The sequence below is a fragment of the Rhododendron vialii genome, chromosome 5a (genome assembly GCF_030253575.1).
Source record: "Rhododendron vialii isolate Sample 1 chromosome 5a, ASM3025357v1".
NCBI lineage: Eukaryota > Viridiplantae > Streptophyta > Magnoliopsida > Ericales > Ericaceae > Rhododendron > Rhododendron vialii.
This window is the reverse complement of record NC_080561.1, coordinates 26329498-26473676: the sequence shown is the minus strand read 5'-3', so window position 1 is coordinate 26473676 and position 144179 is coordinate 26329498. Positions and strand designations below refer to the sequence as shown.

Here is a 144179-nt window from a genome sequence, read left to right as displayed (position 1 = left end):
TGTTAGGATTACAATTTGCATCCTCTAAATAATTCGGTCCCAAATTTCTTAGTAGCAAATGTAGAAAGCTATTGCTAGATGGTATTGATGTGTTTATGATTTAAGAACTTGAGTTGTCCTTAGGCTTGGTCCTTTTTACGAAAGTATCTTCTTCAAAAGCAAACAACTTGAGTCGTTCAATGTACTCATGTTAAACAAAAATTTCTAAGTCTATGTTTTCTGTAATCATGTAACCAAAAGCTTCTTCCACCAAGTTTTTCCAACTCTTTTGGACCCAATATAATGGTAGTACTAGTGCAGCTGCAAATCAATGCTTGAATTCATGGATTCACCATTAATGTAGCAATTTATGGAAATTGAAGACAAGCCAACAACATAGCACCAATAGTAGGTTCCCAATTATCAAACCGAACCAATTACATGAAGGAGACTCATACACATACTTCATCTTTTGGACCCAATATACACAGAGATTTTAATCTATTCACCATCCTTGTAAAATAGAGATTAGAGTTGGGTTGAAGGAGTTTGATGTTCTTATTTCTTAATGCCTTGGTATAGCAATGAACATGAATGGAAAAACCCCTAAAAGACATCCCCTACTATCCATGGCATTTCTACAAACATGCAGTGGGTGCCTCTAAAATATTAATCCAAAAAACCCTTTTACACTTATAAATCTCACAGAGATGTCCATTACCTTCTCTAACCCATAATCTTTCCAAAGGGCATATCACAATTATTTAATGGAATTTGCAAACCAGAACACCTTTGTTCAAACATCTGCACTGAAGATGAGCAATCCAGATTTAAAACCAAATTAAAAACATCAATTAGAGTAAATAATAGGAGTAGATGATTAAGGTTTTGTTTGGTTGGGAGTTTAGTTTAGTTTAGTTTTGGTAGTGGGTGGAGAGAGAAAGAGGGTAATGATTGAAGAGAATAATAATGATTGGAAAGAGATAGAGAGAGATGAGAAAGTAATAATTAGAGAAATAGGATAATAATTGGAGAAAGAAGTAAGGTAATAATTGAGAAACAAAACAAAACTAAGAATACAAACCTTTGAAGAATACAAAGTAACAAAAATAAATAAGATATTTGCAATTAAGTGGCTCTGTACTTGTAATCGCCAAATAAACCTTGTGTTTATGAAACCCAAAACACCTGTTTACAATCTGGTATTTCATATGAAACTGTTGAAAAACATTTCTTTTATTTGTGAAGCACTATCAGCCACGAGGAAGGGGAATGAATCCAGAAGTAAAAAAGAGATGGGGACGGTGGGAGACCAACGGTGACGGCGGCAATGGTTTCCTTGGACAGGTGTCGGTGAGGTGGGGGTTCGGCATCGATTGTGATGGGGAACTGGGGGTGGGCGATGGGTGTGGTGATGGAGATGAGAAGAAACATATGTGAGAGAGAATCCGGGACGACGAGAGGACGACACTGTTATTGGGACGACAACAATGGTTGCTTTGGACTGGCGTCGGTGTGTGGGTGTCCATGGTGGTGCCGGTGGGGATGGGCGTCGGGATGGTGAAGGAGATGAGAAGCAATAGATGTGTGTGTGTGTGTGAGAGAAAGAGACGTTTCTGAGAGCAAATTGCTTTTGTGATCTCAGATTAAAAAAGAAACCCTCAAAATTTTGAATTTTAACATAGTTTCCCGCCAATTTTTTGGGCCAAGGCAAAGAGGAGAGAGAAGGGGTTTGTGAGGGGAAGGAAGAATGGGACCCAAGTTTGCTTTTCACATACTTCTTTGTTGTCTTCTTTGTATGCTTTTTGCTAATAGCATTTCTGGGGCAAAAACGAGCTCTGAACATAATTCTTATAAATGGGATGTGAAGTGGGAGGAGAACATGACCTTGCTTTTTACATTATTTTAAAGTGTTAATATCAAAAATTAATACACTCCTAATTAATCTATTGAACTCATATATATATACTAGCACACTCCTTAGTTAATAATATCTAACACACATTTGTGGGACCCATTTTTATCTTTATACACACTTTAACACACAAATATAACAAACTCCACAGCGGATGCTACAGGCCTTACCCAAAAGCCGGTTCTTGGGCTCAGATTTAAAGGGTGTTTTAGAAAAACAATATTAAATTTTTTTTTTGAACTGTAACATTATTTTTTATTTGAGTCGTTCGAAATACTTTTGAACGACTCGAAAGTACTAAATGAACCAAATTGGTCCGAAGCCAAATTGACGAAATCCAATCCCCTTCCAGCTGGCGTTGGTGCTTCACCCATGGAGTAATAATTTGGGCATCCCGCAAGATGTGAATAGTTTACACATGGAATTGAATAACTCCCTTGAACTGTCGATCCCGCAGCTGTGTATCTGTATCTCGTCCCTATAAATGTACCACTCCTGTAACTTATGATGCTCTTTTCCCAACTATGCAAGAAGCCAAGCTCCTTCACTCCCGCATCATCGTCTCCGGCCTTCACCAACATGACATATACCTCCGGCAAATCATCACAGCCCTCACTACTAATCCCAACCAGTTCTCTCTCCTCCACGCCCGCCACCTGTTCGACAAAACTCCCCAACCATCCACTTACATTTACAACACCATGTTTCGAGCTTACGCCTCAAGCCCATACCCACATCAAGCATTGGCACTATACAACCATATGCACCGACATGGCCCCCTCCCCGATAACTACACCTTCCCATTTTTGCTCAAAGCATGTTCCAGCCTTGGAGACCTTAGAACAGGCGAAATTGTTCATGGACAGGCGTTTAAACATGGGTTTGGTCACGATGTATTCGTGCAAAACTCATTGATTAATTTATACGGGTCGAGTTGTGGAGTGAAGATGGCTAGACGGGTTTTTGACGAGATGGGTTTCCGGGATGTTGCTACGTGGACTAGTTTGGTTACTTGCTATGCTAATGGCAGGTTGATCGAGTCAGCGCGTCATGTTTTCGATAGGATGCCGAAGAGAAGTGTTGTTTCTTACAGTGCTATGATCACGGCGTATGTTAGGCGGAACCGGTTTAAAGATGGGGTTTTGTTGTTTAGGGACATGTTGGGGTCGAAAATGGAACCGAATGATTCGACGATAATGAGTGTGCTCTGTGCTTGTGCTAATTTAGGGGATCTTAATTTGGGTAAGTGGGTTCATTCCTATATAAGTGAAAGGAAAAAGAACCAATTTGATGGCAGGATTATTACCGCTTTAATAGATATGTATTTCAAATGTGGAAGCATAAAGAAGGCGCTAAAGGTGTTTGAGGGAGCTAAGGAGAAGCATGTGGGCGAATGGACGGCTATGTTATCTGGATTAGCAATGCATGGTCTTGGCACTGAACTGATTGAAGCATTTGAAGAGATGATCAGCTCTGGAGTAAAACCCAATGGTGTAACATTTGTAGCCCTTCTGTCTGGGTGCACCCATTCTGGACTAGTAAATGAAGGGAAGAGATATTTTGACCGAATGACTATTGACTTTGGGATTGAACCAACTGTAGTACACTTCGGTTGTGTAGTCGATCTTCTTGGTCGAGCAGGATTCATTGAACAAGCCGTTAGTTTTATTAGGGATATGCCTGTCGAGGCTAATGCTGCAATCTGGGGTGCTCTTCTTACTTCTTGTAGAGTCTATAAGAATGTCGAAGTTGGGGAATTAGCTGCCCGGTGGCTAATAAGTGCTGAGCCGTGGAATGGAGCTCTTTATATGGTTTTGTTAGGTTTGTACAGGGATGCCGGGAGGTGGGATGATGTGGAGAAAGTAAAGGAGGAAATGAAGAAGGTTGATTGCAGAAAGAACCCTGGTTGTAGCTCAATTGAAGTGAATGGGATTTGTCGTGAGTTTGTGGTGGGAGATAAATCACATCCTCTTACATTTGAAGCATGCTTGACTCTTGCTAATGTTATTGCGGAATTTGATTATAGAAGGTTTTTTCCAAATCTCATTTAACAGATAACATTGTGTACCAAGATTGAGAAATTCATACAAAGGGTTGTTTCCCATTTCATCTCATGAATGATTAAATGTTAGATTACACAGCGCAATATGAATGGTGTTGAGAACATGATGGTTGTACACCAGTTGGGATTTCAACTGCTCCATGTTATGCAAAAAATGTGCGATGAAAACAGGCTATGGTTTGCTTAAGAATCTCAGCGCTCACATTTCGTATTTGGGCAGCACAAGGGTTTTGTGAACACTGAAGTTGAGTAGGTGGACTATGAGTTCAACACAAAAAGTTACTCCAACAAGCTTGCTTAGGTTATGTTGGAGGAGGGACTTTTTATCATCAGTCAAGATGCCTCATGCTTGCTTTGGTTATCACATGAAAACAATCTGTTTAGATTGTGGACACTTTTCTCCAACAGTAGCTACTGCCGCTTGAATTTGGTTGCACGAGTTACGGGAACTATTGACTCTCACTCCGATAATTTCAGGTAAATCTCCATCAAACACCACTTTTTCATTGGTTTAAATTGAACTCGGTTGTCATATCATGTGTTGTGGAATATAATTCTCTCTCGTGAAGGGCATTTGTCATGAGTTTGTGGGGAGATAAATCACACCCTCTTACATTTGAAGCATGCTCAACTCTTGCTAATATTATTGCAGAATTCAAAAACGGGTTGTTCTCCATTCCACCCCACAAATGATTAAATGTTATATTACACAGCTCGATATGAACAGTAATGAGAACCTGATGGTTACACACCAATCGGGATTACCAAATCTAATTGTACACTCATTCTTATATCTTATCTCACAAGTGACAATGAGTCCATATAAATACCGATGAGAGTATCATCATCATGAAAATGTAAGAATGCATATAAAACTAAATGTGTGCTTGTGATGAATTACCAGATAAGCGTGTAGTTTTCTATGCGCTCAATTTCAATTTGCACCACTTCTTTATATACCTTTGCACTTCCGTTTTGGGGAGCAATTCCTTAAGAAATGTCACATGATATCTTTGTCTCTTCGGAGATTTCCTTCACTCGAAAGGAAACACATCACTTCTATGTGCTTGAGAAGCTGATGTATGTGATTGTGTTTTACTGGTAAAATTAGTGATGAGAGATCATTGGAACCGAAATCCTGCAAACCTGATTCCACAACGATTCTCCATGAGATTTGGGAAACGCAAATGAAGCTCCAAGTAGTATTGTTGGATTCCCTCTAGTTTCAATTTTCTCAAATATTTTTTCAAAACTGATTTGAATAGAATTTTCGTAAATTTACTTAGGGCCACTCCCACCCTATACTCTCTAGCTCCGGTTCGGTGGACCGTCCTCGGCTTTGGAAATGTTTGTTGGTCAAAGTATAAGCAACAATGCGGCGGCCGCAGGCCCACTGAGTGTTTGGTCTTTCTTTTTTGACACTTCGGATTAAAAATGTCATGCTCTGCATTAATTTTTTACTTACTAATTTAATAGCTATTGTAAACTATTCTTTTGTGGCATCTTATTTTAATATCAGTACACATTAGCTAAATGGGATGTGAAATGTAAAAACTATCCAACATCCACATTTTAAAGCTCTCTAAGGTGGTTGTCCGAACTTCAAAATTGATCAAATCATGGGTTTCATGCAACCATTCGCAATTGTTATAATTAGGTTTAGAACCCACGAATGCAATTTTGATGTGCGAAAAGTTGCTACACTCTCTGTTCCTTTTTTAAAGTCTAGTATTTTATTTTTAGCTGTTCCTTAATAAGTATCACTTTTCTAAAAAGTTAGTGGATAAAAGTTGGTATATTTTCTATTTTGCTCCTAAAAGTAGATTTCATTTTGAAAAATTAGTGAGTAAAAGTGTAATGATGATGTTTCAATAGATGGTAAGTAGGGAAAGTAGAGGTAAAAGGTGTAATAAGTTTTCTTAATATGTTAGAGTTACGAAGCTGGACACTTAAAAAAGGCACGGAGGGAGTATAATGTTGGAAGATATAATATTTTCTCAATATTTTTTCCCAATCTGAGCAAAGTCCCAAAATTCTTGATGTTTTAGTTATTGTGTTGACGTTGTCACTATGCTTAATTGATTGGGCTTACATCAAACAATGAACAAATCATAAATCTTGTGGTGGTTCGGGCTAGAACATAAAAAAGATACATTGATTGTTTTTTTTTTTTTTTTTCTTATACGAATAATTTGTGAACTGCTAATTCGGGTTGGGGTCATGCTATACTCTTCACACTGATAAGATATTGGCAGACACATGATTGAAATGTATATAATTTATTTATCAAAGTTATTCTCAAAATACGTTAAATTTTTTTTTTTATATACAAGTTTGTCTTTGGGATCAACTACTTTTTTGGATTATCCATGGATTATAATTGGCAAAACACGAATCAATATCGATGTAACGAGGTTGGTCCAGTGTTTCAAACTTGCAGCTTAGGGATTTTATTGGTCAAACTGAGAATCCAACAATTTGCTCCTCATGGATTTTAAGTTCGAAATCACTTGTTATTAGTGGTAGATTGGGGGAGGTGGAACTATTTGATGGTGATCCACCTGTAGAGACTTTGTCCCGGTCCCCGGCCTTTGTTTTTGGTTAAAAATCCAGTGAATGAGACTTTGTCCCGGGCCCCGGCCTCTGTTTTTGGTTAAAAATCCAGTGAATGTTTGATTCAACTCACTTGTGGTTCTTAAATGAAAGCTATCGAGATATTATTTTCATGATCCAAATCGTTCATTTTCTATTTTGTACTCCATTTTTTTTTTCGTCATTTGTGTAGAATAACAAATTATTAGAAAACAAATAAGTACCTAATCAACTCTCATTCGTGTAAAACTAGTGTATATAGCTCCATCTATGGGGGTGATCAATTTTTGTAGGGCTAATCCATATAATAGGCTATGTCACGACTTTAAATGGGATCCCACTAATAGACGATGAATTATTTTATCAAAAATTAGTTAAGGTGCACAAAAAATAACCCGAATAGCATGAGATATCCAGAGCGCAAATGTGCACAAGCAAGAAAATTATGCTATCCAGGAACCCTTCCAAAGAAAATTCATGACTAGCAAATGGAGTCTGAATAAATATGGGAGAAAATTTCAAAATACCCCCAACCTTTACTCTAAATTTTAATTAGATTCTTAACTTTTAAAAAAAATCAATTTTACTCCCAATGTTATCTTCCGTTAATCAAAACGCCCCCTTCAGTCTAAATGACTAACGGATTTAGTTAAAGGCTCATTTAAATAGTATCCCGATCAAATTTCAATGATTCGAGCCGCTCAATGTGATCAAAACATAATTTTAAGGGTATTAATGAGAAATCAGCAAAAAATGACCGGGAAGGGCTTCATCTGAACAGTTTTTTATTGAACAGTTCAATAAAAAAACTATTCAAATAAAGCCCTTCCCAGACATTTTTTTTTTGTTGATTTCTCACGAATAGCTTTAAAATCACGTTTTAATCACATTGAGCGGCTTGGATCATTGATATTCGATTGGAAAAGGGGAGGTGCGGACCGAAGCAAAATCCGGACATCGTGACTTGAACAAAATTCGGATCTGTCCGCACCTCCCTTTTCCTTTCGAATTTTGATGATTCGAGCCACTCAATGTGTTCAAAACGTAATTTTAAGGTACCGCTAGAAATCAGCAAAAAAAATGACCGGGATGAGTTTGATTTGAGCAGTTTTTAATTGAACTGTTTAATAAAAAACTATTCAGATGAAGCCCTTCCTGGTCAATTTTTTTGCTAATTTAGGCGAGTATCCTTAAAATCACGTTCTGAACACATTGAGAGGCTCAAATCATCGAAATTCAATCGGGACGCTATTTAACGGAGCCTTTAATGAAATCCGTCAGTCATTTGGATGGAAAGGGGCATTTTGATTAACGGAAGATAACGTTAAGAGTAAATTTAATTTTTTTAAAAGATTGAGAGTCTAATTAAAATTTAAAATAAAAGTTGAGGGTATTTTGAAATTTTCCCTAAATATGCCTAAGTGCACATTTGCAACTGTTTATGACAACGTCAAGCACCGTACTGCATTAGTTGGGATTGACAACGCAACACATTCCTGTCTACTTGCATTTAAGAGAAATGTTAGGGTTCATAAAGTGTTCATAAGTAAATCTGAATCATCCGATATGTTTTCATAAATGTTTTTATGGACCCTATCAAATCTTCTTATTGCAGTAATTAATGGAGTTGGCTTCTCCACCGTTTGGGGTTTAAGTACGGGTTGTAGTTCACTCTGTTGCTTTGCGCCCTGATATTTGTTCAAATTTTATAATCCGCTCCGTTCATATTTTAGTTGTCGTCAAAATGTTTGTACTCATAAAAAATTATCATAATCTGACATCTACAAGTAAACAAGTTTAGACATGTAATTTGGATTCATGCACACCAAATCTAAACCCAATGGAACCCAATTTTTGCATTTGAACTTGTTTGGGATGTCAGATTTCAATAATTTTTGGCGACAATAAAATCTTGATTAGATCTATAGTATGAACGTATCAAATTACTCCATAAAAGCCAGACCAATATCGGGAAAAAAAGATGAATTGCGCAAAAACAAAAAAAACAACAAACTAATGTATCCGAAATATAAATAAATAAATAAAAAACACGAGACACGTGAATTTCGTATGTATCTTCTGCAACAGACCGAATATTGACAATTCAAATTTGAAATCAATGTTAACATTCTTTTTTCCCCCCCACAATGATAACAAATGTTATTACGGTTTTGCTAACCTCCGTTCACTAAGCAGAGGATAATATGCACATAATTTCAAGTAAATTCGGATATCAATATATATCTCACGAATATTAGTACACTTTTCACAAATATCAATAGAAAATGATATTAATACTCCAAAAATTAATGTTGGCACTCCAAAATCAATGTAACACCGAAGCCAATTTTCTTTATTTTTTGGAGTGCCCGCATCCATTTTTGGAGTGTCAATATTATTTTCTATATCAATACACTTTTCTCGAATATCAATACATTTTTTTACCTATTATTCTATTCCCTTTGACGAATGTTAGAATAATCCATGTTACTAATAAGTCAAAAAAATCCACCAAACGGGAGATCTATCCCTAAAAGAGAATCAAGTAACCACAACAGTAGAGATTCTGTACATAGATTATACCCTGACCCCACTCAAACCCTTGCCCACCAACACATCATGAGCAACATTATTATCATTCCTAAGTCCATAGACAATTCAAATTTGAAAACAATGTTAACATTCTGCTTTCTTATAAAAATGCACTCAAAAATCTAATTTTAATACTTGTACTGTGTGTATTTTCAGACACTGTAAGACAAACTTCAATATGCATTTATAAATAATAAAAAAAGGAATCGTGAAAATCATTTTGAAATTTCATTGTCATTTCAGCAGCTTTCTAAAAAAGCAAAAAGATGAAATTCCATAAAATAAAATATACTGTAAAAAAAAGCAGGCACAAAACCTAATTAACGAAGAAGCGTTACAGCTCATGAGCGGCTGAGCCTTCATTACAACAACCACCAAAAATATCTGGACAAAACAAAATTACATTACAACCGATTGGACAAAACTACCCCTCACGGAGTGAAGGCAAACACCATCACGTTCTCAGACTACCAAATTGTCTTCATCTACCACCAACCAGATCTGAAAAACCCGCCGGTTCTCTCCGCCGCCGCGTTACTCTCCGGCGAGAACGAACTCTACCATTCTCCGATGTGATCAGACGGTGCAGCCGCAGAAGACGTAGAAGAAGCAGAGCATGGAGACCAACGCGACCGACTCGACGGCGGTGACGAGGGACCACACCACGTCATCCACAATCGACGAGTTGATGAGGTTGTACGGGGACCATCTCGGCGAGGAGAACGCCGACAGGCCGTGGGACCAGCTCGGCGGCGTCAGGTACGAGGAGACGAGCCTCGCCGGCCAGCGGAAGATCGAGGTTGTCGGCGGCGAGAAATTGAGCTCGTCGAGCCACCGGAAAGCCGTCCACGAAGGCATATCTCTCTCTGTCTAGATTTTTCTGTGCCTCTCTCTCCCTCTCTCTAGATTCTCTTTCTATGTGTAGTTGTTTCTCAGTGGCTACGGGATGATTCTGGCATGTCAAAAAGGTTGTGGGTGGGGGGCTTATATATAATCATTTCAAATTTCTTTTTGGAGAGGTGGGATAGGGTGCTTTTGGCGGAAATGGGGAATGGTACATGTGACTACTCATGATTGGATCTCAGCCGTTTATATGGGGAACACTATCAACATCGTAGAAGTTGATTTTTTTGAAAAAGGGATTGGATTATTGGATCTACCCGATCCAGTCTATTTGTCGGCCTCTTTCGAGATTAGATAATCGGAACCGTTCATTTGTTAAGTTTTAAACTTCTCCGAAATTATATTTGATAGAAAAAAATTGATAACAAAACAATGAAAATATTATTTTCCTTCAAAAAATATTTTAACACGAGACCGAATTTATTTTTCTCAATCATAAAGTATTGCTACACAAGATCGGAAACCATTTTTTTGAATATTGAGTAAATGTGCTTCAAAATTATGTTAACTAATATTTGGTCAACCTAATTTTTAACATGAGTAATGATGAGGAGATTTTTGCACTGTCACTGCCGAAGGACAAGTGATTGACACCTGTTTCGGGAGTCACCGGTGGCTTACAAGAGGCCGACCGAGTCGGTCCTGGCGGGGCGACCGTCCCACGATCGCCAATGTGGGATATTGTTCCTCAAAAACCCCGGGAGCGAGGTTGTGGGTCGCCCATAATCTCGGATGTGCCCAGCTCTCGTATTTCACGAAGCATTACTAGAGATAACCGCTGATAACCTCCACCACAATCACCAGCGTAGCTGGCAGTCGTGCAAAGTAGTATATAAACGACAGACGGTGTGCAAGTAAGGTACGTTCTTTGTTATCCCATTGAATTACAGAGCAAATAGTCTTTCTCAACCAAATACTAACTTAACCATTGGAGGGTCCACGACTGGAAACCCCTCCAGTCATTGGACTTCTTGCAGAAGCCATCTTGAAGACGAAGCTTGGATTGACCGTCCAAATTTTGGCATCAACAGTTTGGCACCATTTGTAGGAACAACATTTCCTATTCATAAATTTATCTGTTGTAGAGACCCGTATTTAATTTAATTAGTTTTAATGTTTATAAATGAGGAAAATGAGAAAAGTAGCGTTTAAGTGATTTGGGGCTAAAGTGAAGGAATTGATTGTGGAGGGGTACAATGTGTAGTTTGCATATATGTGAGTATATATAGGAGGGTGAGAGAGTAGGGGATCATTTTCTCCTCTCCACCTCTCACGCCTCTCTCCCTCTCTCCCGGCTCTCTCCCTCTCTCCCGGCTCTCTCCCTCTCTCTTGCTCTCTCTCCATGTGAAACTTGCTCTCTCTCCATATTTCACTCAAAACCTACCAAAACAACCTTCAATCCTTCACCCTCACTTGTATTGTGGCCCGTATATCACTGGTTTGAGCTCGAAAGAGTTGTATTTCGTTCGAATCAAGATTTTTCGGAAGCTAGGGCTCGTAACTTCTTGGGTTTTGTGCTTCGACTTCGAGGTAGAGATTCTACCTCTCAATATATATATATAATAGTAGTGTTTTCCTTGCCTTGAATCGTGTGCTTGATTGGTATAGTTGTTGTTGTGGTTGAAATCCTCGAAATCTACTGTAAATTTGCTCGAAAGCCATCTGTATCGATACGGCCCTTAATCCGTATCGATACAACACTCTCTGGACTGCTTTGAAGCTTACCTATATCGATACTTATTAAGCTCGTATCGATACGGAGAGCTTAGTGACAGATTTTGTTGTTTTGCTCCAAACTCCATGTTTTGACCCCCAATCATTTGTAACTTGTTCTAAACATCACCAAATTACTCCATAACATCGTTAATCATATTCATTGAGTTCGTTGTGTATCTTTACATCCCTTGCCACCGTTCGATAAACTTTGACGTCGATTATCACATGAGCTTCGATTGAAATGAAATGACACGTTATGAGAAGATGAGGCGCTTGAACCCTTGTTGACACAACGATGAACATTCAGGACCTATCGACGGGGTAGGTGCCTAGCAGGGGATATCGGGGTCCCATAATTAGCCGTGCAGGAGCTAATGCTCATATTGAACACTCAAGGCCCGACCTTCTAGGTGAGCGCTTGGCTGGGGGTATCAGGGTCCCATAATTAGCGCGGCAGGAGCTTCGGCTCATGACACATAACGCGAAATGACATTAGACACATGGGGAGTTGAGATGAATGAAGGTTGAGGTGTTTACTAGATTTCGTATCGAGTATAATGGATTGTTGAACTTTGGTTATTGCCTATTGTTGAGTCTCCATCCCGTCCTTGCCTTGTGATCATCCTTGCATCTCTCTTGCATATAATGTTAGCGTAGAATTTCCTACTGGGCTAGTGTAGCTCAAGCCTATTATCATTTTCAGGTACTAACACTGGGCAATAGCGTGCATGGTTGGAATGCTTGGAGGTGGAATTATTTTGAAAGCTAACGATTGAAGAGTTACTTAAGCATCTTTATAAATCTCTTTTGAAGATGTATTTGTAACTTTATTTGTAAATCTTTTGACTATGGAATATTGTAATCCTTAACTCTTGAATATTCAGTACTTGTGTTAATTTGGGCCTCGGAGCCAAAGGTGTAATATTTTGGGAATTCTACATTATTTTGGTTATCGTACAGATCATGGCGAGATTTATTTATGGAAATCTTGTATATTTATGTTGAAAATCGAGGGTGTGACATCTGTGGAGTCAAGATCATGGTCAATCTAAGACAAATCCAACGCTCCGTTCAGGAGCCCAACCTGTTGCAACAATAGGTTCACCACCTCACCGAATTGATCGACCAGTTACGAGCCCAAAATTTGGAACTTTTGGCTCGGTTTCCTCCTCCCTCGTCCGAATCACTTCGGGAGGAAGAAGAGGAGATCGATCGTCCACACGGCACTACTCAGCACACCGCCAGCCACCATCAACCCACCGAACACAGCAGGGAAGATGGTAGTGTCGTGGCCTCACGTCAAAGAAATGTGGTCAACCTTGAACACGAGGTTGTCCAGTGGGCTGCGTTCTGAGATTTGCAAGAGAAGATGGACCTCGTTTTTCAACAAGTCAATGATCGAGGGGCCAAGGCAGTAGCAACCCTGGTGCAGAAAACAGACCTTCCTTTTACTACTGCGGTCATGGCTTACCCGCTTCCTTCAAAGTTCAGGCTCCCTACGTTTGAACCATTTGACAGGGCGGGTGATCCACTCGACCATCTGGAGACCTACAAAGCTTTCATGCTGCTTCATGAAATTTCAAACCAGATCATGTGTCGGGCCTTTCCCACTACCTTGAAGGGCCCTGCAAGGGTTTGGTTTGGGAATTTGACGAGTGGCTCAATCGAGACTTTCTCGAGGCTGAGCCAATTGTTTGTAGACCACTTCTATAGTGGCTGCCGCCAACATCGACCGGCAACTTATTTGTTGAACGTCAAGCAAAAGGAAGGTGAAACTTTGCGCGCCTACCTCAAACGCTTTAACAATGAGGCACTGCTTGTTGACGAGGCGGATGACAAGGTTGTTCTTACTAATTTCATCGACAGTCTCCAGCTTACTCGCTCTTGAAAAATCCACCTAGCACTATGGCAGAGCTAATGCATAAGACCCAGAAGCACATCAATGCTGAAGAAGCGATGGTTGCGCATGGAAAGGAAACTCTGGGGCTGAGGAAGAAGAGAACAAAGGCCGATCTCCCAAAGCCACCTAGGGATAACAGGAGTGAAAAGAAGCCTAGGCATAATGACCGATCGTGCTTTCAAGAGCGGTTTGAACAATTCACACCACTCAACACCACACCTGAACGCGTCTTGGTGCATCTCTTCAATGACCCCTAGCTACAGTGGCCTCGAGCAATAAAGCCAGGGGTTCCAAGGGATCAAAGCAAGTACTGTCATTTTCATCGGGATCATGGCCATGAGACCTCAGACTGTATCAAGCTCAAGAAGCAGATCGAGGCACTTATTCAGCGTGGTTGACTGCAGCATTTTGTCCAAGGACGGCCTGCTCGACAGGACGAGCAGCGTCCGAGACCAACCAATCGAGCGCGGCAACCAGATCGGCAAACTCGGCCAGAAGAGCAACCTCGGCCATCAATTGGAGAGATCCATGTCATTCAGGCGATTTTGCAGGCGGTGGCGAGTTAGGATCATCATACCAGGCATACGCCCGGAGGCTTAGGTCGTTTGAAACGATGGTGATTGATAGACCGTCTAAAGCAGGGCAAATGGGGGAGCAACCGATCAACTTTAGTGAATCAGATGCTGAGGGGGTACAACAACCTCACGATGACACTTTGGTAATCACTGTGGTGGTAGGCAACTACAAAACTAGTTGCGTTCTTATCGATAACAGAAGTTCTGCAGACATACTGTTCGCAGAAGCCTTTCGCCAGATAGGCACACCAAGAGACAAGTTACAACCGATCTGATCGCCGCTGGTTGGGTTTTCGGGAGAAAAGGTTCAACCGCTAGGAGCTATTGACCTACCAGTCACATTTGGTAGTGTCCCGAATCAAGTGATCAAGCTCGTACGATTTTTGGTGGTTGATTGTCCCTCCGCTTATAATGCCATCCTAGGCCGAACGACCTTGAATAGCATGAGGGCGATCACTTCTACATACCACTTGATGATTAAATTTCCGACTGGCAATAGGATTGGAGAGCAGAAAGGGGGATTAGGCAACGGCGATGGATTGTTATGTGGCAACTTTGAAGGAGAAGCAACCCAGGGAAACCTTTATGATTGACGCACTCGAAGTGCGAGACGACAAGGAAGAGAAACAAGCGAAACCAGCGGAGAAGCTAGAGAAGGTACAGATAAATAGTGTGCTAATCGATCGAATGGTTAGCATCGATTCGTCGCTCAAAGGCAACATGAGGGACCAGTTGATAGACTTCTTGAAGCGGAATGAGGACATCTTTGCCTGGTCACAAGCTGATCTAACCGGAATCGACCTAAGCATAATGTCCCATCACTTGAATGTTCACCTGAACTTCCGACTGATCAAGCAGAAGCCTAGGTGTTTGGAAAGTAAAGGAGTGAAGCGATGCTGGAACAGGTGTAAAAGCTGATCACGGACAACTATTAGACTTGTCCCACATCGCTCATCTAAGCCATCCAAGCTTGGTTAATAAATTCTAGAGGCTACTCAACCTATTGCCAATTGGTTTTAGGTTAGACCCTCCAAAAAATCTAACACTTCATACAGGAAATCCAATATCCCAATTGGTTGGCCAATGTCGTGCTGGTTAAAAAGTCGAATGGGAAATGGCACTTGTGCGTTGACTTTAAGGACCTGAACAAAGCGTGCCCAAAGGAGAGTTATCCACTTCCTCGAATTGATCAATTGGTGTACTCTATGTCCAGGCATGAGCTGCTAAGATTCATGGACACTTTCTTGGGGTATAACCAATTCCTAATAAATTCAGCCGATCAAAAAGGTACATCTTTCATAACTGAGTGAGGTTTATTTTGTTATAAAGTCATGCCGTTTGGACTAAAAAATGCAGGTGCAGCGTACCCAAGGTTGGTCAATCATATGTTTGCCAACCAGATCGGTTGAAACATGGAAGTTTATGTCGATGACGTGTTGGCCAAGAGCAAGGAGGCGTCTAACCACTTGGCCGACCTCGAAGAGACATTTTAGGTCATCCGGAAGTTGAACATGAAACTCAATCTAGCTAAATGTGCGTTCAGGGTCGCAGTGAGCAAATTTCTCAATTTCTTAGTCAACCATAGGGGAATTGAGGCCGACCCGAAAAAAGTTAGAGTAATCCTGGATATGCAACCACCAACAACTGTTAAGGAGGTCCAATGCCTAACAGGACGAGTGGCAGCGCTAAGTCGTTTCATCAACCGATCGACTGACAAATGTCTTCCTTTCTTCAAAACTCTGAGGAAAGCTTTCCAGCGGACCTCAGAGTGTGGGGAGGCATTCTGCCAGCTGAAGGCCTATCTCAGCTCTCCACCACTACTGTATCGGGCGACCCCAGGAGAGATCCTATACCTGTATTTGTCAGCCTTGCCTCATGCTGTTAGCTCGGTTCTATTCCATGAAGAACAAGGCATCCAGAAGCCAATTTTCTATGTCAATAGGGCTTACAGAGGTTTGAAGGGCTGGAGGCCGGTACCCACTTATTGAGCAGTTGGCATTTGCTCTGATGATCTCTGCTCGACATCTGCGCCGATCAACCGCTGCGACAAGTGCTTCAAAAACCAGAGACTTTTGATCGGCTTGTTCAGTGGTCGATCGAGTTGGGAGAGTTCGACATCCAGTACAAGCCACGTCGAGCGATGAAGGGTCAAATCATGGTCGATTTTTTGGCAGAATTCACACACAAAGTTCGGGAGGTGAAGCCAGAGGGCCAACATGAACAGCTTTCAGATGAGCTGCAGAAGGGTTGGTAGACTGTTTGTGGTGACGAATCATCAAACCAATCGACCAGCGGTGCCGGAATCGTACTGATCTCTCCATAGGGGTATTCGGTAGAATATGCACTACGATTTGTGTTTAAGGCCACAAACAATGAAGCGAAATATGAGGCGGTTGTCATCGGTCTCCAATTGTGCAGTGAAGTGGGCGCTCGAAATGTAAGGGTGTTGAGTGATTCCCAGTTGGTTATCAATCAATGCAATGGGAATATGGATACAAATAATGAACGATGAAATACGCCGCTCTGGTAGTGAAGCTTCGAACAACCTTTGCGCGCATGGAGTTCAAGCAGGTCCCACGAGAAGAAAACCAGAAGGCTAACGATCTGGGACGTTTAGCCAGTGAAACAGAAGGTCAGTTGGTTCTGACGGTCTTGATTGAGTACTTGGAAAGCCTGAGCATACAGAAGGGCGAACCGAGTAAGGTGCAGGTCATCCAAGTCATCATCGTCTAGACCAAACCAATCATTGCTTTCCTGCGAGATGGTAATCTTCCGGCAGACTAAAGAGAAGCAAAGAAGATCAGGTACCGAGCGGCTAGATACCTCCTCAAGGACGACACTCTTTACAAACGATGGTACACATATCCTTACCTTAGGTGTGTCTCGGATGTCGAGGGGCAATTTGTCCTTAAAGAAATCCACAAGAGTATCTGCGAAAACCACTCCGGTGGGAAAGCATTGGCCTTCAAAGGCCTTCGTGTAGGATACTATTGGCCCACTATGAGAGCAGATGCGACACAGTTCGCTCGACGATGTGATAAATGTCAGAGGTTTGCCAACATTCCCCATCAGCCTCCAGAGCCATTCACTCCTCTGGAAAGTCCATGGCCATTATTCGCGCAGTGGGGGATAGACATTATCAGTTCGTTCACACTAAGTGTGGGTCAGAATAAATTTGTGATTGTGGCCATTGACTATTTCACAAAGTGGGTTGAAGCCAAGCCGCTCACCAAAATTACTCAAGAGGCTGGTCGGGATTTTGTTTGGAAGCAGATCGTTTGCAGGTTTGGGATTCCACACGCCGTCATCTCCGACAATGGGAAGCAGTTTGACAATGAAAAGATAAGAGAATTCTGGGAACAGTTCAACACTTAGTGCAAGTATGACATAGCTGGTCACCCTCAAGCAAATGGGCAAGTGAAATTGACGAATTGAACCTTACTCGGGATCATTAAGGCTCGGCTCGATGACACCAAAGGGTTGTGGGCGAACATGCTGCCAAGTACTCTCTGGGCATACCAAACTATTGTCCGAACGCTGATTGGCCAAACACCATTCTAGTTAGCATTTGGCAGTGAGGCGGTCATTCCAGTTGAAGTTGGTCTGTTGAACTATAGGGTCCAGTTCTACGAGCCCGAGCGAAATGAGGAGGCTCAACGCTTGAATCTCGACTTGCTTGACGAAGTTAAGGAGGAAGCAGCCGTTCGAGTCGCGACCTATCAGTAGAGAACCAAACGCTATTTTGATAAGAAAGTCAGGGGCCGAGCATTCCGAGTCGGAGATCTCTTGCTAAAAGGAATTTTAGAGAAGAAGAAGTTGAATAAGCTAGCTCTAAAATGGGAAGGACCTTTTCAGGTCCAGAAGGTTATCAAGCCCGGGGTTTATCAATTAGTCACTATGACCGGCTAGAAGCTCTCACATTCTTGGAATGCAAAGCACCTAAGGGCCTACTATCAGTAATTTTTAATTATGTTATTGTTTACTTTCATTTTTTTTTTCAGACTTTCAAGTTAGGATTTGTCATTAATTTTTGTTGGGATGTCGGAGCAATCTGCAATGCCCCATTTCCCGTGTCATTTTTGTTTCTCCTTTAAGATGTCATTACGGCGATTGGCGTATCAGAAGTTTGTTAATGGAAATGACTGTGACTTTTCTTTTCTAAAAACTGTTCATGTCCTTTCATCGTTGTACATCTCAAACTTTACGATCGGTCGAGCTAACTCGCACTCCCGATTCGATGCTCGAGCTAACTTGAACTCCCATCTCAAACTTTACGATTGGTCGAGCTCACTCGCACTCGGATCACCAACGTTCTTGATTCCCGACCTCGTGCCATTACTTGAATGATCAACTGATAAACTGACATTACAACTTGACCAATCTAAGTAGAGTAAACAATCACCAAACGTAAGCCCAGTAGTTTGCACCATATTCAGTTTCTCCTTTTTGTGAAGCGTAGTATCTGTTATGTTTTTGCATGCTTAGGAACTTATCTTTAACAAAACGCACACAGAAGAAACTTTCTACAAATAGCGTGAAAATGGATAAAAGTTTGTTAATTTATACTTTTCTACCCCTTCGTGGGGGTATCAACTTACAAAAAAAGAAAAGGGGGAAAAGCGTCCTATTACTACTAGTCCATAGCCGAACGACACACCGCATATTCCTCCCTCGTAACCAAAATGAAGGTTACCATGCAGCAATATGGCAACCCTCACAGGCGGCAAGAGTGAGTCCATTACTTGGACCCGCTCCCTCGGCCACCTTTGGCTTTGCAGGGAGGAGAAGGAAACGCTGGAGGAGGACCCTAAAGCCTATCCCAGTTGGCAATGAGCAGCATGCAAATGGTCTTCTCCACATCCGATATGGTGTTGGTCATGGCATCCACCTTCTCCTCCAACCCCTCCACAGCGCTCTTCAGCCTCGTGGACGTCCTCCTGAAGGGTCTCCATTGCTTCACCCCGGCGGTGTTAGCAATCGCCTCCACCCGATGAATTGTCAAGTATGTGCAACTGTTGTTGGCCATCCTTTGTTTCTCTTTCTTTCTGGTATGGTGTACCAAATGAATAACTCACTGGTTGCTTTTATAGCTAAACCCAGGATGTTTGGCATGGGGTAAGTACGTTTACAGCCGCCATTAATTATCGTAGTTAACTGGGGGCAGAAGTCGAAGCCTCGCCGTCTCTGTGAATTCTTATCATTAACACTGATTTGACAGATATTTACAAAGGGTACGGATCATGCTTATCTCTTTCATTTCCCTAGGAGCAGCGTGCTAGTCGGTCCTTACATGCTTTAGGGTTGACCGATCCTCAAGACACTCCTAGTGGCCGATCATGCATTTTGGACGTTCGGTTGCACGCTTAAAGACCGAATGACTTTCTTGACCGGAAAAAAAAGACCGAATGACTTTCGGTGTATGGCCAAGAACTGAAGTTTGTTCGGACGACGAGGGTAAACGCCTGTAAACGCATTATAAAAAGATAAATTGTTAAGCTACTGATTCAAACAGAGTCATAAACGCTTGTTCATATACAATGAAGTCGAATCTAGCTCTTAATAACGACAAAACAAAAGTTAAAAGACATTGGAACAAGGATAGTGCAAACAAAAAGCATGCTTGTAGACCGATCTACACAGTCAGCTTTAGGCGTCGTCTTGGTCTTCCTCACCACCGCTTTGCTCGACCTTGGTTGTAGTTTCTCCCTCTGACGGGGGCTCGCGGTCAATACCCTGCAGATCAACTTTAGGGAACTTCTTTTGGAAAGTCTTTTTCGCTTGTTCAAAGCCACCCACAAAATAGAGGGTTTTTTCTACGAGATACGTGGCTGAAGCCTTAAAGTCTTCAGTTGCTGTGGAAAGGGTTGCCTTACTTTGACCCAAGTCCTTCTGCAGTGCAAGAATCGTCTGGGTATTCCGCTCCAACGCGTTCTCGGAGGCTTTCTTGGAGGCTTCCAACTAACCTTTCAGCACATCGATGTTCTTCTTCTCTTCCACCAACATTTTCTCGGCCACCACCAGCTTGTCTTTCGCCACCTTCTGGACCTGCTCAGCTTTTGCCCCACCGGTCTGAGCCTCCTCAACAGCTTTCGTCGCCTCCTCTGTGGCCTGCTTCAGCACATCAGTACACTAAACGTGGTTTTTTTCCAAGTTCTCTCTCTTCAGACGCGCCTTGGCACTGTCAATTGCTGAATAGACCAACTTCTCTTGACTTGACAGTCGATTTGTCAAAGTCATAGTCTCGGCAATCGACTGGAAATCAACCAGAGAAATGAAGAAATGAGTAGACCAAGGATGCAAGTAAATATCCAAAAATGAAGGAAAACAGGACTAGGAACTTACTCGGCCCATGCTCAGATAGAGATTCTTGCATAGATGGTCCGTTGTCAGCGCAGTTAGGTTGTCAAAGACTGGCATGGAGAACGCGTTGAGCGAGTCGGCGCAAGCTTTTGGGTCATACAGAATGTTTCTAGGGATGTGCACTCGTGGGAACTCGCTTCCCACAGGATATATCAACTCGGACATGTCTACCCAGTCCTGTTGGGACCACTTCGTCGGGCCTGTCTCCGAGGAGCTCGATTGACCAAGAGATTGGAAGCCCACTTTTTTCTTCTTTCTTGCATCTCCCGCCTCCTGACCTGAGGTCTTCTCGGTGGGACCTTTAGTTTTGATCCCCTCCGCTTTCACAGGATCAGTGTGACCGACAAGGGGGCTCAGCGCATGGCTCACGGATCTGCCTATCAAATCGATCGGCACCTCGCTCGCCACCGCGGTCTCCGGACTGTCTGTGTGATCAGTTTTTCTCTTCCTCTTGCCCAAGCCTTTCGCCATAGCAGAGGCGCCCGCCTGGACGGCTTGGACAAGGACGTTCTTGTCGATCTTCAGTTTCGGGGCACTCGGCTTGCCGAACCCCTGAGTCGACTTAAGGCAGCTTCATCGATTCTCCACCTCATCTGCAAAAGGACATGAACAGGGCATTTGCCGCCTAGGAGATCATATCAAGACTATCAGGGTAAACTTGGAAGTTACCTTTTGGGTTACGGCCTAAGAGAAGGGAAAAGAGCTTTTCCAGGGTCACTAGCTCGCTGTTCCCAATCGATTTCTTCTTTATCGCCTTGACTATTTCTTCAAGGTTGTCGGCCTCAGGGTAAATGTTTCCAATCTCGTTTTAAGTCCGGATTGCCCCAAACCAAATTGATTCCTGGGGTTACTGGACCCACGATCTCCGTCTCCTAATACTATCAACCCTCACTAGAGATAAAAAAAGAATTTCTCCTTCCAACGCTTGACTGTGGTGGGCAATTTAAAGACAATTTGACGATTGTCCCGGACTTGGAAGAACCAAAACCCCGGCTTGGACATTTTCAAGGAATAGCAACAAAGGAAATCATTTACCGTCATCGGTCGGCTTTGCTCTCTTAGCTCCTCAAACATCACGATAGCCCCATAAAAGATCTTCCTTGCGTTCGGCATCAACTGACCCGGTGCCAGATGAAGGCAGGCCAAGAGCTCGCGCACAATCCTAGGAAAAGGAAGCCGCAAACCGGCATGGAAGGGCTTCCTCGTACAAGCAGACCTCATTATCCAAAAATGCGCATGCCCTGTCTTCTGCGTTTGGTACTCGGAGAACGAGAGTCTCCAGGATTTGATACGCGGCTCTTAGAAGCGGTAGGTCTGCCTCGTATACGAGCCCACTTATCCCTTCCACCTTGAAGGGTTGGAGTGGATGACTTGGTCCATGTCAATGACTGGATGGTCTCCAACCTCTAGATCAGCCATCTCTTCGTCTGAGGAAGTGATCTCTAGGTCGATTGGTTGGGAGCGGGTTCCAGAGGGACTTCTCCAGAACGGTGTTAGAACCACGTACCGAAGAAGGTTGTAAAAGTTGAGGGCGCCCTTTAAAAAATGTTGTTGGCCGGTGTAGTCGTGAAGTGGGGGAAAGGGCTCTTGGCGTTTGGCAATGTTACTCAGACCAAACCACAGCCTGTACCCACAAAATATCTCTCTGAATGAGAGATCCTGGGAAATCTAAGGAAAGGCGGCCAGAGGAAGAGCGATTTCTGGTGAGAAGGGAAAAAGAGACGGTAAGGGGATATCAACTCCTAGGGCGGGGGACCTCGGATGATCCAGTGTGAGTAGAACAGAGGCAAAGGAGAAGAAAGAACTAGGAAGTTTGGAAGTGATAATGACAACAAGCGGTTTCCCCCTTTTTATACCTTAGCAGGCGCGGGCAGCGAGGAGCCATGAGTCATCAGGGCCGTTCGATGTGGGTCCGATTGGATGGACCAGATTCAATCACCACGAAGATTGATCTGGGCCGTAAAACCCACTTTGTCCAGATCGACGGCTCAGTTTGCTCAGAACTTGGTTCGAGGAAGGGAGGTGACATTTTGGCGATAGGCACACGCTTGGGCATTAAATGACCTCGTTACCCGTGCATCGGCGGTTGTCCTGAATTCTTATCGCCGAGCGGGTGCCTCTCAGCTCGGGAATGGAGGGCTACTGATGAGGGGATTTTTGCACTATCACTACCGAGGGACAAATGATTGACACCTATCTCGGGAGTCATCGGTCGGCTTACAAGGGGCTGACCGAGTCGGTCCTGGCAGGGCAACCATCCCACGATCGCCTGTGTGGGGTAATGTTCCTCGATAACCCCGGGGGCGAGGTCGTGGGTCGCCCATGATCTCGGATGCGCCCAACTCCCGTATTTCACGGAGCATTACTAGAGATAACCGCTGAACCTCCACCACAATCACCAGCATAGCTGGCAATCGTGCAAAGTAGTATATAAACGGCAGACGATGTGCAAGGGACGTTCTCTGTTTTCCCTTTGAATTACAGAGCAAATAGTCTTTCTCAACCAGATACTAACTTAACCATCGGAGGGTCCACGGCTTAAAACCCTCCAGTCATTGGACTTCTTGCAAGCCATCTCGAAGACAAAGCTCGAATTGACCGTCCAGATTTTGGCATCAACAAGTAATGTTCTTGATAATATCTAAAATGAGTCTGCATTGTGTTTGGATGAGGCGGAAACCCCACACGGCCTACTGTGGGCCTTATCGAGCATTTTTTATAATAATTCGAACCGTTCATCTCGTAGGGCCCGCAAATTAATATGTTTACGCGAAAAATCAGCTTGATCAGACATCAATAGATATGTTAAAAATTGAATTTTGGTTTATAAAACGGACGGTCTGATTCTATCACTAGTATTTTTAGTTAAACTGTTTATGACTGTCGATTTTATAAACTAAAATTTAAATTTTGATATAATTCTTGATGTCTGATCAAGTTGATTTTTTACGTGAACATGTAATTTTTTGGGCCCTACGAGATGAATGGTTTAAATTACTGCAGTGTATGCTCAATAGGACCCACAATGAGTGACGGAAACCATGAGGAACCCTCATCCAGAAAGAATTTAATCTCATCTAAAATATGAACTACTATCAAGATGGGTCGAAATAGAACACAAATGAAGAGGAGGGACAGTATAGGATGCAATTCCTTTTCAAAAGGAGACATCAAAATAAAAAATCTGTCGGTTCCCTTATATTATATCCAACTTTATTTTATTGTGTAGGCCTCGTTCCGCTTAGATTTTTATTTTTTAGATATTTATTTTTTGCTTTACAAGATAGGTCATTCTCTCACATTATATCACTTTTAAATTGGACTTTTTTACTCATTTTACCTTGTCGAAAGTTCACCTCAAAAGTCCCCTGAAAAGTAATGTAATGATTGAAAACAGACATGTTATGATTATAGTAACTTCTATTTTCGAGCTCACTATATATACCAACTTGCTTCAGTTTTGAACGGAATTGTTTTCAAAATGGGTTCTTTTTAACAAAATTTCTTAATGAAACCATTAACTAAACAAGTTAGCATTTCACAAAATTAAAGAAAAAGTGTATTTTTTTCCCTCAAATCCTCCCTTTGAGTGCCGCACGTATGGACGTAGACATTTGCCTTCTGTTAGAACCCTTTTTGTTGATATACATACCAGAGAGAAAACACGATACAACGAGTTTCATATAGTACCAACAACAGGCTGCCTGATTTCACGTTTCCTTCATTATTACGGGCAAAAACTTCCAAAGGTCCAATGCCCTACAGTTTTTAGCCCAAATTTAATAAGTACAATTCCAATTCATACCCTATAGGGCTTTGAATGGATCGAATTAGATTTGAATCTGTGTTAACTCAAATCCGATCCGATCTCAAAATTTGCAAATCAGGTTTCACTAATCTATTAGGAACATGAATTGAGTACCACATCGGATAAAATAGAAAAAAATTGGATCTTAATATACAATTGGGTGATATGGGTCATTCAATATATATGGGCCTAAGTGATGTGATGGACTCTCTACCGTTACTCTCATACAGATTGAGCCTTGAGCACGCAATGGCCGGTCGATGCATCGGACAAACTCCTAACATAATCCAAATCCCGGATATCGGATATCCGATCCGAAACTCCTAATCCGATCAGAATATTTTTACTTATACAGAATTTTAGCGGGAAAATGGGAATGAGAGAGAGATTTATGATATAGACTAAGGTGCATGCCAACGTGCACAGCATGTTAATCATGCCCGTTGTGTAGATGGGTTTGTTTTTTAGTTGAGAAGATCTCAGTCCATATCAAATGGTATTGGGTCAAAGTGGACACCTTTTATCAACTCAAAACCTTTTAGCTGCAAAGAGAGCAATAAGTTAGGGACACAAAAATTTCATATAGCTATTTGATTTCATTCCCGCAACCTTTTAATCTCAACTTTCAATACAAAGTATAATTGTTACGTGTAAAACCACATAACAACATGTTAAGAGAGCGAAAGGAACCTTCTTTTCATTTCCAGCCTTAGTAAGGTCTTCAAGAATGAATGCTTTTGCCTTGGTATTCTCACAAAGGGTACTAAAATTGGCAGTCACTCCATTCTTTTAAGCCCAACGTACCAAAAAATTGCCTTGGTACACATAGCAGTGCTCACAATAAAATCAGGTTGTTGAGGCAGTCGAAAGAGCTCAAAAAACACACCTAATGCGGCAGTTTAGCTCTAAACAACAACGCGGAAATAACTTCTGAGTATAAAATTGCGAATAGCTATTTTTCTAATGCCAATATCTAATTAAAGCTCAGAAATGCAAGCGCAATAGATCAAACACCAATGTCGATAAAAATGGCTTCACTTTGAGAAGAAAGTCTAAAGTTTAATGTAAGCTCTTTGTTGTTTGCCCTTCGCAGTTATGACAATAAATGGAAACAAAGTGAATATGGACATTTCAAACGATGATTCTAGGACATCCCATAACCGTAAGGGATATATAAAACACTAAACTCTTCATTTTCCTTTTCTCATCTGATCTTTTATAGGATTCTAGAAGCATAAAAATGGAAAATAAATAAAAAGCTTTGGGCTGAAAAGTGGACAAAAAATACCTACAAAGGGGTGAAAGGACGCTTGCCAATATAAATGCCCTCTTTTGTCTCATTCGGGTTTTCTCATACCTTCATTGGGTTGGTTGGGAAGTATGGGCTCGCCAGACATGTATTTAACCCATGCATATGGACCTGCATTCCCATGGCAAGATCAACAACATTAGATTTCAACACTACCATTGCATTCTTCATATTCCGACAACAAAATCAAACAGAGTATATAGGCATTATTAGTTTGTGTTTCTTTCAGATAAAAAAACAAAGCAAAAAAAATTTGTCTTTGCTTATATAGGATGTTTTACCCTAGACTCTCAGTCCATTTCAGTTTAAAACAGAACTATCACACATAGAAAACCTTCTGTCCACCATTGTAGTCAGTTTATACTCGACAACAAGAAAGCAAGGATTGTGATGCTTTATGTGGGTGAAAAAAGAAAAGAAAAGAAAGGATTGAGTTTTCACATGATCATGTTTGATGACTTAGAAAGGAAAGCATCAGAGATGAGAACAGGAATGACCTTTCTTTTTTGACATTTGAATTTGCTGAGCAGTCCCGTTGTTTCTTAGAGACCAACAAATTTGTTTCTCACCAATTCCCACCATTTTTGTTGTAAAACAATACCGGATGAATTAAAAAGCTCCCTTTTCCCCCTCCCTCACCCTTTCCCACCAAACATCAGTCAATAACAAACATTATGACGGGGCATGCATTGCATATGATTTGGGATTTTCTTTTTGCATTGAGTCAGCTTTTTTTAATATTTTTACGACAATGAAAATGAGAAAGGGGCAAATATACCATGAGTGCCAGAATAAGCATGAGACTCCATGAGTGCACGGAGGCATTATGTAAACAAAACATTCTTCCATGATTCCATCCATACACATCCTTCGGCTAAATCGCGTACAAAACTGAAATAAATTCCAATGTCCATTTCAATATCGTCCATTTCAAAGAAATATTCAAAATCATCTTAGAAACTCAAAATGACTCTTCCATAGAACCATCAAAGCAAAACTACATAGGCTCAAATTAGTTTATATACTGTGCATATGTTCTATCACCCATGTCCGAAATATACTCACACGTTATTCAAGTCCATTGCGCCCGGTGTAGGTACTTAAAATCTAGCATAGATGGTGTCAAAATCTGGCTAGGAAACATAGGCTCCAATAACTGCAAACTTTATTGATTACCAAAGCTCATGCTTTAGTTTTTTCCCCAAACAAACAAAGCTCTACAAAAAATAAAAAAGAAACAGTGAAAAGAAAATTGCAAGAATTCAACTGGTTTTCCCAATTACCGAGAATTATCAAAGAAAATTGCTTCCAAAAATTCTTTGCAAGTGGAGCAAAATTCAAGATGATGCTTCTAACCAGATAATCAATCATATACAATGTAGTTGTTTAGTACCTAGGCGAGAGTTAGATTTCTAATCGTGTCAACAAACTATTTTAAGACACACAGAAAATTGACCAAAAGACCTGGAAAAGAAAACGATGAACCAACATGCATCGCCGATAACAAGTTGAAAATTAACCTAACAATGAACACTAACAACAAACTAACCTAAAAACCCAATCTTGCTGAAAGAAAACATTCGCGCAAATACGAAATTCTTTTGGAAACTTACCAATAATTTCAGGACTTGCAAATCTGCTAAATTGCTGAAAAAGATAGGAAAAATAAAAGGGACAATTTCAAAAAAACCCCTGAACTTTCTGACAATTCGCAAAAAAACACCTGAACTTTCACTATTAACAAAAAAACACCTGAACTTTCTGACAACTCGCAAAAAAACACCTGAACTTTCACTATTAACAAAAAAACACCTAAACTTAGCATTCCGTTAACAATTAGACCCCTGCCGTCCAATTCCGTTAGTTTGTAACGGATGGAGCTAACGGAAGGCGTTAACTTTTTTTTTTTTACTTTTTACATTAAAAAATTACTTTTAACTCTTTTTTTTTTATTGGTATATAAATATGCAATAAAGTTCTTTTTTTCTTATTATTTATCGAAAATTACTTTAACCCTATTTTTTATTTTCAAATTTTACCTTTCCCCCCTCTCTCTCTCCCCCTTTTTTTCTTATTAGAATCGACTCCACACCACCAATTAACCCCACAACCAACCGCCTAAGCTTTAGCCACAATTTCAGAAATTCAAAAGTTCTTTTAACCTCCTCTTTGTAACCTTTTCGTTTTTTTACTACTTTTACTTCCAAAAATTACTTTTAACTCATTCATTTTTTAGTCATAAATAAATATGCAATAAAGTTCTTTTTTCCTTTCTCTTTTTCAAAAATTATTCACCCCCATTTTTTAACTATTACGAAAATTATTTTAACACCCCCTGCTTCCCCGCACCCCGCCCCGTTTTTTTTTTTTTACTTTCAAATTTAACCCCACAACCAACTGATAGAGGAATTTTGGGTTTCTCCAAACTGATCGGTGGAGACAAGAGGAGGGAGGATTTTCATCAGTGGAGAGAGAGAGTATTTGAAAGTAAAAATGGGTCTTAAAGTTATTATTATTAATAGTAAAGATTACAGTTAAAGTAATTTTTGATAAATAATAAGAAAAAAAACTTTATTTCATATTTATTTACTACTAAAAATAAAGAGTTAAAAGTAATTTTGGAAGTAAAAAATATAAAAAACAAGAATGCTGAAAAAAAGGAGGTTAAAAGCAATTTTGAATTTCTGAAATTAGAGCTAGAGTTTTGGCAGTTGATTGGTGATTGGTGGAGTGGGGTTAAAGTTCTAAAAAAAAAAGGGGGAGAGAGAGAGAGAGAGAGAAGGGGAAAGGTAAAATTTGAAAGTAACAAAAAAGATGGTGGTTAAGGTTATTTTTGTAAATAGTAAAAAATAGAGTTAAAGTAATTTTTGATAAATAGTAAGGAAAAAAAAAGAACTTTATTGCATATTTATTTACCAATAAAAAAAGAAAGAGTTAAAAGTAATTTTTTAATGTAAAAAGTAAAAAAAAAAAAGTTAACGCCTTCCGTTAGCTCCATCCATTACAAACTAACGGAATTGGACGGCGGGGGTCTAATTGTTTACGGAATGCTAAGTTTAGGTGTTTTTTTGTTAATAGTGAAAGTTCAGGTGTTTTTTTGCGAGTTGTCAGAAAGTTCAGGTGTTTTTTTGTTAATAGTGAAAGTTTAGGTGTTTTTTTGCGAATTGTCAGAAAGTTCAGGGGTTTTTTTGAAATTTTCCCAAAATAAAACAACAAATCACCTATAGTGTAGTAAAGTAGCAAAAATCAAAGATGTAAACTCTAGTAATGAACGGGGGACCAAACCATAAACTAAACTCACCACTTGTTCTGAATAACCAACTCTTTCCATAATAAGTTTGTGCGATTAACCCTAGAAACCATGATAGCTCCGTTGGCATCCTATGGTAAATTCGTCAACAAAATCGAGAGTCCATCAACGCATGTATCGCGACCTGCACATAAAAACATCCCGTCGGTCAATCCAAAATTTTCAACCAAAATTAAGTTGCTAATACTAAAAAATCTCCCAAGCAAGATTTTCAGGTAGAAAGCCCCCACATGCAACATAAGCACATTCACCAAAAATCAATGCAATTTGAAACCCACCTACATGCAATTCGAATTCCGCGTTGAAATCCAAGTCCAGGGGAAGAGTCGTGCAACCTTCTCATCGGGATCTGATGTTTCCATTCCCGAAATCTCTCAAATTAACGTCCCTTATCTTCTCCGATTCAAGGAGTATTGGCGTCATGGCGATGAGGATTGAGAGAGAGAGAGAGTGGCAGCAATGCCGTGGTGGTGTGATTCGATTTCAGAGAGAGAGAGAATGGGAAAGTAAAGTTGAAGGGCTGTACGCTTGTACCTGGCTGGACACAATGATGCCACGTACTCCATGCTTAGAAAATACAAAATGACCAAAAGGCCCAATTGATTAACATTGCATGTCCTTCAATTGAACGGTAAAATCGTCCAAATTGGCACAAAATGGCTAGCGAAAATTGCCCCAAAACTGCCTCTTATTATAGAGGAGGAGGATAATCCATGGATTTCAGCCACTGATGTTCGAAAACAGAAGAGAGAAAATATAATCTAGGTACTGTATTTATGTACAACGGATCAACAGGAAAACTACAACTAAGCCTAAGAACGGCCTCAATCAGCCCATTGACAAGCTTTTCCAACTCCAATCAAGCAAAGCTTTTTTTGCGCCTTTATTTAATGCTTCCTTCTTTTTTAACCACTTGCTTAGAATACATCTAACCCTTTCTTTATTAGGATTATTTTTTATCAATATACAGAACCATGAACCATCTCACGAGAATTAGCAGGCTTTTTTTTTTTTTTTTTTTTTTGTTGCTTAGGAAATTTAAAATTAGCAAGCTTCAGATGTACCAAAATAAAGCTAGTAACATAGAACAATGAAGAAATAAGTAGCAAGTATATTAAGGTTAGGTTACGCTAAGGGTTTTTTGGGCATTTTTTATTTTTGTCCTTATTCAAAAAAAAATTCGCGTTTGTTAGTTCTGCGACAAACTTTTGTGAATTATTGATTCGTCTTGATGAGAAGAATTAGAAAAGTAAAAAAAAACTATGAATTTTACACAAATATTTTTAGAAATATCCAAGATAATATTCAATAATTTTGGGCTTTATCTAGAATATTCTAAAAATATTTGGATCCGGAATGTTAGTCGGATTTTCAAAGGAATAGTCTCATGTTTTCGTAGGATGTTTTGGAGTAAGATTTTTGGAGAGGTGCAGTTTTGTGTTTTGTTGGATATGGATTCTATATGGCTGTGTACAGCTTCTACGATTGTAAATTCAGATTTCCATGAATTCGCATGCACCATAAGTTGCTCCTGTCTCGGGGGTTTGCAGCAGGAATGGTTAACTTTTCAGCTCCTTGGGGTCTAAAAATGGCTGTTCCAAAACTAAAAAAAGTGGTACTTTTTCGTGCCTTGTGTGCTTCCCTTTGCTTCGCCAGATCCTTTCGCATGGCACAGTAGGGCATATTTGCCTTTATATTTTCATGCAAGCGGTGGATTTGCGAATGGAGACGGAATTCAAGTTCTTCAGAAAGGTTGTGGGGATTATCTAATAGGATTTTGTTAATGTATGCCCCTAAAGCATATGTTAGTGCTCAATAAATGAGTTCAACAAACTTCACTAACATAGGAAATAGTAATACTAGTTGGCAACTTGGCATATTGGATGAAACGAAAAGTTTTTTGTTTTTTTGACTCAAATACCCTTTTGCTTCTTCTCCCTTTCATTTTCATTTTTCTTAACCTTTCACATTTCCTAGATTTTTGCTTCTTTCTCTAATATTGTATTTAGTAAATGGGTTACTAAATTCGTAAGCTTTTTTTGGTGCTTCTTGTTTATTGGGGTGGTGATATCTTCTTTTGCACCTACATGTAAAAACAAGAAAATCCATGAATTATGAGCTACCAAAAACAAATTCTGAGCAAAACTTTCACACATTATAATTGACATGTAGACGTAGAGGCTCACTGGATTTTGTGAGAACTACAATCTGCACAAATCAAAAAGAAACAAAACTTGAGGAATACCCTTAGGAACCCATCCACAAGCCTTCACCTTTAGAAGCTCTTTAACTGTGTTGTCCATATAGTATTGCGATCACAGTTGAGCCAAGACATTACTCTAGATTCATCTAGCCACATACATGCATCGAGTAGGTAGCCTAATTACCAATCTCACATAAAAGTATACATGTAAATCTAGTAGTGCTTTGATATAAGAAAAAAACTAAGAATAGAAGCAGGTATTCACAAAAAATGAGCAAAAATCCCCACTAAGGCACCATACTAGAATGATAAAAAGGATGGTTAAGAGAGTCTAACCAAGTTTTGTTCCAACAAGAACCACTGCGACCCCAGGAGCATAATGCCTCAATTCAAGAATCCACTGAACATTGGAAACAGATACGAAAAGCATTCGTCAGTATGATGTCTGATGATGAGAGTAACCTATCTAATGTCCAAAAAAGAAGGCACAAATCAGAATGGAAAAGTTAGACTTACCTTTTTTGATATATCTTCATAGATATATCTTCATAAACTGGCCTTGCAAATGACAGAGAATGCAAGTATAAAGACATCAGCCCCACCATAGCTCAGAGGTCTTAATGTATTGTAATCCGCTAACCCTCTTGAGCACAAGCTGGCCTAGACAACCCATTATCCAAAAAAAAAAAAACCGATAACAAGCAAAAGGAAACATGATTTTTTTCATTTTAGCCAAAACCAAAATCCGAAAAACAAAGAAAAACGAAAGCTAATTTCATTACCAGAATCACAGAGAAATCGGTTGGAAACACTTTTTTTGGGCAAACACTTTTTGAATGGCAACACATGTGCAAACATACATGCATACATAAAACACATCCGAGATCAATGCAAACAGATCAGAGAAACACACAACCAAAGGGGCGTTTATTTTTTTAGGGATTACCCATTCGAGCATAGTTGTAGAGTCATAGAGAAATCGGTAGGAACTAAACTTTTCTTTTCCCTTCTGTGACCGTTCCGATTAGTTGAAAAAAGAGTTGGGTGGCAAAGAGGGTTTGCTTGGAGTCAATTCGTCTTACCGTGTTACCATGACGAAAATCTGAAACCCAATTCCATGTCCCGACGGATCTGCCGTAGTCTTGCACCTCTTCCCCTCCCTCTTCACCTTGTCGAATCTGCCTCAAGTCTCGCATATCCTCCTCTCCCTCTTTCTGTCTCTCTAAACGTGTTGATCTGCCTCTTCCTCTGCGTAGGTGAGTGTGTGAGTGTGTGTGAGAGAGAGAGAGAGAGAGAAGTTTTTTCACGTGGCCGTTTGTGGTCCACATGTGCCAAAAGGGCCTGAAGTGAACAGATGAAACTGCCCCTCATGTCCAAATTATACCCGTTTTTCACAGTCACCCCTCCAAGTATACCCGTTTTTCACGGTCTCTCCCTCCACGAATTTCGCCTACGGTGAGACCCCCCCTCATTAAAGTTTGCATTTGGAGGACTAAATTCCGTTGGATGAAATAAATGAAAAGACCATTTTACCCTTGCATATATATACCTAGAGCCACACTTCTCTCTCTGTTTGTCAGCAAAAAAAAAAAAAGGGAACAAAAACACAACAAAAGTTGAAAACCCCAGCGTGGGGCCCATTCACCCCCCACCTCTACTCATCTGGCTTTGGTATCCCCGACCACCACCGCTACCGCCGCCACCAAACTCACCGTCACCTTCTCTCTCCCGATTCCCATCTCTCTCTCTCTCAACAAAACCCAAATTTATCATCTCTCTTCTCGTCTTCTCTCCCAAATGGGGTCTAAAAAATGGCCAACAAATTGAGGAGAAAATTGACATTTTCCTAACAGCATCATCAACACCACCCACCTCCACCTCTTTTGGCTTGCCTCTTCCCGACCACCGCCAACAACAAACTCCACAGTATCTCTCTCTCATAACTTCTTATTGACAACAAACAAACTATAGAGAACGTTAGATGAGAAAGATCAAGAACATCCCCAAAACGGATATCTTAGCATAGATTACAGTCTGCAAACAGGTTACAAATCCCACACACAATTTCCATCTAATTCAGCATAACCATCTCTGGTAATTTCCAAAGGGCTTTCATGAGCACTACTTACCAAGATTTTTGATTTGGGTAGGTTGAATGGGGATATTGAAAAACAATCTAGATCCCAGATTCGTTTGTGGGGTTTTACCAAGATTTTGATTTGGGTAGGTTGAATCGGGATATTGAAAAACAATCTAGATCCCAGATTCGTTTGTGGTGTTTTAAAACCACTTATCATGGCAAACGTTGAGTTCACCCCAGATGCAAGTAGTTCTGTTGTTTGAGAGCAGCAGAAGTAAAACCACAAATATCACAAAAAGGTCAGTTATGGTGAGCATTGAGGTAAGCCCAAAGTCTCAGAGATGAGGAGGAGAAATCAGGTCACTCTTTAGGGGGGGGGTGGTTATTTTAGAGAAAATTAACGGTTCTTGACGGAAGGCTGACAGAAGGGATTTAGGAAAAAAGTATACTTTAATGAGGGGCTATCGTCGTGGGCAAAATTTGTAGAGGGGGTGACCATGAAAAACAGGTATGCTTGGAGGGGTGTCTAGGAAAATAACCCATTTTTCTATACGGGTTTCATGTAGTCTTGGTGATTCGAGAGTTCCAGTTTTGTCCCCCATCCAAATGCATCGCCTCAAGTAATCTACATTATACAAAGAACGTAATCAAACAAGATGAACACTTAAAACTTTGATGGTGCCCATTTGTTATCCAAAGAAACACTAAAATACAAAAAGAGGACGAACGCTTAAAAGTTTAATGGTGGCCATAGCCTTGAACGCCGTATGTCCACACTTTAACTTGATCTCAACAGGAAAATACTCCCCAGTGTTGAAGTGGTAAAGGGAAAGATCTAGAACAAAATTCTAAACAAGTTCAAGAGTCGAGATAATAGTAGTATTAAATGATAAACTGTTCATGTTTTTAAAAGTAATAATCGGCATTTGAATAAAATTTAGGAACAACCTCATCAAAATATAAAACATACCTTAGTAGTAGGATCCTTCTAAAATGGGTGCGCTCCCAAGACAAGAGCTTGAATCGACGCTCCAAGACGGGAGCTCGCTCCTAACTAAGATGAGAGCTTATCGGGCCAGTAAGGCAGTTACTATCTTACTTTCAAGGGAGTTATGCCATTGTGAAAATAAGCATAAAAGAATCACATTAGTCAAGAAGTTTTGTAAATTGAGAATATACAACTTCCATTAATTACACTTTAAGATCAGATAAATTTTCAGTATCACTTTCCTCTAATGGTTAAGTATTTAAAGATATTTTATATACATAGTTTTATATAATTTAAATACACTCCTTAGGCGCTCCCAACCTTAGAAGCTTTTAGGTGCACAACACCCCCCCACCCCCATGCTACTAAGAAAGATGCCAATAGTAGGTGAAGAAGCAAACCCAAACCAAACAAAAAATATTAAAAACCTAATCTCTCATTTGATTTCTCTGAATACCTGATGTGACATTGGAGGACCGACTCCAATTAAACGTGACAAACCAATCTTGAGGAAGTAAGGGAGATAACATTAAGCCCTATCTTTTGTTAATTATGAAGTAAAAATCTCTGCATGGTCATTCAAAATTGGTCGGACATATCAAGCGTTCTTTCACTCTCCAACTTCAATCTTGTTTCCCTGAATAAAGTTCCTTTCAATTCTTCTCTCAATGGTTCCAATAAAATAGGTCACATAAAGAATTAGTGTGAAAAATTTTTAGTCCATAGCCAAAGAAATCAAGTATGATCACAACAAACCTTATAAAGTACAAAAATAACACATGCAGCTCTTCTAATCCATGACATCACAATGTAGTTTTAATGTCAAATATGCAGCTAAGAGGTTTCACCTTGAGCAAAAAATCATTATGCAATAGGACACCGAGTTCAACACACGCAAGCTTGATGCCCTCTTCTGGAAACTTGTACATTCAAATGTTGCTAACTTGTCCAGAAGCCAATAGAATTCCTACATTTGAGCCAAGTGCATCGTTAAGATCATTTAACATTGCAAGGTGAGAAGACGAACATAATAGGCATATCCATAAAATGCATTCATTAAGAGGCCATTCATAGTCTAACATCTATTCTTATCGTCTTGGTTTTATCTTTTTCTTTTTTGGGGTTAAGCAAAACATTGCACTTTTCTAGTTCGAAAATCCAAAAATCTCACGTCCCTGAACCCAGTATCTCAAAGAACATCATTATATGCAACACAAATTAGGATTCTAATTAAATTACGCCTCTTGTGAACCTCTGGGTAAGATTAATTTGAATCACATCGACTTACTACACCACCTAATGCAACAAGGGAGACCAAGATAGATGGTCAATGCGTTGGACAAATCAAATGCAAATATATACGGGGAGGGAAAAAATTAAAAAGAGCAAAATATTTCACTTCTAATTACTCTCAACAGAGAAACTTACATACAAAAGAAGATCCACCAATCTGTGAAAGATGCCATTTTCCTTACATTCAACTATAAATTATATGGAATAAAGCATTTGATAGCAAACAAATACAAACTAATTTTCCCAAGAGGTCACAAGTTCGAATCGACGACGGCCAAACATTCAAACTTTGGGGTCACTAACCCAGTCGTTAACTTCACGGTCAAAAATTAGTTGAAGGGAGCGCAAGCTAACCTGGACATCTGGTTATAAAAAAAAGAGAGGCAAATACCAAGCAAAAGGAAACATGGTTATTTTCAACAGACCCGAAACCAAAAACCCAAACACAAAGAAGAAAAGAAAGCGAATTTTATTACCAGAATCACAGAGAAATCGGTAGGAAACACTTTTTTTGAACGGCAACAAATGTGCAAACATACATGCAAACACAAACAGATTAGAGATCAGAGACACACACAACCAAAGGGTTGTTGATTTTTTTAGGGATTACCCATTCGAGCCAGAGTTGTAGACTTGCAGAGAAATCAGTAGGAACTAATCTTTTCTTTTCCCTACTGCGACAGATCCGATAAGTTGAAAAAAGAGTTGGGTGGTAATGACAGTTTGCTTGGAGTCGATTCGACTTACCGTATTCCCAGTTAGGGTTCTACCAAAAATCTAAAAGCCAGTTCCATGCCCTGTCAGATCTGCCACAAATCCCGCATATCTTCCTCTCCCTCTTCACCTCATCAAATCTGCCTCAGGTCTCGCATCTCTTCCTCTCCCTCTTTCCATCTCTCTAAACGTGTTGATCTGCCTCTACCTCTATGTAGGTGCATGTGTGTTGTGTGTGTGTGTGAGATAGAGAGAGAAAAGTGAAGAGACATAAGTGAATTTTTTTCGCTACGTTGCCGTTTGTGGTTAAAAAGGCAGTGAAGTGAAACAGATGAAACTGCCCCTCATGGCAAAATTACGATTATGCCCAATCGGACAGCACTGCATGTCCCCAAACAGGGAGTAAAATTGGCCAAATTGGAAAAGTGACAAGTCACTGAGTGGTTCTTTTTATACGGTAGGATATCCAATCTTCGACCATGCCATACAATTTCTAATGGCAAGGGAATTAATTCATTAAGAAGCAAGAACAGAGACTTTGCGAGAGAGAATCAGACTTGTCCACCATACAATACTAATGGAGTAGTAGATTTTTTATTTAGTATAATACTTAGCTCAAGAATAGTTTCACAAGGATTGTTAGAGCTTGTCCCACAGTGATTAATTACATAACCTCCAATACTACTATATGATCATGGGCAGCCTCACCACTAGTTACCAATTGGTATTGAGTTGGATACTTTGACAGCGTATCAAAGCTAGGCTTTTGGAAGCGCCTTTTTGGACAAGACTGCAGCGAGACTAGAAGAGAGAAATTCTATCATTCAGAATATGTGTTACAAGAGGCCATTACATCATTATATAGGAAAAACATAGAAACCCTAAGTAAACCCTATTACAAGAAAGGACAATACTACCCTTGCAACTAAACATTAATAACATCATAACACCACTATTCCAACACTCCCCCTCAAACACATGATGCGAGCACGGAGAGCATCGTGAGTTTGCCAAGATGAAAATGAGATACTTTGACTGAAGCAATTCAAAAGGCAAAGCCAAAAAATCCAAACAGTAATGCAACTTCGATCCAATCCAAAATGAAGAATCACTATTACTTTGGTACCCGAACAAATGCAGTGGAACAACGAACGGTGAAATATGGGAAATGTTCACTCCCCATCACGTGTGAACCCCAAATCGCACGGGGAGAGATAAACAAAGGATCCAACAAGGATCTCAACAACGGATCCAACAAGGATCACAACAAGACAGGTGCCAATGGCACAACAAATGGGGATTTAAATACCAAACAACAAGACAAACACTTGCCCATAAATTCACCAAAAACCGAGAAATATCCACAAGGGACCAAACTGTCACACTGCTACAAAAGCTGGGACCAAAACAAATACTGCAAAGTTCAGGGATCAAATAGCAAATCTCAAAACTTTTGGAATCAAATTACAATTACTCCAAACCTCAGGGACTGTAAGCGCAATAAAAGGAATCTGATGGGATCGAAAAGAACTGGGAGGTTTTTTAATCAAAAAGGACTGGGACTGGGAGAGTTTTTATTGTTTTTTTTTGGTCAAACGGAAATTCAAGGGTTTTTACTACTGACTTTGAAGGAACAGTTGTACCGAACACACTTGACGGAAACTTTGTAGAACTCAGATTGCGATTAAAATCAACGGACGACATCTTGGAATAAAGAGGAGAAGGACGGAAGAGAGAGGCTGATGGAGAGAAGTCGGGAGCAATAGATCTGACGAGAGAAGAGAAAGAGTGACCAATCAGGAACCACCAACCAAACCAGATTTTCTTACTTTACCAAGGATTCTCAATGAATTCTCAGCAGGAGAACATTTTCCTATCACAATCAGGAAAGAAGAAAGACACAAAAAAGCATCCTGGTGACCAAATTATGGAAAGCTCCTGGCATTCCTGACGACTTTTATACACAGAAAAGAATTCAATTTCAGTGATGTGATTTTGTGGTTTCAAATCACTGCTTTAACTGGGAGGAGTGGGAACTGGCCAACATAAATCAAATGCCACACCGAACTCGGAACATCACTGCTTCCAACAAAAAAATTGACAAACGCTGATTTAACTGTCTAAAAGTGAAAATTTCACGGCTTGAAATGATAGGGTTGTCTAAAAATACATGTGCATACTTTCCATTATGTGAAGACTGAAGTTTGGTGGGATTGTAACCCTGTCACGTTAGCATTTACCAAAAAACCAACTGCTAACAAAAAACTGTACTTCCAGAATCGCTGATGCATAAAACTTTCAGGAAGAGGCCGTTTATAAGGATTTTGAAATTGTGGGGTAATTGTCGGGAAGCTATGCCCACCCTATGTAAAGCCAGGCACGAGTCCTATCTATGCTCTATAACTACCTAGCCCATATTTGAAAGCCCTTCAACCATTATTCCTTCGAATTAAAGCTTCTTTCCGGACACCTCTCTTAATTCCGGACACATCTTTCCCATACCCTGAGGTTGTGTCTCGATCGCATATGTGTGAAATATAAGGGACTACCTCCTGTGGAGATTCCCCTTGGTCTAATTTCACGCCTTATGACAAAAGGGGACTGACGTGGAGTAAAGTGAAGATTCAGTGACATCAACAAGTAGACTGATCTTTCTATGGTGTGTTGGTCCTGGCAGGAAGAATGGGGGCTGAAGAAGTGATTGAAACCATGGAAAAAGCCCAATTTCTAGTGAGGGATTATCGCCCCTTATGCAAAAGGATTGATTTCAGGATCAATAATAGTAATAATATCTAATCAATTGATCAACTAGAGCTCATGAGAATCATTCAATGACTTTCTTATTGCTTTGAAAATGACTTCAAGGATGTCCTTCTATGATAGAGAAAGAAGATGGTCAGTAGTTAATGTTGACGGCCAAAAATCGAATTTGCTTCTGCTTATCCCTCCTCTCTAAGGTTCTTTTCCTCTTTTTATGTGAAACACTTAAATCTGAGTCTTTTTCAAATTTTCTTTGCTAAGTCTGTTATCTCACCCCACTCTCCACCCTTTCTTTCAAATCTATGACATGTCTTCAACATGCTGGTTCAAGGTTCTTTATTAATTTTGGTTTGCTATCTTGATAGAAGTAATATTGGTTTTGTCCTTGTGCGCTAAACTTTTAAGGTTGGATTTAGTATTGCCTATCAAAAAAAAAAGGTTGGATTTAGTATTTGGAGATTCTTAAATGCTTGAGCATTGTTAAATTGGCTAGACTCTGCAGCTCAGCTAAGAAAGCATGCAACCTCATGTTGTTTGAGCACTCAAAACATATACTAAATGATTTACTTGCTAATCCACCATTATGGCTAATAGGATTGTTGAAACAATGGACATAATTTGGGAACATATGACAATTAAAGAGACAATCCTATGAATAACAGATCGTATGGCTACATTGCTATATATCACATGAAGCTGTTTTTTTGCTTGTTGTCTTCAGGACAACTGTGGCCAGAACAAGTTCAAGTTGGTAACCTATTCGAAATATCAGATCTATTGTTTCAGTAATAAAGATAAAAATTCAAAATAAAAGATCTTCCAAACCTTACCTAGAAAGTACAATGACAGGATGTTTTTGTATTTCCATGGAGTCCACAAAATGAGTTTGGATGGCGTTTGGAACCTGAATATCACACAATTTCATCAACAATCAGAGTTGTTTCCTTAAAGCAACAATTGGAATACGCACACAATGGCTTTACATTACCAATTCACCTATGTAGCACTAATACTTCAAAAGGGCGCCGTGTCCACGTATTGGATACGGGGACATGGCGAATACGTGGACACAGCGGGGACACATAATAATTTTTATTATTTTTTGATAGGGGACACGGTTGGGGACACGCCGGGGTCAAATGTAATATTTTTAAAAAAATTTTGGGGTTAATATGAAATTATTCAAAACATTTGGGTTAAACTGTAATTATACCTTTGAAAAAAATTAATACAATTTGTGAAATTATTCATATACAATGGTTCATAATTTTTTTTTATATGTATGTAGATATATATATATATATATATTTATTTATTTATTTATTTATTTATACATGTGGTGTGTCTCCGGCGGTGTCCGTATCTCCATTTTTTTAGAATTGTCATGTCCCGTGTCAGTGTCCGTATCCGAGTCCGTGCTACATAGCAATTCACAACCAAAATATACTTCAGCATCTCCAATATGATGGCCAAATTTGGCTCCTTTACTGTGTTATGTGACAGAAAGTGATGATATTGGTACCTATTTTTTTAAAAAGGATTTGTAATCATTTGGTAATGGAGTAGCAAAAGTGTGTTAGAAGCGTACATAATACATATAGAATGTAAAAAGTGAAGGTACCCCTACCCTATCTTTCTTAAACTCTCCCTCTCTCTTTCTTTCCAGTCCTAAATATATGACTAGTGTAACCCAATCTTTGGCAGCCAAAATTTGGAAGCCATTCTTCAGAGCTTGCTGGGAGAGCCCATGCAGACGAAATTGAAAAATAAATGCGGACTATTCATGTCATATGGAATCCTCACTTAGGAGTCATTTGTGAGGGATACTTCTGAAAAAAAATAAAGATTTGAGCTGACTTCTAAGGTATTAGATTGATAACAACAGTATAAGATTTGAGTTTTCAGAAGAGAAAAAAACTAAAAACCAGAATTAGATGCAGCATTGATGTTTGACACTCATAGATAAGTAGGGAGATACAAAGACATGACAATCGATAAACAAAATAACTAAATCAACAAGAATAATTGCATACAAGAGCCTATTGATTCATCTTAGGTGGTTGAGCATCTGCGACTGCAGGGTGCAGCACATAAACCCTTGCAAATTTTACAACATTCATATCCATTGGTGAGGGATACTTCTGAAAAAAATAAAGATTTTCAGTTGTGAATTTTAAGAGGACTAACAATTTGGGACATCCCAAAATGGGAAGATGGATCAAGAATTTGGGACGGACTAAGTAAATGTTGACTTGGAAGCTAGCAAATAATAAGCCCCACGCAGCTGTGAAATAACACCAGTTAGATGCATGTGGTATTGGTACGTTAGTAGCTACCAATGAACTTGTAATATACATATGATTTGACTTTTTGAAGCATTCCAAATACCACATAGTATAAATCTGCAATTGCCAGACCAGAATGTCATGGACATTAAATGTGAAAAACCTCAGATAAGCACTATCTTGTTAGAGCTTGTCTAACATAGATTATTTATTAGCTGCATAACTAGTATATGAGCTTGGGTAGCCTCTCCACTCATTTTCAATATATTTGAGTTGGTTGCTTTATCATAGTATTGGAGCTAGGCCTTTGGACGCTTTAAAACTTTGTTGATTGATTGTCCCCTTGTTTGTGCATTAAGTGCACCTTGTTCCTTTGTGACCCCATGTTATGGATCTTTTGTTTTACCTCTCCATATTTGAGAAGGGTCGAACGTGAGGACTGATAGATCTTGTCTCTCAGGGATTATTTAATACCCCAAAAACTAGACTATGAGCCTAGGCGACGTCTCTATTCATTCCCAATTGGATTCGAGTTGAATGTTTTAAGATATTTAAATTTCAGAACAGATAGATAAGTAGAATTACCCAACACGGTTTCTAAGAGGAAAATCGAGATGGCAATAGTAGCAGGATGGAAAAAATAAATCAATGCCAAAGGCATTTCTCCCTCCCCTTCATCTGCAAGAATGTGGCCCATTAGTAGTAACGGTGAGTAAAGCTCTTCCAGAGTTTCTGTGGGATCTTTTGTGCCTCTTTCCTGCAAAAACAGTAGAAATAAAGATCAGACCCTCCTTAAAGGCCACCTAATATTAAACAAGAAATGTGCAAAACATGGGACATGGATATCATTACGAAGTGGTCTGAAAGCTACTTACTAAGAAAGCCTTCAGTCACCCATTCATTTATGATTTCCATTTGCATAAGCAACAATTTTCTATATTATGAACAACGAGAAAAAGCACATTCGGTGCACAAAGGAGTACACAAAATCCTCCCCAAAAGAAAGAAAATATGGGGGGAAAAAAACAAAACAAAACTATATCTCACACACTGCCTTCCAATCCTTATTAATAAAGGACAAGGGATACCCTTGCAAGAAGGTGGAAAACAAGTATTACATCTTTTCCTTGAACCTTCTAAATCTTGGACCTCGTATTCTCAAAAACTCTTGCATTCTCTCAAGAGTTGCACAATCCCAAAAAAATCCACCCTTACGCAATAGAGCCATTGAGGACGTACAAAATAACTCATCATATCCACCAACAAGCACTAGATTTAACTAAGATTTCTTATCTTTGGTAGAGGAAACAAAAAAGTACCTCATGAAGCCTCGCAAAACGCTCAGAGAATAATCTAGTGAGTAAAGGAATGGTGGCATCAATCGCTGCTCAGGCAATAAGACCATAAGAACTTAACCTTGCATCCATGCCTGCAAAGAAAACAGATCAATTATTGAAACAAAGATGGTAAATGCAAAAACATGACTGATGACTATGTAAGCAAGAAAGGTGATAGAAAAGAAATTCAGTACACCATAAAAATGGCGTAGTGGCATACCAGAAGCCTGTATGTATTCAGATTCACTCTCATCAATGAAGGCCGATGCTGAAGCCGCTATAACATCAGATCATGTTATAAGCCGATTAATTAACTGAAAACTTGCCAACCGAGCAACAGAAAAGCAACATGATGTGAAGATATCAGAATTACCCTTTAATTCAGACTCTACAATCAAGGAGAATAGATTGGCTGCAGCATTGACCCCTTCTGGTGGAAGCTTCAGACCTGTGTTATCCGCTGGCTGTTAATGTATGGAACAAGTTCTCTAGTTCAGTAGCTGGAACATCACATAACAATCCTCGAAGAAAGCCATATTTCAGAAGCATCTCAATGCGCTCAAACCTCAGCATGTGCATAAAAAAGTCTTAATGATTACGATAATTTACAGACCCCAGAAATGGTGGTGACAAAGAATGAGGGCCAAACCATTAAAACAATATGCTAAGATCTAGGACTGTCACAAGTACACAAAAAAAAAAAACAGACAAGTGACCTCCTGCACGTGTGAAATCATATCCAATCCACATTAGAAGTCGACAGAAACACATACCATGAGAACTGCAGTCCAAGTATCTAATAAGATATCCCGTGCCACCCAACTCCACGTCTCCTCTACGGTAAAATTAGCCATAAGGACTTTAACAACTTCACATGTCAAGGCAGACAACAGGCTAAGAGTACCAAATGGGCTGAACATCAAGCAAAAAAAAGTCAGCTTTCGAGAGCCACATGCAAAAAAGCAATTACTAAATATAATTTTGACCTTCATTTAACATAACATACTCTCAATAATTATGAAGAACACAATGAAATATCATATAACTGACTTTATGGACTTCAACAATTGGTCAAACACAAGAGGCGTTGTTACAGTTGTTATGGCTAAGAGTGCACGGCAACCATCAAGCATCTCACTGAACACAGCCAAATAACAGATGAGGCATCAAACAATGCATAAAAAGTCCAGGAGAGAGAGAGAGAGAGAGAGAGAGAGTGAGAGGGTGCAGAAGCAACTGCAGGAATAGAACCTTTCGCTTTTTCCACATTCAATAGCATTTGCAATGGCATCAGGTGGACAGTCACAGGGATGGTACCTAAAATACAAACCGGTTCCCCAGTTACATTAAAATGATTTCAGTATATAGAGTCCTCTGACAGCGAAAATTATACATCGGATGCAAGTAGTCATTTTCAACTAAATAACATATGTGAGAAAGCAAAAGCAAAACTAACTATTGAGGGGAAAGTGGAAGAAAAGGTTTATACCAGATGGAAATATAGTTCCCATCAAGGAACAGAACTGTACAATAAGTTTCCGTGCAGAGACTGCAATAGGACAATCAAGCCAATAACCTTCACACAAGAACTTCTTTCTAAGTGCACCATACAAACTCAAAAGCCACCCAATGTGAAAACTTGTTATCAAAACATCACGCCAAGAAGAGCCAGGCTACAAGACGTTCCAGCAAGGGGTCAGAGAGAGGTAAATTTTTCAAGGTCAATCAATCAGATGTGATTAAATTCTATCAGTGGCATCTTCCACGTAATCAGAATTTGTTGAAAGCAGAATTTCAATAGTACAATTTCGTTGCAGCACTAGAGAAGGTTGGTTTCTCACTGGAATATAATATGTCAAAATTGTCTTTAACAAATTGTCAAGAAAGTAAAATGATGGAGAATGGTGCAACATGTATCCTGACAGCCACAACTTTCACACATTATGTCCATTTGTTACCTGCACTAGGACGCAATCAGACCTCTTTGCACCTTCATATCTAACTTCGGCTGAATATACATCTATGGCACTTTTTCAACCCGTAACTGCATTTGTGCCATACCAGAAGTCCCAATTCAGAATTTTAAGCATAAGTTGCATTGCTGCTGCACATACGTTGACCTCAGGTACAGCCAAATCAGATTCCATTATTTTGTTGGTGACACTAAGAGCAGCATCTTGCGCCCAACAGTAGAAAGTCTGGCAATTAAAAAGGTTAAACTAATTTTACAAGCAGTCATGCTAGAGGGTGGTGAATAGTATAATCACAATGCCGAAAAGATTAGAATTTCAACATTTCCCAGATTTATTTACACATTCAAGGATTTCTCCACTCTTTCCAACATACGTTTTACTCATTAACCACCGCCGCAAGGATGGTGGTTAACATCGGTCGAGCAAGCAAGCATGAAAAAATGGTTGGTGCAGTAGAGCAGCCACTCTGCTTAGGTAATAGAAAGCTAAGGACTTTCCCTTTCCCAAGAGGAAAAATCCTTTTGAAATGAAAAGCTCAAACTAATCTAAAAATTGATCCAGAGAGGGATAACATTCCCCTTTGTCCCACTATACAAACTACTAACCAAATTACTTTTGATTCTAAACAGAGGCTTTTCGATCCCGTCAAAGCATGTCGAATTCCTCTCATGCCATATTGTTATTCACTAAATTTTCTTAAGCTAGAATACCTTCTTACACCTTCCCTTCATTTGTTTCCTTCCAATCTCCGTGCACAGAATGGGCAGAGAGGAAAATGACCAGAGAGGACCACTAGAGCAATTACATAGAAATGTTATGCTTGATTTGAAGGCTCAATCTAACTCAGTGCAATTACATAGAAATGTTATGCTTGATTCGAAGGCTCAATCTAACTCAGTGCAATGACATAGAAATGTTATGAATCGATGAGAGCAAACTCAAATCAGGCAATATAAATCTCAAAGATTCAGTCTACCTGACCAATAATCTTTGATCTGAAAACTGAATAACTCATAGCCCACTCTCGTAGACACTAACGAGGCAAAACATTGGCATTTGAAGGAATCTTTTGTAGTATATGCAAATAGAAGTAAACTTGTGTATATGACTACGCACCCTTTCAAACTCCTCTGCATATTGGTTTTGGGTTTTAAAGCATACGTTGATAGCTGACAATTACATCACTTTCCTGTCTCATGTGTGTAACATCACAAAGATTAAACATGTATCCAGATATAAGACAAAGAAATTAGCCCCCACGTATTAGATTCACATTTGCTATTGCTATTGGAATTGTAAAGGATGACAAAGACTATCTATAATAAGTAGCCAACTTATCAAAATTCAATAATATGAGAACATTTTGAAATATTATGAGTTCCAATAATCTGAAGATGACTAATTTTGCATCTCCCTCGGCATTTTAAATCTTTAGAGAGTCTCCGACGACAACTCAAATGGAAGGTTCTTCACAGTTTAATATATTCAATTTTTTCTTTCGATTCAAGAAACGAGTAACCTTGTTACATGCTCAAATTAACCGACTACGCACTACCATGATAACATACCATTAAACTCTTCTGCATTTAAAATTAAGAGATTACAAAGAAAGATTACTACCCTAATTTGTATTACTATTAAGTCAAAATCTTCAAGATACAGAAAAGAAAACAAAAGTACTTGCTGCAACATGAATCTAGTAGCAAAAGGTATGCACATAAAGTTCCAAAAAACTCAAAATTCTACTATCTCAGATTCCACCAATCTCCTTGAAGGATGGGCTGGATAGATAATTCAATATAAACATTGCACACAAAGTCTTTTATTGGCTAGGTATTGGATGGAGCCCTTTAAGGTCACTTACATCTCACTCATGTCAACGCAATTTGCTGCATGGTGAACATTTGAGCACAAAGATAGAACTTTTCAATACTTTAGTTTATGATAACCCTTCCAACAATTAAGTACAATTATTATAAGCCTTTCAACAATCAAATTATTCCCGACTAAATTTTTCTTAGCGCACTACCAACGTGATCAGTATCAAACTACACTCTATAATGGACCTATTTTCATTCTCATCCCACGGATTCAGCATCATCCAGTACAACTCATTTTCCTGAAACACCATAACTGGAATTGATCTCAAAAACTCCATAACCAACCAATGTTAGCACTATTTGACAATGTCCCTTGGGATTAACTTTTCCTTATGATCTGTCCAAGCAAGAGAAAAATTGAAGTTACTCATTCTTGCACACAAACAGTTTAATCCTACGCAGCTTAAACAATGGAAGTTCAACGGTAATATAATGCCACTTAAAGCTTCAATGTCTTAGTAAATGAGACAGAAATATGTAACCTTGCCAACATGCTAAATTGCTAATTCACACACACACAACATGGACATGTAGGAAATTGAAGAATGAAGCCTACGAATTACTGACTACATAATAGGAAAGCACGGACATATTCATGGAAAACGTAACCAAGGGGATCAAAAATCTATTTCTTTGCTTATGCCAACCTGCAGGAAGAGGATATTGACTCCAAACAATTAGTCTTTATACCTTTTTTCTCTTCATTCACCTCCAATTTCAATCCGGAAACAACTTCTCTATTTCTAATCCAATTTCACATTTTAAGTTGAAAGAAAAATTAGAGCAACAGAGAGTAGATAGATAGATCTGAGACAGATAAAAAAGCAGTCCATACCATAAACATGGAATCAAAGAGCTATATGCAAAAACTTTACTTTCGCACACGATGCACAAAGAGAAGACAGATTGATTACTTGGATAAAATTGGATTCCAAGACTGATCGGAACTGAATTAGGTTTGTATTTAGAGTTAAAAACCTGGAAAAATTCCTACACATCTTTCACCGATGAACTGGTTTGGTGGATGGATGCCCAAAAGAAAATTTTAGTATTTCTGAACTATAAATCTGTTTCTTTCATGTTTGTAGAAATGGGTAAGAGCAGAGACCTTGTGAGAGAAGAAATGATGGAGAAGACTGATGTGATTGTCATCGGCTAGTATTTGGCGCCACAGAACGATTGAGTCTACCATTGTACGAGAGAGAGAGAGAGAAGCAGCGAATGGAAGATGCAAATCTGTAACAATCAAAATGATGCAAGTTATGTACTAATATACAAAAGCCCAATAGAAAGGAAAGAACAATTGTGTGTTGGATTGTAAACAAGCAATCAAGCTTTAAGCTGTTCAAGCTTGGCTCGCATAAGATTAGGTCAGCTCGGGCTTGAGTCAAGCTCCAAATGTTAGGCTCGAGCTCGGGTCGCCTAAGCTCGGAAAGTTATAGCCAGGTTCAGCACATGCAATAGCATGGTGGAGCCCTCATCTTGCAGGTATCCTGCTTTGCTTAGTTTTGTGGAGGACCGATGAGGAACTAAAAAGGCGAACAAAGGGAGTTCATTTAAGCATGAACTTGTCCCACATCGGAAGAAGTAGAAAGCTTAAGACTTAAGAGCACTCCTTTCCCTTCAAAGCTTCCTAGTGGACTACTCCAATGACCACGCCCACGTACCCTCAAAGGTAGCATTCATGACAGTCAAAGTAAAGTTAGAGCATTCATAAAATATATTTACACACACACAAACACACACACACAGACACACACACACACACACACACATATATATATATATATATATAGTGTAATGCCTCATGCTTCTCGCGTTTATGCTTGCTCACTGCTCATCGGTGTAATTGATAGTTGGGAAGCTAATATATGCATGTTGTTAGTATTTATAGTGATGTTAAGTAGAAAAAGAACATCATGAAAATGGAGTATGGTACATAATTATATTGATGATGGGAGAAAGTCCAGATTTGTAGTTGTTTGCAAATTCATACAAAATACACTGAATTCCCACAAAAAATTATCCATGGATCTTCTACCTTTCTGTGTTCCGTTGCCTCCAAAAAGATGCAGCTCAAAGACAACAAATATTGAAGGCCTACGTGGGATATTATCATACTACTCATGACAACATATTGGATAGTGTAATCTAGACTACAAGAATAGTAGAGGTAATGTTTACAACACAGTTCAAGCAGCATGCTGCTGATTTGAGGTCAGGAAAGAATATTATGTTCTCCAATCAGCAATTAGATTCTAATTACTACTTATTGAAGCATGACAGTTTAATATAGGTAATGCAAGTCATCACTCATACAAGCTTTGCAGAGAATGAACACAAGTATTAAGAACCATTTAAGCATGCAGAGACATAGTAACACTGAAATTGCAAAATTCGTTCATGTAAGACGGGACAAAAGACAATCTACACAGCAAATAAACTAGAAAACTAATCATCTATTAGTGATATATACTATGTGCCCTCTAGAAGTTCAATTAGTCATTGGCAACATCTGATGTGGTACTTTCGGTTTCAACATTTCAGATAGCATGTGGTTGCTCAAGTCCAGATGTTGAAGCATCTTCAAGCTACCAATCTTAGAAGGAATTGGCCCTACGCCATTCATGAAGCTCCAAATATAGACTGTTAACATACAGCATTAAAAAACAATAAAAAAAATTAAAATTTTGGTTATGCCAGTGAAATATGAAATCTGCTTTACAAAAACTAAATAGAGTAAATAATTGCACAAGTTGTCATTTCCTTTGGAAATCTTTAACAAGAATGAAGAGAAATCATAGGAAGTACAAAATTTACCATATTAAGAAGTGGAAGAGCAGCAAGTTTATTGAACTTCCTAGCAAAAAGGGAGCAGGGAGAGGGTTTCCCCTTGCTAGTGCACCATTCTCTTCTGTATTCTGTCTCGTAATGGATATTATCTACACCCGACAAAGCACCAAAACATGTGGATACACCAGTTTTCAAAGGATTTTCGGTTGTGAGCCACACCAATTTTCAAGCCAGTGTTCATTAGAAAGCTGATTAAGCATATTAGACGTTGTATTACCAAGTTTGAAACCTGCAACTTTGGTGTTAAAACAAGTCGTGGAGGAAAGAAACTTACACATTAGTTTACCAGAAGAGGCTTATCCAAAAATTAGAAATAAAAGCCAATTCCCTCGGTTATGTACACGTATAGAATTTTCTATTAACTAACACATAGAGAATTTTCTATTAACTAAGTAATGATCTTCTCACAAGCTTGAGCTTTTTGCAAAACAACTCTATTGAAGCACAGATGTAGCCTCAAACACAAACATGAGAAAGTGAAGAACTGTGAAGGCATGATTCCTCAAAGGTATTAGTTATGGGAAGAAAACGCTATTGTCACTAAAAAGTAAAGAAAGAAAGATAAATGAAACAACACACCTTAATAGATTGGATCAAAGTAGGAGCCGTCCCTGCCGTATAGGGTCTTTGGCAGATGAAAGATCCCATGACTTATGAGTCAACATCCTCCGTGTGATCTCACCTTCAAGTCCTTGCTGAATTCCAAAGGAAAGACTTATAAAACCAGCATCAAAACTAAACCGGATAATACATTCTACCCCAACCCGTTGGAACACAGACATATAACCCGCCATAGCATAAAAAGGAACACATAATCCCTTGTGATGTGAGTAAAACAAAAATTATGGGAAAACGGCAAGAATAATGGCAGCTATTAAAATGGAGCTTGGAAGGATAATTTTGCTCTAAGCCTACCATAAAACTATGGGTGGCAAATTGAACCCAGACCCATTAACAAACCCAGACCCATCAACTAGAAAATAGACCCAACCCAACCCATTTATTAGTTGGGTAAGAATGGGTTCAAACCAAACTAACCCATTATTAATTGGGTCATAATTGGGCATTAATTGGGTCAACTTAAATGACCCAATGGGCAATGAAAGTAACCCACCAAATTCCATCTCTTAATTGGTCCCAAATTCCATCTGTCTCTCTCCCTCCCCCTGCCCCTCTCTCCCCCCCCGCTCTCTCTCTCTCCCCCCTGCCCCCCCCCCCCCCCCCCCCTCTCTCTCTCTCTCTCTCTCTCTCTTTCCCCCCGCCCCTCTCTCTCTCTCTCTCCCCCCCTGCCCACCCCCCCGTCTCTCTCTCTTTCCCCCCACATGAGCATGGCATTCTCCCTCTTTTATTCAATTGTTTTGTGCTACATCACACGGGTCCAAAAATATTTTGAATGGTCCGAATTCAAAATCAATTGTGACCGGTAACAATTATTTTGATCAGTCAAAATTGAAAACACATCTCATCCATTAATTGCGCGAATGGACCCGTGAAATTGTGCTCCGCCGTGAATAAATTTCTCTCATGGTAGTCCCGCAAAGGGTTTGGATTAAAAAATTGACTTATTTTTTTGTCCTTATTCAATTTTTTTTTGCATTTTTTTTTGTTTTGTGTCATATTTTTGCGACTTATTAATTTGTTTTGATGAGAGGAATCAGAAAAGTAAAAAAATTTGATCGAAACTTATAACTTTTTGAATAAAGACAAAAAAAAATCAATAAGACAAAAAAAATCAATAAGACAAAAAAAATTACTTATTCTCGTCTTTTTGAAAAAATTTATGAGTTTCGATCATAATTTTTTTTTACTTTTCTAATTTTTCGATCATAATTTTTAGTTTATATATAATTGGGTTAATGGGCGGGTCGGGTTTGCTTTAAAATAAATGGGTCGGGTTGGGTATGGGTAATTAGACTCATAGTTAACGGGTCTAAATGGGTCAATGACCCATTAAAGACCCAACCCACTAACAACTTACCCAATTTGACCCAAACCCGCCCGTTTGCCACCCCGACATAAAACACACCGTGAAATATGAAGATAAATTTCTCGGTTTTAAACATGTGTTACAGTTCGTCCAATTCGCAATTTAGGTCAAACAAAAAGGGCTTTATTTAGTTTCTGGTCAAACAACAGGAGCGTAAAAAATCAGGTCACCTTTTAGTGCTTGGGACTGCACCATTTCGTGGGCACAACTGATTATTGTATCCAATATGGCCCCAGATCCAAACAAGATGCATATTCATTCATTTATTATGCCCACATCAATAAACTTGACTTGCATGATAAAAATAAAATAAAAAATACTTGACTTGCACATTCTTTTATCATTCTAAGATCTGTCGAAACAAAGACTAACACAGCAAAACAACAAAAACAATTCATTTTCAATTGCTTTCGAGATAAACTTTTCCTTTAAAAATTGCACGAGGGAAATGGATACCCAAATAGATAATGGAAAATCGAGAACAGATTAGGGTTTCTTCCAATGTTGTGGTTGTTTTGGTAGTTTCACAAAGCATAACACATCCTTTAATTCTAGTATGAAGACTCCAATCATTCTTTGCTGGAAACAGTTCTGTAGATGAAGTCCAACATATTCTACATCCATCCTTCATCAGAGCGCAAAAATATCACGAGGAAGACGTTAAGGACCATCATTTACTAAAAAATTTCCACTTCGAACAAAAAAAAAAAAAGAGAGGTATAGGACAACAAAACCAAAACCCTGGAACAGATTGTCACCAAAAACCCATCATTATTAGTAACAAAAAACAATCATAACTCCTAGCCAAATTTGGTGTACAGCAAACAAAACAAAAATGAACAAACATTCAACAAGAAGAATCATATAACTGAATAGAATCAGTCATGGAGAGAAAGACCCAGTGTTTGACACGAAACCAAAATCCAACCAGTTACCAATTGAAATCAAAATACGGGATAGAATTTCAAGGGAAGAGATAGCCCTAGCCCTTTGAGATGAAATAAATCAAACATGGACAATCCCAATTCGTGGTGTTGCTCCATACCTCTACATTCATAACATTGCCGTTTGATTGAATTTTTTTTTGTAGGCTTAGATATTAGGGAAATTCATACATAAAAACTAACCACCCTATGAAGCACGGGTACGCCGGAAAAAGTCGCAGTATGCGTATGCCCAGTACGCAGTCGCCGTATGCCCAGTATGCATGCGTATGGCCATTACAGCAAACACGTACCGCCATTACAGCAAACACGTACCGGGTACGAGGCAGGTATTTGGGGACAGCATTGGGAAACCATCTGGACGACATCGGGTAAGGCGAATAAATTGTTCTGTTCATGTGTTTACCTGAATCGATCGGTCTGCGAAAGATGTGATTAGATAGTCGATGATAAATGGAGACGCTGAATCGAGGCTTGAAAGTTCGATTGAGAGAAGAATACCGGTATTCTTCGCGAAACTTAGTTTCTCTCTTGGTTCGCTACGAATCACCGCTCCTATTCGTGCGTACGTGTATCGACGATTCAGAACTGGAGCTAGGGTTTTACTTCGTTGTGTTGGTTCAACGAGTGGAAACAAACAGGGATTTCCATATTTAGTTCTAAGGAGAAACGTAAATCTTATACCCTAGTTTGAACTATACATGTAGGGAGAGAGAGAGAGAGAGAGAGAGAGAGAGAGAGAGAGAGAGAGAGAGAGAGAGGACGGTGGCGCGGCACATCGCGGAGAGAGAGAGAGAGAGAGAGAGAGAGAGAGAGTTTGAACTTGTGGGCGCTCCTGTTCAACTTGAACTTCGTTGTACCGTTGCTACGGCAATGTAGGGTTTCGTTCAAAATCTCCCAAATCTCATGGGCTACGACGAAATAAAGAAAAGATTTTACAAGATACTCCAACTGGCTAGTAACGAATTTAATGTCATTCATGAACGCTTTTAACTTTAAGTCCTCGTTTGATTAGCCGAGTAATTGCAGGGATTCGGACTAAATTGTACTTAATTTCAAGTAATTAGATGTTTAATTTCTGAAATAATTGTTGGGATTATTAACCTAGTATTAATTTTATCCCTATGTAAGGTACTGAATAATGCCAGAGGAGTTGGGATGTTTAGTTTCTGAAATGGACCGTCGAGATTATTAATCCAATATTAATTTTATCTTTATATAAGGTACTAAATGAGGTGGGATTGGGTAGGATTAACAAAGAAATGATTGTTATAAAAAATATTCGGATGATATTGGAATTATTCTCAAAAAGTACTTTCAAAGTTATCGTATGTAAAATATATATATCAAAAAAATGTCTTCCCAAAATATTTTTAATAAGAAACTATTTTCATAAATTTTTTGGAAAATGTTTTTCAAAACTTCCTTTTCCAAAAAAATAATTCCAAAATAGTTTTCACAAAAAAAAAATTGTAAAAAATTCAACAACTAGTTTTTTTTGAAAAAAAATCTGTTTTCAAAACTCTTTTTGAAAAAAACTAAATTCAAACACTATTTTTCAAAAAAAAATTTTAAAAAAGTAGTTTTTGCAAAAATAAAAATAAAAAATCCCTTTCCAAAAAATAATTAGTAATAAAAAAAATTTGTTAATTATTCTTGGAAAACTATTTTTTTTTTGAAAAAAATTCAAAAGTTTCTTTTTTCATAAAAAAAACTTTTTTCAGAAACTTTTTTTAAAATTTGTTTAAAAAAAAAAAAACCGTTCCTTATCCTATATGAATCAAACATGGGATCCCATAGAATTATACTAGATGAAATTAATCCCGGACAAATAGTTCAAGGACTAACAATCTCAGGACTATTAATCTCATAGATTTTAATTTGCAAAAATCTGCAAATCAAACAAGACCTTTCAATATTATCAACACCCCTACTTTTTTAGGCCTTAAGGTTTAGTAAGGTGAGTCTCTAGCCTATCATTTATATAAAGCCAATGATATCTATCAAATCAAGACATCAAAGTCATGCTTAGGTTAAAAGACACTTAAAAAAATTACTATGAGATTGGTGTTCAACTTAGTATTGAACAACAATGGCTAGAGATGAGTACGATCTAATTTCCATTGCATATTATTGTACGAGACATTCAATCCACAAAAAGAAACCATTCTTAGAGAATAACGAGAGATGGATTTGGAAAAGAGCAGAAAGATGGTTCACATTTTTACCAGCTATCGTGCACATCTACAGCAAACCCAACTCCTGGTGACACTACCTATTCCACTATAATTGATCTGGAGTTTTCATAAACTCGCCAAGATTATTCCCAGACCACAAGAAAAAGGTGTCTTGCCATGTCTCCCCAACATTTAAAACCACAAGACTGGTTTGATAAAGACTCAAGAAATGAAAATTTTGCTCATTCTAACTTTCTTGAATGAACATTATGCTTACCTTAACTTTCTTGAATATGTCTCTAACAGTCTGACCCTAGTTCTCTCAGAACTTGCTCGCGAAGCCTGCAGAGAAGCTAGACCCAAAGATGAAAATGAATCCAGCTTCCTCATAGTTATATATTAGGGAAAATTTCAAAAAAGCCCCTGAACTTTCTGACAACTTGCAAAAAAACACCTGAACTTTCACTATTAACAAAAAAACACCTAAACTTTGCATTCCGTTAGCAATTAAACCCCTGCCGTCCAATTCCGTCAATTTTTAACGGATGGAGCTAACGGAAGGCGTTAACTTTTTATTTTTTTTTACTTTTTACATTCAAAAATTACTTTTAACTCTTTCTTTTTTTTATTGGTAAATAAATGTGCCATAAAGTTCTTTTTTTTTTCTTACTATTTATCAAAAATTACTTTAACTCTATTTTTTACTATTTACAAAAATAACTTTAACCACCATCTTTTTTGTTACTTTCAAATTGTACCTTTCCCCTTCTCTCTCTCTCTCTCTCTCTCTCTCTCTCTCTCACCATCTTTTTTGTTACTTTCAAATTGTACCTTTCCCCTTCTCTCTCTCTCTCTCTCTCTCTCTCTCTCTCTCTCTCTCTCTCTCTCTCCCTCTTTTTTTTTTTAGAACTTTAACCCCACTCCACCAATCAACTACCAAAGCTCTAGCTCTAATTTTAGAAATTCGAAATTACTCTTTTTTTTAGCATTCTTGCTTTTTATATTTTTTACTTCCAAAATTACTTTTAACTCTTTATTTTTAGTAGTAAATAAATATGAAATAAAGTTTTTTTCTTACTATTTATCAAAAATTACTTTAACTCTAATCTTTACTATTTATAATAATAACTTTAGCCCATTTTTACTATTTATTGCATATTTATTTATGACTAAAAAAAAGAATGAGTTAAAAATAATTTTTGGAAGTAAAAGTACTAAAAAAAAAAAAAGGTTACAAAGAGGAGGTTAAAAGAACTTTTGAATTTCTGAAATTGTGGCTAAGGCTTTGGCGGTTGGTTGTGGGGTTAATTGGTGGTGTGGAGTTGATTCTAATAAGCAAAAAAGGGGGGGGGGGGGGGGGGGGGGGGGGGGGGGGGGGGGGGTAAAATTTGAAAATAAAAAATATGGTTAAAGTAATTTTTGATAAATAGTAAGAAAAAAAAAGAACTTTATTGTATATTTATTTACCAATAAAAAAAAGAAAGAGTTAAAAGTAATTTTTGAATTAAAAAGTAAAAATAAATAAAAAGTTAACGCCTTCCGTTAGCTCCATCCGTTAAAAATTGACGGAATTGGACGGCAGGGGTTTAATTGCTAACGGAATGCAAAGTTTAGGTGTTTTTTTGTTAATAGTGAAAGTTCAGATGTTTTTTTGCAAGTTGTCAGAAAGTTCAGGGGCTTTTTTGAAATTTTCCCTATATATTATTTACCATGTAAGTCAAAATAGAGATCCCATCATTGAGCTACCAATATCGTGTCACGAAAGAGCCTCTCACGCAAATTACTTTTAATAGATAGAAAAATTCTTGATCTAAACATCATACAGATTGTGCAATGTGATACTCCAATTTCACAAAGCAGATTTTTGACAACGCACTTTGAACCGATGCTTCAATGTATCATTGCCCATTTCCTCAACATGTTCAAACACCACTTAAACTCATATTCAAACCATCTAAAACAAAACTATTTCCCGAAAGACCACACAAACTAATACTACTTAAACCATCTAAAACACAAGTAATTCCCAAAGAGCAAAAGATTAGCCTTAGACCTTAGCCTTACTTTTGCGAACAAGTACACGTTACATTTCAAAGGCAGAGAGAGAGAGATTAATTACAATTTTTTAGCGGGCGGGGGGTGGGGGGTGTTTGGGAAATGATTGTGTGGGATGTTTCAAAGGCACACAGAGAGAGATTAATTACAATTTTTCAGCAAGAGGAGGGGGGAGAAATGATTGTGTGGGATGTGCCAAAACATAGTTGAACCTAAATGTCTGCAGCATTTATAGTTTTCTCAATACTATCAATGCAAAAGCCCACAGATCTTCCCTCAGACATGCCCTCGGCTAGTTTCGCCCGTGCTCCTTCGTGGTGACGCAACGTGAGGACAGTGTTAAGAACAGCCCATCTGACCTGTGAATATGCTTTCTTTTGAGTGAAACTCAAACCTTTTAGCAGCATATCCAACTGTTGTAACAACAAAAACTACCTCAGCTATGCAACCACATGAACTTGTGTAAGTGTAATAACCATTATAAAAGAAAGCAACTGATAATGCCAAAACCAAAAGTGTTGCTGCCAAAACTGACCCATTTGAATTGACTTCTTTGCCCTCCTCCCAATCTCACCCTACTATACTCTCTCTCCCTCTTTCTGAACAAAACCCAGTTCCACCGCCGCTCCCTCCCTCCCCAACTCCACCGCCTGGCACTGCCGCTCCCTCTCATTCTTTCACTTGATGCACAAAACACCCACTAACCCAATAAAAGTCCATGAATGCAAAACCTGGCATGCCATTTGATTTCCGCAAAATCTCTAATTTCTCATTTAAGATCCAGCACCAGATAACAAGAAGTCAACACCCTTATTTGGTTTTCAGAGAAAACATGGGAAAGACAGAAAAACCGAATCAAGCCTTGGCAGAATATGTTGACTTCCCTAAAAAAAAACCAGTGAACAAAACATGCAAATCAATAGACAACTTAAAGAATTGAATCATAGGAGTAAAAGGTTACCAAAGATATTTGCTTTTCGTCACCTGAACTTTTCTAGGACAAAAGAATGATAATTTATAGAACCCAGAAAAATTAGAGAGAAAAAAACACAATAAGTACAAAAAATAACTAGATTTCTTCAATCTCTGTCTTCATACCACTGAATTTTTCTTCAATTTCTTCTACAAATTTTTCCTACGATGGGTAACGGACTGGGGAAAATCGGAGGCTGCTTCACCGGCGGCCACTCGTTCTGCTACGTCCGGCCCTACTCGACCCACCTCTGAGGAGGAAACGACAACGTTCCGCTCGATCTTGGGTGCGTCCGTCAGCACCAACACCTCCACCCCTCTCTCCACAGCCTTCGTCGACCTCTACAGCTGGGCACATGCATCTGCACACAGTTGCACGTAATGAAATCAACAGAAAAGATGATCAAGAGAAATCCAGAGAAACTGAGTTTGTTAATGATTACAAAATAGATTATCTTCTTCTTCTTTTCTTTTCTTTTTTCTGTTTTAGAAAATCAGGAAGCATGAGAGGGAGCGGCGCTGGAACTGGGTTTTGTTTAGGGGAGAGAGAGAGTAAAGTAGAGTGAGATTGGGAGAAGGGCAAAGAAGTCTATTCACATGGGTGAGTTTTGGCAACAACACTTTTAGTTTTGGCATTATCAATTGCCTAAAAGAAATCAAGGAAGACTTTTTTTTCATACCAATCAAAGAAGACTATTTGTCGTATGGTCAACGAGGAGAACTGAACACCACCCTAGGATTGTGCCTAATTGAAGTTTACCCACCTTGTAAGCGACTAAGAAGCCATCAATTTTTGCCTTGTGACTTCAACAAAGTTGTGGTGGATCACTTCCACTAACAAGTATGGTGTGTTTACGTATTTGTCTATTTGAGAATGTGCCTCTAGTGGAATGATTGAGTTCCTTTTGACATGGAAAGGGTTGAAAATTAGTTGACCAAGAGGAGTAGAGACAACAGGGACTAAGAAGATTTGTTTCTATCCTTTGATTTCCTTTTGCACAAATGTATATACTGTAGAATATTACTTTTGGAACTTCACCTAATGATTTAGCAAACAATTAATTTGGAACATTTCTGTTGCTAACCAAAATACCTATATACTTCTTTTCTGTCATGTTGTCAAACAGTAATTTTCATAAAATCTCAAGTAGCAAACGGAATAAATGAAAATCATCAAAAGCACTATGTAGTATGGACATGGATACAAACATAGATATGGGACACGAAAATTTTAAAAAAATGGGGATACGAACACGGCAGGGGACACTCTATGTATGTGTGTGTGTATAAATTTATATAATATGACAGGGAAGTTTTTGAATCCCTAAAATTCCTCCTATATTTTGGACCTTACGATCGGTACACATTTTTTCTACGGCTGAGATTTACGGATAGAAGAGCTAACGATATATTTAGAAAGGATGGTATAGATATTTATGGTCCTTTTAATTACCCGAAATCACAGGAGGATTGAAATAATATATTTGGAAAGTATGTTGACATTTATAGTGCAAATAAGATCAAACGTTTTTTTTTTCTTTTTAATCAGTAAGATCAATTAGTGCAATCATACCATCTTTTACCTTCTATAATACCTTCTCAGCAAGCCGAAAATTTTGAAATAAGATTAATCTTTGCTACTTCAAAGATTTAAATTTAAATTATACCTTATATTTAGAAGGTCCCCGTTTTTTCAGTTTGTTTGTCACAGGCATACGTTTGTTTTCCAACTTCTGAACGACTATTTTCGATAGTGAGGTACGTTCGATTTCTTGAACAATTTTTTTTAGTTCTCATGCAAGGGATTCAAACAACGAAGGATTTTTTCAGTTCTCATGCAAGTCTAATTGTTTTCTTGAACGATTTTTACTCATATTAGGTTTCTTTTGCCGAAGATTGAGAGTTTCTTGAATGATTTTTTTCAGTTCTCATGCAAGGGATTCAAACATCGAAGGATTTTTTTCAGTTCTCATGCAAGTTCGATTTTTTCCTTGAATGATTTTTACTCATATTGGGTTTCTTTTGCCGAAATTAAATTGGGAGAAAAATATGAGTGTGAGATAATAGTTTTTTTTTTTTTTAAACAACCTTGGGTCTTTGTTGTTTTCTTCTGCCTTCTTTTTACTTTCTAAAATTTGCAGGGAAAATCAGCAAAAATATATTTAGAGAAATTCTGCGTCGATCTTTAATTCGAGGTACTACTAATGTTTTTTTTTTTTTTTGATTGGAGGGTTTATTTTTTAATCTTCGTTTTGGTGTGTCAGTTTTCTTCGCAATCGTGGCACAGTATATATTCACTTTATACTCCATCTGAGCCATCCCCATATCATATAGAAGTTCTGTGTTTTTTCTGATTTTCTCTACCTTATATTTCTACCAAAAAATTTCATTATGGGTTCTACTTATTTTGTTTGATTCCGGGTAGTTGTTGTTTGAGCTACTGTTATTCATGGCTATTTTGAGCATGCATTCCCCAACCCTACCCCCCAATTCTGCTTTGAAAAGGAAGTTTTTTCCTTAGTCTGTTACGAATCCGACTGGTTTTTTGAAATACGATTGAGCTGATCGAACCAAACCGTTCCAAGCACACACCGAACTGAACATTCACTTTCACAGAACGGTCGGTGTAGATGCATGAGTTTCAAAAACCGACTTGAACGGTTTGGTGCGAAAAGTGGGAAAAAAACCCGACCGGTTCCGAACTGATTTTATCACAAGTCGTAAGACATGGGTTTTGTTGGGCTTGCAAATACTTAGTTTTGGACATAGATCGTCTACCCAAATAATTTCCACACAGATATGTATCAAGATTGGAAATCTTTCATTTTTCATTGTCTATTGCCTCTATGGGAGAAATTTTGGAGCCTAGGATTGGTATACATTTTTTCAATGGCTGAGATCTACGGATAGTATAGCTAGCGACCTATTTGGAAATAATTGTACAAATATTTATCACACTTCTAATTTTCCGAAATCATGGAGAACATTCAAAAGATATATTTGGAAACGAATTTATAACTTCTATATGCAGATTTATACCTTCTATAATGCCACAAACGTGGTCTAGGATAATCCAAAACATGGTCTACTTTCCCTTTTGCATTTGAAGAGTTACGAGTTACGAGTTGACAGATTTAAAGATTTCGGCCTTCTATTCATACTTTTCTTTTTGCATTTGTTTATACCTTCCATAAGGAATTATTGTCGAGATTTTGGGATAAGAATTAAAGGAAACCTCTTATTGTCTGCCGAAAGTTTGTTTGCCTTCTGCTTGATTTCAATCTCAGATTCTGAACCATAAGGACCATTGCAGACATCACCGAGACACTAATGGTGAAGGTTCCATGGTCAGTGAATCCAAAACATTCATATGGATGCTATGTGTTGCATCATGCATGCATGTATTTTGGGTTTGGAAGATTTTTTTCATTACCACCGTTTGTACATCGAATATGTATCCACCTTTTGTACTTTGGTACCTCTTATTTGCTATTATAAGTGTGTTTGTCATGGAACGTCAATTGTTCCAATTCTTATTTGTTGCTTTGTGTCTGTTGCACTTGAGACTTCTTAGGAGACAGGTTGGATTGGTCACGTGCGGGGCAAAGCGGCAGGGTTAAATTGTGCATGCTTGGAATTGGTATGTAGAAATTGATACAAAGACTTTTCGGACAGTTATGATGACGATGTTTGGACATGTTCAATATTAGTTGTGTTTGTTGACAGACTTTCCTACGGAGACTTTTAGTGTACTCTTTTTATATTCTGGCTCTTTTTGTGAATATAAAATGTTTTCCTGTGCCTTCAGGCATGGACATGCACTATGTTTTTAATAGGTTAGAGGACGGAAATGGGTCGCTCGCTGGTACTGAGTCTGGTTTTGTAATTGCTATTGCATATGATTTGTTGGACATGCAATCACATTATGTTTGGACGTTTGTAATTTATTTTGCTTCAAGTGTGGATGACTTTCGATGGAGCTATTGAATTCTAGATTACTCAATGTGGTCCCCACTAATTAGAAATCGGTTTGTGTTGGGATCAAGTTGTGTGGGTGTGTATCTTCTTTTCTTTTTTTTTGATAGACAACATGATTTTATTGAACTTGACAAATGATATATTAAGGTGGCCATACTCTACATACAAAAGAGCATCTTAAAACATAGAGCAAGCCAGAAAAAAGAGAAAAGGAAGAAGGAAACATCCAACACCTCAAACAAAGGAGAAAACATCCAACTGCTAGGATAAAACAAACAACTCAACTAGCCCAAGAATTGGCTCTAGAAAATAACTGTTCCTTAAAGAAAAGGTCATCGATCCAGGAGGGTGGAGAGAACGTTGAAACATTGAGAGACACCAGCACGGCCGTTGCCCACACCTTGCTATTTCACTTGGAAGCTTGCAACTATATTCTTAGTTGTTACTTTAACGTGTTTGAAAAAAAGGACCAAAAGCATCTTAGAATTTGTGGAATTGCTGAACTTGAGGTTTAGGGACAGTTAGGACGCTAATTGGCTATGTGAAGTTGAAACATTTTACCATGGCTGCTGAATTGTCGCCAGCTCAATCAATTACTTGGTTGTCTTTTGTTAGTAAGTTTAATGAAAGTGGGTGATTTGCTATTTGCGTTCTATTCTTGCAAGTGTAGTATTAGTTCTTGACTGATTCTGAGGGAATAATACCACCCCGTCATGCCTTTAAGTTTAATAAGGCTTCCGTCCAATTGAAATTAATATTGAAATGTTGGAATGAGATTTTTGGGTATCATTTTTCATGTTCTCTTTTTAGATGTCTCCTCGAGGCACGCATTTTTATTAATGTATAACATTTTTTTATTTTCATTAGTGTTTTGGATGGTGTTTTTTGATTTGATCAAGATTTATGCGTTTGAGTTTGTTCTATCCATCTTAGTTGGTTAAATTTGTTGTTCAGTTTTAATTTGCGTGTGCTGAATGTTCGAGTCATGCCTTCAGGCACGGGCATTTGCTAGTCTATATAATAAGATAGGACTGTATTTGAATCCAAAAGACAACCAACGCTCAGATTTGTCCCCTCTATAAATCTAGACCGTTGGTTGTTCAAGGGTTATCATCATCGCATTTTGGTAATCGGCTAATTAAAAAAAAAAATCCCTGAGATTGATTCCTATGATTCAGGGATTTAATTTTTTACCACGTTTACCAAATATTGACATTTAAACTTCTATTGATTATCACATTAATTGGGAAATATATAGCAAGTATGTTTGGAAAGAATGAACCCCCAATCACGTAATGAATTGCAAGGAGGAAAAAATCACAGTTGTTAAGCAGCAATCACAATCACAATCACGGCTGCCAGTTACTAAAATTTTTTAATTTCCTTTTCAGTTTAGGAATCACAATCACGGCTGTGATTTTGTGGGGTTTATTATAAAATTTTACAATCACAATTACGGCTGTGAATTTCCTCTCTCTCTCTCTCTCTCTCTCTCTCTCTCTCTCTCTCTCTCTCTCTCTCTCTCATACACAGAGACACATAGATATCTACACCCTTTTCCACCGCTGTTAAGCGATAAGCAAAAAAGGTTACCGTAAAGGTAAAGGAAAGACGATTTAATGTGTTCTTTTTTAATCAGCACGATACAATGTGTTAATATTCGTTTTTAATTCCAACTTCTAATTTAATGATGATTTTTTATTTCAACTTTTGATGCTGAATCATAAGGACCATTGCAGACATCACCGAGACACCGATAGTGAGGTAATCTTTTGTTCTTCTGCTTTAACAGTTTTTCCAGCTCTAATGCACGGAGCTAAATCCCCTTCTCTACAGTTTAAAAAAACAAAGACGTTACGAGAACGGAATTATAGCCCTTCGCTATTCTATGAAGATTAAGGCTATGTACTTGAACGGAATACCATTCTTGATGTTTTGATGCCATGTATGCCTGAGTTTACGTCAAACGTATTGAAAAAAGAGGGAAAGTGATGAGTGGTCCCATTAATATTTTTGTGGTTTGGAGTTTTGTTGGTGATTATTATAGATTTTCATGTTTAATCAAATTTTTTAACAATACGTTTGCTAACAATACAGATTTTTTGATGTTCATAGTTATAGATCGATACGAATTTTTTTATATTCATAGATATAGAACGACTTAAGAATATTGGTAGACTGTGCTTCTCATTTTGCTAACACCACAGTGTTTTTTAATGTTTATAGACATAGATGCAAAAATAAAGATTTAACCTATCCATTCCTTATTTTCAGAATCCTAAATTCTGAAGATTTGTATTACTGTACAAGAGAACAAGAAGATCGGCCATATTTACACCCTAAAATTAAGGAGATAGGACTAGTTTTGAACCCGGCTCTAAATGTCTAGAAAATCTAAAATCAAAATGACAGAGAAGAGAACGATGAGAGACATGTTTACAAAAAATTGTAAGCAATTGGGGTGCTTACTTGAGGCTGGGGGCATTTTTTTTGTTAATGTCTTTTAATATCTACCGACATAGGAAAAGAAAGAGTGCAAAACTAATTAACGCCCTATTCTTTCTTTCTTTCTTTTTGAACGGCAACACCCTATTCCTTTTTTCCTTGATAGTTGTCAAAACAACAATTTTTTTGCAAGATTAGTACATGGAGTAACTGTAAACCTTTTTTTCTCATTTTTATGAACTTTGTTTCATTCGAACATGTGTTGTTATTGACACTCTTTTAAACGTTACCATATATGCATCGATGAAAATATTATGATGTTAACCAAACACACCGCAAACTGGAGTTTTGTGTTCTTTTTTTTTTTGTTTTTTGTCACTCATTTAATATTATGGGAGTCTATATATATCTTTAAAACGTTTTCTATTGTTATTCCCATGATAACTTTTGACTATTACTCTCTTTCAAATTTCAGATAACTTTTTGGGACTTTAACTAATCATGGACAATCTAAGCGTCTATGGCCATGTGAGTTGAACCGTTTCATTTTATACCTTGGTAATAATAATCAAATTAATTGTTTTCTATGCATTCGGTGAATTCTTCATTTTCTTATGCAGCTCGACGGTAACTTGCAGAAAATGTAAGAACTATTTACTCAATTACATTGCTTAATCTGACTTTATATATTTGATTCATATTTGCTTTGTTTTATTTTTTCAGTACAAAGGTTACGTGTCTTCGAGAAAAAAATGTAATTGTGGTGATTCATGATGAGCAAGAAGTTAATCGTATTTTTATGCATGGGGTATGCCTACCAATGCCATTATTACTTTACTCCCTCTGTACTGTAAGGGATCAACGAATTGATAAAAGGGATGTGCCATACAATACATACCTTTCGAGAAAATATAATTCTCATATCAATGTGGAAGTTTGGCCTGGAATAAAATCTGTTAAGTATATCCACAAGTACATCTACAAAGGTCATGATCGTACCATGATGGTGTTGAGAGACAAATAAACAAGATCTAGAATTAAGGTAACTATTATTAGTCATCATTTTACTTTTACAAGAAGGGATTCTTGCTCATTAATTATTTTTTTAAGCTGTTATTCATGTTCCTAATTGTGCTTTTTGGATGAGGTAGATATGCGTTGGTACAAAAACTCTTGGGAGGCAGATGGAGAGACAAATTTCAAGACAATAAGACCTATATATGTTGAACATCTTTTTTTCCCCCTACGTAGTGTATCAGATTTGACTCTATATAGATTTTTAGATTTTTTATGCATGTTAAAATTGGATTCTATGAATGCAACATGGTATTGGTTTTGAGTTTTGTGGTTTGGATTTATATAGTTCAGTGTGTCTCCTATCAATGCAATTAACTCGGTATATGTGATTGGGATTATCATTAGTAGTGATGTACACACGGGTAGGGGCTTAACAAATAAAATTTTTTGTTGAAGGAGTGCTACAGGCATAGGTAATTAGCATATCAAAATTTTGCAACAACAAAAATATACCATATTTTACTTTGTTCCTATCCATTTTTTTCAACATGCTCCCTTTGCTCATTGCTCGACCCGTAGCTTTAGTTGTCTTCAAAATGTGTTGTGCCATGCCTTCAGGCACGGGCATTCGCTAGTGTGTGTGTGTGTGTGTGTGTGTGTGTGTGTGTGTGTGTATATATATATATATAATATGGGAGAGTGGTTTTCAAATCCCCTATATTTTCTCCTATATTTTGGACCCTAGGATCGGTACACATTTTTTCAACGGCTGAGATCTACGGATAGATGAGCTACCGATATATATATGGAAAGGATTGTACAACTATTTATCATAATTCTATTCTCCTGAAATCACAGGAAAATTTAGACGTGAATTATCCTAGCAAATTGGAAAGGATTGTTTATCTAGATAAACAAATCAATTTAAATGATATAATTGGAATTAGACATGAATTAAGGCAACCTAGAAGGCTACTGCTATTCCTACCTTCTATTTAGACGTGAATAACACTCACATAAGATTTAAATTTTGATTGTACCTTCTATTTAGGTAGCGATATATTTGAAAATAATGGGAGAAGAATTAAAGAAAACCTATAAGGCATACGTTTTTTATTTTATTTTGGTCAACTTTGTCTTTGTTTCCTATGTACCGATTCCAACTTCAGACCATTGCAGACATCACCGAGACACCAATAGTGAAGTAAGTTCTATTCTTAGTGCTACTTCTTCATCTTTGCTCCCATTCTGATGTGCTACTTCAACGATTTTTTTCAGTTCTCATGCAAGGGACTAATCCCCTTTTCTACGGTTTAAAAAAAAAAAAGACCGTAGGCAGGGAACACAAAAAATATCTTAATCTGCTGCCTTAACATGAGTATTTTTGGGGATCAAATTTTGGTGCATGATTATCGTATGTACTGACAACAAACTAAAATTTGGTGCATGATTTCCTCATATTCTGCTGAGATTCGGTCTATTCTTTCCTTCTCACCTTTAACAATCCAACGGCCATGATTTCTTTTAAGATTTGAAATGACAGCCAAACACTAAAAATGGTTAGTTTGCTGCCATTAAGCCATCAATTATGGACATAGCCAAAAAAGAAAAAAGAAGAAAAAGCGGTAGATCAGTTTTGGTTTCCAAAAGATAGCTGTTTCTCTCATTTCAAATTTCAAACACACTTCTCTCTCTCTCTCTCTCTCTCTCTCTCTCTCTCTCTCTCTCTCTCTCTCTCTCTATATATATATATATATATATATATATATTCAAAGAATATGCAGTGCAAAAGCTCCTTTCTTCAATCCCCAACCACTCTTTGGTGAGTTATTTCCTCCTCTCTTTTTTTCACGTATCGCTGTTATTGTGTTTGATTCTTGAGTTGAACTGTAATTTGATTTATAGGGGGTTTGAAGATCTACTCTGTGTTTTGTTTATTGCTTTCAACATTTTTCTTTTCTCTTTCCCGTTTTGGTTTTGTAATGGTAATAGGATGATATCATGAGTCCAATTATTGAATCGTGCCATGACCACAATATGGGATCTCTTCCAGTAATTGGCGATATCACGACAACGAGCATCAATAATGTTTCTCCAATTTTTTCATTAATCTCTCTCTCTCTCTCTCTTTCTCTCTCTCTCTCTCTCTCTCTCTCTCTCTCTAATTTTGTTTGTTTGTTTCATTTGCCTTTTTTTGCTTCATCGAGTGGTGGCCTTGTGGGAAAACTAATGTCGAATGATGGGATGATGAGCACCTAATTGTGCGGTCATGTGGGATTTGGTAAGAGCTTGATATAGCAAAATATGAGATTTGATAAAAAATTCAAATGTTCGAAGCTGCATGGCAGAATAATGAACTCTCTGTGGGTTACTGATTAAAGCCATTAGGTTCTTTGATTAATCATGCATAAATTTGCTACTCTGCATTTTTTGTATTTTCAGAGCATGAGTTCTAAGAGTTTCATACTTCCATATCTTCAAGTTTCTGCTACTCTTTCTTAACTTGAAACTTTCATACTCTCTCTCCAAAATCCGTTAACAAAATCAGAGTTAGAAGAGAAATCTTCCATACACACTCTCTCTCTCTCTCTCTCTCTCTCTCTCTCTCTCTCTCTCTCTCACACACACACACACACACGCACGCACATATGAAACTTGTTAAGCTCTTTGAAACTTTTGCATATCATTTGTAACCATTGAAGCACTTGACTATCTCATCTAATTATTTTTTTGAGCCTGTAATTCATATGTAGGTGACTATGTGTTATTTTTGTTCAAGATCTATCTCTCGGAGAATACTCGATCAAATACGAGGTTGAGCGTCGGTATTGCCAGTTCTGAGGTATCTATTTTGATCTTCTTCTCAGGCAGCCGGACCATTTTTTTCTAGCTGTTCATATCTTAGGCGGTGGGACCTTTTTTTAACTTCGTAGACTATTGTATGATTTTGGGATCATGTTCGAAGCATTTTAGAAAAAACAGCTTCTTAGAGAATTTGGGTTAATTGATAGAGGCCGAGCATTGGTACTACCGGTTTTGAGGTATCTATTTCGATCTTCTTCTTAGGCGGTAGAACCGTTTTTTTTCTTTATAAATTGTTGTATGATTTTGGGATCATGTTTGAAGCATTTTAGAAAAAAAGGGCTTCTTAGAGAAGTTGGGTTCATTGATAGAGTTGGTCAGTAGCGAGGAAGGGTAATTTATTTTTGTTGTGTTCAAAACGTGTTGCATCATGCCTTTAGGGACAGACAATTGACTAGATAGAAGGTAGAGAATGATAATTCATTGGCGGGGGAGGTCAGCAGTAGAGAAGGATAATTCATTTTAGTAGTGTTTGAAATGTGTTGTGTCGTGCCTTCAGGCACGAATAATTGTGTTCGAAACGTGTTGTGTCGTGCGTTCAGGCACGGGCATGAGCTGATCGTTCGATGTCCAATATTTATTTGCGTTTATTTAAGTGAGCTAATCGTTCGATGTCCAATATTTATTTGCGTTTATTTAAGTGAGCTAATCGTTCGAGTCGTGCCTTTAGGCACAGACATGCACTAGTATATATATACAGTTAGCTTCTTGTAAGGGATCCTTTGCTTAGCTTAAGTGCGGACCTCATAGATCCCGATTAAATTTTGATGATCCGAACTGCTCAATGTGATCAGAACGTGATTTTAAGGGTCCCCGCTAGAAATCAGCAAAATAATGACCTGTAAGAGCTTCATCCGAGCAGTTTTTATTGAACAGTTCAATGAAAAATTGCTCAAAACAAGCACTTCCTGGTCATATTTTTTGCTGATTTCTAATGAAGACCCTTAAAAATCACATTCTGCACACATTGAACGGTTGGATTATCAAAATTCGATCGGGATCTATGAGGTCCACACTTAAGCTAAGTAAGGGGACTGATATACCATTGTATATGAACAAATGAGCTTTTAGTGTATCCAAACCATTTTTTGTTTTTTCTTGTACACACACACACACACACACACACATATATATATATATATATATAGAGAGAGAGAGAGAGAGAGAGAGAGAGAGAGAGAGAGAGAGAGAGAGAGATAAGCAAAGAGAAAGACAGGAGATGAGAAAAGGGGGAGATGAGAGAGCTCCTTGTCGACCTAGGGCTTTGAACGATGAGTAAGCTAGATCGATCGATGAAGAAATTTAAGTTACAAAGGCATAATTACTGTTTAACTCAAATATTTTGAATAATTTCATATTAACCCCAAAAATTAAAAATATTTCATTTTGACCCAACCGTGTCCCCTGCCATGTCCCCGGTGTGTCCCCTCTTGCCCCCTATCAAAAAATAATAAAAGTTATTAGACACGCCACGTGGATACGACGACCTTTTGAAGTGTCGGTGCTTTAAAGCAAAAGCATTGAGGGGAAGGCGTTGCTTCTACCCATTAGCGGGACAAACCCATGAGGCTAACTGTTGGGTTGGGCTAAAACACACGACACTTCCAGGTGAGCTGGAGTATAGATCTTCCATGGTGTCGGAGTCAAGATCATGCATGCGCTAAGGTAGGCATGTTGGCATCCTACATCAAATGTGAACATTTTTTAGGATGGACTTGTAAGACGGTGCATGAAACTTCCAACTTGAAGGCACCTCTTGGCTTAAAGCATGGAGTGACACTCCTATAAGGCCAGAGCCAAAGTAGCCCATACTTAGAGGAGGTTAGGCCACGAGTCTTGAAGAAAGTTTCCTTATCAATGATCATATCAATAGCATCGTCCTAAAAGATATGGCAGTGGTTCCAAATGAAAGGCAGAGAACAAAACTATGTCAAGAGGGAGGGGGTAAGGGGTCCATGATGAATAGCTTTTGATTTTTTTCATGGCTCCATAAGAACCTTAGGGAATGTTTGTAATGCATAGGAAATTGTATAACCATCGAATACTGTTGAAGTGACTCATTCCTAGAAATTCGGAGGCATTAAAAACAAATAAACTGTTGGAGTTTTCATTTCTATTTAGCACCAACACGTTTGTTGTTAAGAAAAGATCTCTAGAGAGAAGGTTGCTAGAGATCTCTTGTTGGAACACTATCATGAAAGAGAAATGCCATAAGGTTAAGATTTGCTAAAGCATCCACCTCAAAATTAGTTGACCACGAGCGGACAAGCCGCCTAGAGTCACAACCTATAACGATTTCCTACATGTGTGATTCCTAGCACGCTCGTGGATAGGCAATCAATCATATAATCTCATTCAAAAGCATAGTTGTGATACCATGTTAAAGCATGATCCAACTCAAACTCAAATTCTAGTTTTGGAGATGATAATTATCCAATTTGGGCAAGCTTTAATGTGATCGATCCCCAATAGATGAGAAGCCAATGATTAATGCCGTTTTGACTTAAGATATCCTCCATTAACCTCAACCGCCGCAATACAGAAATATTATTCGGTTTCACCCACCAGCTGAGTCATCAGAAACATGAGCATAGTTTTCTAGAGACAACTTCATCAATAGAAACATTAGCATAGTAGTTGTGCTTATTAACCTCAACATAGCAGAAATAAGGGATTAACAAGGAAAATCAAAATGTCACTAAACAAAATAGTACTGACATTGTTGTAAGCAATAGACCCCTAATTTGTTGTAAACTTGTTGGTCTTACAATTTCCAAGATGAGTTACCCACTCTTTGCATCTTAAGTTCATTAATCCTCGGGCTTAATTTTTCGCTCTTCTCATCTGCATATTTTTCTTAACAGGAAAAGGAAGAAGAGAATGGTATTAACCTTGTTAATATCTGCAAGGCCTCCCTCAGCCTGTCCATAGAGAAGATATTCAGTTGCAACACCAGCAATTGGTATGCACAAAAACCTATTCAGCATCTACAAGTACACGATAATTAGAATGATTTCTAATTCTGAACTCAACAATGTATGGGACAATTTTGAAATGTCTATGTGCAACATTTGTAAGATGAGAAAGAAGGAATCCTACTGTGACTGTTAGCTTTCCAGCATTTACCTGCATGACGATAACAACAACAGGTTTCAGAGGATATAGACGAGAAACCAACATAGATAAAAAAAAAAAAAATTCAATCGACAAGAATGATATTTATTTCGAGCTACCTAGGCCTGATCTAATGAGATCTTAATGGAAAGAGATATATTTACTTGTTGCCTAAAGAATCCAGATGGTATAATCTCTTGAGGAAAACCATTTCGGATATCTTGCAAAAAGATCCCAAGTCGAGACCACAGTTTTCCACTTCCCATCACCACAAGAGAACAAAAACGACAAAGGAAAATGACAAACAATGGAGGTATGAAGAATAGCGCACTTACAAAACTATATTCAGATGAAATACAAAAGTACAAATTAAAAACACCACAACTTGTACATGAATCTAGTTACTTCAATTTTTTTTGATTGATTTCACATGAAAGCAAAAGATAGCTTCTTTCTTTTTCCACATCCAACGATGAGACCATGTTACCATATAGAATAACTTGAAACCCAAAACGCCAAAATTGACTATCAATTGAGAAGAGAAAAAGTACAAATTAAAAAAACCACACAAGTAGGACTGAAAAGAATTCTTATACAGAACATATATAAGGGATGGCTTTGAGAGAGGCCAAAAAAAGAAAAACAAAAGATGAGCACTAGTTGTTAAAACTCAACTTACTCCCCGTTTCAGATTGGGTCCTTAAAAAATAAGTATTTATTTATAATTTTCAAGCTTAAAAATATTAGGCTTGCTGAAATAAAAAAAATATGCAATATGGATTTTGTTTGATAGATTTCAATGAGATCTATCAAACCCTGCAAAAGAAAATTAAAAAATTATTTTTGTAAGTCCATTATTTTTAAGTTCGAAAATAAGTCCTTATTTGAGAAAGCGAAACGGGGCCTTATAAAGGTTCTTGGATTAGTTATCTATAATACAATTCGCAACAGTGTGGTGGCCCACACATTTTTCCTACATAAATCTTGACCGTTGGCTTTACACACATTTCCCTGCACAAATCTCCACCCTCCATTTAACCCTTGGCATTGAATGGTTCAGATTGATTTCATCCGACGGTTGAGAGTGATTTTTTTTCAGTTTTTGGAAATGAGTTTTCCAGTTTGAATGTTCAAGTTTTGGAAATGTTCAATCAATATTCAGCCACGGGAATCTTAATTGTTGGCATGGCAAATTTTTGGAAAGATATAATGGCATATTTTTGGGTGACATTTTTTTACGGGAAGCTTGATTGGAAGCACCTAGTTTACAGGAATTTTAATTGGCATGACAAATTTTTTGAAAGATTTGATTGGGAGAAATAATATAATGGCAGATTTTTGGGTGAAATATTTTTACGAGCAACTTGATTGGAAGCTTGATTTTTGGTAATGATTTTTTATTGCTGTTTTTTGGGTAATGAAAGCTTGATTGAGCAATTTAGTCTTTGGTGTTTATTCTCATCATTTTCGACTCTCTCTCTCTCTCTCTCTCTCTCTCTCTCTCCCCCCTAAATGTGTGGGCCACCGGCCCACACTGTTGCGAATTGTATTATAGATTTTTCATCAATGTGAACATAGTTGTACATGCTCTTGAATTTTCTTGGTTGATTTTCATCATCACTGGGCTCGTGCATTGAAAGGCAAAACTGGAGTCTTGCCTTCTTAGCTTGTTTCGATAAATATGGTTTCAATGCGTTGGAATGAGGCCAAATTTTAGTTTCTTTAATTCGCCTGTGAATGGTTGTTTTTGGGACTTTCATTGCCGCTGCCAATGACCGGATGTTTGTTCGCCGGGCACGATCAATATCCCTTATTTTGGTGAAGTCAATTGGTACTCATTTGCGACCACATGAAGGCATTTTGCTGGAAACATTGACCATCACTCCATTAGCAATATAAGCCATCCCTCGATTCTAAATTCAGCGCACTATGTTGATACTAGTCGAGAACAATTCAGCAACCTCTCTTACAGAACTTCTCTTTATTTTCCATCCACACTTTGTAGCAACACAGCTTCAAAAATTGCTTCTCTTTGTTGATTGGTTAGATTTCTTTTTGTTCTTGGATGAAGAGAGACAATTTCAAGTGCATGATTCATGATTGATTTTGGAGGAGAAAAGTGGAATATTTACAATAGGAAATTACCCCAATAGAAAAAATTGGAAAAACAGAGCGGGGGGGGGGGGGGGGGGGGGGTTGCTAAATTTTAGGAATAGATTATGCTTGGAGAAGGGGATTACTTGTGATTGGAGCAGAAAATTAAGGAAAAGATAGAAGAAGGAGAGAAACGTGGGAAGTAGGAACGGGGAAGTGGGGAGAGAGAGACACTTTGAGAAGGAAATTGAATTTATAGTGGGTAGTTGTCAGCCGTATCAAGCAGCAAAGATTGACTCAATTCAATTTTCAATTTCAATTTAGGAGCCACAATTAGCGCCAAAACTTTTTGGTATCCGGCCCCAAAAAATTCAAATAGTGTTGAAATTACATAAGGGTAAAATTGAAAAGTTAGCTCATCAATTGTACATCAAATTTTTTCTCTTAAAAGTGGGAATTTCCAATAGTACCAAACATTGCGGGACGGAGGGAGTATTTTTTTATCGAAACACATACTTATTATATTAGTATAAAGTTTTTTTACTTTCCAATTCATTATTCTTGTACACCCTTAGAAAACGAATCCCTTGATTATGCCGTAGAAAAAAAGTCAACCAGTCAACACGCGTACACGTGTATGGCTACAAATTCCCCACGGGAGTATTTCCTTTTTCAAATTCTCTCGCCACAACCGTTTTTCAAACTTTCACTAAACCCAGCTTCAAAGGTTCTCTCTCTTTCTCTCTGAATTCTCACTCCAAGCGCGCGCGCTCTTTCTGTCTCTCTCTCTCTGAATTCTCACTCCAAGCGCGCTCTCTCTCTCTGAATTCTCACTCCAAGCTCTCTCTCTGTCACAACCCGCCTTTTATTAGAAATAAACTCCTAAATACAGTATAGCTAATACACTTTCAGACCCTATTCTTCTAATATCCAAATTTACATTACCAAATTAATATATCTCGCAATTCAAGTTCTTACAACTCAAAATAAAAGTTTGCAAGTCTTACGGGCCAAAAATATACAAGTATTCCATTACGCTCTTAAATAAAAGACCCATGATTCTTAAGCCTCGAATCCACCTCCAAACCTGAAAAATTTGAGTTAACAACATGAGCCACAGCTCATACAGGAAATACGCTAAATGAAAATATATGAACATGCAAAGCTTGATACACAAAATATACTCTTTTTATATATAAGTATTGAAAAGTTTTTCATGCTTTCTTCCCTTCAATATTTACAATGAAGCTATAAATTCCCAATTCAAGGTCAAGCTAACACAGCAAAATAATCTATGCATTATATTAAGTGTTTTCAATTTTTCCTTCCCTTCAAATGCTCAAAAGAATACTATTAAACTACAAACTCAAATCAAGTCCCGAATAAAGGAAATTACACATAAAAGTCGATATACGAAAAATAACAAAGCTCATAATAAAATAGCCAACCAAATCGAATATCAAATTTACTCAACACCGAGACTTAAAATTATATGAGTTGCTCACCGATACAATCACCAACCAACCGTGCTAGATGTCTCAAGCACATATGCATTTTACGGGCTACTAACCCAAAGGACAAAGCAACTTACCCCGCGCGAGTTCACGGACTTTCACCGACGGCGTCATAATTGACCCAAATAGGTTTACGGACTTTCACCGACGGCATCACAATTTAGGTTTACGGACTTTCACCGACGGCATCACAATTGACCCAAGTTTTTTGGTGATCCAACTCAAAATCACAAAACTATCATATTCCAAAATATCTCAACACTTGACCTTAAAGACCAAATCAACTAAAACCAACCAAAAACTCCGTAAATGACTCACCCCAAGTAGGCCGATATACAACAAAATCAGTGTAACCTATTTCACAAGTACCCGAAATCATATGGAGTATTATGAATTCTTTCCATTAGTTTACTAATCGCACCAAGAGAATTGTATGTTGCACAGAAAGGTGTCTATTTAAGTAACTTACCTTTAATCACACTCATGGAGTGCATAATCATAACTAGTTCATGTTTTTCATGTATCAACTAAGTCTCTTGCATTTTACTAGGAAGTGCAAACACTCATATTAAGACTGAAAGTAAAAATAGCATAAACTAAATCATAACCAAGAATAGTCATACAAATTCACAGCAAAACCTCATGCATAGCAAATATACTCATACACATGAACTAGGGCCTTAGTTATAACTTGATTACCCTACTAAAACTCAAATTAGGTGCACACCAAGACATATACACATCCATATTTTATCATTTAGCATAAATCCTACCTCAAACGAGAGAGAAACCTCCAAAATGTTGAAATCCCAAAATGCTAGGAACACCAAAGTTGGCTGATTGAGATTTCGTTCGGATAGATGCGTAGCCCTTTGTCCATAGATCACGTTTTCTTCTTGCCTTGTTGCGAGATTCTCGAATCTTGACTTCCGATTTTGGGATTGAAGTCTAGGGTTTGAGAGAGAGAAAGAATTCAGGGAGAGGAGACGCAGGAAAAGAAAAAAAGAAGAAGAAGAAATGAGGAATCGGCTCTCTGATCCCATTTTAGAGATTTATGTGTAATTATTACACTACACCCCCTCAACTACCATAGGCACTTCCTTAAGTCCTAGAATATAATATGTAGTTATACTAATACCCCATGAGTTATAAAAATAAGTCTTAACTAATTTTAAAAGCTATTTGACATGGGTTCCCAACACTCTCACCTTATGGCCCACGGGCTCAAGCCCGCACGACCAAACATACATCTACATATATAAAATAAAATTCATTGCACACAAAATTGTGCCATGAGGACCCGTTGTTCACTCTTTCCCATGGGAGTCAGGGTTGCTCTTGCAAAGAGTGTTAAGGCACAAATTGGAGTAAATATTATCTCCAAAAATAGCATATGTATCTGGGTGGTATGATGGGGTACTTTAGCAAACAGGATTATAAGTCGCCAATCACCCATCACCAACCGGTTAACATGATCATCCGATGTGCATGGTTCATATTGAAAATGGTGGAAAATGAATACAATAAGCACTTGAAAACTTTGACCAAAGCCTATTTGGTGATACGGAAATTTTTTTGTATTCTCTTTTTCCTCCGTTTTATAGCACAAAGTAAGAGCCAATGGTCAGTATCTACTCCTTCGCATACACGTAGTGGATTTTTTTTCCAGTGAATTTTTAAGGCATCGTTACTAGGAGGCCATTAATGTTGCAAGCTTGCAGCTGCATAAGACGGAAGGGGGAACTGAACACGTCGAGTTTCTATGCGCACCAAAGAACAGATTTATTATTGATTTTGATAAGTTTGATTTAAGAAAGATTTATTTTGTTTTGGGTTTCTGTCATGTTAAGTTTTAGTGCTTGTGGGGCTGCAAATGAGCCGAGCCAAGTCGAGCTCTATCAGGCTCGGCTCATCAAAATTATGGTTAGCTCGAGCTCAGCTCACTCTAGCTCGGGAAACGGTATCCAGCTCCACGCGCATGTGGCACAGGTAAGGGGCACAAGTGAGGAATCTCTTCTCTGAGGGAAATCTGCCTTGGTGGTGAGTCTTGTGCATCAGATGTGGGACTAAAAGAGGAGACTGAAAATGGAAAAACCTTTTGTCCCACATCGCTAATGCAAGAATTGAAGAGGCATCCAAAGCTCTATAACTGATCCTCTTGGCTTTTACGTTTCATTACTGTTGGGAGTTTATATATATAATAATTTATGTATGTATATATAAATGTTGGGTTCGCGAGCTAACTCGAGCCGAGCCTTCTCCAACTCGGGCTCGGCTCGTTTTGAGAAGCTAGGTTCGAGCTTGTTCATTTAAGTGTCAAGTCGAGCTTGAATGAGCTCATAACGAGCCGAGTTTTGAGCTGCTCGCGATAGGCCTGTCAATGGGCCGGATCTAATTCGGATCTGATAAAGTCGATCCGATAATCCGAATCCGGTAATTCAATACGGACCCGGATCGGATCGGATTAAATCCGTTATCAATCCGAATCCGAACTTTATTTTTTTAAATTTTTAAATTTTTTTAAAAAAAATAGTAATTTTAAAAATAAAAAAAAAATGTTTAAGAAGTTGTATTTTTATTTTTTATTTTTATTTTTTAATTTTTTTCTGAAAATATTTTTTTTTTTGAAAAAAAAAATTGTATTTTTTTGAAAAATATATATATATTTTTGCTAAAATTTTTGAAGTAAAAAAAGTTTCCGGATCGGATTCGGATTTTCGGATCCGAATTACCACTATCGGATTTGAGTCTTATCGGATTCGGATTGGATTGGGTCTTATCGGATCCGGATTCGGATCTGTCGGATTCGGATCGGATCCGGTCCATTGACAGGCCTAGCTCGCTAGCAGCTTTGTTTGTTTGTAGCCCTAGTGCTTTGAGTGTGCCCGGCAAAGTTCTTTGCAACGATGAGGTGTTAAGGTGATTCTCATACTTTAAGGGCTTTGAGTCTTGAGCCGCTCGCGAGCGGCTTTGTTTGTTTGCAGCCCTAGTGCTTTGAGTGTGCCCGGCAAAGTTCTTTGCAACGCTTTGAGTCTTGAGCCGCTCGCAAGTGGCTTTGTTTGTTTGCAGCCATAGTGCTTTGAGTGTGTAGTTTTCGATCATTTGTGTATTCTTTTTGGGTTCACAATAATGATCCAAACCATTTAATTATTAAAGCTCGTTGAGAATATTATCACGCCAAAATTATATTGATTGGATATTGTTTGATATGATTTCAAAATGCATTAAGTTTAAGAAGCCGTTCCAAAAAAAAGTTTGGGAAAAAAAAAGTATACACCACTAGATTGTAATTCATTTGACACAATTATCCGAAGGTAAATGCACTTCAATGTCGTATTAAACGATATTCGATCAACATAATTTTTGGCGTGGTCAATGTTGTTGACGAGCTCTAAAATGTAAACGGTTCTGATTATTGTTGTGGTGAAGTTCCAAGGGAAAAAATGATTCAAAATTTTCTATGTCTAGCCCTTTAAAAGTAAGAAAGGAAAATGAGAAACATAGATTTTTAAACCTATATTTGTCTAGTGAAATGAGTCGATCATATTTCAAAATTATGAGTAACAATAATTTTTTTTGAATGATATTGTTATGGAATTTGACACAAAAATCAAGACACATAATCGAACGAAGAATAATCAAGCTAAACACACAAAGAAACACACATCACCATTATTTACGTGATTTATCAATTGAGTTCATTAAAACTTTAATATGTATCAAAAGAAGGAGAGCATACAAAATATATGCATATGGCAAAAATATAGAGGAAGTGGTTGGGAGCTACTTGTTTCTGTTGAATTATAATTGTGGATTATAATCACGATAGATTGTACATCTTTAAAAATGTTTTGATGATACATATAGAATAGAATACGAACTCAAGAGATAGTTTGAAGTATAATTTGAACAATAGATTATGATATGCTTTCTGACCATATTGACCTCTCCTAGAATGCACGCGCAATGGGTAGTCCTTGGATGAAAGGTCAGGTGTACATTAATTTTTGGTCAGAATATAGTTAGAGAATGCAAAATAAGAATTCAGAAGTTCCTCCAAAATTGATTTTCAAATTGTGGTTGTATCATATTGATGATTAATTATTAATTTTGACATAATAAAGTCTACTATGTGACTTCTAAACAACTACAATGAAAAAACATGTAAAATGCAATACAAAAGTTGAAATAGGAATTCCTAATTCTTACACGGATGAGACTGATCTCACCTGATCAGTGAAAAATTCTGACACCAAGGTTGCAGCTCGCTCTTCGTCTAGAAGCACTATTCAAAGCTACATGATGCAGGGATCCAGAAAGTCGAGTGGTTACATCTAGCTATCTGAAGCTGTTGGTTGGAATATAGTTAGAGAATGCAAAATAAGAATTCAAAAGTTCCTCCAAAATTGATTTTCAAATTGTGGCTGTATCATATTGATGATTAATTATTAATTATGACATAATAAAGTCTACTATGTGACTTCTAAACAACTACAATGAAAAAAAATGTAAGAACGCAATACAAAAGTAGACATAGAACTCCCAAATTACAATGGTTTTACATTGCCCACAATACCTTATTACTGATGGGTCTTGAATCCCAACGTAAGCAAAGTAGCAAGTTTGACTCGGAGTCCAAGGGCTAACTTTTCGCCGGCTTTTTGTTGGTTTTTTTTTAAAATTTTTACTAGATTACTTTTTCCCTATATTGTTTGTCTTGGCAAAGGAGATCAAAAAATTATAAAAATATAACTCAAAAATGTTAAGATCTCTAAAAACAACGCTAAAGACAATGAAAACGTCTTTTTTAAAAGAGTTTTTTTTTAAGTGTCCTTTTAGCCATCTTTTGTAAAATAAAATTCAATTTTGGGCTTGATTATTTATGTCCTATTTTTTTGATTCTATTCGTCAAGCCGAACGCTGTAACGTAATTTTTTTTACTTATATCTGCTAAAAATTTGGAGTAAACAATACTAAAAAAGAGGATGCTAGAAATTTTGCCAAAAAGTTGGCCAAGGCCCACGGCCCACGGGACCCAGCCACCGGAGACTAGAGAGTAGAGACAGACAGCCCACCCCGCCTTTTATAAGTATTCTCCACGATCTACAACTTCTATTCTTCGATTCCCACTACAGTTTTCTCTCTCCTAGACATTTCGTCGAACTTCTCCAGGGCGAGCGACCCCCCCACAACACAGCAATCGCCAATGTCTCTGCGACCCAATTCTCGCGCGGAGGGCCGGAAGAAGTCGTACAAACTCGGCGTCGACGGCGACGAAGCGCGGCGGCGGAGGGAGGACAATCTGGTGGAGATCAGAAAGAACAAGCGAGAGGACAATCTCTTGAAGAAGCGCAGAGAGGGTCTGAGTAATCATCATCCTCAGTCTCTCCAACTCTCTGATGCTTCTCAGTCCACCCCTGCCGCCATCGAGAAGAGGGTAATAATTCCCGTTTTGCCCTCGCTGAGAATTTCATATTTCAGTTGCCCTGATCGAGGGGTTTGTTTTATTGAATTTGAATTGTGTATGGTTCTTATATATATATATAGAGTCACGTAATCCTTGAGTAGGACCCTTGCGCTTTCAATCCTCGTGCTCCGCTCAAGCTGTCGTGATTTTGAGTAGGTTTGGAATGTTTTTGAAAGACGTTTTCGTGCTGGCGCTTGTGCTCGGGTTCCTGCTCGCGCTCACTCATCCACATTATGTGGTGTAGGTTTGGTTGATAAGAGAATTGGGGCCAAACTAGACGAGCCTACCCTAGCGGACTTTTTTGCAGTGTTCTAAAAGACTAGGCGGCCAATTAATCGGCGCCTATGCGGTTGTCTAGGCGCCGGGCCGATTAATCGGTCGCTAGGCGCGATTAATCGGTTAGGTGGGCTAGGCGCTAGGCAGATTAGGCTGGGCTAGATGGCTAGGCACCGATTAATCGCTTAGGCGCTAGGCGGTGCTCGGCCGCCCGACTATTGTCTAGCGACTTTTAGAACACTGCTTCTTTGGTTGATGTTTCTGGACTGAGTTTTGGAAAATGTGTTCAATTTATCTGTCTACTTAATTTGCAAAAGAATCCCCTTTCGAGAAAACTTTAAACATGTGCTGTACTTGTCAGAAGTCATAAAAACTAGAAGATGAATAAGCTATGAAGATGAGTATTTTTGTTCTTAAAAAAGGTTTCTGAAATGTTTTTTCGCAGAAATGACACTGAAAACAAATATCGCACATTAACTTTGTTTTCCTCTATTCAATGCCAACCAATCATTATGGTTATTTTTTCAGTAGCTGCCGATCTGCTGCTACATCCTGCTTCTTCATTTTGCTGTTTCATGTATACTTAATGTTCTGAATATAGCCTGTTAACTTCAGTCAATAGGTTGAAGTTTTATCTTTGTAAATTAATGATCACCCATCACAGTTTGGAAGTTAACTGGAAGCCTGAAGTGCTATTTAGTTTTTGTTTCGTTTTGAACTTGATGTGTGTAAAATCTTGCAATTCCTTATACTGTTTGTAAAGCCTTTCAGACCCGGTTTCTTTTTCTCTTAATTTTGTGGCTAGCAATGGAGCATCTAGATGTAGTTCTAATATAAATTCATTTTGGTGAACTAATTATTGGGAGTGTGTGGTTGTTTACAACCAATGCTCAATTTTGCTTTAAATTCACTTTTAGTTGTTTACTATATCGTAACAGTTGGAAAGTATTCCTTTGATGGTGCAAGGAGTATGGTCTGAGGATCCTGGAGCGCAAGTTGAAGCAACCGCTCAGTTCAGAAAGCTATTATCAATTGGTAGGTGCGGAGTACTGGAAATGTTTATGATACTCAATAGACCTGTTTTAAGTATTGTTTTGCTGTGTTCCCCAGAGCGCTGTCCTCCTATAGATGAAGTGATAAAAGCAGGTGTTGTGCCTCGATTTGTGGAGTTTCTTGGAAGGCATGATCTGCCTCAACTGCAAGTAGGGAGTTTTTGCACTTCTAATTGTTTTCATCTGAACTGATAGTTCCACTTCCAATAGATTAAATTAATCTAGCACCATCTTGATAGCCTTTTTTTTTTTACTCAGTTTGAGGCAGCATGGGCTTTGACCAATGTTGCTTCCGGGACATCAGAGCATACTCGAGTTGTTATGGAAAATGGCGCTGTCCCCAAATTTGTGCAACTTTTGAGCTCTGGCAGTGATGATGTCCGCGAGCAGGTAACTACTGCATATTTCTCTGACAACCCTGGGTGTCTCGGTTCATGTGACCTAGTTTGCTTAAATTTTTGGAGATCTTGTTGAAATTGTTCTCAAGTATATGACTGGCCTTTATTAACCATGCTGCAGAAGCACTTTTCTGATTGAATTTGCCTGGATTCTCTATTTCACAAATTTAGATGTTTGGAATTTCCATTTTTCTTGGTAGCTTTCCTCTAAATGGAAATGTTGCCATTGGGGAGCTTGGATGTCTTCACGCCATTCTGCTTCTTTCTTTTATTTTTCTTTTCCACTAGCCTTTTCTGAATTTTATTACTAGATCCCTAGGCTCCGTTCAGTTGTCAGGAATGTTGTGTGGGAAATTGGTTCCCAGGAAAAGTGAAGTGAGGTGAAGTAAAATAAAATGAAATTTATTTTCCTGTGTGTTCTGTCGACAAGAAATCTTGCAGGAAAACAAGAATTCATTCCTTTTGGCAAAACCTATTTTGTAGGAAAGTGTTTCCCAGTGGGAAAGTTGAAGTTGTTGATCCTACAACTTTCCTGGTAACTGAACATAGGAAAGTTGATTTTCCCGTCCTTTCCCATCCTTTCCATGCAACTGAACAGGGCCCTAGTTTCCAGAATCTTTTGCCACCTTTCTGTTTTTTAAATTCCAAGTACGCCAAGCACCTAATGGTTTCCCAATACAGGTCCATTAGTATTATTTTTGTTGTGAGGCTTTTGACTACTTATGAATTTGCATATCTCAACTTTTGTGTCTTACAAACAGGCAGTATGGGCTTTGGGTAATGTTGCTGGTGACTCTCCAAGTTGTAGAGACCTTGTTCTTAGTCACAGTGCGCTTATGCCTTTGCTAGCTCAGTTGAATGAACACTCAAAATTGTCTATGCTGAGAAATGCTACATGGACTTTGTCCAACTTCTGTCGGGGCAAGCCTCCAACACCATTTGAGCAGGTTGTAGATATCCCAAAGTCTTTTTAAAAATAATCTTGCAGATTTTGTGGGTTATATAATCTAATAACGCTGCTACTGGAATGAGTTGTGTATTTAGAGCTTGAGCTAGCTCTTTAATCAACTTGTTCATACTTGTTTATTCATTAATAACCCTATTCGAGCATGGTTTTGAAGTTCATTTCACAAATGAGCCTAGATCAGTCTTGTTTATGTCAGAGATATATGCCTCCTTTGACTACTGTCTAATTCTTTCAACATAATGTGCCTGTTTTTCTTTCTAGATTGATATTTGACCTTGGAAGGTGAATATTGTATGCCACAACGTGAAAAGAGGGCACACATCATTAGATTTGTGTCCTTTTTTCAAGATCATGTGGCTTTTTATCCTTGACCTGTGATAGATATGTGTGTAATGTAGTAGAGATATTCCTATTTGTTCATGCCCTTGTCCAGCTTTTTCAAAGCCTTCGCAAACGTAGCATGTCACTGAATTTCAACCTGTCAACCAGGGCTGATCTTGGCTCATGATTCAGGATTGAACATTTTGGCCTTGTTCGTTTGGGGGACTCAAAAACCCTGGGCACAGTCTCCAATAAATTTTCTCTATCTATCTCTCTTCACTCATTACCCTCAAAAACCTCCCTCAAAACCCCCAAATGAACAAGGTTGTTCCTCACTGTGGTTATTCCAACAAACCAAAAGACTATGTAGGTGTCTGGACTTGTCTTGTGACAATATCATGGAGCTTCTCCCAATGGAGTGGGCTTTCCCCTAAGTTGTAGAATGGTAACTCCACTTGTAATGCACATGCCAGTATGTTATTCTTGCGGATCAGACGGTAACAATACGTATTTAGAGGGATTAGTATACCATCGCAGCCTCATTCCAGTTAGCCAACCGCTGCCCTAAAGGTTTGTTTTTGTCTCATTTTGGGGTGTCATGTTGGGGCTGATGATAATTGGCCCTTTGACTAGCTGCATTCAGGTGGAAAGTTAGCTTATGATAATTGCTTCTTTTTGTTAATTGCCAGGTGAAACCTGCATTGCCAGTTCTTCGGCAACTTATCCACTTAAATGATGAAGAAGTTCTAACAGATGCTTGCTGGGCACTCTCTTATCTTTCAGACGGCCCAAATGAAAAAATTCAAGCTGTGATAGAGGCAGGTGTCTGTCCACGACTGGTGGAGCTTCTTCTGTAAGTTCTTTTTTTTTTTCTTCTCTAAATAACATAAACTATGTCGTTGATTTTTTTAGTTCAGATTCCCCTTTCGTTTTATTGAATTAGTTGTCCAAAACAAAAAAATTCCTTCTTTTTGCAAATTACCAATAAAATTTCCCTTCTTCTAGGGATGTACTTCTTCCATGCTATTTTCTTGGTGATTGCTGGATCTTAAAGTTGTACTAACTAAAACTTGTTTTCCGCAAGTCATCCATCGTCAACGGTACTTATACCTGCTCTAAGGACAGTGGGAAACATCGTTACGGGTGATGATGGACAGACTCAGGTATTGATGATTTCTACATGTACCCAGTTATCCCATGATTCTGTCATTTTGATGCAATATTGTTTCTCTTGTTATTCATTGATTTCTGTATCAACACTACTAGCAGGTTACAAATACAGAAATATAATATTCACATGACCAATTATTAGATCTACTTGTTTATTACGTTCCTAAATTATTCACGATAGTGAATTTGTTGTTGGCAATCTAGTCAGTTACATTCAGCAGAGGCAAAACACTTCCAACTTTCTAGCAAAGGATTGTGATTCCATTTGTCTAACAAAGAGAAAATGTGGGTTTGTGATGTACACAAGTGATTGATACTTGGGGGAAAAGACGTTTCTTTCATTTCGCCAAAAAGTTGTTCCTGGGCTATTATAACATCCGAGACCTCAACATCCTACCTCCGTGCAGCTGGACCACAACATCACCATGCATCCACAATGCTGCCTCTTCATGTGCCACCTTCATCTCCCTCTCTGGAATGCCTGAACTCGCTGGTTATAATGTAAAGATGAAAACTATCCTTCATATCCACCTGTTGAACCACTCGACACCACCTTCGCTTCCTGTACTGGACCATCCTCTAAATCGACCCAAGAAAACAACATCCCAAGAACGCCAAAATTTTTATGAGTTTATCATCTGCTCTGCTGTGCCATGCTGCGGCCCCAATGAGGAACCATCTTTCAGTCTGGAACATTCAATTGCACTTCGTCAAGGTTTAGCCTCCAAATATAAGATGGGGAAAATTTTCGGTTTGACCCCATGTGTTTTGGGCTCAAATTTGATTATCAGCACATAACCACCCTGTGGTTGTTGGACCAATGTGCACAGTTAGAGTTTCCATCTAATTTAATTGGAGGTGAGGTTCACACACCTCTGTCAAGAGTGAATATGAGTACAACAACAATTATGATACAAAATACCCTAATCTATCTCCAAAATTCCACATGTGCCATCCGTCTTCTTCCTCACTTCTCCCTCTTTTCCTACATCAGAAAACCTACTATGTTCCTCCATGGTCTCTCTCTCTCTCTCTCTCTCTCTCTCTCTCTCTCTCTCTCTCTCTCTCTCATGTTCTTGAATCATGCCCATGGACAAATAAATAAATATTCATCTACAACAAAATGGGTCCTAATTCATACTAACTTGCAAAATGGGTCCTAATTACATGAGAAGAATTTTAAACGGACAAATATGAATTTGTATATGTATAGTTGCATATATACTTATAGGCTTTTGTGTGTATATTGTTGTAAAGCTATATATGTATTGGGTTCCTAACACAACAGAACTTCTTTCTTTAACCAAATGTAGATCAAACCCAAACCACTAAACTCCAATCCAAAATTCCAATGAAAAATCCAACCTCATCCTTATCGCCGATGTCGGCCACGACAACAATTGCCGATCGTTGTCTCTGCCTTCTCTTTGCAGCTTATTCTCTCTCTCTCTCTCTCTCTCTCTCTCTCTCTCGCGCGCGCGCGCACTAATGGAACCGAAATTGCATATCCCAGTTGAAAATCTTACCCACATCGAAAACCCCAGTCTTTAATTTTTTTTTTTGGGTCAAACGGAAATTTGAAAACCCGTCTTTAATTGTGCCTTGGTAAAAATCGAGTTCTTCCCTATTTATTTACATATGTGTATGTTATGACAAGTGGGTTGGTCAGAATATATGTAGGATCGAGATAAGGTGATTCTGAACTGAGCACGTGGATTTTGATGTTCTTGAATAGTGATTCAAGTTTTGGCAACTAGACAATTAAATTGTCGCAGTTGCTGAATAGAGGAATACAAATTTGAATCGAAGCCAATGATTTGATTCAACCAAATTGATTTATCCATTCTGTTTTTCATTTGGGTATGTTTTTGGCAGAACTGAAGTAAGTGTTTTTTTTATCAGAAATTCAGCCATCAAAGTTCTCCCCCCACCCACACACCCCCTCCCCACCAACGCATCAAAGTTCTCCCCCCCTCCCCACCAACGCGCGCGCACACACTCTCTCTCTCTCTCTCTCATATATATATACACACACACACACATGTGTGTGTGTGTGTGGTCATATTTTAAAACAATGTTCTAAAAAGCGCTAGGCGGGCGGCCAACCATCTTCAAGCTTCGAGACCTATTAATCGGCCAGTTGATTTTTTTTATTTTAAATATTCTACAACCTCCCTACCATCAATAATCACAGTTTTTCTAGTTGATGTGATATATCTTCTCTACCATCAATACTTACCAGTTACTACACGTCTACCGGTCTACACGGCTACGGCCTACACCAAACGGTCCAAACCATAAATTTACAATACTACACTACTCTGCTACTCAGACTCAAGTGTTAAATTTTGTAAAAAAAAATACTACACACTATAGAGGGGGGATCAAGAAATTACAGAGAGAGAGAGAGAGACAGAGATTACAAAGAGAGGGGGATCAAGAGAGAGGGATCGAGAGTTACAACAGTCAACAATGAGGCGCAGTGGCGGTGAATGGTGATGAAAGGCGTCGGCGATGACTAGCGTCGGCGATGACCGGTGTCGGTGATGAGAGGCGATCGTCGATGTACTGGTGTCGGCAGTAGGCGATGACTGGGTTTCTTCCCAGACCCAGATCGATGAGAGGCTGATCGAATGAGAGCCCTAACACAGTAATTCGAAGCCCTAAATAATCTGGTATGAGTATAACAGTTACCCCCTTCGTTTTCTAAAAATTCAGATTTACCTTGCCTAATCGTCCATGAATCGATTAATCGCCTATCGCCGCCTACACGCCGACCAATTAAGCGGCGATTAATCGCCGCCAAAGTCCGATTAATCATCTAGCCGCCTAATTCAACCTTTTAGCCATTAATCTCATCGGTCAGCTCAAATTTCCGATTAATCGCCCATTAATCGGCAATTAATCCCGCCTTTTAGAACACTGTTTTAAAAAGATCAAACCAATAAATTTGCTAAGAGAAGAGAGGGCTTGAGAGATTGAGATGGAGAAGACAAGGGCATTAGAGTCCTTTTACACATTCTCTTTAACAGAGTTCTGTTACTTGAATCAGCACTAGTATTCAAGTAATTTTATGTCCTCTCAAACTCCCGAAAAGCAGCAACCATGAAAATCTTTGGCCAATTCCTGCAACATCTTGCTGATTCAACCAATTTAAAACCATATGAAAACTTTGAAGCGCAAAAGCCATTCCTACCGTCCCATTTACTAAAATCGTTAGAATGCTACCCATTTTTGCTATCTCTGACAAACGCGAACTCTTCTACCCAAATTGAACAACCTTCCTCATGTTTGATCTAGCATGGAAATGCTTTTCTGCTATCCCTGCACTATTCATATGTGTCTATTATGAGGTAATCAACATCATGCAAGTGAGCATATAACTGAGAAGGATAATTCAATGTTCACCATAGAAACAAGTTACAAGTGTTTCACATGTAAAATCTCCAGCTTACCTTCTACCTTTTACATTTTATAATCAATCGTTATAAGTAAAGAGAAAGTAAACAAAGCCAAACTCTCAATTTCCAAGCAACGAGAAGTATACCTCATTTTATTTTGTCAGCAATCTCACGCTTTGCTTTAGAATTGTAAGTTATACAAAACTGCCTCGAAGGGGTGATGCTTTGAATGAAGGGTATGATGCTTTTTGTAACCGCAAACAAAAGGAATCTAAAATATGTAGATACTTGCATGTGCGCCCGTGTGTGTCTCTCTCTCTCAAACTGATTTTCTTTTTTCTCTGAGTGAGATACTAGCTCCTTTATCTTTTGCAGTTTATAATAGATAACCATGTTCTCCCTGGTCTCTTCCAACTTCTCACAACAAACCACAAAAAGAGCATCAAGAAAGAAGCTTGCTGGACAATTTCAAACATCACTGCTGGCAATCGAAGTCAAATTCAGGTATTGGATTTCTTGACATATCTATTAATCCAACGGATGTTTATGTCTGCAAACTATACTTGACCCACTATGCAGAAATATTTATGTCGGTCAACCATGACTCACAGGGATTCATTGGTCGTAATGAGGGGTTGATATCAGCACCTTTGCTTTATCTATGACCTATGGGTTCTTTTCCCCTTCTTATTTTGTCTTTATTTGAGATTGTTGTCCTAGATCGATATGCTACTGGAAAGAGCAGCTTGTCAGTTGCTTAAATTTTAATTTATTTTGCAGTCAAGGAGTGCAAGATAAGGAGAAGGTGAGTGAATGAGTCTTCAGTGACCTGAGTGATTTATGCTCGTTCTTTCTACCATTATTTTTAGATTTTCTTTTCACAATCAGTTGGAATGAATTTTTTTTTTCTTCAGAATTTGCTCGTTTCAATTTTGAATACAATGTTTAAAAATACTTTTCAACTATCGTTTAGTTCTATTTCTATGGGAAATTTTTTTGTTGTTGGAAAATATTTACAGTGTATAATTGTAAACCACCTAGACAAGCAGTTATTTTAGTTTTATGTTAAGAAAAGGAGTACTCACAGATAGCCTAGAGAGCCTGTCAGAAGAGCACTGGAGATGAACCGAACAGAGCCTTTATCTTTGTAGTGATCTCAGAATGGTGATTTCAGAATTGAGTGGAACTACTCACAGATAGTTTAGAGAGCGTGTCAGAAGAGGGGCACAAAACAACTCTTGTTATGTTTGCCCAGAGAAGTTATATATTTTGTTTTGCTTGACAATATCAAGTTAATTTCCAGTTCCCTTATTAAGTGACATGGTGGATTAGCAACACATATTAGTAGCCATATTTATTTTTGTGCTTTCACTATAACAAGAAATGGTGGAAGCAGTTTCTGTTAAGCAGTACCATGAAATAGGCAACGGGTGATACATTGGGAACTGGGAAAAAGAAACTTGGACTAAGCCCAGCGCACAATGCACATATACTTCTGCATAAGCTAGCAGGAGAGTTGATTTTGGATTTGCCTTTTTATATTTCAAATCACATACTCTGTTTCATTCTTTTCTGTTTCTGGAACAGGCTGTTATTGAAGCCCATATCATCCTACCTTTGATTCAACTTCTAGAGCAAGCAGAATTTGACATCAAGAAGGAGGCTGCCTGGGCTATCTCAAATGCTACCTCGGGAGGATCTCCTGAGCAGATTCGGTGTGCCTTCTATGTCTATTTCTGTATAAGCAAAGTATAGCTCCATTGGCTGTTAAGCTATGTTCATCATATATGAGCAGGCCTCGGGTTTGGCCCCTTTTTTACTCATCAGTAGAAGAGGAATCGGCAAACAAAGGCATTGGGTGAGGAAAGAAAACCAACAATCAACTTCCCACTCTTGATGTCCTAGGATTCTGCTAGTTTAGATAGACACTTTCCTCTTTTCTTTTTCCATTTCCCTACAAATTTAGGTCAAAATATTCAGTTGGTGCGAACTATAGTAGTGTTTTGCCATCTTCGCTAGAAAAATACCTCAGGTAAGTAATCGAGAATGCCTTCCTGGTCAGTAGTCATCATAGCTACTTAGTAGGCCCTTTCTTGTTTACAGCTCATCAGGTACACAGTTTCGGAAAGAAAGAAATACTACTGCTGCATTAGTTGACCCAATTAATTCCGAAGACTAAAATATCCCTACAAAAGATGTGAGATAGCAAAAATCCCCTAAAATACATTTCACAAATGATAGATGTTACTACATAACAAGAAGTTAATCTTGTATGTTGAATTTCTTGTGATAATTGATGATTGCACTAGCCTTATTTTGCTTATAAAGGTTGCTGAATTAACACAATTCAGTTGGTCATTCCACTTATACGTAATGTAGCGCCAGAAGTGAAGATTGAGAAGAAGAATTTGAAGTATAAGAAGAAGAATGATGAGGAGAGAAGCAAATGAAAGAAGAAAAGAGGATACAGATTCCAAATCAATATCTCAGTATCAGAATCATCATATCTATCTCTACCATTACATATGTGCCTATTGTAGTCAAACCAAGTAAATGATAAATCAAATTTGGAGACAAGTAGGAAAAAGAAAAATAATTAATATCCTTAACTTTATCGACTTCCTAAATACTTGAGAGGTCCTCAAGCAGGATAGATTTTTAGTCTTCAATCGATCTTCATCAATCCCTTTCTTGTCCTCATTGTATGTCCACATGTATGTGGCAAATAACTTATTGAGCCAAGGCATGCACTCATGTGCGCAATTGCACTCCTTGCAGATTTTTGGCGAGCCAAGGTTGCATCAAGCCACTGTGTGACCTTCTAATCTGTCCTGACCCACGGATCGTGACTGTGTGCCTTGAGGGGCTTGAGAACATCTTGAAAGTGGGTGAGGCTGACAAGGAAACTGGACTAAACAGCGGCATAAATTTATACGCACAAATGATTGATGAATGTGAAGGATTGGATAAGATCGAGAATCTCCAGACCCACGACAACCATGAGATCTATGAGAAGGCTGTGAAGATGTTAGAGAGATACTGGGCTGAGGAAGATGAGGAAGAACATCATGTCCAGGACGGAATAGATAGAAATCAACAAGGTTTTAATTTTGGAAATGCCCATCCCAACCTTCCAGCTGGCGGATTCAAATTTGGGTAGGGGGAAGCTTTAGAGTCAATTTGTGGTTTTATTTTACAGGTCATCTTATTCCTTACGTTATTTGAATGAGTTTTTGAGAGTTTGTTGTCCGGTTTCCTTGTCGCCTAAAGTCAGGTATTTTTTTGGGTCTGACAGAGGCTGAATGTGTTTATGGAATGCGTTCAAGTGTAAGGGGTTTAACTTGTGATTTCATCTTGATTTGTATATTCTATGGTATTGTGAAGGTTATATCTGACGATTTACTCCGACGTGAACTGAAGATTTTACCTGGTACTTGTTGGAGCCAATTTCTTCTATTCTGATATGTACTGATTAAGTAGGAATCATGCAGTTTCAGCTGAAACACAATCGTGGTGACACTCAAGAAGGTCAAATTTCTGACAATAACCAGTCTTTGGACATCAAATGGTGCAAGCGAAACTACCAAAACTGGATCTCTTTGGTGGTGTTACTTTTCAGTTGCTAAATTTACTATTAATCCTGTATTCAGCAATGGTACTATTATTAGATGCCGAAGGCAAAATCATAAGTTAAAATGCTTATGTAGCTTTACAGTCGAATTAAAATATGGCATTATCAAATCATATTTCATTCAGATTGAAGAAATTGAGCCTAAAATGGTAACTTCATCATTCTGAGTTGATTTTAGTATTATACCTAAGTGAATGTGCTATCTTTTGGCAAAAATTTGGTGATCCAAGGCTACCGTCATCTTACAGTTGCGACTTCAGGGATTTTGACTAGTAGTGTTATTTTAATTTTCTGTAAAGTCACAATTAACATATCTACTAAATAAACAAATGAATCTACACTTCTCAAATCTTAAGCAAAAGAGTACTTTTAATAATAACCGTTCAAACAAAAACTAATTACATGAACTTTTACAATTGCCCTCAATGAGATTTCGTATTTTGAAATCTTTGCATAATAAGCTCATTGTCAATGCTCCTAAATATATCTCGGATTCAATTTAATAACCAAGCCATCATTCATCAATTGATCTCTCTCATTCAATTCCTTAGCCGAGTCTTTATGATTTTTATAATCAAAATGCTCTTTCCATGGTTGTTGTAGCCGTTGGGTAAAATCGTCGTCAATTTAACGAGCAAGTCGACCAATGGACATGTGAGATTTTTTTTCTTTCTCCTCCAACTCTTTAGCAAGGTCACCAACTCCTTCCTTTGAGCTCACCTTACTGCCTGCTTGAGCGCATATCAACAATGTAATTCTCAAGTTGACTATTAAGTGCCACGAGGTCTATTGCTAAAAAATCCCCATGGATAGAGTTTAGCAAGGTGAATTAGCATTTGCTTATCAAAAGCAGAAAATGAATCAGTAGTAGGGTTCAAGCACACCCCACCACCCGCTGTTAAAACCTCTGTAAAGGAAGCGATTGTTAAGCTGCTGAAGCTGTAAATCTACCATGAAACTAAGTAGTTAAGTAGTTTCGCCTCCACAAATTCAGAAAAAATCCTTACCGATATCAGGTTGAACTGATTTTTTATAGGGCTCCATAAAAAATTGTTTAAAAATAAATGGACGGTTCGAATTATCTTTGTGGGACCTGAGGTGAGCCCCACAAAACTCATATGTACATAGTATGTACATTTTATATGTACCCATAGCTTTATTGTTTACTAAATCGATCACCCCGTAGAATAGATCATTATATACTCCTCCCATACTCTACCTTGTAGATTAGAAGTGATCCCTCCGTTTTCTAGTAAGTACTTTGTCAAGTATGACAAGGGGAATAGGTAACATCCCACTTTTCGTGTGCAAGGCTTTTGTAAAAGCAAATACTCCATAAATTAGTAAGAAAGTCAGAGCTTTTTCCCAGTATAATTTACAAAAAGTTAGCTTCAAAATTGTACTTTGCTACATTTCTACATGATTTGAAAGATGAGTTAGTAGAGTGCACTCCAGCAAACTCTACAAATTCTAGTGTTTAATAATTTTATGTTTTTTACTGATTTAATATCACATTGACCTCATTTTCTTTTTTAACATACTACAATTTGTTGTTGTCACCTCTTGTTTTTCTAGCCTTATCTCTTGCCAAAGAATTTACTAGATATCAATGATTTTTTTTTTAATTTATGAAAAGTGCTAGAATTTTTTGGGTGGAAAAAATATTTTGTTAGTTTTTGTTTGCGTACCGGACAAATATTTTGGCATGGAAAGGAGTAGTATTTACTGGCAATAGGGAATGACAAAAGGATAAAAATATATAATAAATAGACATGGAAATTACATTAACATTCTAAAGTAAAGGGAAAAGGGAACAAAAATGTATTCTTTAATATGTGAAGGTTGTTAATCTTCAAATCTGTAGATAAATGATAGAAATTTAGACAGAGTGTTAACTTTTGAAGGTTCAGTGGGAGCTTCTAATATATGACTAAACCTTCAAATCTCTTACAGCTTTTTGGTACGAGAGAGTTCGCAAGAGAAGAAAAGAAACGGGGAGAGAACTCAGAGCCCATTTCAGAACCAAAAAAAGATCTTTATTTTTTAAGAAGGCAACTTCAAACTCAAAAATTATAGGTTTATTGAAATATAAAAATATGTAATATGGATCTTATTTGAAAGAACTTGATGAGATCTTTTATACGATACAAAAAAAAATTGAAAAATTATTTTTAATTTACATTATTTTTAAGTTTGAAAATATGAAATAAGCTGCTTATTTTTAAGAAGGTTTCTGAAATGGGGCCTCAATCTCTCCCTCGTTTGGAAGGGGAAGAAGGCCAGAGAGGGTGAGAGATGGAGGGAGACCAGAATCCCTCCCAAGCCCAGTTCCGTTTCTCGCCAAAAGTGGCGAGATTTTGTGAGAAAGGGGAGCATATGGTCCACCCATAGTCGGATCGTCGTCGGACGAGCGACTGTGCGTTGCCGAAGAAGAGAGAGAGAGAGAGAGAGTACTAGGTTTGCCGGAGATGAGAGGGAGAGAATTTCAGCTCGTCGGAGAGTCGCCGGAACTTTACCAGTCGCATGTGAGAATTTGATTTTCTCACTGTTATTGTTAAGGAAATGAATCACACATTACTTGGGAGTGGAATGAGTGATTACTTAATAACATCTGAGACCTCTCCACTCATTGCCAATTGGTTTTGAGATGGATATAAAGTTTCTACAAGGTATCAGAGCGGGGCCTGTTCCACCCCACTTTTTAAAAATTCACAATCCACACTCACGATGACAGACCAGCAAAAAGGCTGCATGGTGATAGGACCCAAAAGTGGTCACACGTGACAGATATCAAACGCGGCTGCACATGAGGGGGGATGTTGAGAAAATGAATCTCACATTACTTGAGAGTGAAATAGGTGATCACTTAATAACATTTGAGACTTCTCCATTCATTGTCAATTGATTTTGAGATGGATATAAAGTTTCTACATGGTATCAGAGCGGGGCCCGTTCCACTCCATATTTTATAAAATTCACAATCCACACCCTGCTATGACAGACTAGAGAAAAGGCTGCACGATGATAGGACCCAAAAAATAGTCATACGTGACAGATCTCAAAACGCGGCTGCACGTGAGGAGGAATGTTAAGGAAATGAATCACACATTGTTTGGGAGTGGAATGGGTGATCACTTAATAACATCTGGGATCTCTCCACTCAATGCCAATTGATTTTGAGATGGATATAAAGTTTCTACATGGTATCAGAGCGGAGCCCGTTCCAATCCATATTTTATAAAATTCACAATCCACACCCCGCGATGACAGACCAGCGAAAAGGCTGCACGATGATAGGACCCAAAAAGTGACTACACATGACAGACCTCAAAACGCGGTTGCACGTGAGTGGGGATGTTAAATAAATGAATCACACATTGCTTGTGAGTGGAATATGTGATCACTTAGGCCCCGTTCCAGAACATCTTCTTAAAAAATAAGTACTTATTTCACATTTTCAAACTCAAAAATAATGTAAATGAAAAATTATTTTTCAATTTTTTTGCACTGTATTAAATATCTCAATGAAATCTATCAAATAAGATCCATAGTGATAGGAAAATTATTTGCGTAAGCACATGATTTTTGAACTTAAAATTATTTTCTTAAAAAATAAGTATTTATTTATCGTTCCGGAACGGGGCCTTAAGAACATGTGGGACCTCTCTACTCATTGTCAATTAATTTTGAGATAGACATAAAGTTTCTAAAAAAATGAATCACACATTGCTTGGGAGTGAAATGAGTGATCACTTAATAACATCTGAGACATCTCCACTCATTGCCAATTAATTTTGATATGGACATAAAGTTTTTACAGTTATTTGGATGGGAGGGTGAGAAATCACACCCCTTTTCTTTCTTTTCCTTTCTCGCTAATAAAAAAGAACACATCCATTTCTTTTCTTTTCTCACCCCTTCATTCAGAGGAGCTGTTAGTTTTTTTGGCATTTGCTACCTGATAATAAGCCTTTTCGGCTACTTGTACTTTTAGGTCAGGGATTATCACGTGCAAGATACATTTTGTATGTATATATAGGTGTGGGTTCAATAGTTTTCGTAGTGGTGTCAAGTAGTGATAGGTTTAAAACATAATACATGTATATACTCCGGTAACTTCTGGAAAATTTTGGTTTATTGGGTTCACTTGACACCGTAGGTTGTGTATTGGATTCCAACGTGGAGTCGCCCTTGCCCCTGCCGTCTTGGCTTCTCCAATCCAATATCTTTTAAATCTCTTTTAGAGGACAATATTATTCTTATAATAAAAAAAATAGATTTAGAGGGTTTTACTATTCATAACAACTCCAACTCAATATTCTATTTCTTTCTCTATATTTTAGAAAAATCAATCCAAATCTAAAACATCACGTTGCCTCCAAAATTCAAATTCTGATATTTCTAACTTTAAAAAGACAATACTCAATATTAGTCTTATTTTAAAAATATTTTAATTATCTTTTTATTGGTACCAATTTTACAAAAAGGTAAATGTATAAAAACCAATTTGATGAATAAAAAGAGAATTGAAAAGGGTGAATAGTGAAATGGAGGAGATTCTCAATTTTTTGGTACTTCATATTTGGAGGATGAAAGCCAATCTTCCCAAATGGAGGAAAATATGGAAGGTGGGTAGGAGTGGATGTTTCGTCCAAAATGGAGGGATGAAGGAAATTTTGAAGAAATGAAGAGTGGGTAAGAGATGCCCTTAAGAATACAATAGATAGTTTAAGGAGTTTTAGGGTGCTTGTTGAAAGACATTAGCGAAAAAAATTTATTACGATTATTTAGGATTAAATGATTAAAAAAATTAAGATCTTCGTACCGGTTCAACTGAATTGAAACTTGGAGCAATATATAAACGATGTATTTATTCCGTTTGAACCGGAAATGTTTCAATTTTCATAAATAAACGGTGTATATTTTTTAATTTATTATTCATTGTTAAGACAAATTAAAATAATATAAAGTTCTTAGGCTCATTCTCTTTAACTTAACTTAAATCTGAAAATTGTTCTTATTTAATTTTTTTTGCATTTGTTAGTTTTGCGCCAAACTTTTGTGGGTCATTGATTCATCTTGACGAAAAGAATTGGAAAAGTAATATTTTTTTTTTACTTTTACCTAAGTATTTTGCTAAAAAGTGATTATTTCTCTCAATACTTGGGTAAAAGTAAAAAAAATAAATTATTTCTTCAATTCTTCTCGTCGAGACGAATCAATAACGCAAAACTAACAAATGCGAAAAAAAATTCAAATGAGGACAAAGTTTCGAAATTTAAGTTAAGTTTAAGAGAACGAAGTTAAGTTTAAGAGAACGGAGCCTTAAATATAAAGTTAAAATTTAAATGTAAAAAAACATATTTTAGTTGAAAATATTATTTGAGTCCAAATTAAAATTAAATAAGTAAATAAATTAATCAATTAATTAAATAAGATAATAGAATTAAAGAATTAAACAAAAAAGAATTTAGTTAAAAATATGGGAGTTGGGGACATTTTGATCTTCTTGGCAGTTGGGAAAACAGCTCTCAAGTTGGAACTTATGAAATGTCAAGTTGATGCGCATGTAAGACACCCATGAGCGCCCACAGAGCTAACTCTAGCATTTGCTCCTTTTATTAATAGAATCATACTATACATTTGTTGACAAAAAAAGTGAGTCGGTATGTGTAAAAAATGTTGGGAGTTTGATCCGCATGAGGTCTACTCATGTGCGCGCCCAATTTGTTAGAGAGTATTCACGGAGTCTACACCTTATCACATAGATCCAATATATATTAAATGATCCAATATACATTGAATGACTCATACCTTCACAGGTTCAATCCTTTTTCTATTTATCCAATGTGGAATTCAACTTTTTACACATATTCCTAAAAAAAAGATACTTCCTTTTATTATTATTATTATTATTATTATTATTATTATTATTACTATAGAAACAAATCCAAAAACATCATTGACTAAACTATTGAAGGTTTTCTAGCTTGCAAATGTTTGACTACCCAAAAATCGATCATCAATTAATGGATCAGTTGATTCTAATTTAAGGGTTGCTAGCTACCTTATGTATTTTATTTTTTGTTGAGAATTAAAAGGATTGTTAATTTACCAAATAAAACACAAGGGTGTGGGAATCACAAAAATACAAGTTGAAAGAAGGACTGAAATTCATTTGATCCAAGAGCTGATGTGTGCTCTCCAACTCTCTTAAGAAAACATCTACACTCTTACAAATATATTACAAAAATGTCATCAAAAGATGGATAGTGCCGTAAACATGAACAAACACCAATACTCCAGTTAATACAATAAATACGAGTAGCAGTACTATAAATAAATAGGTCCACCTTCCCCCCACCAATTCTCACACTTGGGTAGTAGTTAATGTTTACTCCTTCCAACAACCACTTCTGCCCTTGCTTTAATATCAGCCTTAAATACCCCAACCGTGTATATTTATTAGGGAATGACTTCGGTGTCCCCGGTCATTTTGGAGACACCGTAACTTTTGGCATAACAAAATCATTATGAGTATAACCAAAACCCATTACAAGCATAACAGAACCATAGCAAAGCATAACCAAAACCATAGCAAGGCATAACTTATTTGTTATGCCTTGGTTGGGTTTAGTTACGCCTTGGTTGGTTTTTTGAATATTCCTTGGTTATGCCTTGTTTGGGTTCTGTTATGTTTGTAATTAATTTCAGTTATGCTCCTAATGGTAAAGTTATGCCAAAAATTACGGTGTCCCCAAAATGACCGGAGACACCATAACATCATCTTACGGTGTCCCACATTTCTTCATTCAAATTACAATATTGCTTTCAATTTTCAGTAACTAGTTCTTGTTCCCCTTTCCCCGGCCCCCTGAAATCAATAAAAGAATTAATCCTAATTATATATAGTGGAGTATATATCTCGATAGTCTATATATTGAGGCGTGTGAATCCACATTTTATTCCTGTTGTTCATAGCCCGATATTTGTGGAGACGAATTCGACAAGATTTTAAAATATAAAATAAGCAAAACCAAACACACCCGTATGCCATATGGGGATTAATTACTACTCCCTTCGTCCATTGTATCCTCTCCAAAGTATCTATTTTCGCATACACTGGTTAAAATGTGTCGATATTCAAGGCTATTTTAAGCAAATACGATATCAAAACCAAACGGCTGACCCTTTTAGTATTCTGGATGGGGATAAACAAGTAGTGGCCAAAAAAAAATCTCCATTTTAAAATTACTCCTCCCTTCATATCTGATGATCTCTTTTATCGATTGAAAAAAACAAAAAACAAAAAAACATTAGCTTAGCTAGTGGCTAGTGCCCCTCTCCAAACCTTTTCTCCCTCCTCATCACCCTGCAGGTTAACAATAATCTCCAATTTTTATTTCAATACTCCAATTTTTATCCACTTTAACGAAACAAGTTATGATCAGTAATTTAATGCAACCCATTAATTATCCCGTACATTCAACATATTTACAATTTTCAAACTTAAAAATAATTGGCAACCAACACATGAGTATACACAGCCCTGTTCCGCTACAGGTTCTTAATGAATACTCCCTCCGTCCCGATTTGTTTGTCCATTTTTACTATTTACGACATCTTACAAAATTGTCTATATATTTTAATTTATAATATTTTTTATATGCAATATAGATATTGTTTGATAGATCTCAATTAGATCTAAAATATGATGTTTTCGAAATTATGTATAACATTATAGATTATGAGATATAGACAATTTTTTAAAAGACACGTATGTCGAAATTGGACAAACAAACTGGGACGGAGGGAGTAAGTACTTATTTACAATTTTTAAACTTAAAAAGAATGTATTTATGAAAATAATTTTTTGATTTTTTTACACCGTTAAGATCTATTAAACAAGATCTATATTGCACAAAAAAATATTTCAATAAGACTATTATTTTTAAGCTTAAAAATTACAAATAAGTGCTCATTTTTTAGAACTCTTACTAGAACACAACTCTTGTGATTTTAAAATAATTCCAAACATTATCTACACTGCAACCCAAGGAGTTTTGGTCAAATGGGCTTAAGAAAGTAATATGCACTTGTCTTTCATGAGGCCGCATGTTCGAATCTCACAAAAGCTCAACATTCCAAACCTTAAGGTCGACATTAAAGAGTTTGTTTGGTTGTTAACTTCAGGATCCTAATATTTATTGATATGTCGCAAGTTGACCCGAATATCCGTTATTAAAAAAAAAATGTACCTCCACTGCAGTCTGCACCTTCTATTATCTCTACAAGTATATAAAAGCAATATTGATTTTTTTTTTTGATCCAAAGCAATATTGATTACATCTACAGGAAATATAGGTAGATACGTAAACGAGGCAAATTTCACTGACCTCCCTTGAGGTTTCTGACACGAACAGAAACCTCCCCTGAGGTTTTTGAAATGACACTGCCCTCCCCTCCTTTACTTGACAATACCGAGGGATTCCCCCGCTGTTACCTGCCCGTTAGAAAGTGGATGGAGAAGGTGATGTCATTGTACTATACTTTTTACAATACTTACACTATCCTCACCAGACTCTTTACTCCTCTCATTTATAAAATATAAAATACAAACATCTCTACACTTTGTGCTCGTTTCACTTTGAAATTTTGTCCTTATTTAAAATGATTCATATTTGTTAATTTTCTGTCAAACTCTTGTAAATTATTGGTTCGTCTCGATAAGAGAAATTGAAAAAAGTAAAAAATTAAGACTTTTACCAAATATTTTGAGAAATTCAATATTTTGGGTAAAAGTAATAATTTTATACTCTTTTGATTCCTCTCGTTGAGACAAACTAATAATCCATAAAAATTTAACGCAAAACTAGCAAATACGAAAAAAATTCAAATATGAACAAAAATCAAAAAGCCTAAAAATCCCACAAACAAGCCTACATGAAAAAAATTGAATATGAACAAAAACTAAAAAGCCTAAAAATCCCACAAAAAAACCCACAAATTTTTTTTTCGTGCGGGCTTGTTTGTGGGATTTTTTAGGCTTTTTGGTTTTTGTTCATATTTGAATTTTTTTCGTATTTGCTAGTTTTGCGTTAAATTTTTGTGGATTATTGGTTTGTCTCAACGAAATGAATCAAAAGAGTATAAATTTATTACTTTTACCCAAAATATTTGGTAAAAGTCTTAATTTTTTATCTTTTTCAATTCCTCTTATCAAGACGAACCAATAATTCACAAAAGCTTGACAGAAAATTAACAAATATGAATCCTTTTAAATAAGGACAAAATCTCAAAGTGAAACGAGCACAAAGTGTAGAGATGTTTGTATTTTATATTTTATAAATCAGAGAGGTAAAGAGTCTGGTGAGGGTAGTATAAGTATTGTAAGAAGTATAGTATAATGACATCACCTTCTCCATCCATTTTCTAACGGGCAGGTAAGGGGGGGGGGGGTTGCTTTGGTATTGTCAGGTAAAGGAGGGGAGGACAGTATCATTTCAGAAACCTTAGGGGAGGTTTCTGTTCGTGTCAAAAACCTCAGGGAAGGTTAGTGAAATTTGCCCTAAACGAAATGCAAAATAGAGAACATTATTTTGAAATCCAATCTTCATGAAAAGTAGTGCATAAGGTGAAATTATACAATAATTTGGGAGTACCGCCACGTGGTACTCCGGACCACTTTACAATCACACATTCTTGTGGGGTTTACCACTAAGTGTATGGACCCCACAAGAATGTGTGGTTGTAAAGTGATCTGAAATACTACATGACAGTACTCTTAGACTATTGTATAATTACTCGTGCATGAGAATGTCTATGTTGACCGCAACGGTTAAGATAACAAAAAGCTCTAGAAAGTTATCATCATCATTATGAAGTTATTCAAAATTCAATAAGAAAAACCATACAACTAATAAAAAATATGTATTTGAAAGTAAACTATAAACAAGCTTCAAATGTATATATAGAGTAATATAAATCGCATCAATAAGGTTTAAATTGTCCATGCATGTCACATCAATAAGGTTTAAATTTTCCACATAAGTCCAATTATGAATAGCACTTTAATTTTGGAAAACAAAAGAAAAAACCGTGAATGTGCATTCGGCAAACGTGGTCACATGCCTTAATTGTGGTGGCCTCGTTTTACTAAAGTTTTTATTTTTTAAGTACTTATTTTCATTTCACAAGATATGTCATTATTTTACAATACATCACATTTAATTAAAAAAATAAGTACTTTTATTTTAGTTAGTGAAATACATCATATTAGAGATGTACTAATAGATTACAGTATTACAATACACCAATTTAATGCACTCATCTCAATAGATAAACATAAAATAGGAATATTATCATGAAAGAAAATTATTCATGTAAAACATATCACGCCCATTGTTCCCTCTCTTTCTTTACAAAATAGTCTTGCAAAAACTCTACACTTTAATTTGGTATTGTTTATCTTCTCCAATGTTATTAACGAAATAAGCAACAACATAGACATTGCTTTGGATCACGAAATTCATCATTTTGCAATGGAAGTGTACGAGGAGATTTGAACCGTTGGATTGCTGAACGAACGACATCCAAGCTGTGGAACACGGTACTGTGCAGCAGTTGCACAGTACCAACTCCGAAGTGTACCATTTTGGGAACGTGCTACCAAAACTTAACTCACAAAAGTATCACTCTTTCTTACGCAAGATGAGGACCTGGAAAATTTACAGTCGTCAAAAAATCTAACTCACAAAAGTATCACTCTTTTTTACGCAAGATGAGGACCTGGAAAATTTACAATCGTCAAAAAATCTAAACAATTTTCCACAAGTTAGATATTAATGAGTTCTTTCAATTTGTAAAAAAAAAAACTTACAACAATTTATTTAAATTTTTTATGGTGTATTGAACGGATCAAGATCCTCTATGTGGATTTGCTCTATGAGAATCGTGCAAGGGATTTTATCCGGACCACCCATCTTTCTTGAAAAAGTTTGTTTTCAGTCTGAACCATTAATTATCGAAATGAAAAGTCTGGATGAAAAAGCTTACACGATCCTCGGCGAGAGAATCCTCACAGAGGATCCGGATCCGGGTAGCCAGCCTAATGGCAATTTTGCAGATACCTCCGAACTGAAGGGGCATACACATAGATTCTAATCTATATATTTTCACCACCTCTTCCCATCTTTCATCCCCATCTCATTAACGACAACCCCATTGGAAGAATCCTGAGACCAAGTTCAAAGCAAAAAAACAAATGTCTCTGGTGACAGAAGAGATCAAAGCCAAAGCAGAGATCTACCATGGAGATGAAATCTGTCAGGAGAAAACAAAGTTCCTACTGAAAGAGGTGGGCCTGCCCAATGGGCTCCTTCCATTGGAAGACATTTTGGAGTGTGGGCATGTCAAGGAGACTGGGTTTGTTTGGCTGAAGCAGAAGAAGAAGAAGGATCACAAGTTTGACAAGATTGGGAAGCTGGTGTCCTATGCAACCGAGGTCACTGCTGTTGTGGAGCCTAACAAGATCAAGAAGCTCACAGGTGTCCAGTTTTTCAAGAATTCCTTTTCTATCCCTCAATTTTGTTGCTGATAAAAAAAAAAATTCCCTCAATTTTATGAGTGGTTTTATTTTCTTAAACTTATGTCTAGTTGTGTCTTTTGGAGATGAGTTTATGAAATAAAAAAAATTGTAAATGGTCGTGTATTTTTTCGTCTTTAACTAATTTATTTACTAGCATTTTAACAAACTTTTTTACCATTGGTACATTTAGATTAGACACGATTGGAAAGTAAAAAAATTTACTAAAAACGAAAAAAATAACTAGCTTTGACTTTTGACCATTTTGACCATTTTCAAAAACTTTTTTGTTTCTAGTGAAATTTTTGTATGATAAATATACTCTCCCAATTTTTGTCACCAAATTAATTATTCGAGTGATCCTTCTCTTCCGTGTATTTTGACATTTTACATGACATTAGTCTAGTATATTTGATACTAATTCACATGTTCCTTAATGGCTTTTCCTTTGTTTCTGGCTTGGTTGTTTTTAGGATTGTAAAAATGCAGAGGTAGTCTTTTTGTTTGCAGAGATTATTTTCCACTTTTAAAAGTCTGCAATTATTGGACGAAATATTGAGTATTTTTGTAAATTTCTTTGCACCAATTAAAGATTTCATCAATTTTTTGAATCGTTGCTGAAAAAATTACTCCCTCCGTCCCTTTATTTAGAGTCCAGTATTCCATTTTGGGTTGTCCCTTTAAGTGTTCATTTTGTAAAGTTAGTGGGTAAAAGTTGGTGCATTATCTATTTTGTCCCTAAAAGTAAATTCTATTTTGAAAAGTAAGTGATTAAAAGTATAATGATGATACTCCCTCCATCCGAAATTTTTAGTCCTATACTGTTTTACGTGCAATTTTTAATTGCTTATATTTCTCAATGTATATTGTTTTTACGTCTTTGAAAATATTGTTTTATAAAAATAATTGAAATCTATCAAAGAAGATCAATATTGCATATTTTAAATAATATACATTGAGAGATATGGGTCATTTAAAATTACACGTAAAACCGTAGATGATCAAAAATTTGGGACGGAGGGAGTAGGTAAGTAGGGAGAGTGGAGGAAAAAATTGATGTGAAAGGTATAATTACTGATAGGAAAATATGTCTTTTTAATAAGTTGGAGTTACGAAGCAGGACACTTAAAAATAGAGTTACAAAGCAGGACACTTAAAAAGGGAGTTACGAAGCAGGACACTCAAAAAGAGACAGAGGGGTAGGTTTTTTCAAATTTCATAGTGAATGTCTAAATTTTGGGACGGGGATTACCCTAACATAGGTTGGCAATGGTATGAAGCATTTAAGATGAAGTACTAATAAATTAGGTAAGGGATTTTGGTTAAGGGGTCCGGACGTCTGGCGTCTAGTGGACGATGGGAATAGTTCTAAAAAATAAACAAGGCGCAACCAAGGTGGTCCAACACTCTTGAGTTATTTGTATATATTTCATCTCATTTTGCTATTAAGGTGCGATTAAGCTAGCTTTGTTCCCGACAGGTGTTAAGGCCAAGGAGTTGTTGCTTTGGCTCACCCTCAGTGACATCTATGTCAACGACCCGCCCACCGAGAAAATCACATTCAAGACTCCGGTGGGGCTTTCGAGGGATTTTCCGGTGGCGGCTTTCGAGGTGGAGGAGCCACCATCTAAGGAGGCGAAGGAGGTGGTGAAGGAGGCTAATGGTCTATTCAAGGTTGCTGAGCCCCAGGAAGTGAAGGAGGTCTAAATATTGACGTTAAACAAACAGAGGTCTCTATTAGTATTATTCTGGATCAAGAAACAGAGAGAGGTCCTCTTCTAATTAGAAACTTTGGTTTTGAGTGTTGGAAACTTGTTTAACCAAAAAAAGGAGGATTGGAAAGTTGTTTAAGTGGTTACATGGGCCCATTTGGCTGTGGTCCAATGGTCATGTCCTCTGTTTTTAAGTGCTGATTATAATAAGAGTTTAAAATAGAGCTTATGCTTTGGGAAATCATCAAATATTGCTTTATGAAGTATTTTGGGACAGTATTTTTACAGAACAATTTGTTTTTTATTTTTTTTCCCAACATGGTAGGAAACTTCCATTGATACAAAAAAACATAGCACATCAAAAAGGGTATCAAAGAGGATGATTATCGTTTTATGAAGAATCTAATAATCAATCAGGAGGTCTGACTTCTCAAGCACGAATACAAGAACCTTGCATACCCAAAATTGCCGAAGTGCATGAACCACATTTGCTGATCTATGAAGAAAAAGAAAATCACAAATCCTAAACCAATCAACTGATCGACAAATATCTTCGATGGCAACTTTTACTTTCATAGCGCAAGACCTTTTGCTACCCAAAATCCGAACCAATTCTTGGGAGTCCCCTTCTATCGTAAATTAATCCAAGCCTAACAACTTAGCAAGTTGTAAGGCATTCTTGCACGTCATGGCCTCAGCATACGATACTGACGACACCCTCCCCGCCAATCGAACCGATCTGGTTTGTCATCGGACCACCATCACCGCCGAAGGACCATCACCACCACCCTTGTCGAAACTCAAAATGGCACCTCGATGATGAAGGAGAAGCCGGGAAAAATGAAAGAGAAAGAAACACACAAAACTCTCAAATTTGAGATCGAGAAAAAAAAACCCACATTGGACAGGAGGAGTTATTAAACCCTCCCCTCCCCTCCCTGCCGCATTAGGTGCTGAAACCTTCTGCGAAGGGAGTGAAAGAAAGAGAGAAGACGGCTAGGTTTGTTTCCTATATGACTGGCACTTGTTTGTGTGTAAATTTCCTTCACTTTCTCCATAGTCCTTATAGAACAGATTGGCCGTTGATGATCCATAGCAATTTTGGCTCAAAATTTGATTTGATTTTATTTTGGAATACTTAAATATTCATCCTCAACTCATACCTGACTTATGTTTTCATTCTGGCCATGAATACTTATGTTTTCATCATCACTTTAAAATAAACCCAATATTGCCCTTCTACATACTATTATATATATAGTATTGAATTTTAGGATGGAAAGATAAGTCCCGAAATCCCAAACCCAAAAATTTTGCTAAAATCATTTATCACAAACTGAAAATCTCGCCACCAAAAGCATTTAACACACCCCCCCCCCCCATTTCTAACACCCCACACACACACACACTCTAATTTGAGGCTCGCCCCCATAGCGGGATTTCGAGAAGCGAGCGACGAAACCAGTTCCATTTCCGAAATGATCTTCAAGCAAGCAGTGGCGAGATCCGGAACAGGATTTTGAAAGGGTTTGGCGACTGGGTAAGGTTTTTGGATGGGCTTTGGGAGTCGAAACAGCCAATAGGTACCAGATCTGAGGATTTCGAGGTTTGTCGAGAGTCGCCGGTGTACAAAAAACGTTCGTTGGTGGTCAGTGAGGGCTGGGCTTCAGTTGTCGGTGGTTGGTGATGCAGAAGGTGGATGACAATGGTGACGACGTGTATTCATGTGTTAAATAATCATCCTCTTTATCCAATAATCATCCTCTTTATCGTGTTCACGTTGTAATCGTCATGGTAATTTAACCATGTAATTAAGGTCATGGTAATTTAACCATTTGATAAATTATTTGAACCGTTTACCACGAAATATTTGTTCGAATCATGGGATATTTATCGTGTTCACGTTGTAATCGGCATGGTTTTAACCATGTAACGGTTTGAGTATGTCATGTTATTTCTTTTTTTATGGTAATTTAGCAATGTTTCGTGTAATAAGATCAATGGAAAATGTGACTTTTTGTTGTCTGGTTGGCCAACTTGAAGAATGAAGAAAAAAAATGCAAAGATGTGGTCACCTCAACTTATCATGTTATATTCCTAAAAATATTGATTTCTCAAATACATTCTATGATATAAAAAAAAAAAAATCAACCATATTGAAATTACCAAATCCCACTGAATTAGGAAAATAATCTAATCCAATCCCACTAAATTGGGAAAACAATCCAATCCAATCCCACAAAATTAGGAAAGCAATATAATATAATATAATATAATATAATATATCATAGGAAAAAAAATGCAAGAAAGGTAATTCACACATTAAGAGGATGAAAACTTAAGCATGAAAAAATGGCAGAATGAATTCTTATATGGCATGGATAAAGATGATGGATATTTAAATATTCCTTTTATTTTTGAACTGTAGAAAATTAAATTAGACTTTAATTGGATCCAGCCGAATGATATAGCAATAGCACAAATAAATCACCATGAAGAATAAAAGTTTATTAAATTTAATCCAATGTTAGCATTTTACGTGTTAGGATAGGTAAAGAAAGTAAGTATGGAAAAGTCTGTCCCACGTTTCTAACTTTTCCACTATAATGAGTTTTCCCTAAAAATTTGTCCCGCAAAAACTACAACATTTTGCAATAATTTTGTCTTACGTTAGTTTTCTAAAAAAATTAAATTACTGTTTTTGAACCTTCTTTTTTTTTTTTTTTTTTTAAAATTATTCTTTCGTAGTTCACAGTAAATATAAACGTGTTAATGGCTCACGAGGTCTGCTCTGAGAAAAATAGATTACCCTTGGGGGGGCAAGAAGGATCAGGTTGAAAACTGATGTGTCCCTCGACACTTCTCTATCCCGTAATTACACATTTTAAAGGGTAGGGCCACTATAAGGGCCCACTCAACTGCATTTGATGGGTAATTAATTAACCACACATCCATACCTGAGAAATTAAATTTTCAACTACTAGTATTTATGATTTTTCTGGTAAATTAAATTTACTAAACAAATGCCAAAACAACAGAACAGGGGCATACCCAGGAACAAACACAACCAGCTCAAAGAGCAACATCTAAAAAACAGACTACTACCCTCACTCAACCATTTACGTTACCAGAGGTGCTACCGGTAAAGATATATACTTTGTACCAGTGTGTACAAACTTTTTTTGGGTCTCAAAAAATGATCAGAGCTATTCATTCTGATTAAAATACTTTGTTTACGGTACCTACAAAAAAAAAGCTCAATCCAGGATCGGGTAGGGCATCTACGAAATATTCAACTTTTTGCTAAATTCTAAAGCAAAGTTGGATATTTTGTAAACACCTTTATCATTACCGGATTGAGCTTATTTTGGAAGGATCGTAAACAAAGTATTTTAAACAAAATGAACGATTCTAATCATTTTTTTGAGACCCAAAACGAGCTCACAAAGGGTTTGTACGCGTTGGTACATATATAATACTCCCTCCATCCCCTTTTTTTGTGTCCAGTATTCCATTTTGGGCTGTCCCTTTATAAGTGTCCATTTTATAAAGTTAGGGGGGTAAAAATTGATGCATTGTCTATTTTGTCCCTAAAAGTAGATTTCATTTTGAAAAGTTAGTGAGTAAAAGTGTAATGATGATGGGTAAGTAGGGAAAGTGGAGGAAAAAGTTGATGTGAAAGGTGTAATGATGATGTCTTTTTAATAAGTTGGAGTTACGAAGCATGACACTTAAAAAGGGACGGAGGAAGTATCATTTTTGTTACGCTACTAAGGTAGTCTTGTAAATACCAAAGCCCCATACATGGCGACCCATTAATGCATGGATTGACATAAAAAAGAAGAAGTTTAATTTCACTAATTTTTTCGGTATTCATATATTCAACAGGCACAACGCTGATGGATAATAACCAAGAAGTAAATAAGCAATTGGCAGCCAAATGATTCTGCATATTCTTGATTTTGCTAATCCCTTGTCTATGAAAGACAAAATTGTCCCCATTTTCTTTTTCAACTACTTTCCAAGTAATAGTTGTGGTCAACTTCAGAACTTCTCCATGGGAATTTATCACCTAATTATCACAAAACATTAAACAATAAAGATACGGCATGAAACACTAAAACCATGAACACATTCAATCAAAGATACTTAGATAATAAGTGTTAGGAAAATAGCAGGTGAGATCCATAGAAGGTACAATAAGTCGCTGTTTTAAAATTGTATTTGCCTAATTGACCTCCCTTCGTGTAGGTTGTGACAGTCGAATACCACTCCAAGATATAACCCATATAAATCTAACAATATGTCTCCATGTTGCATGATCGGTGAAAAAACTGAGGTGCCAAGTCTTTCTTTAATTGCCAACATGATATAAGAAAATATAAGGAGGAGAAGGGAGAGTAATTCTAGACTCTCAAGATTTTTAAAACCTTTGTGGGATGTTTTTTTTCTTTTTTAATAGAATTCCAAGTGACTCTTCACAGGAGTCATGTCTCTCGAAATACAAAGCATATGGATGAAAACTTGAAAAGACATTTCTTGAAAACTCATATTCCTGTACAAGAGAATGAAAAGACATGACGATTTATCTTTATTTGAAATAATATAAACTTTTAAAGCTTGTTTCCAAAACTCCTTCAGGTTGGAAGGACAGAGTTTTATGCAACCAACATCTAGGCTCTTTTTCGATCATGAAGCTCAAGAATTTTTTCCATTGATTTACCCAATTTTTTAATTTATCTTATTCACTTTCTTCTTCACCTACTAATCTTGTATAAATCCTCAACCAACATAATATCCAAACACAACCAAATAGATTCACTCCGATCTTCTCTCTTTACTTCTAGTGAATGGTCCAACTACTGTTGCACCATTTTCTATTGAATGGTGGCGGTGGTGTTCCAGTGGAGGTGTTAGGTTGGCTAGGCTTTATGGCTTTTTCCTTTTGCAGGTGAGGTTTTTGTTTGGGTTGCTGTTGTTAGGTTTGGGTGTCTGGGCCTAATTCACTTGTTTGGGTTGGGCACTTTTTGGGTATTTGTTGGTGGCTTACAAACTTTTGGGTGGTTTTTTTTTTTTTTTTCCGTTTTTTAAAAATGTGAGGTGAGTTGTAGTGATAGGTGAGGTACTACTATCTGTGCATGATGCTTCTTGATGTATCACTATAAGGTTTTTGATGTTTTGTATCATTTTTATTAATGATAGAGAAACCTTTTTTTCTGATTAAGAAAAAAAAGTTACACATTTTCTCCGATGGATTATAAATTTTGATCTAATTCACCTTCAAAAGTTATTTGCAAATTACCCACTTTAACACTACTCTGCTGAATGAATCAATTTTCCAAATATCTCCCAAACATCTTTTGTATTCTGATTGTCTATACCTGTAATCCGGAATCCGCACTTTAGAATCACTTACAAAAATCTACTACCTGTAGTTGGGAGAAATGCAACGGATATCCTAAACAGAGAGAACAAAAATCTAAATCCCAATCAGGGAATCAACTTGAGAATAGGTGGGAAGCCGAGGATACAGTATTACTCCTATGTCTATCAATCACCAATGAAACCTCCGAATAAACAGAAAAAAGCAAATTCAAGGATAAAGCATGCATGCATTCATCCGTAATTGAAGAACATTTTGTTGCAGATTTCAAGAAAATATAACGTACATCTACAGTACTATACTGATTTTCTACTTACAGATGACCAAGGAGACAAGGTACTATGTTTTTGGCTCTCAGATAACCGTTATACAAACATCCAACACCGATCAACTTGTGTAATTCATCTGACAGCAGTACAATGAATATTGTACAGAGAAACATGGGGGAAAAAATCAAAATTTAATGTCACATTTTCTACCAGTAAATTTAGTATTGGAAATCTACATTTCACTATGGTCAAGTACCACCTATATAGGTACAGAAGGCTTTTAAAAAAGAATATGAGACTTTGCAGCGCCTCGTGAGCATTTGTTCCGGCCAGATTTGCGAAGACCACAGACACAAACCTCAAGAAGTTCATAGTCTTCATCCCAGAATAAGAGGGAAGCCATCTCTGGATTTTCCAAGAGCATTTTAGAAGTCAAAAACCCAGCAACTGACCATGTTTGGTAAAGTCGAGCTTGCTTTCCAATGAATTTTCCATTTCTTGTGTCGTAATATTCAGGCCAGTGGTCCTTCGAAAGCCTCTTTTCAGCCAAATCAAGTGCCTTCCTAGCTAGTTCAGGTCTGCCCATCTTCATGCATGCTAATGTGAACTGTAAATGATCAAAAGGAAATGAAAAGTTAATCAAGTAATTCTGAGCTAAAAGGGCTGAAGAACCTAGGGTAAAGCATGCTTGTCTTGGGCTAAGCAGGTTATCAAACATAGCAAATTAGATTTAATTAATATTCTGGTTTAGGTAACTTTATCTTGCCAAATTGGCTGGCCTGTTAACTTTGTCAAACTAGAGATATAAAACAGAGAAATGTGTTTTAACATTACTCTTTTCAACAATTTTGACAGCGGGGACGGATTAAAATAAAGATTCTGTACATTCCTGTATTTCTAACTCAAACAACAGTAAGAATTATGGTAAAAGTTCAAAATTAAAACCAAAAAAAAAAAAAAAAAAACTTTTAGATAGCACAAATGCTGTTTCTAGCAGATGGAAAAGTGCCAAGGATATACAGTATTCCACTTGATTCAAAACCAAATTAGATTGGACAAGCCAGTTGAAAGTGGATGTTATTCTTGTTTGAACTATATTTTTTTCTTTCTAAACCATGTGGAATATGGTTCAACAATACAACTACAATGATTCATGGAAAAATATTCATAGATAGTATATAGAAATAGAACTACGGTTTATTTGAGCATATAAGCGTTCTTCACTTCCATTCTTCCCCAACTTTTTATACCAAGACAAAAAGAAGAAAATACATGACATCATCTTTTTTACTTGGAAAGCCAGAAAGTTGGAATCCAGATTGGTCCTCTCTCATTTATAGCAAAATCAAGAAAACACTCTAACAACAATGGCAGCAGAAGTTCGCACATGAATTGTTTCTATCATGAGGTTGGTGTCATAGTGCCTTCCCCTAAAGGGCCAAAACAGATTGATTCTGGCTACTGTACCCAATGAGTAAAAATTGCCCATGCGTTATCAACTTATCAGGGCCCTATAAAGTCCCTATGAACACTCAATATAGAACAGATTAAATAAATGATTATCCCTAGGTACAAATAGACTTGCATCAAATCTGAAATTACCTGCCATAAAAGGGTTGGCCAAGATCCTCCATTGTGATAAGACCAAGGCCTGCAAGAGTCAATGAAATGATGCTCAATACAAAAAGAATTGAAACAAGTCCCTTTGCTATGGACACACACGCCTGCACACATATAGTGCTCAAAAAAGTTGAACAAAGAGAACTCACGTATTCTTTGGGTCACTGCCTGTGATTATATGCCACTCTTCATAGTCCAAAGCAGGGTAACATATCTTAAGAGGCATATGGCCCATAAGATCATCCCATTTGGCTTCAATCAAATTCAGAGTAGCCTCATTTTGTTTAGGAGTACCCAGAGATGAAACAATGGACCAGAGATTTCCAAGCGTGAAGAACCTAAAATCCATGTGAGCTGGCTGTAGATTGCCAATCAGATAACCGCCCTTCTCTGGAATCCAATCCACCAGCCAATGAGGGATTTGGTCAGGGTAAATATTGAACTTGTTAGTGGCATCTGTGGAATATTCCTCAGTTTTATATCTGTATATCTCATTGATCTTTTTCATGTCAACCCAATAATATTCTCTGATGTGAAATGACAATGCACTCAGTCTATTGTTTATAGCCCTCACCAAATTCTTGGATATGTCATCTACAGAGAGCATCTCTCGCGAACACCGTAAAGCTGAGTAGAATAAAGCCTGTGAAATCAAAATAGAACACAAAAAGATAAACTCAGAGAAGGTAAAACAACTATAGTTTAAAAAAGGACCGAGTACACTGGTCATATAATCCTTAGTGAATAGGGCTAATAGGAAACCATTTCAAGACTATAAATGACAAAACATACCACTACAGGTTGCTATCAATCACAGCCTATCCAATTAAATATCTACCAAACCAGACACCATGAAAAGGTTGAAAGAACTCTCAAAAAACCTTGAGAAAACCCAATATTTTGTACCACACTAACCACAATAAGATACGCAGGACAAGCTAGAACTCAAGGTGATAATGATCTATCAGATGCCTAAAGTGAAACTGACCTTTTTCAAAAGAAATTGTCACATAGAAGAGGAAAAAGCCCTATGTGCTAAGTTATATGGCGAAGTGTGAGGGCTTCGTAAACAATTTAGGCTGTTGGGATATGTCAAAAAATTGGGCATGGGTACAGGGAAACTCCTGAACAAGTACTTGTACTACAAAACTATAGTTTTATATAAGTTATTGAAACCCTACTTAAATCAAATGATATTAAGAAGAAAGGAATTTTTTATCTCTAGGCCATGTAAAAGGCTATAAAAAGGTTTCCTTTTCAACTAATGGGATATTGGGATCTTATTTTGAGGATCAAAGTGTCTACATTGGGGTACTTGGGTACCAGTTTTGAAAACATAGCCATCGTACATGGTAATGAGGAGAAAATAGAAGAGCCCATTTTAGATGTGTTGTGGAGTCAAGTCAAACAACAGCTAACCATTTCTAGTGCAAAAGGTCTGAATTGATTACAGCAGTTAATTGTAGATGTGCTCGATTTTTACATCTGATCTGCACAAGAATGTAACAGCAATACAGAGCCATGAATCTGATTACAAGGCATAAAGGGCATTCATACAATACAAAGGAAACAGCAACTCACTTGAATCTCAAGGGGGTGACCATGAATGCCCATTCGTCGGTCTATCATGCAGGAGCCATCAGTGACCAACAGCGAAGGAAACATATCAAACCCATCAGACAGACACAAGTTCAAAATCAGTTTTATGCCTGTCTGGACATCCACCCTTTCTTGTAGAGTGTAATCACCAGTGACCTTCCCATAAGCACGCAATAATATAATCCACCACAACCCTATTATAGGAGTCAAGATATCACAAAATGTTAAAATTCATTTGGCGCCTTACTCAACTGAAAAAACCTTGACTTCACAACATTTCCAAGTTAATTGGTAGCTCACTAGCTTGCGGAAAGAGAAAGATTACCAGAGTCCACCGGTGCAACACGTCCAATGGCTGACTCGCCGAAATCTGGGTCTAAGACTTCTTCATACTTATTTTCATCAAGAGGCACAGTTCTAACTTTAAAACTTGCTGGCATCAATCCTTGCCCTGGGCTGTAGCAGTCCACTGTTTTCTCCCAACTCTAATGGATAAACCGGAAAACAGTTGGAAGGGTTCACAAATATGAAACATGATGAGATGGCCATATGCCAAAAGTAGTATAAGGAATAGCATCAGATGCAACTTTCTCACTAGAAACCTTCCTATATGATGGAACATATATTGTTATACTTCATAATCTTGGAGTACCACATTTCCTCAAGGAAATGGTAAAGAATTCATGAAAACGATAGTTATCAATCAAACATCTCCCACCACCTATAATCCCGAGTATGACTATCCCCACATTTCAGTGACCTATGACAGTAAAATGTACTCAATTTAGAGTGCATGAGATTCATCGGTAACTGCATGAATATAGATCATTATTTCATCCATGAATGTACTCAATGCATGAATGCATTGACACATAACATCAAGGCAGACTTTTTAAACCAAAAGACACCATCACAATCCAATGTCCAATGAGAACCAGCACACGTAAGACAAAACTAAAAAGGCCACATGTTAAGCATACTAAAACCATCGCATAATGATGCTGCAGCATGGCACTTGAATGAGAAAGTGGAAGTAAAAATGGATTTAAAGGAAAACAATGACATTTGTTACAAAACAAATTTCTTAAGTTGGAAACAAACATTTTGAATTTTCTAATTGCTTGGGGGAGAAGAAAAGAAGATAGAGAAAATCTACGTCAGATAGTAATTTTTTGTAGAAAACAAACTAATTTCTAAGAGCACAAGTAGAGGTTACAAGAGTGTTATTATATAAGGAAATATCACAGTCGGATTGGCAGTCGAACAAGAACTGCGAAATATCCACAAGGATAGCAAATATTGAATTCACTCAGCAAAAGGTTACCTGCAATTGTAAGGTATGGAGGAGAAAGTTCCTCACAATCTCTGCTTCCCCCTTGAGCAAGAAAGCAAGGGCAGACGGAACAAAATCACGAATGAAAACCTGATCATAGTTGAGTGGTAGCTTGTCAGCCGGGTCATTCGCCGCCACTGTCCCAACTGGGTTCCCACAATATGTCACAACCGCCTTCCGCAATATCCTCCATCCCTCCCTCTCAATATCCGACTCTTCCTTACCGGCTTTTACCACCTCAACCTCTTTCAAACCCTTCAAATTCTCATTACTTACATCCTCAACACCTTCTTCAACCCTAGATTCTTCATTTCTCCCTATGTTTTCATCTCTATCAATTCTCTCGACTACTAAAGGCTTCACATTCATGCCACCCTGAGCGTATATCCTCTCGAAATTGTTTTCATTCAATCGGGGCTCAACAGAGGTTGAATAACTCCTACAATTCAATGCAACCCTAGCAATTACATTTACACCTCTACAGGCACCATCACCATTACATGTTCTAGAGAAAACCCTGGGTTGTGCCCAACTAGAAGTTGGGGCACAAAATGGTTTCTGGGTTCTATCAACAACACGAGGAAAGCCCAAGAACAGAGGGGTGTAGCTATGAATTCTACGATTATGGTCCAAAAACTCCAAACCCAAGTTAAATTTTGATGCACCAGTGGTAATTGAATTATGGGTATTCAGAGATGGGAAGCCGAAAATAGCCGAATTGCGGTACCGGTTGATGAGGGTTCTACAGAAGGGCTTCATGTTCATCAAAGTGATTGTGTGCATAACGAAGAACTAGAATCAATCACATAGACAAATTGAATGAACGGAGAGGAATTCTGTGTAGTATGTACATACAGAAATAAATCCCAAAACAAATCGTCTTGTGAAGACTGGGCAGCGAGAAAACTGGTGTATTGGCAAGAGGTAGGAAACCGCTTGAGACGCGTCCACCTGGATATTTTCTGGAGAACGAGAAAAGTTGAATTTCATGGGGGGCGCGTATTTATTTATTTATAGAAGCCATGAAGGTGTCTTGGAAGAGAAGATTTTCAAAGGGAAAATGATTTAGGTTGTGTTTGGTTGGGAGTTTAGTTTAGTTTAGTTTAGTTTTGGTAATAGGTGGAGAGAGAAATCGAATAATGATTGAAGATAAGGGTAATGATTGGAGAGAGATAGAGAGAGATGAGAAAGTAATAATTGGAGAAATAGGGTAATGATCGAAGAAAGAAATAGGGTAATGATTGAAAAGTAAATTAAAACTAAAACTAAGTTGTTAACAGAACAAAGCCTTAGATTTTCATTCTCTCTCTCTCTCTCTCTCTCTCTCTCTCTCTCTCTCTCTCTCTCTCTCTCTCTCTATTTATGAGAAGATTTTCAAAGGGAAAATGATTTTCATCCTCTATTTCTATTTATTGACTCTCCCTCTCTCTCTCTCTCTCTCTCTCTCTCTCTCTTTCTATTTATTGACTCTCCCTCTCTCTCTCTCTCTCTCTCTCTTTATTTTTTCCATGTGAATAGCAATTTAGTAATTTTACATGAATAAAGACAAAAATAAAATGTTAATAGATGAAAGAGAAGTGTTAAAATCATTTCAAATTATCTTATTTTGTTATTTTAAAAACCTCCAAATAAGTCGGCTTGGTGGTATTGATTTGGGGACTTAGAGGTTCGCTGTTTCATAAGATATTTGGTTCCCCTTGCTTGCAACTCTTGAGGCCATCTCATTGCTCACGCCCATGCACAAGTGTGCGAAAAGGAAAAAGTTGTAAAGATTAGTTCGAGGTGCACACAAACTGCCCTGAGACCACCTGCCTTACCAAATAAAAAACTCTATAGCTGGAAAAGGCATGCGAATTTTTTTATTTTCTATTGGGAGCGTAAACAATACCTGAACATAACAAAAATATACGCCCATAGCACATATGGCCACCGCACGGCCACCACACATACATATATCAGATTGAGCTGATTTTTCACGAGCCAACTCGATTTTTTTTTGAAAATTATTGAACAACTCGAATCATCCATGCGGGATCAGAAGTGAACCTGTCATGCACCGCACAAATGGTGCAGTGGACGTATCATTTCTGCTGAACTTATATACTCCGACTTCAGTACTCCTATTAATTAAAGTTTTTTGTACCCAAAAAAGTAATAATTAAAGTTTCAATCTCTTTCCTACTCTAGGAAACCCGATACAAAAAAATTGGGGAGAAAAAGTTTGTGGCATCTTATTTGAACTGCCAACGACTATCTCATGAGGAGTTGAAATTACAATGCCACTGGCCTCTAGGGTTAGTTAGGTTGGGTGATGGATTTACTTCCCATACTTGATCTTCGATTTTTTGGGTTAAGCCGCAAAGAGTATTTTCTAGTGAATTTCCTAGTTTGGCGTGGATGACCTGCTTTTGACCGGAGTGACAATTAGTTAAGGTGCAAGTAAAATAGTCCGGACACCCTAACTGTCGGGAAAAAAAAAATTACAATGCCATCAAAGTTTTGTTGCTGTAGATTCAAGTAGACATTTTTTCTGTTCCAATGTGCAATTTGTAAATCAAAATATTCACTTTCATAGAAAAAAAACAGCAAATAATACACTTTATTGCGGAAACAACCTAATAAAACAACCCAAAAAGGAAAACCTTGATGTTTATATCCAGCGGGAAAAAAAAAACATGTTTACTGATAATTTTTTATTTTTATTTTTTTGATCCGCTGTTTACTGATAATTTGATATACTATCAAATAGTATGATCTCAAACACAACTTTAAATTTTCATAGTTACTGTTGATGGGTTTCTCTATTTCTACACAAGGTTTTGAAGCAAATAAATTGCATTTGTAAAATTGAGATCACCAAGATTGTGCAAGTACATTTACCAAGAGGGAAATTCTAACCACAACCAAATAAGAACAAATAATCTCGGTATATACTTAAAAAAAAAAAAATTGCACCACGAATGTAACCATATGTACAAAATTCAGTAGGGAGTGTATGAGAATGTATGCTGAACTCAATTTTTTTGCCACCCTTCAACCACCATCCCACAATGTGTTGGTAAATTCTAACCACAACCCAATAAGAGCAAATAATCTCGGTATATATGTCAAAAGATGTATTGAAGTGTAACGAAATGCATAAATTTCAGAAGTGTATGAGAATATATGGAATGACACGTTATCCGGATCCATGTACTTGCTTGTGGTCATTTACATCAAAGATCTAATTGCATGCTAAATCTCCGATGCGTGACAACTACTATTATCCGAATAACCACATTGATGATATTACAGGGCAAGAAATTCACAAGGGCCAAATAAATTGGCACAATATTTGGCAATCACCTTGTCTCTCTCACGTGATATTTCTATTCATACTACACTGAAAGCCGACTGTATTGTGGATGAGAATCGAGAAGCGATGGTCTGAGACGCAAATGCTTGGAACTGCTTTTTAGCATCTGCGGAGGAAAATCAAATTCTTGATTGATAAAAACAATGCAAAATGAAACATAAATACAGGCATGCAAATCAACGAAAAAACCATAGCATACACAAATAGAAGAACAACAAAGGTGTCATGTTCCCATGGAAACTCAGCAAAAAGCACATGCTTTTTGGGAAAAACAAAAGGAGCAACACTCAAATCTTCAATAGAAGTAGTACTCGTATCACTCATGGAAGATCAAAAGATGAACTCTTTCATAATACATTTGAATTCCCGCTATTCATTGCTAAGATATGAAACTGGCATAAAGGATCCCGAAGACATAGTGTGTTTGAAAGCAATGAGGAAATTTTCATCTTTGACCGGTGACTGGTAGTAGGGGGTAGTTCCTAACATTGCAGGGTGTTTGGGTCAATTTAATAACTTTGGTGGGGTCGCGTAATCAAAACCTATATGAACAACAGACCTTTCAACACAGTTATTGGGTCAATTGACCCCACCTCCCTTGTGAACTTGCAACTTGTTCAAGTGAGGTACACATAATGCAACTATAGGGATGAGTCGTCCCTTTTAATTTGATGGATTCTTCATATCTTCCTAGTAGGAGTTCCCAGGTTCCTGTACCAAGACTATTAACCCATAGCATAAGCTATTTGGGGAGCGCAAAATGAGACGAGGCCTCTCCAAATAATCTTAAATGGTTAAACCACCTTGACTCTGTTGTATGTAAACCGCCTTTCATTCCACCCCCTGAACAGCTAAAGCAGGGCTATTTTTCTTTCTCTCTGTCAGGAAAAAGATATGCGTCTCAGCTCATGGACCAACCCGAAAATGTAAGGGCTTTCTTTTCCGATTGCCATATGAACCTCGATTTTGATGCAGCCGGTCAACGGTTCTTTAATTCCATTTGATAGAATCATTGCAACCATAGAAGTCTAACTAGCAGAAAAGAATTGTTGGTTAGACTGGCAAACTACATGAGAAAATGAACCTTCTTTGTTTGATTTTTCAGCAAGCCTTTCTGGAAAGTAGCAAATTCCATTCAGTTCATTCAGAAAATTTGCCGGTAGCAGCTTAGTTCATCTTGGCAGCATAAAATCAGGTTTCTGGGGTAAAGTGTAGCATGGTGGGGAGCTATCACGTGGAAGTAGAACCTGGATTCATTGCAGCTAAGAAGTTGAGATTTATGAAAATGAGATGAAAGGTAGAATAAGGATTATGGATACTTGAGTTTTTTACCAATCAGAAGAATATGGTCCTTGGGCCTAGCAAGTAACGAGATAGGAAAGAAGAGGTTGGTTTGACTTTGACAGAAGAAGAATCAATAGAAGCCAAGAACAAAAAGTAGAGTTGGGCCACACTATGCCTATGGAAAAGGTTAAATGGAGACAGAAGGAGGGGTTTATGGCTAAACTTGATAGAAGTACATAGTTTTTTTTTTTGGGTAAATCAAGAAGTAGTAGGAGTAGAAGTACATAGTTATCATAAATTCGTAACTCAGATGAACCAGACAATTTCATCAAGAATCTGGTGACAGATTGGGAAGAGGCGAGAACAAAGGATTCTGCGGGTGGTTGTACAATGTGCACACCAATAGTTGTTCCGATAGCCGTGAAGCAGGGCATGACTTTCCTGAAAGATTGTAATGGGGCCAACTACGGGCCAAGGCTCAGATGTCAGGTCCAAATGAGTTCACAACGTCCTTTCTTTCAGCACGACGGCATTTTTCCTCAAGGTGGACATCCGTGTACCCTTTCATTTTTCTTACAAGTCAAGTTTCTTCAAGAAGTACTGCCTTAATCCCTGAACAATGTGGTGATGCGGAGTTGGACTTTAGACGTATTAGCATTGTGGGCTGGTGGTATAATTTTTCAAGCTCATAAATACTGATATTACCAACTCAAAAAAATAATAATAAAAAAAAATAATTATAGTGATCTGTAAGATGGACATTGGAAAAACATATGCGCAATGTAGCCAATGTTCTAAGAGTCGCTAGGTGCTAGCTGGGTGGTAGGCCACCTTCGAGCTTCGAGGCCAAGTAATTGGCAATTAATCGGCACATAGCAATTAATCGGATCTAGTCAGATAGGCCTGCCAACGATTAATTGCCGATTAATTCCAATTTTTAGAACACAGAATGTAGCTAGTAGCCTAGAACTTTTTTATCTACATTACGTAAAGAAGGAAATTTGTAATGAGGAGGAGAAAGTTAACTAGATGGGAACTATAGGGACCAGATGGGTCACCTCCAGTGCTATATTTTGGGTCTACCTCAATGTTAGCTTTTTAATGCCAAAATGGTTGGGAACAGCATTGTTAAAATTACATTCCCCAGCATAATTATGTTCGATGACTATTGCTGATTAATCTACTTAAACCGACTAAGGCCAAGTACTGGATTTCCACAATTTATCATCATAAAGTTAAATCTCTATAAAAATGTGACAATTGTACTTTGCAGTAGCATAGGAAAAACATTAGGAATTTGACTTCTTAAAGAGGTGAACTTGCACATAAGGGAGCACACAACATGCTAAACAAAAAACCAATGCAGAAAGTGTCAGAAGGTCATTAAAGTGGAAAAGTCAGAATAGAAAGTATACATACCTTTGCGACATCTAGTAAAGCCAACAATATTGGCAATGCTTAGGGTCAAGCAAACTCCTACAACGAGGAGATAATCAGCTTCAAATCTTATGAGAGAGAATACTCCAAGCACAATCCATGCACCTGCCTGCAACATGGAAGAACAACCCAAGACACTATGAACATGACTACATGAGAAAATACGTTTTCATTGCTTACAACTTCGGAACAAGGACACTGTGAAGAGAAACTCAGAACAACATTTCACCATGGTATTTAACTTACTTGTCAAAACCACCTGTACGTTATTCTGTCCATGTAAGTCTTTAAATTAATGAATGCATATTATACAAGGGATAAGGTGGGACCAAGACTGGTTAACATCTGTTGTAATATGCTAGGATCAGTACTATTTACTTACTGTCAGGTAAAGGGTCCACCAAAATAGCCAGGAATCCTTCTTGTTCATCCGAGCTAATGACTATTATAAACAAGGATAAACAATCTATTAGACACAGTTGATTGGATATTCATGGGTAAAGGCTCATGATATCTACCAAAAAACTTCTCACGGAAGATGTAATGGTATGATAACCGGAATTGATGAATACTAGGAACTGCAATAAATATGATCCACTAACCTCTTGGTCAAGGCATTCAAATTTCCACACGCTCTCACCCTCATCGTTTATTTCATTCCACCACCTCAAACCAACCAAGATTCGCCCACTTACATTCTTGACTACCCAGAAATCAAGAGCAGCAAGAAGAACAGTGGTCACAAAAATGATGACAAAGCTATTGAAAAAGAGAGCTGAAAGAATGTAGAAAGCCAACGCTGCTGCCTGCCAAATCACATGAGTGCAACATTATAATAGCAAGATGGGAGCTATGAAGGAAAACTAATAAAGGAATTAAACCATACCTTGAACACCACATGAAAGAAACATAGCTTTGGGTGGGCATAGCTTTCCCCCGTAGGCTGTGCACAAAAATAATTAAGAATGAGAATCGTGTTCAAATTATAAAGCAGTTACACCGACTTCAACATTCCATTTTAGTATTCATTTGAGGCAATGTTATTACTTCCTAAAAAATGAAAAAAAATCAGCATTGGCATTTGGCACCTACAACATTTCTAACATCATCCTTCCGTTTCCTATCTTTTCCCCTTTTTGTGTTTTAAGGGCGGGCAATTAAAGTAGTCCAATCATCAATCATCATATCAAAAGGTAACCAGCAACATCCAACTATTTGTGAAGCCATTTCTCTGTCTTTTTTTATTGTAGTAGTATGATTAGATCATTTTCATCCCTTAACCAATAAAAGATATCATAGTATGCACTATACTGTAACATTTGTTGTGCTAGTGACCTTCAATTGATATATGTAATGCTACTACTGGAATTTGAAACACTCGCAGACTGTTTAAATCAGCCCAATATTATGGAAGAAGTCCAGAACTGATAACCAGAACAAGGAAGGATCTTAGATGACTGGTACTATAAACTATGAAGAGGACATTACTCAGATGTACGTCGACAATCATACTTTACAAACACATCATATAGAACAGAAAAAGTCCATACTCAACTAGTAAAGCAATTTTGACCATTTGCATTTTTATCATGCAAATAACAGTAAAAAGGAAGAAAGAAACAACATTCGCCCATCACACACCACTAGGAATCCAAAACTGATCTTCTCCACGGCAGCGAAGACAAAGAGTACAACAAATCCGAGGCACTGCACTACACTATTAGACATCCATCTACACTCTTTGTGTTGCCATTCAAATATTCAATCCACCTCAACATGATGCAGCTCAATAATATTTCATTGAATTCCCCAAATCCAATAACATTTCATGCAAAAGGGACGCCGTTAGAGTCAGTGGCACAAGAGACAAAGAGATAGGAATTGGATCGATGACAAAGTATCTACGATATACAACCTACCTAGGTCAAGAGAAGGGCCTAGGGACCTCTTCATCGGTGCTTCTTGGGATCACCCGTCACTTGTGGATTAGGGGCCAAGTGCAGTGTACTGTCAGAGCTGGTTGGCTCCAGTGGCAGCTCCAGATGTTTTTTTGAGGGTATTCATTAAGTAACTGACATTCTACTTATGTTTAAAACTCCTATATATGATCAAAAACAATACATGCAAATAAACATCTGAAGATGAAATTTATGTACATATTGGAGATTATTTTTCCATGTACATTAGTAACAACTAACAATAAGGCTCAATAAACATGTAGTTTATCAACTAGTGTCTAAATGTGTGTGTGCCATTAGTTCAGTAAACACCATGCATTGACCTAGTGCACGTGTACATTTAGTCCAATAGTTTAAATTGCTTCATGTTTGTAGTATTATTCATAACTAAAGAACACGAATACTTGTGTAGCATATAACTACCATACTCTGTGTTGGCAGCTAGTTGTCTATCGTATTCAAGATTAATAAGGTTAAATGTTCAAAATAACTGTGCAGGGTTGTTAAGATTTATTGCAAAGGGTGTTCAAAGAATGGGCTAACGTTAATTATAAAAATATCTATCCGTATCTTATGACAATGGGGTTGTTCATTTGGATACCATTGCTTAGCGTAGAGCTGCCAATGGTTGGTAGAAATGACGGACATGTGGGATTGTCAAGGGAGGCATCACACCTCCCCTCAAAATTTTATGCAAATTGTCCAGTCTCTGCTTACAAAATCTGTCCAAGCTAAGAGCACGGACAGTATCGAATTTGCTAGCCTCAGCTTTGATGGAATATTTTCCTATTTTCTTTGCATCAAACCCTCGTATATTCTTACAGAAGATGGCATAGCCGAATTTGCTAACTCCAAAACCTTTTCAATTTCTTTAAAGTAAAGGGCATGTTTTTCTCTAACTAATCAAATAGTAAGGTAGGGCACCCTTCGGAAGGAAAAGACTTCAGAAAGTGATTCAAGTGGCTCAGCTGGCTACAGTAATGCACACAGAAAATTACTAGATGCCATACCAATCCTATCTGAAGTAAGAACTCCATATTTGACGCCATTTAAATAGGAACAAATTGTATAGTTTGGTGCTATATTTCTGGTCAACATGTGTTTATCATTCAGCGACGAAGAAGCAATTTGAGCTCCAGATCTATGACATACAAGTCATACCCTTTAGAATCAAAGACTGAAAGTACTTAGAGCATCTCCAATTCTTACCCTTTTTCCGACCCAAGCTCAAAATTCGAGTAAAAAACACCATCTCAATGGCATACCCTTTCGCCTACCCTTTTGGAGTTTTACCATTTTTTCACCCAAACGAGGGGAGACCCAATCCACAACTTTTTTTCTCAACACCTCTTTTTCACTTTGTAATTACTTACAAATGTGCCGTTTTGACCCAAATTTTGGGGGAGAAACATAAATAAAAAAAACACTAGATTGGGGTTAAAGTAAGGGTATAGCATTGGAGAAGACATACCCAAATGGAATTTTTTACCCAAATTTGGGTAAAAATAAGTGGGTCAGGGCTGGAGATTCTCAATCCCTTTCAAAACGAGACTTACCATTAAAATCAGCGACATATTAGAATATACGGACTCTAACAATCAAATTGCAACATCGCACAGCTTTGTCAAACCCTAGCCACATTCACTGGATAAAATCAAGGTAAAATCTAATGAATTTGCAGGAAATGAAGCCACACAAATGCGTGCATGATTCGTATACGTGAAGATGCATGTACACATAGTTGAGGGAGTATGGGTGGTGATTAAGCTCACCGGAATCAAATCCATTACTAGAAGGGAAGAAAATGTACTGCAGAAATCAAATTGAAAATCTCTCTTCTTTTTCTGTTATTTCAATTTGTTGGCGTTGTGGATCAGAGAACGGAAAGGGTCGAGTGACTCGGGTTAAGAGTACCCATCGTCCAAATAATAGAAGACCCCTGTTTAGAGAAGGTAATTCAGTCCGCCCGCTCCTAAACCCACCCCGATCATGACGGGGTTTTGTTGTATTTTTTGGTGTCAGATCGGGATTGGGGGAGAATCGATGAAATTCGGTTGGGTTTGGGTTGACGTTATTCTGTTCGGAAACCTCTCCGTCCAGCCCCGAAATCATTTTATGCATAAAAGAACTATTTTTATTATTGTATTTTTACCCTTAAAACTAAAATACCACATAAAATATTAACTCTCTCTTCCATTTTTCTTTTAGATAATAGATTTTGGTTAAGTTGTAGGAGTAATAGTTATTTTATAAATTTTTATTGTTTGTGTTCACTTATTTTAGAATCTAGAACATATTTTCTCAATAAATAAAAATGAGCGGGAGTGGGGCCGGGGCGGATAAACCCGATATCTAATAGGAGGGGCTGCTGGGTACACTGGTCATGATGTGAGAGGAGAGTAGATGTGAGAGAAAAATAGAGATGTGGGGGCTTCTTCAATCGTTAGAGAATGGATCTTTTCCACACCTCCGACCCCGCCCCGTTGTCATTTCTACCTTTGTTTGGCCTTGATAATTCTTTTCCGTTAATTTTTTTATTAAAATTTTGTTTGTTTACTAGTAATATTTTATGAAATTGGTCTAGACGAAAGAAATTTAAAAGATGAGAGCTTATGATTGAAACTTAAAATAAGATCGATAAAGACAAAAATAATTCAAAACATACAGACATTTGGATTATTTTGTCTAATTCAAATTTAATAATTTTTGTTATAATTTTAATCTTAAAGATTCCTCTTGTTGATGGAATCAATTATTTTTAACAAATCTAAGCATATAAAAACCAAAAAATTTGAATAAAGATAAAAAAAAAGTTATTCAAAAAGATTATTAAGCCAAAACACCCTCTAATAACTGATTAGGTGTAGGAGAACAAATTCTCTACATCCTAAGAAATAGATTGAACTAGGGCTAGCTCCGAGTTTTTGGGACTCGATGCAACCGTTTTTAGATGGGGCCTTTTAAATATAATTCATAAAGGAATAAAAAAAATTAAAAATTACTTCAAAGAGAAATCTAAAAGCATTTAATACAGCAATTACAAAAAGCTAGATGATTATTTCACTAATTTGAAAGGTATCACTCTTCTCACATTTTTAGCCACAAAAAAAGAAGTAGTAGTATTTAAGCTCTAATAATCAAGTTTTAGTGACCACATCATTTTTTAATGGATAACATGCTAATTCATTCAACCTATCTTACGACTTATAGTTGACCAAATGTAAGATTTGATAAACTTTAACTTCAAGAACATATTTCCTCAGACAATTGTAATTGATATAGTCAAGTTTATTTTATTACCAATTTGGGAAAATTTCAAAATACTCCAAACTTTGACTTCAATGTCTAATAGGCACCCAAATTTTGTTAAACTTCAATTAAACACCTAAACTACTTAAGCATTGTTCAATTAATGCCCTGTCGTCTAAATCTATTAAATTGGTAACGAAATGTGCTGAGTTGGACTAATGGCTTCGTTAATCAAATACGTGGCACCTTATTTTTGCTATGTGGCGCCACATGTACATAAGGCTATGTTTGGAACCTAAGGAAAAGAAAAGAAGAAAAAGAAAATGGGCAAAAAATGAGAGGAAAACAGGAGGGAAAAACTAGCATTCACTAAACTTGAAAATTTTCTTTTCTTTTCTCTTTCTCTTCTAATCAAACAATAGAAGAAAACTTTTTTTAACTTTCCTTTCTTTTCGTTAAATTCCAAACAGAGCCTAAAAGATTTGGAATGATCTGTACCAGGAAAAAAAAGAAAACCTCACCAGAAAAGCGCCACCACCACCCACCGCATATTTCGCATCCATCTTTCACCACCATCAAAAATAAAAAATATACAAGATTCACCCACTTGATTTGTTCGTTGATAGCAGCCTCACACTCATCGGAGTATTCGTCCTGAGCAATAGAAGCTTGAAGGAAACTAAGGGGTGTTTGGAAGCTTACTTTTTGACTTTTTAGATTATGGTCAGAATGTATTTTTGAATTGATAGGGTGTTTGGATGATATGTGCAGAATGCATTTTGTAACAGGAGTAGTGTTTGGGAGAATATGATGAAAATGAATTATGAGTTGGTTTTTTACCATGTTGCCCTTTATTATTTATGGGATATAATGTGTATAAATATTGGTATAATCAATTTTGTAAAATTTATATTTTGAATTTGTATTTTTTTTAGTTAATTGAACGTCTCCTACTATTTTTTTTTATAATTAAGAACAAATAGCGAAAACATAAATCCAAGAAATTTTCTAACGAATTGAAGTCTTCCAATACTGGACCCACATGAAGAAATTAAAGTCTTACACAAATTGAAGTCTTACCGAAGAAATTAAAGTTTTAATTTTCTTAACCCAGGTTGTTTGTTTAATTTGGGTATTACCAGAAATTGTGGAAGATGAGTACGTCTTTTGACCTGGACCAAAAAGAAAATGCAAAACCGAGAATTGGAAAAGCTCCAATTGGGCTCATTCTTCATTTCTTCCTCTATCATGCAAATTTCAGAACTCATTTTAGGGGAATGAGTTCTGGTTGTGGCAAGCCAAACACTGAAAATGGAAAAACGAAGAATGAAAAATACAAAAAGACACCATCCAAACACCCCCTTAATGTAAAGGTATTTTTTTCTAAGTGAACCTAGTGGGTTTCAAAATAGAAATAATGGACTAGAGAGTAAATTTCCTGTTTTCACTTTTACGACTAAAGAGTAGATCAAACAGTAAGCCGCTGATCGACGTCATCTTTGAAGAGCTGGAGAAGGAATTCATGCTTGCCTTATTTGTAAACTAAAAATAGTAAATTTTTATGAAAGTATAAGAAAATAAAATATAATAAATTTTACAACAACTAGAATGTTATTCTAGTAAATCAAAGATTTAAGAAATAAAAATCTAAACTTAAGAATATAAAATTTAACTTAATACTACGGTTTTTGATTTCCAATAAAAAATTTAGTATTTTACGCATAGTACAAATTAATGCTAATGAAAGAATTAGTCGGATTACTTAATGGAGAATGAAAAAGCAAAGTATATAAAACACTTAGATTAAAATAATCCATTCGCATGATTAAAATAATTGATCAGTGATCCCCACGCCAGTATTGCACATACAGCCATGACTAGCGTACGGCTCAAACCTACTGGCGTGCGCCATTGATAGCCTTGCACGATCCTTTAAACCCTGCTAGCTTTAGGGCCAGGACTGGTATTGATTACCAGCCTTGACCCTGCCAGCCCCCTCAAGGGTCAGAACAGATTACAGAATAAAAGGTGGTATACCTTTAGATTGAGTTTGATGGAGTGTTGGAGCCTTGAACTTAAGGTATGAGGGATGGATGATGAATGTAAGGATGCTATGGTATGTGGAGAAGAGCTTCCTTGCTTACTCTTTCAAGGGATGAAGAAGAGGAAGCAAAAAACTTAGGAAAATAAGGGAGAGAAAGGCCTTAGCTCTTAATGGTGAGTAACCCCTTGCATATAAATGCAAGGGGGGTATTTATAGGCTGAGTAATGAAGGAGTGGGGGGTGGTAACTAGGCTTGTTTGGCTGGTTGGGTTAGAGAGGGAGCCTCCCCATGCATTAAATGCATGAGACTAGTTGATGGAAGGTGTAAGAGAGAGAGGTGAACGGCCCTGCACGATTGTAATCATCAGGAGACTATTCATTGTACTAGGGGTGGCTCAAAAATCTCATGCACGTGGTTGAATAGTGGTGATTTGACTAGCTTTGATCGGCGTACGCCAGACCTATACCTGTGTGCCCCAGTGGTAAATGAGTTAACGGTCGATGACTGACACTTGGTAGTTTACCAGCGCATGACAACACAGTACCAGCATATGCAAGTCGGGTTTTGCTGAGGCCATTTGGTTCTGGCTTGAAGGATTTGAAAAGCGGTTCGAAAGGGTTTGAATGAGGTTTGGAACGCTCAAAGCTCAAACACACCAATAATCTCAGGATGATCTTGACCTTAATCATCATTGGGGAATCAGAGACCGTAAGTAACTAATCTAGACAGTCTAGAATAGGGTGTCTACAGTGATCAACACTCTGTGGGAGAACTTGAAGGAACATAATGGACTTAAAATGGGTCCATTACATGTAACATGTCAACTTCTTTTTAATAATTTTTGTAATATTATTTCAAATTCATTTCCCTATTATCCGAATATAGTTAATTAAATCAATTTAATTAATTAAGATGCATTTAAATTTACTTATGTGTGTTAATAAGTCATGAAAATATATTTTTTGACCATCGAGATTACTCCTTCATAAATTGAGACCGCGGTTAGTCTTGGAATAATTTTATTACGTTATAGATAAATTCATAAATTTTTCCGAAACAGGAAATTGGACTAACGAACAATGGGAGAAACGATTTAGCGTATACAAGTACTTAACTCCTACACTTGCACCACTTGAATGCGCGCGCTCTCTCTCTCTTTCTCCAACCCGCAACCCTTTTCTCTTTTTTTCTTTTGTTTTCTCCCAAAATGCAGTTGTTTCCCAGCTGGGTACAGCTTCAACTAGCTGCCACTTGCCCATTTCTAGCCACCTCTAGTCGGTTTCCACTCCCTCCACCTCCATGCTCACCTCTAAACTCCTCTCTAAATACCACCATCCCTCACTCTCCAAAATCACAGCCAATGCACACACCTCTCACCCTGAATTAAAGCCTCAAACCTTCTATATCATCACCAACCATCCCAAAATACTCCAAACCAAAGCCCAAACAAGTCTCAAACACCCTCCATCATCATCATCTTCAACCTCGATCCATAATCGAAATTTTCTGAAAAAAATCACTCCAACTCCGAAACCAAAGGTATACCACTTTTCTCACTCCCCCTAAGTATAATAGAGTAGTTTTGACTAGTTATTAGGGCTTGAAATGAGTCCGAACAAAAAGAATAGCACACTTGCATTCTCTAGCAGAATAGCCATTCTGATATTATTTTTGAGCCCGACACTGTATTGGATATTGTTTACGAAGAAGATGTCCCTTATGATTTTTGATTTCCTATCCGTATGATATTATTATTCTGACAAAATGAGTGACGTGATATTATTTTGCTTACTATGTAATATCATTGTTAGAGAAAACTCAACAGTTATATCAGTTTGATTTTCCAGTTAAATCAAGTGAGAAAATTATGATTTTTTGTAAAAAATTTAGATTATATAAACGCACTAATAACTTGTATTACGTTCTAATTATATTTAACATATTGATGATTGAAGAATAAGAAAAAAATTCTGAGAAAAGAACTTTAAAAAAACAATTATGAAAGTAGATTTATTTGTAAACTAAAAATAGTAATTTTTATGAAATTGTAAGAAAATAAAATATAATAAATTTAACAACAACTAGAACATTATTTTAGTAAATCAAAGATTTAAGAAAAAAAATCTATTATAATTTAAGAATATAAAATTTAACTTAATACTAAGGTTGTTGATTTCCCTATAAAACATTTTGTATTTTGTGCATAGTATAAACTAATGCTAAAGAAAACATTAGTCGTATCACTTAATGGAGAATGAAAAAGCAAAGTATATAAAACACTAAGATTAAAATAATCATGTAGAATAATTAAAATAATTCATTGGCATGATTAAAATAATCAATTGGCATATTTCGTTTAGTGAATAATCAATTAAGTATGACTTATATTAAATGTTTTCAAGTACTGAAACACACACACACACACATATATATATATATATATATATATATATATATATATATATATATCATATTCATATAAAGATATTGAGTAGAAATTTCTATTTGTTTTGTATAAATGCGTGGTAACAAATTTCATTAACAATACGAACTAAAATACAATAAACTAACAATAGTTATTTTTTATAAAATTATAAGAAAATAAAATAAAATAAATTTAATAACAACCAGTATGTTATTTAAGTAAATCAAAGGTTTAAATAATAAAAATCTAAGTTTAAGAATATAAAATTTGAATTAATACTAAGATTTTTTATTTTTCAATTAAAAATTTAGTATTTTGTGCATAAATGCATATGTAGAAGAGCATGGAAATAAAGTATAAACTAATGTCAATGGGAGAATCGGTTGGATTACTGAAAGTAGAATGAAAAAAAAAAGCATCTAAAACACTTAGATTAAAATAATCCATTGGGAGCCTATTAAAAAAAATGGTATGATTAAAATAATCAATTGGCATGATTTGTTTAATTAATAAACAATAAAGAATAAATTATCCTAATAGTTTGCTAGTAGTGGATATACACACACACACATACATATATACATACCCAAACACACAAATGATCTATGAAATAAAATTTAAAAAGAAATTTATTTTAGAAACATAAATTATTTGGCAATAATTGGATTATATTTTTAAATAGTAAAATAACTAATTTATTTGTTATATCACTATTTAGGAATAAATAATTAATGGATTAAAACGAGAAGACGACTAATCGAATTAAAGCAATGGAATTGCGAATACGTATCTACTAAATCTGTTTCTCAAATTCTCAGAAAGTAATTCGGTGTGCATCAAAATGCCCACTAATAACTCTTAAAGTACTTCATACTTTTCCTGTCACGCCCTCGATTTTAAACATAATTAAATAATCTATTTCAATAAAAGATCTTTGCTTAACATAAATATTACCCAAAAGAGTTCCCAACAGTTTGACTTTACAAACGAGTTCCCAAGTTTAAGTAATTACAAATTTGGCACTACGGCCCAAATCAACTTAAATACAAGTACAAACCTGTTTAAGATATTACATACTTTATAATCAAGAGGAATTTAAGTACAATTAGTTACAACCCATCTTTGTCAAAAGAAAGCCAATAGAAGATGTTTAAGTAACTAAAACGGAATTAGCATCCAAAAGTCTTCATGCCCAAGCACACGAATGCATACAGTCTATTGTCCAGCATTTTGTCTTGAAAGAAAGATTAGGTTGAGCTACACTAGCCCAGTAGGAAAATCTTTACCAATTATATATGTAAATATAATGAAATGTGCAAGTAAGATGAAGATGAGAGGTACCGCTCAGTCGATGGATAACGGTAAATTCAAAGATATTCCAACGTTCAATATGATAATCCTAATACATGCCAATAGCACAATATACTCCAAGTACACACGATGCCAAACAACTCAAGTTACCTCGACACGACTCATTATCGCCAATTTTCCTTTCTCGGTATTTCCACCCCTTGCGTTACCGTATAACACCACGAGAATTACCGTGTTACTACCCCTTGCGTCATGGTGATCCCTAACGACTCGGGTCACCCGTATTGTCACCCCTTGGGTTACAAGACTGCCTAAGTCTTCGTATTACCACTCCTTGCGTCACGAGACTTCCTAAATCAACTTCCGACACAAACAACTATTTCCTTACTCGATATACAAGCTATGACCTTCCCGAGACCACAATCATACATGAAATATGTTATGACATGCCAACTATATCACAAATATGCCACAAACGTTCATAAATAATTAATCAATCATAAATTGCATCTTATTGACATTTTAACCAAGTAAACTATTGTTCAATCCTTACTAACGGAAGGTCAATGGGTCAAGAATAATATCCACTAATTATAGGAAGTCATAACGATAGAACGAGAGTCTTAGGAGTAGCCGACGGATGTTGGTAGACAGACACAGCCCCACTCTAACACCCATAACTTTCTGCGTACTCAGATTTTTAAAGTGTTTTTGGTGGCATTGAAAAGCTAACTTCAAGACCTTCAAATCGATATAAAGTTTGCATGAATCGGACATCAGACAAAAAAGTTATGGCCGTTTGCCAGAAGACAAGCAGAATTTTCAGAGAGGGAAGGGGTATCGATACCCCTTGTTTGGGTATCGATACCACGCAGTTCTAATCCGATTTTCTGCAGGTTTGAAAAACTTTCAAAGCACCAAAGGGGGACGATCAAAGCACGATCCATACACCAAATCAAAATATATACACATAAAATAAGTAAAGAAGTTCCTACCTCGAGCCGAAGAGCGAAACCCAAGAGATTCGAACAAGCCCTAACCCCAAGCTTCTTGAAATCAACGGAGATCTTCTCTCTAAGCTTCACCCAACACGATACGAGCCCGGGGTTGCGTACTAGATGTGAAAATGTGGATCTTTAAGGTTTTTGAGATGTTTGAGTGAGGTTTTGTGAGAGAGCAAGAGAGAGGGAGAATCCAAGAGAGAGAGAGAGAGAGAGAGAGAGAGAGAGAGAGAGAGAGAGAGAGAGAGAGAGTTATAAGGAGATAATTTAGGAGATAATTTATCTCCTACATACACACACTCACTATATATATACCCACACAAAAGTAAATAGCACATTCACTCCCTCTAATTCCTATTCCATCACTTTAAACCCCAATCCAAACAATCACCACATTACTCATATTTTTTTCCCAATTTGCCATTTATAAATCATTCTCGATAATTAGAAATATACGAGTCTCTGCATTCTATCATCCTTAAAGAAATTTCGTCCCGAAATTTGAGCAAAGCAACGAAAACGCCTGATCAAGAATCCCAATCTCAAAGGCCGCGCCTACTACACAACGCTTCGTATCCACCAACTTCCGTGTCCACAACGCTAGAAAACTTTGTAATACTGTAGTTAACTAGCAGAGCTTCTTATCGAAACAATCACCAAGTTCCAACATTAACACATATCAGACCACGAAGTCGTAGAATTCGCACGAATTGTAATCATATTATTAACCAATCTCGATCTCACAACTCGTATCCACTCATTTTACTTTCTACTGATCAATTCCAATTTCCCAGACTGTGTCCAAACACATGGTAGAATTTCATACGTTGTAACTCAACAACCTCGCCAAGTAAGACATAATCAACAAGTTCTAATGATTTTCAATACTAACTCGCGACAAGCTCCCTCGAAATGGTGAATGCTTACTCGATGTTAATGTGTTTGACATGATAAAGTCTAAACTGAACGATGATCAAAAGTTTCCAACTTACATTTTCTAAAGCACGAACGTATTGTCATAGGTCATAGGTCATTAAGTAATTTTGACGAATATCTAGCTTTGTTGAAGATTCAAGCCTAAGTAGTTTAAAAGTTCTCGTAACATTCCCATTGGTGACAAAAATTTTCAAAAAAATTGAAAGGAAAAGTTTGTTTCTTTGAAAGACATAGCAACAATCACGCAAAGTTCTTCACCTGGTTATGTCAAAACACCAACAATCTAAACAACATAGTAAAGATTAACGATGGGGCTGACTCCACTATAATGCAACTGACTCCACGGCGGTACCATTTTCAATTCCAAAAATGGACCATTTTAAGGAACCAATTTGACAAAGCATTACCCCTTTCAAAAAAATCTTGAATTTCAAACATGTACATTCGTAACAAATCTTGAAACAAAAGTTCACTATCCTACATGTTTCACCATGCTCGCTCGACACCCTAGGTAAGGATCTCAGTTCAAGTTTGACATACGCCCACAACATCCAAACTAGTCTAGCTTGTTCAATATCTTACAAATAATTTAGCTAAGTTGTCACTAGTCCCACTAAGACCATAGTTAAGAAATCGAAAGATAGACAAAGTTATCATTAAACCATAAGCTAAAATAGAACAAAAAGTTGGGATAAGAGGTTCCACTTAATACATAGCGTTACATCTGACTAAGAGGTTAGAGTCACCCACACAAACTCCTTCAAACACATGTATGCCTTCCATCCTGGCATCAAATCTATCCTCTAACCAAATTTCCCCTTTTTATCGGGTTTCCCTTATAAGTTTTATACACAAGTACCGCCATAAATTCTTCATAACACATATATCATATCACAATTTTCAAGCATGCATTCATACCAAATAAAAGTCCATACTGATATCATAACAAACAAGCCATCGTAATTGAGTAGTCTATAAGGAGACAACAAAGCTAGTATCGACATTTCAAGCGATCTTAGGTGCCAAATCCAGTTCAATGTTCACAATTTCTCATCTGAACACTTTTTTTTTCTTTTCATGAACCACAAACATTCACATTCGATGTTAATAACATGCAATCAAGGTGTAAAATAACGATCTCATTTCACAATTTGAATCAACGACACATACTCACTGACTACTACATTTCCACCCCTTGCGTTGTAGTAAATATTATCCATTAATTGGGTCTTTGCATTACCACCCCTTGCGTTGCAGAAATCCTCGCATTCCAATTCTTAACTTCAACCCCTCAAATCACACTAGTCTAGCAGCTTCACCGTTAGATATTTTCTCAAATCAATATATAACAAAGCACGCAAACAAAACTAATTCATGGAGCAAATACACATAAATAATCTCATTTTTACAACTTCAATAAGGACACAAAACTCCACATCCTTCACATAGGAAATCAACCTTTATTTCACATCTTTTTTTACCACCTAACGGATCTCCTTCGTGATGTCCCCGCGCATTAATGGTCTAACTTACAAGTACCTATAAAGTTTAACTATATAGCACCCATCAATACTTATCGACCCTAAGTTCTTGCCATGTAATTTTACAAAATTCTATTCATCATACTACATGTATCAAATAAGCGCTCTAATACTCAACGTCATGTCACGACATCAATTAACTTATACATCATGTCAGCAATTCACTTGTTGAGTTATCGTCAAAAGTATAATCCATTTAATCCTTTGTTATCCATTTTCTATTCCAATTACTTCATTAGATATCCAAATCTTCATTTCATAAAATAATCCCCATTTATGCTACACCTGACTTTTATATAATACGGTTATCCCCATTTCTAGTTTTAATCTAACCATCGACCATCTCACATTACCTATCTCCTATAACATTTTTTCAATCATAATGGTATACCACAGCCTCTCCAAGTATCAAGAATACATATACCAATTCGCGTGGGCAATAATAACTCTAACGCTTCTAAGTGTCCTCTTCTACATCTCTTACGATAATAATTCGACACATTTAGACATTCCGAAAATGACTCATATATTTTGGTTAACCCAAATCCTCCACTCTTAGTCAAGGTTACCTACTCTAATAGTCACTATAACTCAACCCCTTAGAGAACTCTATCTCCTATTACAATAGCAACCTCCTGTATACTTCAAATTGCAAACTTCCACTATAAATGATAATCCTCCACCAATTAGACCCTCTTGTATTTCCACAAAACATAAAGAAAAGCAATCTTTCATCTTTCAAACATATATTAGACAAGAGTGACATAGGACCATTTCACATTCCTTTACCTGAATCATAAATTTTCATAGTCATTACACATTGCTTTCACATAAATAAATGAGTTATCGAACACTACAACTTGACCTCACTTAGACTAATAACTTAAGGAGAAGAGATACATTTGGAGGTCTTAAGACTACACAAAGCGTTCAACCATCAACGACACTACAGCCCTAATTGCATATATATATATATATATATATATATATATAACTAACAAGTAAGACTTAAGGTGCACCTAGCCACTTGTAACAACCAGCTAGACTTAACTCCAAGTTTCCTTGCATTTCGTCTTACAAACTCTAGTACACTCATTGACCTTACAAGATTCACAACTTGGGCCCAGATCACTTGTCATATCACTATAATGACTCACCTCATGCCTAGGTCTATATTCAATAACGTGCAGCACCTAAGGGTGCCAATTCACTTCTCAAGTAAGTAAGATCATATAAACATATACTCCATATAGCAAGAAGCACGTAAGCATGTAAGGATTAGGCAAACGAGCACACAAGCACATCACTTACAAAAGACAAGTGTCAGTCAAACATTCAATAGGACATACGATAGAGACCGAGTCCTCTCCCTTCAAGGTTCAAGACTAGAGATGTTCAAGGGTTCTTCGCTATCACAAAGTAATTTACTCCACTATTTTCCCAATTTCGTGAAGATAAACAGACAAGGTGATCTTAACAGCATCTCCTGTTTTTCCATAATCTACCAATCTATCCACTAACTTCAGTTTAGATCCTAGTAAGCACTAGGCCCCTCCAACCAACACTAACTCTCCCTTCAAAATCAAACACCTACTTAAGCAAAACCTTCAGATTAATTGATCTAAAAGAAAAAAAAAAGTTGAATTCCTTTAACTCAGTGATGTAAAACTTTACAGGCTGTCATGATATTGTGTCAAACTTCAGAAAGTCACTATCAACAACTCATCTTCCCAACTTATTTGTAAACCAAACAATTTACTAAGATAGGATAACACACATCTTTAAAATATAGAGACACATTCAAAATAAGCTTATTAGACAGCACGAGGTCATTAAGCATGCATACTCGTTATTATGTTACTCTTTGTTCTTTCACAACTTGAATTTACCTATCAAAGTATTCCCATATACGAAAGCATGAAATCAATGAGCAAGTAAAAATTTTTTTTGACAACGGCATTGCATGATCTATCTGGATTCAGTTTCTATAGAAAAATATGAACCTTTCTATTGTTTATTGTGTTTAAAGAGCATCTCTTCTAGATGTTCAATCATGAAGTCACGATTGAAACGCCCCGATTTTTGGGAACGTTAATTTAAATACAGTAAAACCAAGTCTAGTATTTATTTAAATAAAATCATAATTTAGTCTTACAAAACAATAGATCTTGAATCGAATTACATTTATACTTAAAAAAAGGGAGGGGTATAATGGTAATTCTACTCTTCAGGGCATCCGTCTTCTTCTGCAACAACCTGCTCCGCATAAAATTCTCCCTGTTCGTCACCTAGGCCTGGCATAATATGTCAGGGTCACAAAAGTGACACCATGAGCTTTTAAGCTCAGTAGCTAGCTCCTACCCTTATGTCCCTTGCACTAGCAAAAATATCATATAATTTTGTAAAGTAAATTACAGAAAACAGTTCATCACATAAAATCAAATCAAAAAATGAAGTGACAGTGTCTTATCAGAGTTTATCATCATCACAGAGTATCGTAATTCGTGTCCTCATTTTTCAAGTATCGATACCACTTTCCATTCTTTCTTCTTTTCTCAAGCATTGGTTCCACTGACCATCTTTTAGGACCTACTGGGTTCCCAGGCTAAATTCATATTTTGCCACCCAAAAGCACTGATTCCGTTGACCGTCTCTTTCAGGACCTATCGGGCTCTCAATCTTTGACCATTTCACATTTCACAACGCACACACGGCACTAGTTTCGCTGACCATTCTTTCAGGACCTACCAGGCTCCTAGGCCACACATGCACACCCGAGTCATGGTTCCGCCGCCCATTATTTTAGGACCTACCGTGCTCCCATGCTCACACACGCACACCCGAGCCATGATTCCGCTGACCATCTTCAATGGACCTACCGGGTTCTCATGCTCACACAATCAACAATCCTTTTCATATTTCATTTTCTCATTTCTTTTTGTATTTCATTTCTCGTAAACATGCATCATTTTCTCACGTTCACATTATTCTTTCAAAACTTGCTACCACATGCGATAATAAGTTGATACTAATTTCCATGCTTTTCTATGTTATATCATTCGAAAGTATGACAGGATAGAAAGAAATAATAATAAATAACAATACTGACACTTCATCGATAATCATGTCTTGCTTTAATCATTTGTAACTTTCATATGCGAAATTAATTGAATTCTAATTCCAGTAGTTACATCCAAAATCATGCTTTCCCAAGTCTCAAAGAAAAACAATAGATCATCAATAACGTGGCAATAGTTCCCCCATCAATCATGATTTCATGCCCAGTTTCCAGTTAACTTCATTAACCCCTTTCTTCTTCATGCAATTAACATAAAAGCCAATTTTTAATATTTTAAGAAAATTATAAAAGTGATATATTTTAGGTAAGTAGATAGGAGGTTTCTACCTTACTTTTAGGTGGTAGGGGCTGACTCTAACGGCGTCGGGTCAGTGGTGGGCGGCAAAAACTCCAATTTGCCTGGTGCTCTCTTTTTAGAATTTTTTTTCTCCCAAATGAGAAAAGTAGAGTGTGTGTAGAAAAAATGGGGTGTGGGGTGAGTATTTATAGGCAACAATCCCCTTATCTCTCTCGGCAGTTTTCTTTCTCTCTTAATATACATGTCTTGCTCTCCACACTTCTATCCAATTGGCTAGGTTCCTAGCATGCATTAATTGCACCTGTGAAATCTTATCCTTCCTCCTCTCTCATTCTCTCGGCTAGTTCTCCTCTCTCTCTCTCTCTCTCTCTCTCTCTCTCTCTCATGCATGTATGTGTGTGCTTGGGCCCAAAGTAATGGAAACATGACACATGCTATCATAACTAATCCAAGTTCTCTTTATTTATTTTTCTTGCCCACCAAGCTACAATGGGATAAGTATGATAATAGGATAAGTATATAATAGGTGTGCAAGCAATTAATGCATATACATGTACATATATACATATCAGGTTTACACTTAGATAATATTAATTACCAAAACAATTTAATGAATCAAAACAATTTAATCAATATTTTGATAAAATATTCAATTTTATTAATAAAAAAATAGGTCGAAAATCCGGGTTGTTTCAACCTATCCCCCTTAAAAAAAATTTATCCTCGAAATGGTATATACTATGACGAAAATAGGTGAGGATAATTTTCTCACTCGTCTTCTCGTTCTCAGGTGGATTCCTTGATCCCTTGATGTCTCCATAATGTCTGTACCAACTTGATTGTTCTACCTCTGATGTTCTTTTCATTGTAATGTTGAATCTCCTCGGTTGCTCCTCGAATGTCATGTCTTCGTTCAGGGTGACGTCCTCCCAGTTGATGACGTGAGTGGGATGGGCCATGTACTTACGAAGCATGGAGACGTGAAACACGTTATGGACTCGATTTAGCTACAGCGGTAATGCTAGATGGTAAGATACTTTCTCAATCTTCTCCAAAACATCGAACGGTCCAATATATCGTGGTGACAATTTCCCTTTTTTTTTTTCAAACTGAATCACTCCTTAACGCAGTCTAATTTTTAGAAACACATGGTCTCCAACTTGAAAAGACAAGGTTCTTTTCCCAATTCCCCAAAAAGTCAGGTGCACAGGCTCTCAACATATCCTCTAATGTCTGAATCGTCCTCTTCGTCTGTCCATCTGTTTGAGGATGAAAAGCGGTGCTGAGCCGAATGTGTGTTCCTGAGGCTTTTTGCAGTCCCTTCCAAAAATTTGACACGAACGTTGAGTCTCGATTAGATACTATGGACAGGGGTACTCCCTGCAACTGGACAATCTCTTGAATGTAAAGCCAACTCAAGGTTTCCATGTTCTTCGTCATTTTTATCGGGAAAAAAAATGTGCAGACTTGGTGAGGCGATCAACTATTATCCGGATTGTTGTGTTTGACTTTGACGACCTAGGTAGACCAGTTATGAAATCCATGGAGATATACTCTCACTTCTAGGTTAGAATCGGTAAGGGTTGCAGGTCTCCTCCAGGCTTTTGGTGCTTGGCCTTAACTTGCTGACAAACCAAACAGGTTGACACGAAATTTGCCACATCTCTCTTCATTTCTTCCCACCAGTACGTCCTCCAAAGATCATGGTACATTTTAGTACCCCCAAGATGAACAACGAAGTTTGAGTGATGAAATTCCCGAAGTATGACTTCTCGGAGGGTGCCAATACTTGTTACAAAGATTGAACCTTTGAATCTGAGGCTATTGTCAATTGGTGTGAATAGTCCATCCTGTAAGTGCTTTACCAGTGGTTATCTGAGATTGTATAAACTCACAGTCTTGTTCGAAGCTTTGAGAGCCTGTAAGATTTCTCGATGTAGTGCAGGTACAGTAATGATAGCACTCGGGCGTGCTTGACTATTACTTGATGACGACTGTAGTTTGAACTTGTTAAGCGTCTTATCATCCCCCATTCTTTCATAGCTACTTTAGCTTTCTGCTCTTAATTTTTTCGACTCAAACATTAGCCACAATGTTAACTTTGCCTGGGTGATAAGACATGGTAAATTTGTAGTCCTCGAGGTACTTCATCCACCTTCTTTGTCTCATGTTTAACTCCTTCTGAATAAACAAGTACTTGAGACTCTTGTGATCGGAGAAAACCTAGAATTGCTCTCCGTATAGATAATAGCGCCAAGACTTGAGCGCGAAACCCATTACTGCTAATTCCAGATCGTGCATAGGGTAATTTCTCTCGTGCGGTCGAAGTTGGCGAGATCCATAAGAATCAACTTTTCCTCCTTGCATCAAAATGCAACCTAAGCCATCTTTAGAAACATCACAATAGACTCTGTAGTCTATATTCCACTCCGAAATGATAAGTATGGGTGCATTGGTTAGCCTTTTCTTCAACTCTTGGAACGTCTTTTCACAAGCCTCGCTCCACTCAAACTTAACTCCCTTTTGTATCAGTCTTGTCATCGGTTTGGCAAGAATCGAAAAATCTTGAATGAACCGTCGGTAGTAGCCGGCCAATCCTAGGAAGCTTCGAATTTCAAATACTATCTTAGGTTGCTTCCAATCCAGTACAGCTTCCACCTTGCTATTGTCCACAACAATTTCATCTTTAGACACCACGTGTCCTAGTAATTTGACAACTTCGAGCCAAAACTCGCACTTACTAGCCTTGGCGTAAAGTTGGTTATCTCTAAGTACTTGTAGTACAATCTTGAGATGCTCCTCATGTTCCTACTTCGACGCAGAGTATATCAAGATATTGTCAATGAATACTACCACAAATTTGTCTTGGTAGGGTTGAAAAATCTTGTTCATGAGACACATAAATACCGCTGGGGCATTAGTGAGTCCAAACTGCATTACTACAAACTCGTAGTGCCCGTATCTTGTTTTGGAAGTCTTGGAGATTTCATCGTCTCGGATCCTCAGCTGGTAGTATCCTGATCGCAGGTCAATTTTTGAGAAACAAGTCGCTCCTCTCAATTGATCGAATAGGTCATCTATTCTAGGCAGCGGGTAACGATTTTTGGATCATGACTTAGTTTAGTTGCCGATAGTCAATGCAGAAACGGTGTGTTCCTTCTTTCTTCTTCACAAACAAAGCGGGGCTCCCCAAGGTGATGTGCTTATTCGATTAAAACCCTTGTCATACAGGTCTTGCAATTAGGTCTTGAGCTCCTTCAGTTCTGCAGAAGCCATTCGGTATGGGGCTATGGAGATTGGGGCAGTTGTAGGTTGAAGTTCTATAGTAAAATCTAATTCTCGGCACAATGGTTGTCCAGGGTGTTCTTCGGGAAAAACGTTAGCGTACTCGCAGATGATGTGGGGTAGCCCTAATTCCATACAGTCGGTTTCGTCCAACTTGAGGTTAGCCAGCCATCCAAAAAGTTGGTCTTGCCATCTGGTTCATCGTGTTGTTGATGTTGAAGTCTATCTATCCCCCGTAAACTTGGAACACATCCCATTCAAAGTATATATAATCCGTCATCTCCTTCCAATATCAATCACGGTCCATGTAGCGGATGGGCAGTTGGTTACTAAAATGGTATCAAGGCCTATGACTCAAAAGTAACTAGCTAACCAATGTCAAGAACTAAGTAAAAGAGAATAGGTTTTTTTTTGTTTTTTTATTAAATATTTTGCAAACGTGTTATTCAACTTATAGTACAAGTAATCAATTACCTAGGATCCTACAAATATTTAATTATACAAGTAATACCACATAAGCAGATAACGTGCTACATACAAATCAAACATGTAAGACATATGTTTTCTCACCGTACATTTTCGAAGCATGGGTTGGATGACGACTAAATAATACTTTAGGAAATTTTTTTTTTTTAGGGTAACATAAGTAATAATTATAATAATTCAGGTTTACACTCTCGAAAAGTGATCTACCCCATCTACCCAAGGCCGAGGTTTTGAACCTAAAGCTCTGATACCAAGTTGTAATTCCCTAATTTTTGGGAATGTTAATTTAAATACAGTAAAACCAAGTCCAGTATTTATTTAAATAAAATCATAATTTAGTCTTACAAAACAATCGATCTTGAATCGAATTACATTTATACTAAAAAAAAAAAGGGGAGGGGTACTATGGTAATTCTACTCTTCAGGGCATCCATCTTCTTCTGCAACAACCTGCTCCGCATAAAATTCTCCTTGTTCGTCACCTAGGCCTAGCATAATATGCCAGGGTCACAAAAGTAACACCGTGAGCTTTTAAGCTCAGTAGCTAACTCCTACCCCATGTCCCTTGCACTAGCAAAAATATCATATAATTTTGTAAAGTAAATTGCAGAAAACAGCTCATCACATAAAATCAAATCATTAAATGAAGTGTCATTGTTTTATCAGAGTTTATCATCATCGCAGCGTATCTAATTCGTGTCCTCATTTTTCAAGTATCGATTCCACTTTCCATTCTTTTTTTTTCTTGAGCACTGGTTCCGCTGACCATCTTTCAGGACCTACCGAGCTCCCAGGCTAAATTCAGATTTTTCCACCCAAAAGCACTGATTCCGCTGACCGTCTCTTTCAGGACCTACTGGGCTCTCAGTCTTTGATCATTTCAAAACGCACACACGGCACTGGATCCACTGACTATTCTTTCAGGACCTACCGGGCTCCTAAGCCACACACGCACACCCGAGTCATGGTTCCGTCGTCCATTATTTCAGGACCTACCGGGCTCCCATGCTCACACACGCACACCCGAGCCATGATTCCGCTGACCATCTTCAATGGACCTACCGGGTTCTCATGCTCACACAATCATCAATCCTTTTCATATTTCATTTTCTCATTTCTTTTCATATTTCATTTCTTGTTTCTTGTGTCTCGTAAACATGCATCATTTTCTCATGTTCACGTTATTCTTTCAAAACTTGCTACCACATGCGATAATAAGTTGATACTAATTTCCATGCTTTTCTATGTTATATCATTCGAAAGTATGAAAGAATATAAGGGAATAATAATAAATAACAATATTGACACTTCATCGATAATCATGTTTTGCTTTAATCATTTGTAACTTTCATATGCGAAATTAATTGAATTCTAATTCCAGTAGTTACATCCAAAATCATGCTTTCCCAAGTCTCAAAGAAAAACAACAGATGATCAATAACGTGGCAATAGTTCCCCCATCAATCATGATTGCATGCCCAGTTTCCAGTTAACTTCATTAACCCCTTTCTTCTACATGCAATTAACGTAAAAGCCAATTTTTAATATTTTAAGAAAATTATAAAAGTGATATATTTAGGTAAGTAGATAGGAGGTTTCTACCTAACTTTTAGGTGGTAGGGGCTGATTCTAACGGTGTCGGGTTAGCGGCAAAAACTCCAATTGGCCTGGTGCTCTCTTTCTAGAATTTTTTTTCCCCAAATGAGAAAAGAAGAGTGTGTGTGTAGAAAAAATGGGGTGTGGGGTGAGTATTTATAGGCA

At 37.4% G+C, this 144179-nt stretch overlaps 9 protein-coding genes and 3 long non-coding RNA genes across 21 annotated transcripts; 4 read left to right on the top strand and 8 right to left on the bottom strand.

The window, feature by feature from the left end:
- Positions 1–2841: 2841 nt before the first annotated feature.
- On the top strand, positions 2842–6561 carry LOC131327748 (pentatricopeptide repeat-containing protein At3g62890-like). The gene is made up of 4 exons (XM_058360883.1): positions 2842–3923; positions 4341–4433; positions 5068–5155; positions 6397–6561. The coding sequence occupies exons 1-4, from the start codon at positions 2842–2844 to the stop codon at positions 6559–6561; spliced, it is 1428 nt and encodes a 475-aa protein (XP_058216866.1).
- Positions 6562–30777: 24216 nt separating this feature from the next.
- Positions 30778–38101, bottom strand: LOC131325606 (uncharacterized). Of its 2 annotated transcripts, XR_009199755.1 has the most exons (4): positions 36333–38101; positions 35141–35259; positions 31741–31884; positions 31051–31624 (listed from the first exon to the last, which is right to left on the bottom strand). It is a non-coding gene; the product is annotated as an uncharacterized LOC131325606 (long non-coding RNA). The 2 variants fall into 2 exon arrangements; XR_009199754.1 differs by having other exon boundaries at positions 30778–31624; positions 31741–35259; positions 36333–36955.
- Positions 38102–40466: 2365 nt separating this feature from the next.
- On the bottom strand, positions 40467–43982 carry LOC131325605 (uncharacterized). Its single transcript, XM_058357934.1, has 7 exons — positions 43933–43982; positions 43732–43818; positions 43455–43593; positions 43055–43145; positions 42902–42958; positions 42664–42773; positions 40467–42101 (listed from the first exon to the last, which is right to left on the bottom strand). The coding sequence occupies exons 2-6, from the start codon at positions 43812–43814 to the stop codon at positions 42733–42735; spliced, it is 411 nt and encodes a 136-aa protein (XP_058213917.1). The 5' UTR covers positions 43815–43818; positions 43933–43982; the 3' UTR covers positions 40467–42101; positions 42664–42732.
- Positions 43983–44173: 191 nt separating this feature from the next.
- On the bottom strand, positions 44174–53039 carry LOC131325604 (uncharacterized). 5 transcript variants are annotated; one of them, XR_009199753.1, is made up of 6 exons: positions 52725–53039; positions 49355–50082; positions 47643–47770; positions 47225–47277; positions 44640–44879; positions 44174–44354 (listed from the first exon to the last, which is right to left on the bottom strand). It is a non-coding gene; the product is annotated as an uncharacterized LOC131325604 (long non-coding RNA). The 5 variants fall into 5 exon arrangements; XR_009199751.1 differs by lacking the exon at positions 47225–47277 and having other exon boundaries at positions 49355–49622; positions 49967–50082; positions 52725–53036; XR_009199752.1 differs by lacking the exon at positions 47225–47277 and having other exon boundaries at positions 49355–49616; positions 49967–50082; positions 52725–53036.
- A 3635-nt stretch (positions 53040–56674) lies between these two features.
- LOC131325603 (uncharacterized) lies at positions 56675–70871 on the bottom strand. The gene is made up of 2 exons (XM_058357933.1): positions 70716–70871; positions 56675–56963 (listed from the first exon to the last, which is right to left on the bottom strand). Exons 1-2 carry the CDS (start codon positions 70809–70811, stop codon positions 56763–56765), a joined length of 297 nt encoding a protein of 98 aa, XP_058213916.1. The 5' UTR covers positions 70812–70871; the 3' UTR covers positions 56675–56762.
- On the top strand, positions 63142–65457 carry LOC131325602 (uncharacterized). Of its 3 annotated transcripts, none has more exons than XM_058357932.1 (5): positions 63142–63264; positions 63337–63405; positions 64421–64473; positions 64566–64588; positions 64669–65457. In XM_058357932.1, exons 3-5 carry the CDS (start codon positions 64447–64449, stop codon positions 64967–64969), a joined length of 351 nt encoding a protein of 116 aa, XP_058213915.1. In that variant the 5' UTR covers positions 63142–63264; positions 63337–63405; positions 64421–64446; the 3' UTR covers positions 64970–65457. The 3 variants fall into 3 exon arrangements, 2 of the variants coding, with proteins under 2 accessions (XP_058213915.1, XP_058213913.1); XR_009199748.1 differs by having other exon boundaries at positions 63224–63405; positions 64669–64987; positions 65097–65457; XM_058357930.1 differs by lacking the exons at positions 63142–63264; positions 63337–63405 and having other exon boundaries at positions 64179–64473; positions 64669–64987; positions 65097–65457.
- A 3078-nt stretch (positions 70872–73949) lies between the features above and the next one.
- On the bottom strand, positions 73950–75766 carry LOC131325601 (uncharacterized). The gene is made up of 2 exons (XR_009199747.1): positions 75320–75766; positions 73950–74119 (listed from the first exon to the last, which is right to left on the bottom strand). It is a non-coding gene; the product is annotated as an uncharacterized LOC131325601 (long non-coding RNA).
- Positions 75767–79629: 3863 nt separating this feature from the next.
- LOC131325600 (importin subunit alpha-4-like) lies at positions 79630–91054 on the top strand. Of its 2 annotated transcripts, XM_058357928.1 has the most exons (10): positions 79630–79983; positions 81228–81324; positions 81400–81491; positions 81600–81731; positions 82501–82686; positions 83717–83880; positions 84112–84190; positions 87974–88102; positions 89186–89313; positions 90377–91054. In XM_058357928.1, the coding sequence occupies exons 1-10, from the start codon at positions 79753–79755 to the stop codon at positions 90756–90758; spliced, it is 1620 nt and encodes a 539-aa protein (XP_058213911.1). In that variant the 5' UTR covers positions 79630–79752; the 3' UTR covers positions 90759–91054. The 2 variants fall into 2 exon arrangements, with proteins under 2 accessions (XP_058213911.1, XP_058213912.1); XM_058357929.1 differs by lacking the exon at positions 82501–82686 and having other exon boundaries at positions 79651–79983.
- An 11332-nt stretch (positions 91055–102386) lies between these two features.
- LOC131325599 (uncharacterized) lies at positions 102387–104774 on the top strand. Its single transcript, XM_058357927.1, has 2 exons — positions 102387–102775; positions 104294–104774. The coding sequence occupies exons 1-2, from the start codon at positions 102493–102495 to the stop codon at positions 104518–104520; spliced, it is 510 nt and encodes a 169-aa protein (XP_058213910.1). The 5' UTR covers positions 102387–102492; the 3' UTR covers positions 104521–104774.
- A 5377-nt stretch (positions 104775–110151) lies between these two features.
- On the bottom strand, positions 110152–115798 carry LOC131325598 (alkaline/neutral invertase A, mitochondrial-like). The gene is made up of 6 exons (XM_058357926.1): positions 114721–115798; positions 113722–113881; positions 113379–113590; positions 111947–112440; positions 111780–111828; positions 110152–110784 (listed from the first exon to the last, which is right to left on the bottom strand). The coding sequence occupies exons 1-6, from the start codon at positions 115510–115512 to the stop codon at positions 110458–110460; spliced, it is 2034 nt and encodes a 677-aa protein (XP_058213909.1). The 5' UTR covers positions 115513–115798; the 3' UTR covers positions 110152–110457.
- A 2050-nt stretch (positions 115799–117848) lies between these two features.
- Positions 117849–124800, bottom strand: LOC131325597 (Golgi apparatus membrane protein-like protein ECHIDNA). 2 transcript variants are annotated; one of them, XM_058357925.1, is made up of 6 exons: positions 124536–124800; positions 121692–121748; positions 121408–121611; positions 121188–121247; positions 120788–120914; positions 117849–118190 (listed from the first exon to the last, which is right to left on the bottom strand). In XM_058357925.1, the coding sequence occupies exons 1-6, from the start codon at positions 124548–124550 to the stop codon at positions 118102–118104; spliced, it is 552 nt and encodes a 183-aa protein (XP_058213908.1). In that variant the 5' UTR covers positions 124551–124800; the 3' UTR covers positions 117849–118101. The 2 variants fall into 2 exon arrangements, with proteins under 2 accessions (XP_058213908.1, XP_058213907.1); XM_058357924.1 differs by lacking the exon at positions 124536–124800 and adding an exon at positions 122447–122860.
- A 16070-nt stretch (positions 124801–140870) lies between these two features.
- LOC131327747 (uncharacterized mitochondrial protein AtMg00860-like) lies at positions 140871–141584 on the bottom strand. The gene is made up of 2 exons (XM_058360882.1): positions 141555–141584; positions 140871–141455 (listed from the first exon to the last, which is right to left on the bottom strand). Exons 1-2 carry the CDS (start codon positions 141582–141584, stop codon positions 140871–140873), a joined length of 615 nt encoding a protein of 204 aa, XP_058216865.1.
- Positions 141585–144179: the final 2595 nt, after the last annotated feature.

Bases quoted from the DNA above. Each gene is read 5' to 3' on its own strand.
- LOC131325597 (XM_058357924.1), bottom strand. From the start codon at position 122,533: ATGTCTAATAGTGTAGTGCAGTGCCTCGGATTTGTTGTACTCTTTGTC. The intron at 121,612-121,691 runs GTATGGTTTAAT...GTGATTTGGCAG, and splicing joins TCTTTCATGTGGTGTTCAAG to GCAGCAGCGTTGGCTTTCTA. The intron at 120,915-121,187 runs GTAAGTAAATAG...TCCATGTTGCAG, and splicing joins GGTGGACCCTTTACCTGACA to GCAGGTGCATGGATTGTGCT.
- LOC131325603 (XM_058357933.1), bottom strand. From the start codon at position 70,811: ATGCTGAATAGGTTTTTGTGCATACCAATTGCTGGTGTTGCAACTGAA. The intron at 56,964-70,715 runs GTTAATACCATT...TTGTTACAACAG, and splicing joins GCCTTGCAGATATTAACAAG to TTGGATATGCTGCTAAAAGG.
- LOC131327747 (XM_058360882.1), bottom strand. From the start codon at position 141,584: ATGCAGTTTGGACTCACTAATGCCCCAGCG. The intron at 141,456-141,554 runs GTATTTATGTGT...GCGTCGAAGTAG, and splicing joins GACTCACTAATGCCCCAGCG to GAACATGAGGAGCATCTCAA.
- LOC131325605 (XM_058357934.1), bottom strand. From the start codon at position 43,814: ATGCTTGATGGTTGCCGTGCACTCTTAGCCATAACAACTGTAACAACG. The intron at 43,594-43,731 runs GTCAGTTATATG...CTTGATGTTCAG, and splicing joins CAATTGTTGAAGTCCATAAA to CCCATTTGGTACTCTTAGCC. The intron at 43,146-43,454 runs GTATGTGTTTCT...ATACATTAACAG, and splicing joins CTTGGACTGCAGTTCTCATG to CCAGCGGATAACACAGGTCT.
- LOC131325600 (XM_058357928.1), top strand. From the start codon at position 79,753: ATGTCTCTGCGACCCAATTCTCGCGCGGAGGGCCGGAAGAAGTCGTAC. The intron at 81,325-81,399 runs GTAGGTGCGGAG...TGTGTTCCCCAG, and splicing joins CAGAAAGCTATTATCAATTG to AGCGCTGTCCTCCTATAGAT. The intron at 83,881-84,111 runs GTAAGTTCTTTT...GTTTTCCGCAAG, and splicing joins CGACTGGTGGAGCTTCTTCT to TCATCCATCGTCAACGGTAC.
- LOC131327748 (XM_058360883.1), top strand. From the start codon at position 2,842: ATGGCTAGACGGGTTTTTGACGAGATGGGTTTCCGGGATGTTGCTACG. The intron at 3,924-4,340 runs GTTTTTTCCAAA...CAATCTGTTTAG, and splicing joins GCGGAATTTGATTATAGAAG to ATTGTGGACACTTTTCTCCA. The intron at 4,434-5,067 runs GTAAATCTCCAT...TGGTAAAATTAG, and splicing joins TCTCACTCCGATAATTTCAG to TGATGAGAGATCATTGGAAC.
- LOC131325602 (XM_058357932.1), top strand. From the start codon at position 64,447: ATGGACAATCTAAGCGTCTATGGCCAT. The intron at 64,474-64,565 runs GTGAGTTGAACC...TTTCTTATGCAG, and splicing joins ATCTAAGCGTCTATGGCCAT to CTCGACGGTAACTTGCAGAA. The intron at 64,589-64,668 runs GTAAGAACTATT...TTATTTTTTCAG, and splicing joins GACGGTAACTTGCAGAAAAT to TACAAAGGTTACGTGTCTTC.
- LOC131325599 (XM_058357927.1), top strand. From the start codon at position 102,493: ATGTCTCTGGTGACAGAAGAGATCAAAGCCAAAGCAGAGATCTACCAT. The intron at 102,776-104,293 runs GTGTCCAGTTTT...TGTTCCCGACAG, and splicing joins CAAGATCAAGAAGCTCACAG to GTGTTAAGGCCAAGGAGTTG.
- LOC131325598 (XM_058357926.1), bottom strand. From the start codon at position 115,512: ATGCACACAATCACTTTGATGAACATGAAGCCCTTCTGTAGAACCCTC. The intron at 113,591-113,721 runs GTAATCTTTCTC...CTCCTATAATAG, and splicing joins TGTTGCACCGGTGGACTCTG to GGTTGTGGTGGATTATATTA. The intron at 110,785-111,779 runs GTAATTTCAGAT...GATCATTTACAG, and splicing joins GGCCAACCCTTTTATGGCAG to TTCACATTAGCATGCATGAA.